Source organism: Amaranthus tricolor, chromosome 13, assembly GCF_026212465.1.
Source record: "Amaranthus tricolor cultivar Red isolate AtriRed21 chromosome 13, ASM2621246v1, whole genome shotgun sequence".
Lineage (NCBI taxonomy): Eukaryota > Viridiplantae > Streptophyta > Magnoliopsida > Caryophyllales > Amaranthaceae > Amaranthus > Amaranthus tricolor.
This window is the reverse complement of record NC_080059.1, coordinates 8,659,428-8,764,558: the sequence shown is the minus strand read 5'-3', so window position 1 is coordinate 8,764,558 and position 105,131 is coordinate 8,659,428. Positions and strand designations below refer to the sequence as shown.

At 34.1% G+C, this 105,131-nt stretch overlaps 11 protein-coding genes across 14 annotated transcripts; 6 read left to right on the top strand and 5 right to left on the bottom strand.

The window, feature by feature from the left end:
* The first annotated feature begins 3,547 nt into the window (after positions 1-3,547).
* Positions 3,548-10,906, top strand: LOC130798637 (exonuclease 1). The gene is made up of 13 exons (XM_057661706.1): positions 3,548-3,767; positions 3,851-3,887; positions 3,992-4,166; positions 4,250-4,328; positions 6,443-6,487; positions 6,586-6,735; positions 6,860-6,974; positions 7,062-7,162; positions 7,276-7,373; positions 7,475-7,564; positions 8,670-8,821; positions 9,342-9,470; positions 10,220-10,906. The coding sequence occupies exons 1-13, from the start codon at positions 3,690-3,692 to the stop codon at positions 10,792-10,794; spliced, it is 1,824 nt and encodes a 607-aa protein (XP_057517689.1). The 5' UTR covers positions 3,548-3,689; the 3' UTR covers positions 10,795-10,906.
* An 8,323-nt stretch (positions 10,907-19,229) lies between these two features.
* On the top strand, positions 19,230-24,856 carry LOC130797857 (pre-mRNA-splicing factor SPF27 homolog). The gene is made up of 7 exons (XM_057660644.1): positions 19,230-19,559; positions 20,929-21,104; positions 21,766-21,849; positions 22,366-22,435; positions 22,573-22,706; positions 22,801-22,859; positions 24,546-24,856. The coding sequence occupies exons 1-6, from the start codon at positions 19,314-19,316 to the stop codon at positions 22,856-22,858; spliced, it is 768 nt and encodes a 255-aa protein (XP_057516627.1). The 5' UTR covers positions 19,230-19,313; the 3' UTR covers position 22,859; positions 24,546-24,856.
* A 128-nt stretch (positions 24,857-24,984) lies between these two features.
* On the bottom strand, positions 24,985-26,650 carry LOC130797858 (protein MIZU-KUSSEI 1-like). Its single transcript, XM_057660645.1, has one exon. It carries the CDS (start codon positions 26,462-26,464, stop codon positions 25,745-25,747), a length of 720 nt encoding a protein of 239 aa, XP_057516628.1. The 5' UTR covers positions 26,465-26,650; the 3' UTR covers positions 24,985-25,744.
* A 1,782-nt stretch (positions 26,651-28,432) lies between these two features.
* LOC130797856 (ataxin-3 homolog) lies at positions 28,433-32,296 on the top strand. Its single transcript, XM_057660643.1, has 2 exons — positions 28,433-28,838; positions 31,248-32,296. The coding sequence occupies exons 1-2, from the start codon at positions 28,590-28,592 to the stop codon at positions 31,812-31,814; spliced, it is 816 nt and encodes a 271-aa protein (XP_057516626.1). The 5' UTR covers positions 28,433-28,589; the 3' UTR covers positions 31,815-32,296.
* A 1,776-nt stretch (positions 32,297-34,072) lies between these two features.
* Positions 34,073-41,254, bottom strand: LOC130797474 (coatomer subunit epsilon-1-like). The gene is made up of 6 exons (XM_057660065.1): positions 40,589-41,254; positions 40,359-40,510; positions 40,126-40,261; positions 39,864-40,019; positions 36,592-36,671; positions 34,073-34,730 (listed from the first exon to the last, which is right to left on the bottom strand). The coding sequence occupies exons 1-6, from the start codon at positions 40,838-40,840 to the stop codon at positions 34,637-34,639; spliced, it is 870 nt and encodes a 289-aa protein (XP_057516048.1). The 5' UTR covers positions 40,841-41,254; the 3' UTR covers positions 34,073-34,636.
* Positions 41,255-42,524: 1,270 nt separating this feature from the next.
* Positions 42,525-48,767, bottom strand: LOC130797473 (mitochondrial uncoupling protein 1). Its single transcript, XM_057660064.1, has 9 exons — positions 48,428-48,767; positions 47,625-47,834; positions 47,463-47,541; positions 47,162-47,295; positions 46,969-47,067; positions 46,754-46,858; positions 44,211-44,285; positions 43,464-43,550; positions 42,525-42,994 (listed from the first exon to the last, which is right to left on the bottom strand). The coding sequence occupies exons 1-9, from the start codon at positions 48,509-48,511 to the stop codon at positions 42,959-42,961; spliced, it is 909 nt and encodes a 302-aa protein (XP_057516047.1). The 5' UTR covers positions 48,512-48,767; the 3' UTR covers positions 42,525-42,958.
* A 4,820-nt stretch (positions 48,768-53,587) lies between these two features.
* Positions 53,588-72,603, top strand: LOC130798292 (protein DEFECTIVE IN EXINE FORMATION 1). Its single transcript, XM_057661219.1, has 13 exons — positions 53,588-53,962; positions 54,064-54,174; positions 54,980-55,062; positions 55,431-55,548; positions 55,630-55,787; positions 56,468-57,126; positions 57,227-57,297; positions 66,037-66,293; positions 69,660-69,841; positions 70,903-71,186; positions 71,281-71,398; positions 71,513-71,695; positions 71,779-72,603. The coding sequence occupies exons 1-13, from the start codon at positions 53,814-53,816 to the stop codon at positions 72,094-72,096; spliced, it is 2,691 nt and encodes an 896-aa protein (XP_057517202.1). The 5' UTR covers positions 53,588-53,813; the 3' UTR covers positions 72,097-72,603.
* Positions 72,604-72,903: 300 nt separating this feature from the next.
* On the bottom strand, positions 72,904-80,896 carry LOC130798294 (uncharacterized). Of its 4 annotated transcripts, none has more exons than XM_057661220.1 (8): positions 80,801-80,896; positions 80,528-80,593; positions 80,200-80,412; positions 77,481-77,547; positions 75,448-75,779; positions 75,222-75,363; positions 75,005-75,130; positions 72,904-73,515 (listed from the first exon to the last, which is right to left on the bottom strand). In XM_057661220.1, the coding sequence occupies exons 2-8, from the start codon at positions 80,562-80,564 to the stop codon at positions 73,131-73,133; spliced, it is 1,302 nt and encodes a 433-aa protein (XP_057517203.1). In that variant the 5' UTR covers positions 80,565-80,593; positions 80,801-80,896; the 3' UTR covers positions 72,904-73,130. The 4 variants fall into 4 exon arrangements, with proteins under 4 accessions (XP_057517203.1, XP_057517206.1, XP_057517204.1 ...); XM_057661223.1 differs by having other exon boundaries at positions 80,678-80,875; XM_057661221.1 differs by having other exon boundaries at positions 80,748-80,875.
* Positions 80,897-82,655: 1,759 nt separating this feature from the next.
* Positions 82,656-85,056, top strand: LOC130798785 (serine/threonine-protein phosphatase 7 long form homolog). Its single transcript, XM_057661880.1, has 5 exons — positions 82,656-82,718; positions 82,818-82,885; positions 82,988-83,233; positions 83,321-83,408; positions 85,048-85,056. The coding sequence occupies exons 1-5, from the start codon at positions 82,656-82,658 to the stop codon at positions 85,054-85,056; spliced, it is 474 nt and encodes a 157-aa protein (XP_057517863.1).
* Positions 85,057-86,301: 1,245 nt separating this feature from the next.
* On the top strand, positions 86,302-98,188 carry LOC130798309 (protoporphyrinogen oxidase 2). The gene is made up of 18 exons (XM_057661241.1): positions 86,302-86,543; positions 86,643-86,682; positions 86,874-87,009; positions 87,120-87,185; positions 87,574-87,624; positions 87,755-87,811; positions 88,089-88,165; positions 88,578-88,614; positions 88,707-88,772; positions 89,315-89,355; positions 91,114-91,243; positions 92,777-92,950; positions 95,346-95,420; positions 96,373-96,496; positions 96,565-96,673; positions 96,792-96,866; positions 96,984-97,090; positions 97,796-98,188. Exons 1-18 carry the CDS (start codon positions 86,423-86,425, stop codon positions 97,915-97,917), a joined length of 1,608 nt encoding a protein of 535 aa, XP_057517224.1. The 5' UTR covers positions 86,302-86,422; the 3' UTR covers positions 97,918-98,188.
* A 705-nt stretch (positions 98,189-98,893) lies between these two features.
* LOC130798312 (uncharacterized) lies at positions 98,894-102,623 on the bottom strand. Its single transcript, XM_057661247.1, has 3 exons — positions 102,136-102,623; positions 101,034-101,271; positions 98,894-99,365 (listed from the first exon to the last, which is right to left on the bottom strand). The coding sequence occupies exons 1-3, from the start codon at positions 102,463-102,465 to the stop codon at positions 99,220-99,222; spliced, it is 714 nt and encodes a 237-aa protein (XP_057517230.1). The 5' UTR covers positions 102,466-102,623; the 3' UTR covers positions 98,894-99,219.
* Between the last annotated feature and the right edge of the window lie 2,508 nt (positions 102,624-105,131).

The window sequence follows — 105,131 nt, the reverse complement described above, 5'->3', positions numbered from 1 at the left end:
TTGATATTGTTTCACTTTTAATTTAAGAAAAAATATAGAAAAAAATTTAGCAACTAATTTTCAATAGAAAGAATTATTTATTTGTACTACCTTAGAACACAAGACTAAATATAGCAATAATTGTCATTTTTATACTTACAACTTACTCTTGTAATTAAATTATTTTGTTTTTAGTTTGAAATAAGCATTTCTCAAACGTGGATGACTCGACTTGTGTATTGTTTGTTTATTTTGTTGACCTCTAATTCCAAATTATTGGTAAGAAGAAAGAACCGTGTGTCCTTCCTCCCTATAGGCTATTACTCCTTTCTAGCAAATTTTCAAATAAGATATATTTTCAAGACTAAATATATGTGATATGTTTTTTATCGAGCTGATCTAATGTACATTTACCTTTTAATAGCGATTATTTATAATTCTAAATTGATCACTTTATATTTTAAAGTTCTCATTTTTTATAATTTTAAAGTTATCATTCATAATCTTACGGCCCCTTTGGTGATCGGTACTAAATGGTGGAAATGAAAATGATTTGTAGTCTAAATTTTCATAATATTTATCTTGTCATTCCCTTGGTAATGAAAGTTTGATAAAAAAAAAATTGTCTTACCACATTAGAATTTATTTTGTGAAGAAAATGAAATTGTTGGAGTATAAGCATGACCATTAAATTTGTCAAGAGATTTTTGTACTAAAATTACACTAATTTCCCATTACCATTCCCACCATTTAATACCGGTAACCAAACAGACTGTTAAAGTAATCGTTTACAATTTTTAAGTGATTGATTAAAAAATAAACTAATTATCTGATGCCGATAAAATGATGTTATACAAGACGAGTTATAAATTTTTTTTTCCTTAAACATTAATTTCTGTAATCCACTTTTTTTTTTTCTTTTTTTTTTTTTTTTTTTTTTTTTCTTGATCTCCGTTTTTCCTTCTTCACTAATTTCCCCATAAAACAAGTGTTATTTTAAAGGAATTAGAAGAGTGCTTGCATACTTTTCTGTAATTCTATGATCTATCAAGTATATATTGACCGTGTTAGAATTTTCATTTAGATAGACACTATTGTTATACATGAACATATTAGCTGAACTAACATTACAAATTTATTTTAAATTTAATTATATTAGTAACCAACCATCTAAATATGTACTATTGAGTCCGTAATTACTTTTTATATAATTAAGTCATAATAGGGTTTTTAACAAGTCATTGGATCAATATTTTTAAATATCGATAAAATTAAAAAAATGAATCTGGACTATTTAAATTAGTAGTTAGTCTTCAAGTTTATAAGGTGATTATTTTATTTTTTCTCTTTCTCAAATAGGATAACTCACACGGTCATACGTGGATGATAAATGATACTTTATCAATTACAAGCAATTGCGAGTTTCGAGTTTTGTATCATTTGCTAAGCATTTTGCATTTGTGTAACTCTGGACTAATTGATTTGTTCACTACCCTTCCTGTAATACAAGACTGTAGACTGGCTCCACAGACCAACATAAGTCTTTTCAGCACACTTTGATCTCACTCGTGCGCACCCGGGAAAACTTCCTAGGAGATCACCCATCCTAAAATTGCTCCCCACCAAGCATGCTTAACTGTGTAGTTCTTAGCAAATGAGCTCACATTAAAAAAATACAACTTGTTAATATGAGTAGTCTATCAAACCCTTTTCAAATTAAATCTGGAATATTACACTTCCTCTTTCTAAACTCTAATTTGTGCGAAATCCTTAATTGATGATTTCGACTCTAATTCTACTACTAACTCACAATTCATATCCTCATTGTCTAATATAGTCAATTGATGGTACAAAATTGAAAAATTTGTAATCCAAAGTGCTTAAATACATGAATCATTTACAAAAATAGCCGAATTCATACAAGTCTACCCAAACCTAACAATGTTGAATAATCAATTCAAAAGCCTAATCGATTCGACAATTATTGTAAAACGAGTTAAATTGTAATTATTTTCCTAATCATAGATATTTTGATCCAACATGGACCAAATTGACCAGCACTCGACCGACTAACAATCAAACGATCAACTAACAACTAAATTTGATATTGATCCACTCGATGGCTACTTTAATCAATTTATACTCGAAAAATGTGACCTATAAGCAATGTCATCCATTTATTTATTTACCATAGTTTTTCTATTTTTTATTGTTTTTTGAAATATAGAATTTGTTCTCAATATCATGGGACGATTAAGGCTACCTACAATCTGATTTGGTGCAAATTGATCTTTAAATTTATTTGAATCTCAAATTATGAGTATTCACTAGTCACTTGAATTGATGCAATGAAAAAACAATGGTTAAAACTTATATTAAATATGATAATTAAATTATAATAATTTCTATTCTGTGTACTAGTCTTTGATCACTATTCAATTATCACTCATAATTTATATATTATTCTTAATCTATAAATTAAAATATAGTCAAGTGAAATCTTATTTGATTCGTCTTAATGTTTATTAATATTCACTTTTTATAAATTTTAACTATATATAATTAGATATATTAAGAATTAAAATATTATCTCGATAAGTGTAAAAAAGGTAAATAAGACTAATAAACTAAATAGGAACAAAGAAGTACATAATTAAATTAGAGTATACTCTCTCTCTTCCTTATATTTCGTACCACCTTTTATTTTAATTTATCCCACTGATTTTGCATCATTTTCTTTTTTGGCAATTGTCCCACTATCATCTTTTGAATCTAATCCATAAACTTATGTACTCTTTTCATTTTAACCACTCAATTCTATCATCCATTTGTTTTTGTTTCATTTTTCAACCTAATTTTCTTTCTACTAAATTTCACCTATTTTGCACTACTGAGAGATAAAAAGAATCATCATCATCATCCTACCCAGTATATCACGTTCATAGAAAAACTATGGATAGGGTATGGGGAGGGAAGGACGGCGGCAACTTATACCCATAAAGGAGAGCGCGGACAAAGGAGTCCCTCGGCTCGAGAGAGATACGGAGACATAACTACACGGGAAAGATAAATTAAAGGCCTATAAATAAAAAAATAAGTAGACCCACGTACAAAATAAAAGGGGACAAAAAACTAATAAAAGAAACGAGAGGAGTAAGATGGCAAGAACACAAAGAAGTAATCTATGAGGACATCAGTAATCTAAAACATAGATATGACGCTTCTAACTACCCCTATGTCTAGTCAGGCCCTCGGAGAAGTTTAACTCACGCAAGTCAACTTTTATTTGTTCATCCCAAGTTCTCCTAAGTCTTTCTCGACTCCTCTTGCCCTCTACTACCATGCTTTCTACTCTCCTCACAGGGGCGGCAAGAGAAATAAATAGAATATCAAATTAAAATAAATTGATTTGAACTAAATTGAATAAACTAAATTAATATTTTAAAATAAAACAAAAATGAAGTTAAAGTAAATAGAACTTGGTGACTAGAGACTAGAGTATAGAGAAGCACACATGACACACCTAGAAATTAGAGAAAACAAAAAAAAAAAAAAAAGAAAAAAGCGCGGGTTTGTTTTAGGAATACAATTTCAAATTATTTTCCCGGCAAATTTAACCTAACTATCTTGTTCTTCCTCTTTTCTCTCTTCTTCTTCCGTATACTAGTTTCGATTCCCAGTTCTTCCAACTAAAGAACAGAGCAGATCAAATGGGCATCAAAGATCTACTGAGATTCTTGAAACCTTACGCGGAACCAATTCACATTCACAAATTTGCTGGCAAGCGTGTAATTTCCCATCCCCTTTTCCCCGATTTACTATTATTTTTGACTTCTGGGCATCAATCATGTAATGGATTCAAATTTTGCAGGTTGGAATTGATGCTTATTCATGGCTTCACAAAGGAGGTACCCACTGTCTACTTTAACATTTTTGTCGTTGGAGTATTTTTCTAAGAAATGGATAGGAAATTGGGAATTCATTGATTTTTGTGGAAAATGTATATATGCAGCATACTCATGTAGCATGGAGCTGTGCTTAAACTCAGAGGGTGACAAGAAATTGCAGTATATCAATTATTTTATGCACAGAATTAATTTATTGAGGTTCCATGAGATTACCCCAGTTGTGGTTTTTGATGGGGGAAACATCCCTTGCAAGGCTGCCACCGAGCATGATCGATACAGGCATGCACCATCATCAATTCGATTTAGTGGTGTATTCTCTTCGAGATTAATTAATGGAATTTCATAGTAAATGTTTGGTTCAGGAGGAGAAAAGCTAACAAAGAATTGGCTATGGAGAAACTTGAACAAGGAAATGTTAATGCTGCCATTGAGCTTTTTCAGGTATAGTTTACTTCTTGATTTTTACTTGTATATTGAAATGCATTCATAATTGTTATTCCAAGTGCGAAGAAACATCCCAAGCAAGTAATGCCAAAGACAATGAGTGGTGGTTGTGAGGGTTGCTCAAGCGAGCAACTACCAAGATGTTTGATATTGGAAATTGATCAAGCATAACTCCGTTTTGGATGTGCCTCGTGTTGTTGACGCGAGCAAGAAGAGGAGCTTCTTGCTTGGGCTTTCTCGAACAAGTTAAAAAGACAATATTTGCTCAGACGAGGAAATGTCATTAAGACCTTGTTTTAGTAAAACCATGCATTCTAAAATTTTAGGAACTTGAGGAGTAATTTCCTTGAGCTATGGAAGTCTTTAAAAAGGATATTGATTAAATTCTAAGTGTAATGAAGCTAGTGAAGCTTGTTGATGACCAACCTTCTTGAGAAACTGTTAAGATTTAGAGTGAGAATGGAGAGCCACCTTTAAGGGGGAGTGACTTGTCAAGAGTTTTCTGTTGTAGTTGGTTGAGGATAGCTCATGTTGCCAGCTTGTTGAAGCTATTTTTGAATGCCCAAAGACATGTGAGGAACTACATACACAAGAGACTTAGAGAGAGCTTGAGAGTGTAAATACTATATGTAAGCGAGCAAACACCATCGAAGGTTTTGTATTGAGTTGTATTCTATACTCCTCCCCTCAATAAATTAGCCCCATTTACTTTTGTCACGAAGATTAAAGAGTTGGCTTTGTTGGGTTAAAATAGTGCGATATTAGAAATAAAAGAGAGAATATTGAAAGTAAAGAAATGGGGCTTATTTATTGGGATTTGGGACAGAATAAAATGAAAAATTGGTCAAATCTATTGGAACGGAGTATGCAATTGTGTTTATTATTTAGTAAAATAGACTTGATGGTTTTAGTGGTATACTATGATAACCAAAATGCTTGTCTTCCTCTTTATTTCTCTAATTTAGTTGCTTGCTCAAAACCTTGACCATTGTCCTTGTTCTTTGAAGTTTTCTCCTCTCAATTGTTCTTGCTTTTGTGTCTTCAATTCACAACTATCTATCTTTTTCACATGCTTGCTTAGCTCAAAATCACTAAGCTAATCCATTGATTTATGTAGCTTACACCAATCTTTTAGGATTAATGCTTTGATATCGTTGTTATCATGCAATTTATGACCTTGTATCTGGGAACTACAATTATGGATTTAGTAAACAATGTCAATTTCTGATTCATAGTTACTTCCAAGTTGAATTCAATGGATACAATTATGTAGCGCAAATTCTGGATTGTACCAAATTTGCAAGCATGTACATCGTTTAGTTCTAGAGATAGTTTGTCATTTGACTCCCCTAAACACAAACATGCTTCTTGCCAGGTATAGTTCCATAACTCTTCCAGCAGTTCTAACATCTTCCACTTTCCCAAAGTGAATGACTTTGTTCCTTAAACATACTGAAGGATGAGAGCTCCAGATTTGCTATCATGTTACACTTAGATCAATACAAATGGAAAACTGTGGCGTAAAGGTGTAAAATTAAGAAACTGTTCAAAATCAAGGTTCATCTTTGGCTTCGAAACAACATTCAAAATCAAGGATAGGATGCACACGTTTCCATTGCAACTGTTATGTGGAGGAACAAATGCAAATTTCAAGTCATCTTGTAGTTCTACAAAATTGTTCCATGGTGTAAACCTCATAATTCGATCTATAAAAACACAAGAAACAAAATTTCCAACCAGCCCATTGTGAAAATAAATTGAAAATTGCAATGTTCATTTACTTCTACAAATATTGGATCTTGAGTTACTTTAGGAACTTACAAAAGTGGTTGCATTATAGTTTGTTTTAAATTTCTTGAATTTCTTCACATATATCAGTAGTATTATTTCAAAAGAGATGGTGAAACCATCAAAATAATTTCTTGTTAGTATTATTCAAGCTTTATTCTATAACTAAAGTTTCCTTTGCCAAGTTAAATTAAGAAAGGAACTTTACAAGTTACCTTGTTTTATTAATTGGAGCACCCTCTACCACTTTGTTTTGTCTAGAGCAGAAAGGAAGCATCGTGTCGAGTTGTCGACCACTGACTAGTCTTTTTCTTTTTTCGTAGAGAGCAATCAGCATCACTCCATCTATGGCTCACCTTTTGATACAGGTATGTCATTGACTCAAGCAACTTGTTTCTAACCGCATCCATAACAAATTAGCATTGGGCCTCTTATTACAACAATTGTTGGTTCACTTGTGCTTCAGAGTCTAAAATCGGAAAATGTTGAGTTTATTGTCGCCCCATATGAAGCTGATGCACAATTGGCTTACATGTCGAGCCTTGGAGAAGAACATGGTGGTATTGCAGCTGTAATCAGTGAAGACAGTGACCTTCTGGCATATGGTTGCCCATCAGTAAGCATGAATTAGCTAACACTTTTGTTCTGGATGATGGGATATCTTCTGCCGTCTGACAAGTTACGTACATCCTAAGCCTCTTTCCATTATTTGCTTTCTCAGTTTTATCGTTGGTGAACAGGTCGTTTTCAAGATGGATAAATTTGGTAATGGCGAAGAGATTGTTCTAGAAAATGTTCTCAAATCAACAAACTGTAAGCCATCATTTCGAAAATTCACCACCTCCTTATTCACAGGTAAAATTTCCTAATGGCAGATCTTTTTATTTTCTTAGAAAAACACTGTAACGGATCAATATTTGGTGTTTGTGTTTCTGTCCACAGATATGTGTGTCTTGGCAGGCTGCGACTTTCTTCCGTCTATTCCTGGTATCGGCATCTCTAAAGCTCATGCATTGGTTTCAAAGTACCAAAATATTAATCGTGTAAGCTCCTACGTTCAGTAAAGCATAAAAGAATCACAATTATTCCTCTCACGAAATCAAAATCAGAAGTTGTAAACTGTTCAACCGTTCAACCTATTGGTCTATTATTGCAGGTGATATCAGTTCTAAAGATTGATAAGGGTAAACAAGTGCCAGAAGATTATGCAAGATCTTTCAAGGAAGCAGTTTCAGTATTTCAGCATGCAACAATGTAAGCAAGCAATATACTAACTCAAAGGAGAGTCTTGCCTTTATAGCAAATTTGATTATTCATGCTTTGTATTGAGACAGTTTATTCTGTACTTTGTATAGATATAATAGACATATGAAGTGCGTTGAGCATATGAAAGAACTACCGGAGAAGCTTTTGGAGTCACTAGGAGAACTCAATTTCTTGGGACCGTATCCATCTCATCTCTGCCCTTCTTTTAGGCTTATTGTTGCATTTATGCTATATTGTTATATAAACTTTGTTCAATAGGGTGGTTCAACTTGCATCTAATTTTTGATTCTTAACCAGTATGAATAAAAGGCACAAACTTGACAATTATCAAGGGATCAAGAATGGGGTCTTCTTAGAGGAATTTTAATCCCTTCTTTAGGTCCATATCATCTGATCCTGCTGTCATTCTAATATTGCCCTCTTCTTAAGCCAGAAAAATCCTAAACACCCTGATACAACAAGAACATAAAGTTGCTTTCTATGTTACCCGGACTCTTCATTTTGCTTCACGTATCCGTATCCGTTCCTTAATCCTCGGACATTGGTATACACTTAGACACTCCATTTTAGGCGTAATATTGAATATTTAAATGTATCCGACACTTTGACACGTACCAATATCCAACATCAGTACCCGAGTCCAAGTAACATAGGTTGCTTTATTAGTTTTGTTGTTTGGTTTTAGGTAGAATAAGACAATATATTTTAAATGTGTGAACGTGAATATATGGTAAAATGATAAGTTAAATGTATGGATGAATATAAAAGATAATGTATGCGATTATAACACAAATTAGAAATATAGCAAATTGCGAGACAAATATTTAGCAAGAAATTCATTTTAGCCAACAAGTATTATTTGTAAATAAATTTCTTACAAAAGCTTGCATAAAAGATGTGGTCAGGTATGTTCCCTTTTGGCTTAACAAAAAAAATTAGTTGAATTAAAAACTAAATTGAAATAGAGCCAAATTTATATTTTTGCATACCAATCAACATGGATGAAAATTAATGTTATATAGAAAGTATGATGTCTTCTGTATTTCATTGCTATTATAGTGAAAAAATGAGGCCGTATCACCGTATCTCAATCATATTTTAAAGGTTTTTGAGTTTATAGTGATCAAAATATAGGCTGCATTGATCACAAAACCCTCTGTATTAGTCATGAAATCCGTTTTGCGTGCATTACTGCGACTGTGACCGAAGTCGTATTTTTCATGACTGTTTCTATTAAATAGAAGGGGATATTTGGCTTTCTTTGACAATGGTGAAACCAATCAGATACATTCCCCCAACTATAGCTACTGCAATTGCAGAAGGAAAGTTAGACCCATGTACAATGGAAGCTTATGACTGTTCACTTAGCCACCAAACTTCTCATTCTGCCCAAACTTTTGCTTCAGTTCAGCAGATCAGGAAATGCCATATGACAGGTAAGTTATTTTTTTACCCACAAAAGAACCATTAATATATCCCTTATCTTGATGGGCCAAAGCTCTTTGATTCCGAATTATAATGGAGTATAATGTCAAGGAATGAATTCAACCAAAAGCTTAACTCATGATTGTAGTTTTAAGATATGTTATATATACTCTATCATATAGTAAAGCGGCTCGACTCAATAATCATGTGAACTTCTGTGTTTGATCTTTGTCATCACTTACAAAAATAAGGTTGCGTATAACTTTAAATTTCACCGTAAATGAGAGTCACTTACACATTGTGCTTGGATAGAGAGAAATGGAAGGAAAGAAAAGAAAGAAATTTGTAGTGATGGATTATTTTTTGTTTAGAGGATTCATTCCTTTCCTTTTCCTTCTCTTTCTTTCTTTTCTTTTTAAATTTAATATTCAAACGTGATATTAATGATATTGGGGTAATGAATATTGTAGTATTATTGAAAAGGACCATTGATATTCATCTTAAAAGGTTTGCACCTATTATTTCAAACAGGAGAAGTAGAAGAGATAGTTCAAACTTTTAACAGAAAGAATTACAAAGTTCAAGGGGACAAGGAGAAGCAAACAAATAGCTGTTTTACACTTTATTCTCCCGGAAGTATGACAGACATTAAGGTTTCAAGTGAGTCACTTTTCTCATTATATTCTGTAAGACAAAATGTTATTTGTCTTATAACTGTTTCTATAATATAAGTTACACTATCGGGTATAAGACTGTCTCACTATGAAATAAATCCATATTATTAAGTTATTTTTCTACTTAATCACTTTAAAATTGTAAGTAATCACTCTAAGACTATAAATAATCACCGTAAGATCGTCTTATTTGATGATTTGTACAGAGCCTTCTTGTTCAGTTTTGGATTCAGAGCGAAAGATAGAAAGACCCTTAAAAACTTAAGACGCAATAAATTATATAATACTCCTTTTGTTTTATATTGTCGTTATTTTAACTATTTTATAAAAAAATCATAATAAATCATATAGCAAAAATATAAATTATACTACTATGTAATTTTGGGCTCTAAAAAATTTAGAACTCTAGGCGATAATCCACTTTACCCTTGTTAATCGGCAGTCATGAATTTGCTTCATAGTATCAAGCCTACTCTAACTTGGTTTTCCACGGTCGTATTCTGATAAGGATTTTTAACACTTCTATATAAACTCCTCTTATCCAATGGATTGTATTTATTAAAGTCTCATCACATATTGATAAAATTTGTTTTCTTTTAGCATGCGGACGTAGGTAGTAGTATATTACTTCTATTAAATAGTAAATCACCCTAAATCTGTGTGCAATCTTTATGATTTTCTGTTTATGTTCATGATAGCAATAACAATTATGACTTTATTACATTTGCTTCATAGACAAAAGTACAACCATAGTAGAGAGGCAAGTTTTGAAGGAAAGGAATTTCAATTTCTCAAATGAAGCTACAAATCTTTCAAAATTAGTCAATTCTTCGGAGATTCACTACAAGGAAGAAAACTCAACGGCTTCGGAGGATTTTCCGGTGAAAACACCAGACAATAATCCATTTCGAAAACGCAAACATCATTCAGAGAACACTGAATCTACAGCTACGTCAAAGTTAGTCTCTTCTTCTGAGACTCCGATTCACTTTAATGATGCATGTTCTACTGTTTCCGATGAGTTTCCTGTGAAAACGCCAGTCAACAACCCGTTCCAGAAACGTAAACATCAATCAGACAACGCGGAATTTACACCTACCGCAACAAAATCTTCAGTGACTGACGATGATCATCTCAATGTGAAGAGCCAGAATGATAATTCTCGGGAAAGTGTGAACTCTAAGCTTCGGAAGCCTCAGCGACTTACAGATCAGGTTAAAGTTATGACGAAACGAAATTCAAAAAACTCGAAAATTTCTGCAAATAAAAATGGTAAAAGTACTATACTGAATTTCTTTAGTCGAATATAATTAATCTTGTATTCTTTTATGTATGAATTATGGATCAAACAACTTCTAATCATCTCAATGTACTATGAAAAATTGTGTTTTGTCAAACGAGAGAAAAAATTATCATTCTATTATTCATATAGGAGTACTTCATCGTTCATAGTATATTTTTCCAGCATCGTTCTTGCGGCATGTGAGGGAGAAGGTCAGGAAGAGTATGTATCGATTAGTGTGATGATTACCTAATATTCTTTGGAAAAATTACCTAAAATAATTCAATTTATTCGTGATTTTTCTATAATAATCCTACCTATTGATTAACCATGAATAATCCCAACTTTGAGGAATATTTTCCTAGAGTAAAACCGGTGACCGGATGACTTGCTATAGTAAGTTTTATTTTTTTTAAAAAAGGGATAATTTAAAATAAAATATCAAAAAAAATGTTAAAAAAAATTATGAATTTTTTTTATTATTTAGCATTTTTTTATGTAAACTTTCAAAAATTTTCTCTAATTTTAAATTAATTTTTAGTTTACTTTTTTGGTGAATTACTTATTATAGCAGGTTATCGGGTTACCCAAGTTTACTCTAGGCAAATACACCTTAAAGTTGGGATTATTCATGGTTAATTAATAGGTAGAATTATTGTAGAAAAATCACAAATAAGTTGGATTATTCGAGATAAATTTTCCATATTCTTTTAAATTACGAATAAAAAGTGAATTATGATCTGATTTGATCGTGAATAATACAAACTTTCACTAATTACTATACATGATACTAATTTTTAATTAACCATTACTAATACCATAAGGACATGTTTGCTCATAATAATACCAATATTTGTTTATAGTTATTTGAAAGAAACAAAAAAAATGTAAATTAATGGTTAAATAAAAGTTGTTATTATTCATGATTAATCAAAAGTTAGTATTATTGTAGAATAAATAACAAAAATATGTACTATTAGTGATAATATTTTGTTATTTTAGATTGTTTTGAGCGAATTGCGATTTTAAAAGGCAATAAATAGCATAGTTTTACATTAATATATCAATATAATGGCTCTTTGAGGGCTTTCCATTTTCTTAAGAAGAACAAGAAAAAGCTAAAGTCCAAGTGTAATTAAGAATATGAAATAGAGCGAGTATTTATTTTTAAGTGTGAATAGTTATCAATTATAATCATTTTACATTCTACTTATTATAGGAGTATCATTATAAATTATAGGAGTAACAATATCCGATATTCATAATTCAACTTACTTAATTTTGTCTTGTTTTTTTAGTGTTCTATAGTAAATAAAATTAAATTTTTTACCAATATTTTCTTTTTGAAAGTCGTATAATTCAAGTAGCTATTGTTGTTGTTAGTTACTCCCTCCGTTCTTTTAGTTTGTCCACCTCACTATAACGGGTAGTTTCAAAAGTTTGTTCACTTTAAAATACTTTTCATTTTTGGAAATTCTTTTTCCCTAATATACCCTCATAACCCCTCCCATTTTTTCCATTATACCGGTATATTCATTCTCTCACTCCCTTATTTCTCTCGTATGACTCGCCCCTTCATTATGACCCCCTTAATTGTTGTGTCTCTTTGATCTCTCTTTTCCTCACTCTTTGTCTTCAAACTTGTCATTTTCGTGGCTTCTTTGAACCATTGCCCGCTGTTAATCCCTTAACTTTAGTTTATTTTTATTGAACTAAAATAAAGATCGACTTTTTCTCTACATTTTGAGGTAAGTTTCATAATTTTTGGCCTTAATCTCCAAAATCAACCCCCTGTTCTTCAACTGCTATTAACATTTCTTCAATGCTTTGTTTTAATTTGATCTTTCTTCCTTGTTTTTTTGGTTTAAATTAAAAAAAAAACTAACCTAGATCATATTTTGATTTTTGAGTATGGAAAACAAGAGATCTACTAGTTCTTCAACAATTCCTAGTTATCTTTATGATGACCTTTGTGATTATGGAGATTTATGTTCGTGTTCCTTGCATGGCCGGCCATACTCATACTCAAATGAGATTTTAAGGTGGTCTAAGAAAGAACTTGAGGCCTATCAAAAGTCTATTGAAGATGACGCATGCTTACAGTATCGCGAGACTATTTCTTCTCCTCTTTCTTATTCATACCTTAATGGAAAAGATCCCCTTTTGAAGATTGTTAATTTTGTGTATGATTCTATTACTAAAATGACTCCTTCAAGTCCTTCTGTTGAAGAAGACCCAAATTTGATGGTTCCTGATTCTCCTGAAGAAGTACTTGTTGCTAGGGCAAAAAAAATCCCCTAAGAAACATTGTTGATGATTGTAAGGCATTTATGTTTATATTTTTTAATTTCGTAGCTGAGAACAATCGGAAATTTGGGCTTTAGGATGTCATTTGATCTATGGGTGATTCTGGATATTGTTTGTTGTTGGACGAATTTTGGGTTTTCTGATTTTTGGCTTGTTCTTGTTTGATGTTCATAATTGTTTCTATTTTTTGTTTGATGATGTTAGGCACTGACTTATGTACATTGGTTATATTTTCTGTTCGGTGTTAAACATTTTGATTTTTTGATGATTTGTTTCTGTTTGCTCTTCATCTTTGTCTAAATTTTGTGTTTGATGTTGATCACGCTGTATGTTTATTTTGATGTTGAAGCCCCAATGATGATTTGTTTTCATGAGTTCCTATAAATTTCATAATCTGAAAAAATGACTTTAAATTCCTAGTTGAGTAGCTTTTGTTAAACTTCTAAAGTCACTATGTTATATGCATGTTCAGTGGCATTCATTCTTTTTTTATGATTGTTTATAGTCTGAGAGGTTTAACAACCTCTATGATGAAACAGGGGGCTTTTTTGTTACTGATAACACTAATAAAATGAAGCCATTAACAAACATGTACATTAGCCATTGATTTCAGATTTATTTGCAAAGTGTTGCTCCTAAGATTGTTAAGAAACATTTTTAATGATGATTTTTCATAACATAAACTGAGGGGCTTTGTTCAAAAATTTCATCCTTGTGTCTCCTTGATTGCTTGATCATAGGCTTCTTGCATTGCATTGGATAATTATGTCACATCTTCATTCTCTGCTACTGTTTGTGATGCTTGCTGATTTCTGTTTTGATCAACAAAAGCAACAGCTTTCCTAATTAGCTGTGTCGGAATTCGAACTTGAATTATAAGCCTCCCATTATCTTCAACTTTTTTACCAAAATGAGGTTGGACGTAGTCATTACATCCCTTAACCTTCAATATCTCATTTAAGTGGTGCTGCAATGAAATCTAGACATTTGTTAATGTCTTTGGATGAAGTTCCGCATATGCATCTTCAACTGCACTAATCAACTTTGTCATATTCTTTGGCATTTTCTTATGCATCAATGATTGAATGCTTCTAAAGAATTTCAAGTCCAAGATGTGACAATTTGGACTATTAGGAGGTTGTTGTGTAAGAATAAAGGTTAACCCACCTTGCTTGTTGTGTTGTCGCCATATTGGATCATCATTTGTAATGTGCACTTTTGCATTGTCTTATTGAATGAAAATGATTGAAGGTCCTTCATTTGGCCACTTTCTTAGTATTGCCGGAATGAGATTTTGGACGAGCATGTTTCTATAAACTTCTTGAGTGACTCATTCTGTTGGCTTAATTTCAATTGACCCCCTTGGCCTATTCTTCGAGTCCCTCACGGCTACAACCCTATTAATGAAGGGAAAAATTCCTATTTTCCCATCAAACGTGCATTGACCATGTCAACTCCATCTTGGCCTAGCAACCGCCCCTAGGAACATGGCCTTCGGTATGAACTTAGATGACTTTGCTGCCCTATACGGGATCTTCTCTTTGTGTGCAAGGTAAACTCTTTGAGTTTTTTTGGTTAGATAAAACCATTTCTCATCGTAACATTCCCTTGTATATTAGATGTCTTTGAATGTTATCTTCTTGGATGAGACTCAAAATTGACTCCACCCTTCTCACTTTATTGGCATCGGTTAAAGCCGAGTGATGAGGATTTGAATGTGCCTTAATTTCACCTCTTTTGATTAACCTCCAAACGGTCGATGGTGCCAAGTCTAAACAACTTGCAACATCTTTTACACATGTACGTTCCCCCATTGGTCTGGTGTAACACCCTAAAAATAGGTCGAACTTTTGAAAACACCTTTAATAAAAAACATGAGCCAAAACCTACTCATGAGAGTGTTACCGCCACATCTATTTCTAATAAAATAAATGTAAGGTTTAACGACTAAGAAATAACTTAATAACTTTAAATCCAACAAAGGGTCTTACAACATAAGAAAAGACTGAAACGCAATCTATGTTTATATAAAATTTAAACAACTTAAGGTAAAATTTAAACTGAAATACGACTCTAATAAAAGCTATGTTTCTAGGTGATCCTCACTCCACGATTCCCACGCAATCAATAACCTGCAACATAAGAGTGCAAGAAAAACAAGGAAAAAACTCTCAAAATCAGGAAATTGAGTAATTTCAACTCCATCCCATAAAACGATTAAGTTTGAAAATGATTTAAGAAAATAAAATATAATCAAATTGAATATAATTTTAGAAAATAATATATAGCTGAGTTTAAAAAAAAACAATTTGTAAAAACAATATATATAATATCACATAAACCAATTTATTAATTTGATATTTAATAAAGACAAACACATAATCAATTTTTAATTTGAGGGAACGAGAACGCCAGTAGGCCGAGGCTTTACCCCTATACCTACTTCATCAAGAGGTCGTCACCCCAAATAATCCAAGGCCAGCAGAGTAGTCTCAGGGAACCCTAGTGTGCACACCCCTTCTACTTGGATCACAACAAATAGAAGGAAGACCAAACATCGTATCAAGTATCAGAAATAATGATACCTGTCGGCAGCTATACTAACCAAACAGGACAACTTGTTCATCACCCTTATACTTGGATCACAACAAATATAATAGCTTCATTTCCCTCGTGTTACACTTTACGTGATTTAATATATTTTAATAATTAGTCGCGTGCACACAAACATGTAATCAAACATACATTATACATTTTATTTTATGATCATAGGTTTTCCCAAGAAAAATATATCTCAAGAATATTCAATTGCAATATTAATATCATAATATTTTTCTCCCAAATTCAATCGCATTTAAAATCATTATTAAAATAATAATATAACTTTCATCAAAATAATAATATTATAAGTATTTCTCTTTCAAATTAAACCGTATCTAATTTCGTTATCAAAATAATAATATAAATTTCATCAAAATAGTAATTATATATTCAAGTTTGACAAAAATAATAGTAGATATAATTTGAGAATATATAAAACATAATATCATACAAAATAATGTCATATAAAATTATACATTCTATTTAAACACATTAATTATCACTTAGCACATAATATTAATGGGATAGTCCTAATTAGATGGACATTGAGAATTACCTTGTCACGCGATCCTAGACAAACGTACGCTCCTAATAATCTTTGTCTACGAATTCGCTGTCTACACGATAAAATAATATATCTCAAATTAATACCCCGATCAACCCAATCAAAATAAATAAATTAAAAGACTCTCGACTTATATTTTATAATTTATTTAAAATGACAAATTTTAAAATGTAGTTAAAATTTTAAAGATTAGTCGTCATAGTTTTAAAAGAAAAGGACAAAGTTTAAATAATAAAAAGGATTATAAAAAAGAAAATATATATAAAGGTGCTTTAGAAAACTTAGGAAATTTGGTACTGGTTACCAATACCCACGAAAAGAAACAGGGGAAAGAAGAGAAAGGAGGAGAAAGGGAGAGTGAGAGAAAGAGGGAGAAGGAAGAAGGTGTCGGTCGGCGGTGGCTCCGGTGGCCGCCATCGCACGCCGGTGGTATCCCGGTGACCGTCGTATCGCCGGAAAACTAAGGTCAGAAATAATTTTTTTTTTCCTTTTTTCAAATAAAAGATAGGTGTTTTTCAATTAATAGCATAAATTTTTTGGGTTTTGAATAAAAAAAATTTCTAACAAATAGATGAAATTCATACCTTTAATATCAAAATTTTGCCTTTTCTTGATTAAATTTTAAGCAATTGGAAGATGGAGGAAGTAGTTTGTAGGAGAAAAAAAAAGTGTGAGTAATAATAATGTGAATAAACTAAGGGTAATTGGTTTAATACTATAAATGAGGTTAGTTATAAGATTTAGAGGGAGAAGTGGGAAGTTTTTTGTTAATAAGGTGCTTTTTTTTTTTATATAATTTCTGAATTTTTTTTATAGATTTATTATTACTATTTTATTTATTTATTTATTATTATTATTTTTTTTTTTAAAAAAAAAAAACGGATGTTACATCTGGACTCTAGAACGCTTGTAGACACCACAACTCTCTTCCTTCCACAGTTTTTGTATTTTGAATCAACAATGTATGGTTTGTTTGCTTCTTTTGATTGTATTGCCCTTTTCCATAAATTTCTCATGGTTATATGATGATAACCATATTTTTCAGCAATTCTTTGGAATGCTCCATGAGGTAATGTGTCGGTTGTTTGCATTGAGAGCATCTCTTGAAATATTAAATGCCTCATCTCACTACTGAGCCTTAGCTTATGATGATTGTCGTGTCGTTCTCCTTGCTGCTCAAACATTTCTTTCGGTTCTTGTTCTGATTCTGAGTTTGATTGAGGATCATATTGGCTTGAACCAAAATACCATGCCCCCTCAATTTCATCCTCACTTCCTGAAGCCATGAATAAGGCTGTGATGCAGTGTGCAACTGGATTTTTTTGTGGGTGATTGGTTACTGTTTTCAGCACAGCAGCTGCTGTACTTGGGGTTTATGGACTGATTCAGTTAATTGTTGAATTTTTTTGGGATGAATGGCTACTATTATCTTCAATTAAGGTGCTGTGTTGAGAATTGTGGTGATGATGTACTGTTCATTTGTACCTGCTGCCTATATAGCCCCTTGCAGAATTTGGAAAGTCATCTTTGCTTCCATTTTTGGTTCTCAATCATTATGCTAAATTAAGAAAGTGATCCATCTATAGTCGAATTAGCCAATGAAATGGATGTGTATATATTTAAGTATTTAGAATTTTCCTTCAAAAACTTTCCAAAAAAGGAAAGAGTTGTAACCAAAAACATAATTCTGTTTTGGCCCTTTGTAAGTTGCTCTACGGTTTTCCCTTCATTAATGACAATCCTATTTTATTTTTTTTTTGTTTTATTTTATCTTTAATTAAAATACATTTTCTTTCTCATAATACCAATACAATTATTACTTCACACTACTATTCAATTAAAATAATACCCACTTACTACAAAGATTTCACTTATCTTAATATGTATGAAAAACCCAAATAGGACAAACTTAAAAGAACGGAGAAGTAGTTAAAAGTTTGATTTATAATTTAGGTATTTTTGCTCTTATTTATTATTAGTCTAAATTCAATTGTCATTTAGTTCCAATCCAAACCAAACAAAATCAACTTTTCAAATAAGAGAGTTCAAATGCAAAGCCTACATCAGAAAAACTGAATTAGTTAACTCAAACATTGAATTTACAAAAAAAGAAATTTTTACTCAGTAATAAGTCTGAAAAATGCCCCTTAAAAATCAAAACCGCATCAATACTGTATACAAGTGGTGCTCAACTCTCTTATCTTATTTTAGCTTTATTTTCTTTTTTAGTTTGTTTATAAGATTTGCCATATTTTATTTGGAAAATTTTACATGGTAATACTGAGGTTTTGGATTTTTCACGTAGTAACCAAAATTTTTAAAAAATTCACGCGGTAACCTTGAAGTTTATCAAATTGTTTCATCGTAACCTTTTTGAATATAAAACGTTAGCAAACGTTAATTTCAAAGCTTTAAGGCTTTTGTATGCCTATTTATGCGACTCACCATTTCAAATGCCATCAATCTCAACCTTTTCACGCGAAACATAAACCCTAACTCTACCATCTTTGTATTTGGGGGAAAAATATGATTTGGATGAAAGATGGTAGAATTAGGATTTATGTTTTGGAGAAAAAGGTTGAAATTGATGATATTTGAAATGGTGAGTCGCATAAATAGGCGTACAACAGCCTTAAAGCTTTAAAATTAACATTTGCTAACGTTTTATGTCCAAAAAGGTCACGGTGGAACAATTTGGTAAAACTCAGGGTTACCACGTGAATTTTTTAAATGTTTTGGTTACCACGTAGAAAACCCAAAACCTCAGAATTATCACTTGAAATTTCCCATTTTATCTTATTGACATGGCCTATCATTCTTTTTAATTGTCATTTATATATTAATTTATACCGTATACAATTGCTTTTATTTTTCATTAAAATTTTTTTTTTCATACGCATCTCATACGTACTTGTAGCAAATATGCAAACGGAGTGTAATTTAAAATAAAAAATGTATATAATTGCTTTAAACCGGTTATGAACCTAGCTATAATCCGTAGTATTCCATAACTGAACCCCGTAACCCCAAAGTCTATTTGAGTCGGCACATAGGCAGAGAATCGTTGATTAGAAATGGGAAGCAAAAGCGGGAATGGCGATATCTTGATGCTGGAGGCGCCCATTGATGCAGCACGACCTTGGGCCAGTGCTTCCAATGCTGAGACCATTGATGCTTTGCCTTACATCGACGACGACTATGCTAATCCTGCGGTTAAGCAAGAAGTGGATCGCCTTGTCGAGGAAGAGATGCGCCGAAGTTCCAAAAAACCCTCTGATTTCCTCAAAGATCTTCCTCCTCTTCCCAAACTTAATTTTCAGGTTTCTTTTCCATTATTTCTTTTTACGAATTTGTGAATTTTCTATATTAGTGATGCAATTTTTGTTTGTTTCCTTAGATTATCTTTATTTTTGAGTTTCTTAGTTTGAATTAGGATTCAGAATAATTGCCTTGTTGTTGAATATAGGTTTAGCTCTTAAATTGAATTGCTTTACCTTTAAAAGAATAAAAGTGTCAAGTAGGCTAAATGACCTAATACAACTTAAAAAATGAATAGCATTATTAAGAGAAATTTCTAACTAGTTTCACTAGGGACTCAAATCAAATGTGATTACATTAGAACATTCCTGCGTTTACCTTACCTCAACTCTTTTGTATATTTGCGTTGGAGCATTTGTTGCTGTACCATAAGAGAACGGAAGGAAATGTTTGCTCCATAATGCCAAGTAGCTGTGAAGATTGTGAAAAATCTGGGATGCGGTGCGGTTGCTAAATTACTTGTTTGTCAATACTGGGGCAGATCCAAAAAATGATGTTGATGAATAAAAAAGCATTATATTCAATAATGTTTGATTATGATAATTGTCCACATTAAGTTTTCACAATTTGAAAGCGATACATAATATCTTCATTTAACAAATATTGAAACCAATTGCGTTCAAAATAAGTTACAACTTACAACAATATCATAGTCCAATTTATATATGTTTTGCCATTATGTTGAGTCACCTAATTCTCAAACCAATTGCACCCAACCTACAGTTATTCAAAAGATCATGTAGTTAACTAAGTAATCCATCTAGTTCAAATTACAAATAGCAATTACTAATCATTTCAAACACAAGCAATAATAGAAAGTTTAACTTCAAAACAGAAAAATTAATCACATTCAGTGTTTGTTAGTTATGGTATGTATAAGTTCATGATGGTTGTCAAAGTGCATAAGGTTATTGTAGTAATGGAGAGGCTATAAGGACCATTTAATAGTTTAGTACTTGTGTTCTTGTAGATGGTTACACATGTATAAAAATAAGGATGATTATAGAAGGAAGATGGATGTTTGTTTTAGTTGGGATGAGAGTTCTGTCATTTAAGTTGATTAAGAGGCCACTTGTTGGATCTTATATCTCTTAGAATCTAGTGTTGTACATTGTGTTTTGTATATCTCTTTGAAGCCTGTATGGTTTAAGTTAGATTTTTCTTGATGAATTGGATTGTCGAGGAATTTAGGTCAATTCAATTGTTGGTCATAGTTCCAATTGGCATAAGAGCCTTGCTGCTGATCTGCTACAAAATCAGTCAAACACAATTTGTCCCTGTAAAATATGAAAGAAATTAACCCAATACGTGTTTGCAATATATTTAGTGCAATTTTTGATAAAATGAGGAAGATCCATGTGTTTGTTTCAGGATCACCCGATGCTTGCTAGAGAATATGAACGAGTTAGGGCTGGGAAGCCACCAGTGCCACTAGATACTTCTCGCTATATACCAGATGCACCATCTATGAATAAACATAATGATGAAACAGCTTGGAAGCAAGCCCTTCAAAAAGCTCAGCGCTTGCTACAGCACCAAGAGATAAGGTGAATAAATATGTTTATTGCATTGTGATTTGTGCAGATTCCGTACAATGTCAAGGAAAAATTTGTCCTCTATTAATTTGAATAAAATGTTCTTGGTGTTGGATGTCTTTTTACTTTTCCTGATTGCATATCATATCTAAATTCAACATAATTGCTTGTAGTGTGCTTTGAATCTTTCATAAGTTGGGCTACAGTGAAATAATAAATATTTTCCTCTGGTGACTTTTCTGATCTATTGATTTGTACGTTTCAGACTTTCTTTATGATGCCTTGTGATCCAATTTCGTTTCTCTTTTCCTAAGCTAATAAGATTAAACATAGCATTTCGTCTTTTAGTTTAAGAGGGGTTAGGGTTTTTTTGGTTGTGTTATGCTTCTTGATTTATTGCAATGCGATCCTGTCTGTACTTGTAACTCAGTAAGTCATGATGGTGCTGCTGAATTTATGAAGGCTAACATGTATTTGTCTCTCTAGTGTCCTTTTTAGTTGGTTTTTTTTGCATGCATACTAGTCAAAAACTATAGTTATCTTCTTTTCTTTCTTGAAAATCAAACTTTCTTGGTCCATTTTCCCTTGTCTCTATCAACTTTTATGTGCATAAAAGTTCTTACTTCCTATTTATTGTTTAACACATTTGTCTTACGAAAACTATTGTTTCTAGGCTGGAAAATTTGGACTTAATTTCGAAGTACGGCCCTGAAGTTTGGAAACAATACAACCAACGACTTGAGGCTTCATTAACAAGGTTGGTTCAACTTGTAATGTTGTGGTTCTTCTGAATTCTACCACGAAAAGCAATAATCCAAGCTATATTAAGTCAGATATGCACCCCCTCACGGCCTCACCCTCTTACCTAGGGCATTGAAGAAAGGAAATGTAAAGCATTAATTGAGTTCCTTGTAAAGAAAAAGAGGGGGGAATTTTCTCATCTAACTTGTCTCTTTTTACTAAGAAGCATCTTTGCCTTGGATTAACTCATTTTAGTGATACGTGTGTCAAATGGGATGCTTCATGCATTTATCTAATTAGAAACATAAGCTTTACTTTATCTAGATTCTAGGTAAACCTTGGGGAAGGATATCTCGGGAAATAGTGATGGGTGTTACACAAACATGACAACAACTAAGGAAAGTCTTGGTTAACTTCAGTATAACTTAGTACTTAAGGGTTGTTTGGTATGAAGATCGGAAAGGGAAAGGAAAATCAAGAAAGGACTTTGCATTTTAAGCTAACATCTTTTAATTATTCATGTGCTACCTAGATTGCAAGCTATGGCGACCGAACACAGTGAGAAGATTGAAACGGTTAACAGGGAAAGAAAATATCATCAGGTACCCTATTTTGTTCTTTGCTTCTCTTAAATCAATCACATCATTGCATTATTATTGCATTTCAATTTCTGTAACTATATTTGTTCTTACATTATAGTTGTGTTCTTAATTTTATTATTTATACTTTCATTCATCAGCAAAATGCTGGCAACGAGTTAAACGTTTTATCTGCACAATGGAGAGAGCTTTGTCTAAAGAATATTGAAATTCAAGAAGCTTGTGCTAAAAATGAAAGTCAACTTGAAGAATACAGAAATGAAGCTGTTGAGAGGTAGCATATTAAGCCACTAAAGTTCCCTTACGTTTTATGAAGCCTCTGGTTTATCTGTGGCTTAACTTTATTGTACTGGTGACTTTGTCTACAGAGGCTGGAACCTGGACGTTAGCATGGAGAATGGTTCCTCAGTTCATGTGTCATACTGAGGTATGTTATCTTGTGTCATACAGTTATATCCAGTTACTGTGTTCTGCGTGGTTGAGTTGTATTCTTGTGGTTCAGTTATTGTAAAAACCTATGTTTGAAATCTGCCAGACACCTTAATTAGGACTCCTCTTCATTAATTTTTAAGTTGCCAAACATTGGCATCACTAGATTCCTACCATACCTGGACACACAAGGCTATACTATGCTAATGCCTAAGCCCTAACGCAGGGGCAATTAGCCGGAAGTATATGCAGCATTACTTTTACTGTTATGAGGTTCTTTTATCTTTATTTCTGCTCTTACCAAAGGTGGTTTACAGTAGATACACTGGAGGTGAAAGGTAACTGACTAATTACAGTCAGATAAAGTAGTTTACTTAGAAGTGAACTTTGGTATAGTTTAGTGAGGTGAATGACCTACCATGTGCTAAATTCTTCCGATGATTGGAGGGAATGCTTAATTCCAAACTATTCTAGATGACAAGAACAGTTTAATACCTATTTGATTTTTGTCAATAAATGTTTTAGTAGTAAAATAAGGAAAACGGTGGGAGGATATTGGTTGCTAATATGTAAACTGGTGATTGTGTACATTAGTTGTCAACACTGTTTATTATGCTAATTTCCTACGTCTGAAAGTAATTTTTTTTAACATGTGTATGTTCAAAATTTATTTATTTTAAATAGTAGATGAGATGTAAATGGGTGCAGAGTGAGGTTAAAATAAGGTCTGATTAGGTACAAGTTAAACCTTGTGAAATTGAAAAGCATAGTCTACAGAAGGGGTGGGAAGGCAGATGCCAAAATGGCTGTACCACTTGTTTTTATGAACTTGAGATGATATATCACGAGTCAAAATGTACAGATGATATGGAGTCAATTATGATGAATCAAGTCTCTTCTATATAATTAGGGAATAAGGGATCTTTGTAAGAACAACAAATGAATTTTGGCTGAATGACTTAGATAGTTTGATTCTCTTATGTGCGGGTTTTTCTTTGTCTCCTTTATGCCAAACAAATAATGAATCGATAGAGATAAATTTGATCATTTCGAGTATTACAACTTTGAAATGACCTATCGCACGATCCTATTGCTTGTTGCGCGCTACTTGATTAACTAGTGAAGAAATTATACATGAGGTGTACTGGTTAACAAATCAGTGAATCATGGGGTGTGCTCTCTGCTTCTCTGTCATTGATTCACGTACAATTATACATGAAGAATTGGTATTCTATTTAGCTAATCTTTAATTTATACCGGATGTATTTGAAAAATAACTTTTTACTTGACTTTTGGCTTTTAAGTTGAAAAGTTGACTTTTATATTAAAATAAAAAAGCTTTATGGTGTAACTTTTTCATTGATTTTTTTGTTTTTTGACTTAATTTTCTTTGTTAAACAGCCAATAGCCAAGAAACAAATTTTACCTAACATCTCCATTAAAGCTTACTCAAACAAATGACTTACAAATCAATTTTTCCAGCTGATCAAGCTCCAGCTAACAATTATTTGTTTTGATCAATTATATTGTTAGAATGATTTGCAAGTCCTATATTCTGATGTGTGATTGTATAGTTTTTGCTACACAGCTAAATGCTAATTGCGAATTTAGCTGCCCATTAGAAGTATTCATGATTCACACGAATTGCTTGCTTTAAAGGGTGTTGTTGCTGTTGTTGTTTCAGCCAGCTGAAGGCGGGTAACTGTTGGACTACCAACTCAATCAAGTTTGGGAAATTTCTCCTTTGAGCTGCAACCGGGCTTTGCTTTGATGTTTTTTGAATGCTTTACTGTATCGTCGTAGAGAAGTGATGCTTCACAATGTTCTTTCTAGCTGTGGTGTCATGTGTAAAAACAGGGCTGTTAAGTTTAATAGGGCACAAACATGTAATATTTTTGTCTCATTAAACAGTTGTAAGTTAACCTTAAAGAAAGCTTATTAGTACATTTTTATTTTGTTTTTGAGAAGGTATACCATATACTATACAAGAACTTAAAATCTCGTATTATAATTTAACAACAATATCCAAGCCTTAACTTCGAGATATGTGGTCTACTAAAAGATCATCCCAAAGCTTTGTCCAGATTCAACAATCAAAACAAACGAGTTAAAAATGAGGAGATAAAAGTTAGAAAAATGTATAAATATGAAAAGATTAAATGTGCAATAGAATTTCACAATTTTCTTACTATTAATCTCTATCTTGGCATCAACCTTTCTCTACTTAAATAAAAGAATACCACAAACTCAACCTAGTTTACTAAATACAACCATAAAATATGACATTGGTTGTGTTAATGACTCCTTTACATTTGTGACAATCAACCACTAATTGCATAATTCTCCCTTAAATTGGATTTGCTACACTTACCTTTTTATCGTACTATTTCGTGTTATAGGTCTTTGTTATTATTAGTAGACATTTCTCAAGCCGAGCCAAATATGCACAAATTCTTGTATGAGATGCTCTCACCGTAAGACGCACCTTATATATGGGTTAAATAGCTCAATTATACAAATTATCAACATATGTAATTTTTATTTTAGGTTCGTCTTATCAATTGATGATCTCTCGCAAGAATAGCTCAATATGAAATATCTCACTGGTCGTAACTTTATGTCTTTTAAAAGGGTATAACACATCGTCCTACAATCCTCCACAAACCTTATTCCTTCTATAAGCTAAATATACCAATACTAGATATGATGATAATAATGATGTATCTTCAATATAAGAGTCTTTACATTAGCCACACCTATCTGTTTTGATAAGGGTAAATCAGGTTGTCCTCCACAAAACCTTTAACCTTCCATATGATGATCCATTTTCAATATCAAAATATTTTCATAATAAATATAGCAAATTTAATAAGACAAGACTTTTTAAATTCGCACAAAAAAAATAGACAACTCAGGTCCATTACGAGTAGCATTAGTATTCCCATAAGGACAAAGCATATACAAAGTCTCAGAATCCTTGGACCCCACAAAATGTTGAAAATGTCCTCTCATATAGGCCATTTCACCATCAACACCTTCAATACAAGAAATTCCAGGTAAAACCCCAGCCCCCATTGACATATTCTTAAGAAGCTCCATTACATTCAAATCTTCATCATTTGCTTCTCTTTTTACACCGTAACCAATCTTATTTCCATTACAAAACACACTCCAAATCGGTTCTTCTAGAAGCTTCCTCTTATCTTTTTCTACCCTTTTCTCACATTCAAAGGCTATTCTTACAGTCCCTATACTCATTTCCTTTTTAAGTGCATTAAATTGCATATCTAATTCAACTACTAATGAAGGAAGAAAACCTGGATTCTCTTGTAATGCGAGACTTACTCGACCTTTTCTGTACCCGAATAATGTACCTGTGACCCGAATACCCGTATGAGTTGATCCATTTGTAGTGTCGGGTAATACGTCATTAGGGAATTTGCAAATTGGGGATATTATAGGGATGGATCTCCAGATGTTCTGGAAGGTTCGAAATGGTTTGCTTCGATGCTTTTTGTGCTTTTTTGGGGGTTCGATTAGAGAGATTGAAAGTTTAGGGGGTTGTGGTTTGTCTAATATTTCTTCGGTTGAGGTTGCTCCCATTGATGGAGTTTTTGTTTGTTTATCAAGAACACCAACAATGGGAGATCACCATTAACAATCAAGTTTTTTGATTGAGAAAGATGGAAATCTAAGGAAAATTGGTGTGAGGAGATTAGTTGTTCAAAAGAGGGATAAATGATAAAATCTTAATTTTGTGGTGATGCTAAATTTGTGGAAATAATCTATCTAAACAAAAGAAAAATATAAGATAATTTTTTTTTTTTTTTTAAAAATTTCTATAGGCAGGAGGAAAGTAAAATTATTATTTTTTTCGATAGACGGTGGGAATAATATCCATGTTATACGATTGAAATTTAAAATGACTTGCTATTAAAAAATTTGTTAACCTATAATTCTCAAATATGAAACAAGAAATTGAAGTTATTTACAATCATCAAAAGATAAATAATTATAAAGAAAATTGTAAAAACTAAACTAATTTTTGCTCGATCCACTGAAAATAAATTTAATTATTGTTACTTTTTAAATAAACCTATTTATTTAGTATAATTGTTGAAAATAAACTCGACTATCGTTTATTGACTTACAAAGAATTTTAGATTATTATAAACAATAAGTCGATTTAGTTTAGCAAATATAACTAAAAGGTGGGTTTATTTAACAATAAATAATAAATTAGTTTATTTTCAGCTAATTAAATAAAAATTGGTTTATTAACAATTTATCGGTAATTTTTTAATCATGTTTACAATTTTCTCTATTCCCTAATGTGTGATAATCATATCAACTGTTTAAAAATCATTAATGTAGTAATAAACAATCTTGAAATGAAAACTAATAAACTAAACGAAGTCTAAATAAACTTCTAAAGAGAACATACATTGAAGTAAAATCAATTATTAATCATTTGGCTTTGTTCACATTTGGTTCATATCAATTCGGCTTGATTACAAATATTTTAAAAATAAATCAGTTTTCTTTTCGATTTTGATTGATTTCCAAGTTAGTTTGTTTAAATATGGATCGATATTCGTTAACATCAATTCAAGTTGGTCTAACGAGTCAAGCCGGGTTTAAACCCTTCTATTATATAAGCGGCCATTTTTTAAAGTTGGACATCATCATCACATTTATTGTATTCCGCTCAAAATAACTATAATTAGGTTTTGGGGAGGAAAGAAAGATGACAACCCATATCCATAAAGAAGGAAGTGGGCAAAGAATCCCTTGGCTCAAGAAAGATCCTCTGAAGAGTAATTCATACAACTACCCACAATTCTACATCTTACAACACAAACTTGACCTTTAACAATAATTTAAAAATAAATATATATAGAAATACATATAAATAAAAGTAACAATAATAGGTAAAAGATAAAAAAATGAGTAAAAGAACACTATATAAAAGGTAAGAAACAAGAACAACAGATAAGTGGGAAAATATTAGTAATCTAAGACATGGATGTCGTATGAGATCTTTTCACAATGGCACAAGTTTATATAATTAACTTATTTCTCTAATTGATCATTATAATGTAAGATTATAAATAATTTTTTTAAGGTTATTTGTGTCATTTTAAATCTTTGAAAAATTATTACTCTCAAACAATAAAAAGTGATCACTACAAATGTAACGTATCACCTTAAGATTGTAAATAATCATTATAAGATAGTAACAGCAAATTGAGACATCTCAATGAAAATGATACCTTCATAAAAACGTCTCATTTGATTTTTACTTACAACATTTGATTTTTCACATCTTTCAATGTACACATTCAATCGTTAATATCTCTGGTTATGCATATCAAAAAATATGAAACTTAGAAATTAATAAAGGTTGAATCGAGACGATTATAAAATCTCATATAAGTGTATTTTAATTATAAATTATCGATAATATAAATGTTAATTTGCTCAATAAATAGTATTGAAGTCAACAATTTTACAAGTAAAAAATAACTACATTTTGGTGACATTTCTTAGATTCAATTTGACTTAGCAGTAAGACCAGCAGTAAAGATAAAACATCCGAAAATATATAGACTATAGAGAGAAAGTGAAATTGTTTTGGTCACTGAAATTAGGGTTTGTTGCTGAAAACATCTCGCAAAACGTGGTCGATTAGTGAGTAATTGGTTCCAAAATTGCACCGGAGTAGAGCATGGAAAGTTCGAGCAATGGAGGAATGCTGTACCACGAAGTTCAAGAAGCAAAATTGTGTGCAGTGCATTGCGTGAATACAGTATTACAAGGACCTTTCTTTTCAGAGTTCGATTTGGCTGCATTGGCTTCCGATCTTGATCGCAGAGAGAGACAGATGATGATTCAAGGTAATGTTGGTGATGCTTCAGGTGATTTTGCTTCTCAAGAGTCCCATAATGTTTCATTGGGTGGCGATTTTAGTATTCAGGTATTGAGCTTATTATATGGAATTAAATTTAAGTTGTTTTTCTCTATTTATTGATGTTATTTGCTAAGATTAAGTTGGATAATGGCTAAGAAACTAAGGATTTATTTCCCTTTTTAAGATGAGTTGTTTTTATCATCTCTTGTTGAGTCACAAACTCACAACCATGGATTCCATAATGACCTTACAGATCTCATTCTTTTCATTTTAATCTATATCGTTTTTGCATTCCTAGTAGTTGTGTACTGCATTGACCTTCTTGTTTGATGAACCACAACTATGGCTTCCTTATTGACCTTGAGGAAACTTTCAAACACATTCATAAATCATGTTGGCTGAAATTAGAATCCTGAGTCCAATAATACTGTCTGTGACTCTTTGCATTTTTTCAATTTTGCCTAGTTACTCTTATATGTCTGTTTTCAGCGCTCACTATCTCCAACAATGTATTTGAAAATTGGAGAAAATGTAAATATGTAATAGAATCTTTGGTTGAACGACGATTTTGATCGGTTTTTCACTAGGTCAAAATGAAAGATATTTGTGAGCTCAAGAGATCCTAGCATTCAACGTATTGTGTAAAATAATGAGCTGCTTACGCAAAAGGGCTCAAGTATTTCAAATTTTATGTATTGTGGAAGAGCATGGTTTGGCTGAAACATGGTGTCAATAATTTAGGATGTTGCAAAAATTATGTATATCCCTCTTGTACCATAGCCAATTAGCCATAGGACATCCATTTGAAGGTGTAGGTTGAAAATTTTGAACTCCTTATCTTTGTTTCCTTCAAAGAATAGAAAAAAAATTGCAGATGTCGTCGCGATTGCAGTATGATCGAGACTAACATTAAAAAAAGATAATAATGGTTAATATGTTAGAATAACATGCTATAATAGCTTGAGAATTTGGTGAGTATTAATGTATGAATGCCATTTTTAGTATTGGTGATTTTGTAGAAAAGCATGGGCCTTTTTTTCGTTTATCACTTGCTTTGTCAGTTGGCGAAAACTCATCTGTGTCTTCTATGGCAACTATTTATTAACCATAAAAAATTTGCATGATTGCGAATGGAAAAGAAACTTCATATTCAAAATAAAGGATTGTAATTAATATTTACACTTTAAGCTAAAGCATCATCTAGATCCCAAGATTATCAGTTAAAATTAAAAACATCATCTACATCTTCCAAGTGGACTTTACCTAAGCATTATCTTCAGAACTCAGAATTAAAATTAGTGCTTCTTAATCTTCTTCTTTGACAAGTCACTAGAAGCCTAGAAGCCGCTGTTACCTGAATTATTATTCAAGTATTCAACCAAATTGGTAGCCAATTGTGGATTTAAGCATAACGCTAATAAACTTTATTCTAATATACATGCACTTAAAAATTAGGTAATGCTGAAAACAACAAATTTTTAGTTTATCCATTATCTTGCACTCATCATCCTCTTCTTTGTTTTGATTTTTCTGTCAAGACGATCTATTATTGTTTGAGGACATGATTATCAAAGAATCTGCTCTTATACAAGGCTTTTAGACCGTGGCTTTACCTGATTGTGGAATGCAGTAACCAATTGCATTCACATGTAACTGAAAACAAGGAATTTGAACGATAAGCAATGCAAGAAATATTTGGTAATTCTGGACATAAAAGAAAATTCAGAAAAATCGATGCCTAGGTGTTAGAGACGGTGTGTAGTTTTTAGGTGGTGACGTGATGTTTATTGGTGTCTAAGACTTTCTTTTCTCACTGTTGTTGCTAGGGATCTTCACTCTATAAAGATCTACTAACGAATACTCCAAAAGAAAATTAGCCCTTGACCAAAGCGAGGCTAGACCTTGACTCTCTCCCAAACTACATCTAATGGATTTGATTTCTCTCGATCAAATGGTTTGACTCTCTCCCAAACTTCATCAAATGGAAGACATTTATCCTTATAACGTTCTTCTATATCTCTCTATCCAAATGGCTCAAATAATAGCCTCTCCTAAGACTCTAAACAATTTGCTCCAAATATCTCTAGCTCTGTTGCAGTTGTGGAGAAATAGGTGATAGTTATCTTCACATAGTGCACCATTTTGGATTAATATATCATTACTATTACTCAATAACACTATTAGGAAGCAACTTCAATGCTTAAATCCTTCTTCAATATAGCTAAAATATTATATTAGTGAAGCAAATTTACCGCAGTCCCTATTTTTAGTATCCAGGGCATGAAATTCTTTTTGTTTCTATATAGAATGACTTACTGTTGTAATCCTGACATTCTGTGCCACAGGCCCGCAAGTAATCTTCCTCAATTGCGTAGTAAACTTAATAAACCACAAAGGGCCTAGAGCTCATGCTATGAGATTGATTTATACATTTTGTCACTTCCAGTTGATAGCAATTCTTGTGGTGTAATGTAGGTCTTGCAAAAAGCCTTGGAGGTTTGGGATTTGCAGGTTATTCCATTAGATTCACCTGTGGCAGAACCAGCTCAAGTTGATCCTGAGCTAGAAAAAGCTTTTATATGCCATTTGCAGGATCACTGGTTTTCCATACGAAAGATAAATGGGGAGTGGTACAATTTTGATAGCCTATATCCAGCTCCAGAGCACCTTTCCAAGTTCTACCTCTCCGCTTATCTTGACTCACTAAAAGGTGCGGGTTGGAGTATTTTCCTTGTGAGAGGAAACTTCCCCACGGAATGTCCACTTTCATCTTCCGAAGCTTCAAATGGATACGGTCAATGGCTGACTCCAGAAGATTGTGTGCGGATATTAAAAGCCTGCAACTCAAAGGGTGAATCTTCACATACTGTTGCTCCTACCAGGAGGCAACCTTCCGATCAGTTTGCATCATTATCCGAGGCAGAACTTCTTGCTATGGAAGATGAAGATCTAAAAGCTGCTATAGCTGCCAGCTTGATGGATTCCACTCCGACAAATCCCAATTCAGAATCTCAAATCCCTTCTACCGAGAAAACAAGTTAAGCTCCGATCACTGTTTTAGCACCCTACCGCCCTGTCCCAAAATTTGTGCACGGTACAGTTTTGGATAATATGACTGAACTCTTCCATGGCTGCAAGGCCTACCGACAATCATTTCCATTCGAGAAGGGAATAAATCTTCCCATTTTTTATACTACAGGGTGTTCACAGTATCACTGTATCAGTATGTAATGTGTGATGCGCATAATAATCATTTGCTTGTTTTCAAAATTGAGACCACTGTGTAAATTGTGATTCTCTTCTTGCTAACTACTCCTACTTGAGGAATTTTATTACATTTTTTTTATAGAATATTTTCGTTCAAACCAGATGAGTAATGATTAGACCGGACTAGATTAGACATCAATGTTGTATTACAAATGTTTATTTGTACTACCGATAAAAGTGGAGGAAAACTCTTTGTACATGTTCCTGATTCCCTTGCTTCAATTGCGAATCTTTGGCTTGGCCAATCTTTAATTTTGGTTTATATTGGATTTTGAACATATCATCCTCAGTGTCCCCAAATAAAAATAACATTTTCTTGATTCACAAAACACGAAAAATGCAATGGACGAAACTAGGGCTTCATTCGTGTAGACTGAAATTGATTAGCTTAAGAAGAGGTTTTGAAAATTGTAAAATGGATAACAAATGGTGAGACAGCCTCAATAAAGAATTAATATAATTTATAATGGAGCTAGTAGTAAAACTTACCTACCTTAATTACAATAATCCTCATACTTAAGCAACTACTTTCCATAGAATAATTAAGACACAAGAACAAGTGGAAGGAAGTCATAGAAATCATTTACTCAATCTATTTCTGTTTAATGTTTTCATGAGAGAAAAACTTGTATATGATTATTTTTGGATATCTAGAAGTTGAAATATATTTATGTTAAATCTTGTTAGATTCATTTTGATGTATAAAATTTTATTATGTATTATTATAATTTTTTATAAAATGTATTTATAGATATTAAAATTTGATTACATGCTTTGAAAGCTATAAAAAAAAACAAATAAGAACAAGAAACATGAATGGATGGAGTAGAATTTTGGACTCCTACAAGTACAAGGAATCCTATTTCCATTTATCAATTTAAGTGGTTGTCTTATCTAAGTTGTATTGTGCAAGGGAAAAAAACCCTATTTGGGCAACGTCCTTTTATGTTGATGGTGGTACATAATAAGACTTACAACTAATAGAATTACACAATTTTAGGTGTAGTTTATAGGCTATAGCTATTGTAACCGTATTTAGCATGTTAATTGAGTGAGGCTATTTTTGGTGTTTCGTAAAAGAGTTTTAACAAATAATTTTTTGTATCAATCTTGAGAAGATACACAATGGTAATGTTTTCAATATTGTTAAGCTTGACATAACAAAGACGTATCTACTCTTATCAAAATATAAATATTACATCAATTTTCATAGATACTTCAACTGTTAATTTTAAAAGTTAATTTCACCAAACATCATAAAAAATGCTAAATTATAAGGATTTTACGTTAGTGATAATTAGACGAACGAAAATTTTCATTTAAAGGTCGAGTTGGCCCAAATACCCATATGTTATTTTTAATGATTTTTTAAAGGTGAGGCGTGAACAACCTTGAAAGATCAATAAAATATGTTTTTTAGAAAAAATTCTCAAAATAAACTTAGGAAAATTTAAATTTCCAAAATAAGCATGTTGATATATGAGCCAAAGGTTAGCTTTGTTCACTGTTAGTTACTAACAACGAACAAGAGAAAAAAGTTTGCCATGACTCTATTCGCTATTATAAATAGCGAACAAATGGGAGACGATATCATAGCGTTTGAAGGACCAAAAAAATTTTGTTTGCTCGCGAACAAATGTTTTTTTCCCTTCAAACGCTATGATATTGTCCCTTTTTTGTTAATAACATCGAATAAAGAATTTGACCTTTTTTTACCAATTTCTTTGTTCGCTATTAGAACCAGCATACAATACCTAACCTCAGCTTTGAAACGAAGACGCTTATTTTACATATTAAAATTTTCCGAAGCTTATTTTAAAATTTATTTTTTAAATAAGTTTTTTTTTTGTTTCAAAATTTCAACAATCTTTCCCCACTAATAGCTCTTCAACTGAATGTCTTTGATGTCTATCTCACTGTTAGTTTGCACCTAGTGCACTATAAAATAGAGGGCAAAAGTACGGTAGTGGACATGATAATGACACAATGATCCAATGATAGGAGTGACAACTATTCTAATGCAAAATATTAGCTGAAGGCTGAAGGCATAAGACATCCTCGAAAGTCTAAACGGTCTAAAACAGTTTTTTACACCCTTACAATAAAGGAGAATTACAGAATTGTGTTTGTAAAAACCTTTATAATGTGACTCTTGCGATGCAATGAAGCCTTAGTTTTTAAACTATGCAACAAAGTACAAAATTACAAATGAGAGAAGGCTGATAATTTGCAAAGGAGAAGGGAAAGCCAAGAAATACTCCCATATCCTTTGCAGCAGTGATCGAGCTTAGATGTGAAGAGGTCAATCCAGGCCATATCATACTTGAAGTTTAGGTAACTAAGACAATTTCTCCGCAAAACAAAATGCAAAACATTAAAAATCAAACATGGCCCCTGCCCATATGAAACATATAAACCTGTCATTACAAATTTCGATTCTATTTCCCGCTAAGTTGGATGACCCCATCTTGAAAGGTAAAGTAAAAGAAAGGAAAGCAATCAAAGTAATTCAAGCTAATTTCATAAAGAACAAATCGACTGCTTGATAGAATCAAGTATTAATATATCCTGATTTCAAAAAGGTGATAATAGATCGCTTATGCAACTGACTGAGCAGCCCTCTCGAAATTTTCTTCTGCAGATGATAAACGATTCACAAACATGTGCTCTGGATGTGTTACCTTCAATTGACTGCAGAAGATGAACAGATTCACCATAAGACAACTTGCCAAACATGGACTTGAAAAAAGGATTTTTAATGTTTCAAAACAGAATCACTCTCCAGACTCCCCACAGGTGAACAAAGAGAATTGACATCACTTTCAGAAACGTTAGCATTTAGCAATGAATGACTCTGAGAAGTGAACAATTTTAGAGATTTATTACTGCCATGTCGAACAATGGTTGTTACACAAACGAAAACATCGTATGGTTCTTTCATGTGTGTCATGCAAAAGCATGCACGTGTTATGCTTTGCTCTCAGAGTAAAATGAGATAAGTTAGGACCAAACCAAAACCAAATTACAGAGAACCTTACAACAGTCGATGCAATTCACGGACTTAGTACCATATTACAAACTCGAAAAGCATTTTCCAGTAAGCAATTCCACAAAGAAGCATTGCTGACTAGTTGAACAATCTCACAATGGCAATAACAAATAACATGCAGAAGAAATATGTAAAAACTATTCACAGTAAATTTACAAAGTACAACTAAAATAAAAAAATTGATTGGATATATTTAGAGTACAGGACAGGGACCGACATTTTATGAAAAAAATAAATTGTTAAACAACCAGTATAAAATAAACTTGTGCACGTAACCTTTAACCTGGAAGGTGTCATTGCCAGTGATGCTTCTTACCAACCCAGTTATGACAGCGTAACCTCTGTCTGATAATGAACAGAAGATAATCTACTTATTTTATACAAGAGACCCAAATTGATACAACTGCAGAGGGCAGAAGTGTGTACTAAGAGGCAGAAAGAACTGACATTGTATCAAACGGAAAAGGTGTGGAATTTGCAGTGGTGGTTAAAACTGTAGGTATGAGTATTGTTGTCTTCTAAATTCAAAATTTTAAGGATTACAGAAGTTCACTTTCTGCTTCTTTAAGCAGTCACGACTAAAAATAACAGTGCAAGTGATCAGGATCATTCAAAATACTAAATCAAACTTTGAAGGATCTATAGGGTGTTTGTTTAAATGAATTGGGGAGAGCCTGGGAGGAATGGACAAGGAGGTAAAAGACTAAAATTCCTTCATTTGTTAAGAGGAAGGGTGATGGAACTTGTAGTCTCACACACCCAAGTCCCACAATTTCATGACCAGGGGAGGTAGAGCATAGAATTGGGACTTGGGATCTAGGGAGGAAACCCATATAATCCCCTAATCCTCTTGCTTTCGCATCTTCACTGCTTTGATTTCATCTCTGCTAGTTTCATCGTTTTTGTAAAATGATTTTCTTTAGTGAAGGTTAATGAAAGATTGTACTTTGGGTGATTTTTTTAAACAAGAAATTTCTTGTTGTGTACTGGTGTTAGTTAAACAATTTTAGGAAATTCAGGCGGTGGTGGATGAACTCACCCCCTGGATGTTGGTGAAAGGACGAGAACAAGGAGAAATTCAGTGAGGTTGACCGTTGATGTTGATGACTTGATGTTGAAGAGGGTGAGAGATGAGTGTAGAGAGTGACTTAGATGGGGTAAAATAGCAAATGCATAATTATATCATGTAATATTCAACTTTTTCATAAATTCCAACCATCAAGCCCCAATCCCAATTCCACTTTCTAATTTCCAAATATCTAATCCTGCATACCAAACAAGCCCTAAGATCCTCACCCACACAAGCAGAAGATTAGGTTTGAACTTTATTCTGCTTGCGTCTCTCTAAGTCAATCTAAAACAGATGGTTTTTTTGGGAAATAGAATAGGAACAATACATGGCGGAAGAAGTTCTCCAGGCAATGAAATGAAATAAAATGAACAAAATTACAATAAAAAAAGTTAAGTATTAAAATAAATACACTAGACTACACTCATAATTACCTCAAGTATCGAGTTGTTGGTTTGTTCAGGTGAAGACAGCATACAACCAAATTTGACAGTGTTTCAGCATCCTTCGCATCCTGTAACACCCACCAAGTTAAATTGTCTGTCATCCACTTTCCGCATAAAATCGGATCAGTTACAAATTTACATCATTTTAAACTCATTCGTGTTGCTAACAACTCAGTTGGGAAGCCCTTTACAATGAAAACCTAACTAAAGGAGCAAGCTATGCACAACGATTTCAAAATTCTTCGAAATTCACCAGCTTACCAGTTTATTTTTACTTATATAAAAAAACATGCAACAATTACATGACAGCATTTTTCCTTGATTTATCATATTTTGAGGGGGTGTTCATATATGAGTTATTTTGGTTGCATGGAATTCAAAAATGGACAATAGATGGATACGGGATATGTCAAATAGAAAATGGGCATAGATATGCTAATGAAAATTATACCATACAACAATATCAATTTATTCTAAAGCCATTAAGTTGCTGCTCCCACCATATAAGTGTCATGCATGTCATCCCTCAAATAAGGTTTGCATGCACACTTAGTAAGAAGGTGTAATACTTTTTATGGATTGTGTAAAAGAATAAAAGAAACTTATTAAGAAAGACTTGAGATATCCCGTCACTCGCATCATATGATATGACGAAAGGAGCCTGAGGAAATTTAGTAGAAGGGTACACATTCTATTGATTGGGTAGAGTAAATTTAACTTTTTACATAAACAATAGTTTATTTGTGGACTAATGGGCAAAGAGGGTACAATATGTATAAAACAAATTCTATGAAATTTTTTAAATAGAAGGCAAAACCAAAGAACAAACAAAAATAGAGGGGTTAGAACACATTATCCATCAAGTATTTCAAAGGTACCCCAAACATAATACACCAGTCTCTTACCAAGTGTTGAACGTGCATATAAGTATAAATATATTACAAAAATTCAAAATACTAAAAATGGCAAACAAAGATCACATCCTAGTTTTAAGAGGCGCGAGGCGCACCGAGGCACAAAAGGTCTTTTTTTCCAAGGCGCAAGGCAAAATTATCACTTTAATCGTCATTGATGGAAGCATAAACCAACAAAACAATTCATCTTCTTCCTCTTATTTTTTTAATTGCACACCTTTTTCTCCAATTGGAGATTTTCAAAAAAACCAAATCCTTTGATGGACATTCTTTATATGAAATCAATTCGTTTATGCATATCTGCACTACTCATCCACTTGTCCACATGAAGGACCACTCTGTCACTCACTCCCTTCTATATAATACGGGCATGATGGTATAAGTTTACCATCTCACATCAATCATCATTCCTTATATTGGTCACAGTAGTGAAATAACCAAAACACATTAGAAAAACACTTTTTGTCTTTTCAAATCAAGTTTGGCAATAAAAGAAAATCACTTTAGTCATCAAGAGTTTTGTCTCCATATATTATCTATTATGAGTTAGTAAATACTAAGCACATGTTGAACTATGTAAAAGGGAAAATTACACAAATAGACTCAAATTGGCCCATTCTACCCTAAAAATCCCAGCTATAATGACTAATGATCAAAACTTACAAGGTGTAGCTACATGATAGGTTCCCTAAAGCAACAATTTACTCATCAGAATATTCTTTTCCTTTTTCTAAAAACCTTCTTTTTCTCTCCTTTACTTCACTTCTTCCCACTAGCCTCATCTTTACCACTTTACTTGCACACATTGCTATCCACACATCGCTGCCAACACCACCATTTCCCACTTTTACCAACACATTATCTCCAATAATAAAACATTCTCAAAGTTGAACAATATGGGAACAAATACTAAAAATTAAATGATAAATGAACTCTAAATACAGCTTTGAGAAATAAATACTAAACTAAAACCTATAAAAAGATTGGGTTATAAATCAAAAATTAGGGTATGGGCTCAATATCAAGAAATGGGTATGAATTTCTTCATTTCCTCTCTCCCCTCCACATCACTTAAATCCTACTCTTGTGTCCACTAATTTTGCTACAATGTGGGTTTGGTGCTTTTTGTCAATTAAAAGTGAGAAAATACAAAACACATTGGATATGTGAAGACAATCTGAACGGAGAAATAGCTGGAATTAGGAAAGATGTTGTGGGACAATAGACATAAATAGAAATGTAGAAAAATTAAAGGAAAAGTCTAAAATAAAACTTGTAGCAAGTACAACAGAAGAGTATATACTTTTTCAAGCAGCGGATAACGTAAATGCTTTCTTTATGGCTTCTTTTGAGGCAGCATCAAAGAGAGAGGAGGGAGGGAGTGTGGAGTTGTCTAGAATCTAGATACGATGTGGATTAGAGGTGATAGGAGGTACAATGCACTTTAGTTCTTTGATAACGACGCTCAGTAATGAGGTCTAAGATGTGCGGCAAGAGGCTGAGTAAGGAGAGAGGATCAATGATGATGTCTATTATATAGGGCAAGGAGAAAATGAGGAGGAGCTTTAAAAAGTAAAAGGAAAAAAATGGAATACCAACCAACAAGGCAAAATAGCTTTTTGATCTAATATATACAACAATCATTTTCCGGTAAGAACCCTTTTAGAAGTACTCCTATAACTTAGGACCATAGTGATGGTGTGACTATTGTCAATTTCCCATAAAAAAATGGCTTGCACGCTGAAGATAGATTTCACCAAAATCTTTAAAAGTTTCTCACTTCCATTAGTGTTCGGCCAATGGTGTTATAGTATTCTTAACCTTTGTTGTAGACTTGGATCCCAGAGAGCAATTAGCATAAATCCTTATTATCTGAAACTTTTAGAAAGTATTGAGGTGAAGGTGAATTCTGAGTTCACTAAGTTCATACGCAATTTGTCGATCAATTTTTCACAGTTTCAAACCTGATTTCACATATATAGTCTTAGTTTATGTATTAAATAATATTTACATTTCTTTTGAGTCGAAAAAGCTCATGTCACCATTCATATGTATCTTCATTCTTCAGCACAAATTCTATCAGCGAGCAATGGTCGATTTCTTAGTTTTTGTTTTCTATGTATTTAAATTTCAGAACAGGTCGTACTTTTATACAAGTATACAACTTAATTTTTTAAACCTTAAAGATCTAAGTGCACTGGCGCAAAGTAATACTTAAATTATGTATGAATAAGTAAAGCCTTAGCCAAAGTTTACCCTTGGGTTGCAAAACACAGCATGGTACAAACAAATCGAAATTATAGGCACACTATTCAAACTTAATTGAATGAAAAAAAAAAACAAAACCTTGTTGAGAGCTTCAAGTAAGAATGATTCAGCTTCATCAAAGTTACCCATGTGCATGCAACAAACAGCCTTGCCATTGAGGATCAATCCAGTCATCGGAAATCTCTCAGAGAAATCCTGGAAGATGAGATAAGCTTCCTGAACTTTGGAACCTCCCTGTCACAAAAACCAACAATAGCAAAACCATATCTATAGCATCAGGGGTCAAATCGGGAATTGGGATGGACAATTCGTTTAAGATAACAAGAAATAATAAAAGTACCACAGCTAAGTTAAGCCAAGCATTAGCAAGTTGAGTCAATGTATGATCCTCATCAATCTGTTGCATAATCTTAAGTTGTTTCTCAGCATGATCTACTCTACACATCTTGAGATATATTTGAACGTTCAATGCATGTCTGTAACAGTATTAATTACTCAAATTAAAACCTAGTTTCAGAAAAAAAATATCCCATAATAATATCAGAAGAAAAGAGAGAAAACAGCAGTACTAACAATTCCATGGTTCCTCCAGCATTGGTATGCTTCAAAGCTTCAGAATACTCTTGGTGATGCAAAAATATGATGCCGGCAACAAGGCGCAAAGTAGGGATATTCCCCATGGCAGGATCTGCTAACCACTCCTTCAAGCTCGCAATTGCCGAATCCTGTAATTAACATTAATCAAATTCAAGCAAGAAACAGCTGAAATTGAAAACCCTAAATCTAGATCTGAGAAAATTAACCTTGTTTTCAGGCCCAGAAAGATAAAGTGCAAGCAATTTGACGGCTTGAAGAGGAGTGGCAGCAGATGAATCGATTTCATTGATGACAAGTTGATGACTACCAAGAGCAATGTAAGATCTGTATACGAAACAATCTCTTTCAATTGATTCTTCTTCCGATAGATTAGATATATCGCTGTTGTTAATGGCGGCTTGGAAAGCTCCCAAGTAGAAATTGTTACGAAGACTAAACAATGCATCTGGAGCAGCCATTGATCCAAGATCTGTAGATCAAACGTAGGTTCCTACTCGATTACCTTACAACTCTAGATGTTTGGTGTGATTGAATTATGGAATTGTGCAGATCAAATTAAGATTGGGAACCGGGTTTCGAAATTGGGAATGGCTTCGTAGAATTTCTTTGAATAAATACACTCCCTGTCCCTAAATAGTACTACTCGGAGCCTGGGAAGGGTTGGTTGGATGATGGGAGTAAAATTTGAGAGATTTAGATGAAATTTTGGTTGATAATTTAGAAATTAATGTTTTTTTTTGTTTGGTAAATAAATAATGACCATCAATATATAAAGTGAAGTTAGAAATTTGTTCTTAGTTTCTCCAATTTTTTTAAAGTTTTAATTAAATTGATTTTTAAATATAGTCAAATCTTTAATTTATGTGATTGTGTTTTTACTTCTCAAAAGTACCATTTATATAGGCTCGTTATATGATTCTTTTTCTTATTGTAAACGCATTGATAAATCAACAATTCATTGGAATGAAAAGAAATTTTTTAAATATAGTCAAGTTAGAAGTTTGTTTTCCCTTTTCTTGTGTTTATTAATAGTTGTTACACTTTTGTTTTTCACGCTATCCAATGCATGATTCTAATTTTAAATATCCTTTAATTTCATATGATAAAAATTTTTAAAAGGTCAATATATGAAAATACGTATTAAGACGAATCAAACAATATCCTACGTGACTATATTTTACGTTATACATTAAAAAACATATACCAAATAAGATCAATTGATAAACAATAATTAATACAGAATCTTAACCAACTAATTAAAATTCAGAAAAAATATTTATTTCATACTTTTACTTGCATTGTATGTTTAGAGTTTTGTTTGGTTGTATTTTGATACATCATATGTCGTAGGTATTTGTATTTTTTGTCATTTTAGAAGTGTTAAAGATTAATCATGATATTTCGAATGTTTTCCACTCAGTATTAACTACTCCCTACCCCCTACGTTTTCATATGTTTTTTATCAAATAGAATTTACAAATTTTAATGTCAAACTTTGACCACAATTTCTAATTGATCTATAAGAAAAAACACATTCATGTTGAATCTTGTTAAATTCATCTCAATTATAATTTCTAAATCACAACTTCTTAGAATTTTTAAAAACTCAATTAAAATTATTTAATTTTAAAGTTTGCAATGAAATCTAAAAAAAAAAGAATGAAAAGAACATTTAAAAACAGAGAGAGTATTATATATGTCTCTAAAATTTAATCTTTCCAATGATTTTTGCAAATAATTGAGCTAAAAAGTAACTAAAACTAGTTAATTGAAGTCATGAAGGAGCTACAAAAGATGGTGAATTGATAGACCGAGGAAAGAAGACAAAAAAGACGCAAGTCATGAAATACATGGGCGGGTATTCACTCACTACTAAACCAAATTTACGTGAAGAAAATCAATCAATCAATCAAACACTCGGTCGCATATTCAAATATACGATTGGGCGTCCAAATACTCAAGCATATATCTCACCAACACTTATTCAATTTTTGAGGTATTTCTAGTTCTCAATTAGGTGTTATTCCAATGGTCGAGCAAAGGGGCACCTTGTCAGTTTGTATTTCGCAGAATACAAGGCATTCAGCTGCAAAGCAAGAGTACAAGGCAGTGAAATGGGCAACCAAAGGAAAGTAAATACAGTTGATGAATTTTGTAGCATTCTTGATGAATATTGTAGCAGATTGCTACGAAGAATACAAAGCAGTACAAGATAGGCAAAGCGGGTGACAGAAAACGGAAAAGAATAAAAGACATTTTGAAAGGGGAAGAGAATCACATAAATCATAATCCTCGTCAAATTCCCAACCACCTTGTCCGCAGAACTTAAAAGCTCTTTGCCACATATACTCTTCTGTCCCGCTAAGATTGCTACATTACGCTTGTCAAAGTGAGCTTTGACTTATTTGTAACAATCTCAGTGGGACGGGGTAGTATTACCTTGCAATATCAAGATTATAATGTACGTCATAATCGTAAAAAAAATAGCAGTCAAGTCAATCAAATAAAAATAGACAGCAAGGCTTTATTTTTCTCAAATAGGAATGCAGTATAGAAGTGTTGTTAGTATCTTCAACTCAAGAAGACTCTAGACTGCTCACAACCTTCTTTGCCTGCAAAAAAAGAAGCACATCATTACAAGCTCGAAAGCAAGAGCAGGAGAGGAACCATCCTAAGCTATACTACTAGACAGAAACCAACAGCAATCACCAACCTTCAAACGTTCTGTATTTGTTTACTAATAATCTAATATTACTAATACCATTTAAACCCCGGACAGCCTTGTACTCTAGGTGGTCATTGGCAAAAGTACCCATAATGTTGCATTCGTCTTTTTTGTCCGATCATTGTTTTAGCATACCTGGTACTCTGGTAGGTACGCATCCAGATTAATTTTCTTTACAAATTTGGAACGTGTTGATGCCTTGTCTTCAACCCAATGAAAGAAAAATATGGTTTTATAATTTTCTTTAAGGACTTCAATAAATCTAATCTTATCCCGTGTCTCACTAGCCTAATTAAGAATGATCATTATATTTAGTTCATGCTGAAGGAAGTAAGAATAGCAGTTCAAAACCAAACCTGTTCCAAAGTCAAAAACATAATGACATTCCATGACCCAAGGCGTCCAAAATTTGGTATAAATCCCTTATAAAATGCAAGAGGACCCTGCAAAATAAAGAAAGAAATATTGTAACTTGAACAAAATATTATGAACCTTCGGCATCTCTCATTTTTTATGTAAAAGCATTAATTTCACAGGTAAGTGAGCAGGGACACTTTTCTTTTATGTATGTATTTAATCCGGCTGAACGGGAAAGAGATGGGGAGAGGAAGGCCTAAACCCATATGTATTTCTCACGTCGTAAGGAAAAGAAGGGACAAATGGATTTGAAATGCTATGGAAGAATTGGCCGGTTAATAAATTAAACCAAAGGAACAAGTTGTATAAATTAGGTCTTAAACAAGCATAATTCACCCTCAACTTCCCATGTTGATGATTTTTAAAACAAGCTTAGTTTACTCTCAAGGCTCAACTGGTAATAAACAAGCTATGAAGTAAGAGAACCATTTCAAACTAGCTGAAAAAGATATTTTCTGGAATTGGTGAGAAGGAGAAATAAGATCACATGTTCACAATAATGATCGCAGTCTCGCAAGGTTACAAGAGCAACAACAAGCAGATCATCTTAAACAAATTGCTTCCGGTGAAATGTGAATTTACTTTTAAAAATTATAAGTGGTATCACTCAGGGTATCATTTTTATTTTGGAACGGATTCAACAGAAGAAGATTGAAAGAAGGAGAAGAGAATAAGAAGCAACATACATCATTCTTCAAGGTCTTGATAAAACAATCCACTGTACTCTTGTATTGAGAATCTCCCATCATTCTGGATTTAACCTGCAATCGATGAACAAACATTAAACTCGAACTATGGCAATTTGTAACATCATAAAGGCTCTTTTCCAGGCAAAGATAGAATCAAATTGGCTCTACAAAGTAAGTTTATCTCAACCTTAAAAAAAACAAAACATTAGTAAGTAGCACTAATGTCTTTTATTGAAATAAAATAAAATAAAACAAAGAAACTTCTACCATCTATAGCAACTAAATAAGTAAGAGTTCTTCAAAGGTTTATTTGTTCTTGACCTAACATGCTCTCCCCAACATAGTACAAAAAAACTGCATGTAATCACAATTGCGATTATAGTCACAACATCATTTTTGCAGCATATTTGGATGGTTTACAGCTGCACAGGCACAACCTAATATGCTGAACCAAGAAACCTTTACAATGTCGTTGCAATGTGACAAAGCAACCAAGATCTGATACCATGTGCCCAAAATAAAATATATAGAGAAAATTAGTAGAGACTGTCACGTATGACGATATGAGAAGTTATTAGCTGATTGAATTCACTTAGCTGCTATTTGTTACTTAGTTTGGCGCTAAAAGCAAGTAAATTTGTGAAGGATATAGCTAACTTTGAAATGAACCTTTAGAGAAACCACGGGCATGTTGCTAATTGTTCTAAACCTTCTTGAAATCTAAATGGTAAAAAGGTTCAAGTGCATAGCATACAACCTTTATAAATAACACAGCTCCAAAATCCTTAACTATATCACAAGGCATCCCTAAAAAGAACAAAATTACATTAAGATTCTCCATTGATTCCTACAAAGATCATTTAAAGAAAAATCTAACAACAAGCCATTGGACTAAGCCCAAAACATCGTTAGGAACTTGTCTCTCAACCCAAACAACATCTAACAGAGTATCCCCATAATTCTTCTATTTCTTTCCATCCATTCAGTCTAAAGAAGGCAAAGAAACAAATATTCCAAATATTTTTAGGTGACCTTTAGCTCTAAAACCAAAGTACATCATTTGAAGGAAATCTTTAAGTTTCGAAGGCTCTATCCAAAGCAATCCATAGCTCTCCGCTAATGCTTAATAATCTTATCCACATGTCCTTGGCAAACGTGCATTGGTCATTATCCTACATGCTATTTAAACACGCTATGCACCATTGGAGGTTGGGAAATGACTCTTAGAACCTCAATTAGGGGTTAATCCTAACCAAAATAGGTTAGAGTACATTATAACACATATGAATTGATTCAACAAAATAATTTTCTTAGTGTGATTAAAATAATTAAAGTTTTTAGCCAAATGACAAGAGTTACTGGATAATTTAAGTGCATTACTTGGAAGAGTTGTTTGAACCTTGTTGAGACGACCTAAGGGCTAATCTTTTTCGTTAACCTTTAGTAATGAACCAAGTTCTGTGAGTTTAAGAGCTAATTTTTTACTTAAAGTTCCACATCCATCTAGTAACAAAAAAATAACTTTATTTCTTCGCTGTGATCCGTAAATAAATGCCATCATGCGAACAGTAAGAATTTGGGAGGATCAGATTTCCGCAACTTTACCCTTGTAATAGCAAAGGGATAGTTATCTATTAACTCTTAATTGGAAGATCACCGGCAACTTCACATGTGATTTACTAGACCATTTCAAAGAACCAATTTAAGATAAACAAAGATAATAGGATCATTTTAATGCTAGAAAAAGACTTCTAAACCAAACAAAGAATGATAAGTTTTCTTTTGAAAACCCTTTAATTAAGCAACATATTTAGGTTTGATTGGCACAAATTACATAGGAGGGGAGCAGTTCTAATTCAAAATTAACTTCTAAAAACAGCCCTACTAAATTTCTACTAGCACTCCTCCCCCCTATGTAGAAAGCATTTCCCCACAATGTTGAGGCCTCAGGCAAGATCACTACCAAGTGAACCTGGTAAAGCTGCTTGTTCTTTCTCGACTTCTCGCTTCACTTTTATACAAAAATTCAGACAGCTAAAGAATCAGAAAATTTCGTCTAGAATATCCTTAGGTTAAAATTCAAATATATTCACAACTTGATTCTAACAATAAAATTAGTAAGCAGTCTATAGGCAAATCTTGCGTAACCTTGAAAAAGTTGAACTTGTGCAAAATTCTGAATTTCTCTTAGAGCAAATTATATCAAAAGAAACTCTAGATTTCCTTATTTTATGATTAATTTATCTTTTTCAGGCCAAGTGGCCCACGCATATTTCATAATTTGAGTTTCAAATTAAATCACAACCAGCATCAAATGATTCACAAAAGTAGCATACAACATAGTACCCCAATCAGGACAGAGTTCCATCGACCATACATCCTTCCCAACCATCAGTAGATATGGATGCTAGTTTTTAAATGCAACATTTTAGTAATGGTCAATGCCTTGCAATATAAGAAGTAAGAGCACAAAACAAAAGATGAAAGGACCAAAAATAGGATCAAGAATTGAGGATTGTTTAAACAAATTAAACACAAACCACATCAACAGGTGAGCCAATGCAGACAGCAAAGAATCCGGCCCCAAGACCAGCAAACAGATGAGTAACAACATTATCTTTGAATCCAGGGATCCTCAAAAGGGTCTGCAATCAAAATAAATACAAAAACAAGGCATGAGATATTGGAAAATGCACTGATAAAGAAAAATGAAAAGATAGACAGGAATAATCAGTGCATGGCAGTCCTGTTTCACCTGTTTCACTTGATCATAACTAGCCAGTTCGGCAGCATTTATAATAGCATTGCGTGCTACATTTGGGCCAACACCAGTCCATAAAGCCCGAAATCCTTCCTGATAGTCCACATGATTGCCGACCAGGAATCAGGGAATAGGTAAGGAAATCAACAAAGCAAATGTTTCAGAGAAACTGGAAGCACGCAATAACCTGCTTGACTATAGTTGAATAGGCATTTAACGCTCCAGTGTATCGCCTTGGTACACCCGGAGGTAATTTCCCCTCAGCTTGAAGCCGAACTTTTACAAGATCAGTTGGATTAGCAACCATGATTCCCACGGCACCTGCAAATATAATCAAACATCTTATTCATTCAATTAACCACACACACATAGTAGAAGGAACAACGTTAAATACAAGATTATCTTCGGCATCTCCAAACTCTTGGATGAACTGACCGCTCCAGTATGTTATCCAAGCACAAAACTCAGAATACAGGTATAATGCTCACCTGTGGTAAGTGCAGCAAGAATCTTCTTGGATAAAGGTACATCACCAACGTGGTCTTTACCCACATAAAATGTTTTAACCTGTCACAATCGAATGTCAGCAAAATTAATCAAAGAATATCACACTACTTCTAATTTAATCAGGAAAAACCATTAAAACTCACTGGTTCATACAACCCAATCCTTAGACCACCAAAGAGACATTGACGATGCAAACCGGGCACAATTCCTTTCCAAAGTGCAGCCAGGCCTTCTTCCCTACCAATGGTAGCAACAGTACCTAACATACCTCTATATTTAGGTACTGCATCTCCAACAGCTTTCTTCTGAAGCTGCAGCCTAACTTTGGCAGTGTCCAAAGGGATGGTACATATCTGAAATTGCATTACCCAACCACAAAAATTCAAGAGTAAAATCAGAATACCCAACAACTACAAATAAGAATTCAACTCACATTAATGCCATTCGATAAACATTATTCTTCATTTCAAACCAATCTACCTCATATGACATTCATAAATAGTGGGAACTATGTTAATTAATCAAATTCAGTAAAATGACATGGATCAGAACAATCAAAAATAACGAATCAGCTTACAACAATGCAATTCGACAAACAATCTCCATCATTTCAAATAATTCTCACTCAAAAAATCGTCTGAATACTAAGTTAACTAATCAACTTCAGTACAACGACAAGGATCAAAATCATCACAAGTAACAATTCAGTTCACATTAATGCCATTTGTCCAATGATCTCCATGATTTCAAATAATTCTCAATCAAACGACGTTAATAAATCGTGTATATGTTATAACAATCACAAATTAGCATTTAGCATTATAAAAGAGTCAAATCATCTGCCTAATTGTACATAAACATCATCATCAACATTAACACTCAAAATTCAACGATAAACATAATCCTTGAAAAACAGTAAAATTGAGTAGATCTAAAGAAGAAAAACCTCAGCAAAGGAAGCAGCGAAAGCACTGCTAGCTAAAGTACCGGTGAAAGAAATGTTAGATTTATTATCGGCGGTTGGAGCCATTAAACATTAAGAATTGAGACCAATGACAATTGCCAAAGACCTTGAATATGGTGATAGGGATTGGGAATTGAGAGATAAAAAGTAAATTAGGGTTAGTGGTGGAGATAAATTTAAATAAAGGAGTGACTAGTGAATCAGCAATGAATCAATACGATTGGGAAATGATAGGGTTAGGGATTCTTCCATAGCCATTAGAATGAACTTTAAGCATTTGCACTCCCGCTTTTCGGCTTATGCCTAACCCAAATAACGTTATTTGTGTCGTCTCTTGTTCCCCATGTCCCCGTCAATTAATTGAAGTATTCCAAAAAGGTTATCACAAATTCTTGATGGGACGGTTTTACCATAAGACATGCATTACATTAGATTAAGGTCGGCAATTTGAGGGAGCTTTATGAGCCTTATATTTTTGCTATATGATCAAAATTAAAATAAGAGTTTTTTTGTGTATTGTATAGTAAAATTAAATTAATAAGGGAATATTAAAATTTAATGTGAACTTATATTCAATCTATATTTTAAAACATAATTGAATAAATTAGTTAATAAATTCGTATTATCAGCTTGTATTGAGTGATTAGGATATACTTATATAAATTATTTTAGGTTAGCAATATATTAGTATTGTTATTTTATGCTAATTATATAATCTCTCTTTGATAAATTTTAATTTACTACTTTTATTATTATTAGTTCAACTAAAATAGTGATGATAGTGGTTTAAACTTTAAACTTAAAAGAAATGGCTATTTAAAATTTATGATTAAAGGCATGCTTTGATTGGGTGTAAATATTTAAGGGGGAAAATAAAGTCAAACTAATGAATTAAAAGCAAATAGAGATGCATTTGAAATAGTTGAAATAGTTGTGGAGAAGGTAAAACGAGCATGAAATAAAAATAATAAAGGAAAAAGAAGATAATTTCCCCTATTATGGAGGTGATACATTCCCCCACCCTCCCCTAAGATAAATATTTACCCCACAAAATTAAGAGCTCTCTTCATTTTTCATTATTTTGCAACCATTCTTCCACCTCTACAACTCACTAATTTCTCATTTATCAACTTCATTTTCTTGCTTTGACTTTTTTTTACCCCTTTAAATATTTATACCCAATCCAAGCATGTAGTTGTTGGTTTCATGTAATTGTTATAAAACTTAGCAATATTTTAATATATCAATAAAAAAATAATCGTACTAATTAGAGTATTAACAACTAAATTTAGAAATACCAAAGTATACTAGAACGTAATTTTAGATTTTAAGGGCCATAATTTATATTTTCCTCAGGGCCTTTAAAATTTCGGAGACGGCTCTGCACACTAGAGTTACATAGTTTAATAATAAAAACTTTTAGCATAATGGACCTTTTGTATAGACTCGTCTAACGGTGAGGCGATCTCATATAAGAGGGGCTGGAAGGTTATTTTGGTGAGGGGTCGACAACCTGTCAGATGGCAAGGTCGACGCGTAGTCGATCTTGGTTCCTACTGATTTTCTATTGAGCACGCATACTTGGCAAGTCGAGTGCTCTTCCAAGTCGGTGAGTTGGAGACTTGACTATTGTAACAGCCCGGCTCCTCGGTTCGCCGGTGATACTCATGGAGATTGTAGACTAGCCTCACAGACCAACACAAGTCTTTTTAACGCACTTTGGCCTCACTCATGCGCACCTAGGATAACTTTCCAGAAGTTCACCCATCCTAAGATTACTCCCCACCAAACACGTTTAACTATGGAGTTCTTAGCAATTGATATCAATAATCTATTAATCCTTTTAACGATAAATCTAGGGTATCACAACTATTATTTATCACAAATTCCTGGCTCATAAAGGAAAATGTAGAGTAATTTACTCGGTGAGCATTAAGGATATTGTAAGCAGACATTTAGGATATCATAAATATTGCACGCTTATTTGGTAAACATTAAGGATATTGTAAGTAGGCATTTAAGACGTCGTTAGTAGGCATTAATGATACAATAAATGAGCATTAAGGATGATGTAGATAGACATTAATAATATTGTAAGTAGGCATTAAGGATAAAATAAGTAAGCATTAAAGATACAGTAAGTAAGCATTAAGTTATAATGGGTTGACCCTGAGAGACTTCTCTTAGAGAAACAGTCTCTTGGAAACTAATTGTTTATTTATTTCACAAATACAAAACGGTTTCACGGGTCAGTCAGATCATGTTTTATTGAGTTCGGTGCAATGTACACTTACAGTCTTTAAATGATAACTTTTAATCTTAAAATATTCAGTTATAATCTTAATAAAGCGACTAATAATATTTATATAGCAAGTCTTATATGAGACCGTCTCATCATGGAATCATCTCAATTGAGAATTTGTGTCAATTAAAGTGATCACTTACATTTCCTAAAGTGATCATTTACACTTTCTAAAGTGATCACTTATAACCAAGTGGTCATTAGTTAGAAAAATAATTTGATTAGATCATTTCATGGTGCACACTTTTTTAGTTTTTATTATTATTTTAGTTTTATTTTAATTATGTTTTATTAGAATATAATATAAAAAGTTTTTCTAGCGTCAAGTTAGGTTTATCTTTTAAATACTCATTCTATTTTTCAAAAAAAAGTGATAGAGTTTATTTCCTCCATTGTTATTAATCTTGAATCTTTATTTTACAATTGTTGAATTCACTTCTAATTTGATTTGTGATATGTTTTGTTTTGTGTATTTGTTTCTTCATTGTATGTATTTGTTTTATGTTAGTTCTTCTTTGTTTTTATCATTTCTCTATATTTTCATGTAAGATCTTTGTCATTATTAACATTTTAATTTTTTTTATTTATACTTCTATTCTATTTGGGCTAGGTTTTAGATGAAAGTTCTTGAATAAATGTTTTTCTTAGTTTCTAAGTGATTTTTTCATTTGTTATTTTTAAATATTTTATTTGTTATTTCCACAAAAATTATGTTTTCATCCTATTATTTTGGTCATATTTAACTCTTATTTGCATATGTTGAACAAAATTATCCTTATATATTATAAAGTCTCTATGTTTTATTTTTGTGGTCCCCTATATATTCTCCACTTATAAATAAAATCAAATATATAATCTACAAAAAATCATATTTATCTTAATTTAATTTAATTTTATTTTATTCATGCGATCCGCACATGTTCTCCACTTCTCCACTTACAATTAAAACTGATATAAATATTTTCATTATCTATTTTATCATCAGTATTTATTTTCTAATTAAAATCTCATCTTTTTTAATTCTTATGAATATTCTTTGTGAAAAAGACATTTAAGACAGAGATAATAGTTCTTTTATGGTTGAAATGATTTAGTTTCGTTTAGTGAATGATTGAATGCAATACTAATGCTTATAGGCTAAATTAATAGTTTTGATGACTCTAAAAATCTAATATTAGAATGTAATATTGAAGTGTATGTGCTCATTCAATAAATTGCTTCTCTAGCTTAAAATTGTAATCAAATTATCGTATGAGATTAAGTAAAAAAATAATCGTAATATTTTAATGATTATAATAGTTATTTGAGCCAAAAATGTGTTAACAGTTTGATATAAAATTAGAGTAATATCTCATTCAACCAATTAATTATTTAATTATGAATTCTATGTTCTTAATCTGCATTTAATTAAATAACTAGAAGTCAAAATATCGACTTTCCTATTTTATTACCATTGTTAATATTAAATTATAAATTTGCGATAACATTTCAAACCTTATTTTCTTTGGTTTAGGTTTATTAGTGTTTTCCATCTTTCCATTTTGGATTGCTTATAACTTTACTAAAAGTACATCACATGTTAACACACTTTACAAAAATAACATTATATATATAAATATATTAATAATTAACAATAAATAGAGTAGATGCTCGTGCAATGCACGAGTTATGTTAATTCGACGATTTATATAATTTAAATTTAAAATATTGTAAGTATATATTTTCTTTTTTTTTATTAATTTTACACTAGAATTGACGAATACTTGTATAAACACAACGAATAAACATAATTAAGCAATAGATATGTAGATACAAAATATTGAATGCGTTGCACTATGTGTTAATTTTTAACTGAATATAGTATGAATATTACATAAAGTTATGTTTAGCGAATGCATTGCATTATAAATACCTTTTTACAGGTCTATTTTATAATTACACATGATACTTTATTTACATGTCTACCGGGCGGCAATCAGACCTGCTCTGCTATATGGGAGCGAATGTTTGCCTATAAAGAAAATTTTCGAGTATAAAATGAAAGTTACAGAAATGCGTATGCTGAGGTGGATATGTGGGCGCAGTTTGATGGATCGAATTAGGAACCAAGAGTTTAGGGACAGACTAAGGGTAGCCCCTATATCTGGAAAAATGCGCGAACATTGATTGAGGTGGTTTAGTCATGTGTAGAGAAAAATTTTCGACGCCCCTGTGAGGAGTGTAGAAAGCATTATAGTAGAGGGTAAGAGGACTCGAGGAAGACCCAAGAGAACTTGGGATGAGCAAATAAGAGTTGACTTGCATGAGTTAAACCTTTCTGCGGACCTGACTAGGGATATGAGCAGTTGTAGAGGACTTATCCATGTCCCAGACTTTTGATGTCCGCTTAATTTCCGTTTAGTGCCCGTAACATCATGCTCTTATCGCTTCCTTTCTTTTAGTTCTGTGTTTTCCTCTGTAGTAGCTCCCCTTTTTTAGGCCTTTAAGTTATCTTGCACGTGTAATCACGTCTCTTTATCTTCCTCGAGTCGGGGGACTCTTTTGGCCGCGCTCTCCTTTATAGGTATGAGTTGTCGCCGTCTTTCCCTCCCCAGACCCTGTCCTTAGTCTTCTACGCGCGGGATATATTGGGTAGGATGATGATGACGACGACGACGACTTTATTTACTCCTATTATTTTTTATATTTATTAATTAATTATATTACATATATTATGAATAAAATATGAATTTAATTACTATTCATATAATCATGTAAAAAGATATTTATATATTTAAAGAAAATATTAAAATATTTCTAATATTCTTAGATTTTATTCAACTAAAAAATTGATATAGTATTCAATCTTATTTAACTTCAAATTAATTTTGGAAAATAAAGTGATAACTAATGCTTAATTCTTGGGTCAAAGGTCGTTGATTGTCAATTTGCTTCTCGTTAGAACTGAGAGCAGATTTCAGTTTAGGGTTTTGCGTATGAAATTGTGTGATTGAACTATATTTTGATATAGTGAATGCACAAATCAATTCAATCGCAAATCGAAGCATTGGGTTGATCAAGAATCAAATGAGACTTTTAGCGATTAGCAGGTTGCTGATTTTGTTTCTGGTGTTGGCCATATTGGAATCCAACAATGTGATTTCTCTACAAGAATCAACAAGTAACAAATTCAGAGAGCGTGAAGCCACTGATGATTCAGCTGGCTACCCTAATTTGTAAGCGAATTGATTTATTTGTAGATTTTAAATTAAATATGAATGGCCGCATTGCAAAATCATAATCTTATTCATAATCATAATCATTATTTGTTTTTCAGGGATGAAGATGAGCTGTTGAACACGCAATGTCCTCAGAATTTGGAATTGAGATGGCAAGCAGAAGTAAGCTCCAGCATTTATGCAACCCCGCTAATTGCAGATATTAACAGGTCACTTATTATTTTTATTTTTGTTGTTTTCATTGCTGCTTTTCTGGTATTTTGCATTAGAAAATTGGGATTATTTTGTTGGGGATAGTAGCTAATCCGTTTATTATTTTAACCATTGTGGAATTGGGTACTCTTCATATCAAACAAGCAAGTTTCTGCTTAAAAAAGTAAAAATTGATTCTAGATAGATTTCACTCATTGAAGCTCAGGGCTTATAGGTTCAGCTTGGGAATAATGATTTTAATTTCAGATAAGGTCTCAGGGTAATTAGCTCAATTAAGTGCGGTTGGAAGTCGATAACTTTAACTAAGTTTAAGTGAAAAAAAGAAGGCTGATCACATTTTTTGTGTTTACCCTACTCAAAATGTAGCGGAAATACTTTGTTGGGACTCGGTAGTAACTTAGGAAGCATTGCATTGAGTAGTACACTTTTAGGTATGTGGTTTGTTTTTCAATGGGTTTGATTTGGCTAATCGATTAGAGACTCTTAGTATTAGTTGCATAGTGCTGAGGTTGCATCACATGTAGGCATGCACGTCAGGCACCTGCCACCATTCTTGGTGCAAAAGAAAATTTTAATGGTATTTTATTTGAAAACATTCGATATTGACATCTCCCATTATGCCTTCGTGCCTCCCTTGCACCTCGTGAATTTTCTACAATTGATCTATTTGAGGTATTCCCCTGCACCTCATCTATGACCTAAGGCTTCAAGCCTTACTGAAAACTTTAAAATAATATCGTAGTTGATCTTATGAATCTTTTTACATTGATTTGATCAATTTTGTTTAATGTGCTTTTGCAGTGATGGAAAATTAGATATTGTGGTTCCTTCATTTGTTCACTACCTAGAAGTACTAGAAGGATCCGATGGGGATAAAATGCCAGGTTTGTGTTGATTTTATTCAATCCTTTTTTTTAATTGTAGAACTCTCTCTTATTGTCTCTATTGGTGTGGCCTAATTTGTTACATATAATTCATTCAAATTCTTACAAAATTAGCTCAAATAAGACCAAATTGTGCTCGTTTCAATCATAATCTTAGGGGGGGGTTTGTGATCAGGTAAAACTAGGTTCTGTATAAGGCCTTGGGCCTTTGTTTTAAATGAGTTTTTTTAAATAAAACATGGATCATGAGCATGGGATGGTGTGTGCTGTCACATGGTGCCTGAATTTATCAGGGTGATCTATATCTTTTTATGTTATTTAATGTATGTTTGATATGTGTGCGCTACTCTCTTGGAGAAACTTCTCAGGCTGGCCTGCTTATCATCAGTCCACTGTTCATTCCAGTCCTCTTCTTTATGATATTGACAAAGATGGTGTTAGAGAAATAGCCTTGGCTACATACAATGGTGAAGTTCTTTTTTTCAGGTAAGTTATTTTTCTGGGCTACTGAATGTTTGTTATGATGATGTGATGCCGTTGTTTCTAACTTGGATTTTTTTTCTTCAGAGCTTCAGGCTATATGATGTCTGATAAATTGGTTGTGCCTCGAAGGAGAGTTCGTAAAAATTGGTATGAAGGATTAAATCTTGATCCTGTAGACCGCTCTCATCCTGATGTAGACGATCAACAACTTGTGCAGGAGGCTGCTGAAATGAACTCATTGCGTGAGCTACTCTCACTCTATGTTGATAGCTTGTTTTTCTTTTCCTCTGTTTGATTGTTGTTTTTTTTCACTCACTTTACACTATAGACTTCAAAGCAAAAATATCTTGGATTTTACTTTATGTATCTTTTGTGCTTTGTTGAAACTATTGAAATATTGGCTAATTATCTGCATTCATGAGTATTTCATCCTTGTATGAGACTGTTACATGATTAGATGGGGGTGGCTTCCTATGAAATACGCTTGCATTGGATGACATTTTAGAGAGGTGACTTTTCCATCTATACTGTAATTTGCTTAATGAATTCATATTTCTTAATGTATGAAAAAATGTTTTTCCTGATGCATAAGCATGTAAAGAGTGATAACATCACTTGATTAGCCTCGTAATATGGTAGATTATGGTTACTTGAGAAAGTAGGCTTAGGAAATTTTTGTCATTTACTATTTTGATTTATCGTGGCAAAATTTGGCGTGTTCTTTTTTCAGAACGTTAGGCCACTACAGTGGTTTTATGATCAGATTGTGTGTGGACCCAATGAATATTTATTAAGTCTGTTAATATAATTGGGATGAGATTTGAGTATTTATATACACGGCTACTCTGGGCATTTCAGATGTTTTCTTTCTATTTCCTACTTGTGCACCTGGAGACTAACAGACCTGTGGTCACTGTTGTAGATTCAAACAAAACTAAAACAGAATCTAATAATGTACCTGTGATTCCATCAACTGGAGGACATACTGATATGGGAAACGTATCTTTACCTGAGGGAGGCGCGGTAAATGATAGTCAAGGAAAATCAAATCTTGAAATTCCTAACAGCACAACTAAATCTGTTGATGCTGAGTCAAGTTCCAATGTAATGAATGCATCAGCTGCAAATGAGACCAGCAAGAACATTAGCCAATTAGAAGATATCAGAAAGCAACCAAATATGATGGCTAATTCTTCTCAAAATACAGGGTCAAATGACACTGTACCTGTGGAGGGTGGAGCAGTCAATTCCTCTTTAACTAGTGGATTGAATAGTAATGTGGGTACAGAAAACAGAACAAATACTGCTAGACGACTGCTAGTAGATACTGGTTCCCAAGGAGCAAATGAAGCTAGTGAAAATGTTCAAACTGCAACAGTAGAGAATGATGAAGGCCTGGAAACAGAAGCTGATTCCTCTTTTGAATTATTTCGTGGTAGTGATGAGCTAGCAGATGAGTATAGTTATGACTATGATGATTATGTGGATGAGAATATGTGGGGGGATGAAGATTGGATTGAATCACAACATGAGACTGTCGAAGACTATGTAGATATTGATTCTCATATCCTGTCCACTCCTGTAAGTGCGCCTGTACTTAATCTTTTCTCTGATGGAAAAATCTATATTTTTAATCACATATCATTTGTATTCGCATAACTTGACTTTGTATTCACCTCAGGTCATTGCTGACATAGATAATGATGGGGTATTAGAAATGGTGGTTGCTGTATCATACTTCTTTGACCGCGAGTAAGTTTTTCTAGGTTACTTTTAGTGTTTAGCTTTGGAGTGAACGATGACGGTGTCAATGTTTGAATATGTCTGTTAAGTGTTTACTGCTATTGACAATGTTACTTCCAGAACTGATGATACTGTCTCTGTTTGTGGCTAAAATGACTGGAATAGAAGGCATGGTAGTCATGATCTATTGTCGTAGAAATGCAATTGCATTCTGCTTTATGGACTAAATCCATTATGAGAGTTTGCATTGTGTGCTTGTAACTAATGTATTTCTCAGCTAAAAATCAAACTTCTAACACCTCTTTCTACTTTCTTCTACATGAAAGTGGCACCTCTTTGAGATTACATGATAAATATTTGTCATTTTGTGGCTTATGTCGGTGACTATGTAACACCAAGTATGTTATAGGTCTCAAAGAACAAGTCAATGACTTCATTAAGAGGTTAAGATAACCAAATTTACATTTGCTAGAGATAAAAATAAAAGCAACAAGAATAAATCTTGAGCAAAAACTAATAGAAAACTCTAATTACATAATACACAAGACTTTTGTTGATCAATTAAAGGAAAGAGCAAAAGTTTTGTTTTTGGTTTATAATGAACTATAGTAAAATTTTTCATATAATCATTTGTGCTTCTTATTTCAAAGTTGGTGATGTTGGGGATCATGATAGTTCTTATCCTTGCGATGTTAATTGGAGTGATGTTTGCTTTTCTAAGGAGGGTGTCTTGGTAATTGGGGTTAGGGACTTAGTGATATCATGAGGTGGAACCAAGCTGCTCTTGGAAAGTTGGTTTGATTTATTAGTTGTATAAAGGATTCCCTTCGGGTGTAGTGGATCCATGGCATATATATTAAAGACAAGAATTGGTGGAATTAAATTCTCCCTATAATTCTAATCGTATTTTGGGATGTTTATGCAAAGCTAGAGATGCGTTAAAGAATATTGGTGTTATGAATTAGGATACAACTACAAACTGTGTTATAATGAAGGTACACTTACTATCATTAAAACAATTGTTCTAAATGACGTGGTTGAAAGGTTTAAATGTACTGTGAAGTATAGAATTGCTAGTGTTGTTAAGAGTTGGTAGTTGCTTTAGGGTCTAAGTAGCTTTTGCTTTTGTTTTTGTGTTGTTTTTGTTTTTTGTGGTTTCATTGTTTAGCCAAATTCTTTTGTAATTCTCTTGCCTCGAGGGGGGTGGGGGTTCTTCCTAGAAGTTTGTCCTCTTTTGGTTTTAATATTTTGTCTTGATGAATGAATTTACCAAAAAAGGGTTGATAATGTTTGCAACGTATGTGTCAATTGGAAACAATCTCTTTCTTATTATTAGGGTAAGATTAAGGACATTCGACCCTCCCATGGGACCCGCTTGGCATTGCGGTAATGACATGTGTTGACATGATACAATAGAATTGCAATTATTGTCTATGTTAATAGGATTATGTACTCGATTAAAGTTACTGAATCTACTAAATAGGGAAGTTTGCTAAAAACTTGTGTAGTGCTTGAACGATGAAGACCTTCGGTGTGTAAGATCTCTAGGAAGTTCCATACTGACCCTTGCACGAACTTAAAGATGGAAAGAAAATTCCAACTTAACCAAATATTTTCAAATCTTGGACTAGCTTTGATTTGTAAAAATCTTTATTTACTTGGGAGCTTAGCCTTTTGTTTTGAGCAAACTTGCTGCCTTGGGCATCCTGGCCAAGGTTCACACCCATGTCACTATCTATTTACTTCCCATGGTCTTATCTCTTTTATTAGATAAAACTTGCACCAACAAGTAATTTCAGTGTTACGTTCCTGCTTGCTTGTCCTCATGATTAGTGAAGTTGTTTCCTCGCTTGTTTCCGTGCTATAAACTTGTTCTTTGTCTCTTGAAGTCTTTCTCTAATTACTTGAATGCTTAATTGCCTTATTAAGATATTATTTGAAGTAAATGTTGCAATTTCATCCATTTGCCAAAAAATTGTTGTAGTTGGATTAATTCTTGCAACTTAAATTGGGTTAGTTTAGAAATATGCATGGCTCATGTTAATGTGTGATGTTATGAAAAATTTAAAAGCATTTTGCTAGAATGCTTGCCTGATAAGAGGTATATTTTGAGTGGTACCTAACAACCTAAGTGACTTTTTCAAAATTTGAAGCTAGCATTAAACGTTTTGTTATTATGGATGTGTGAGTAGAAATGAGAATTGATGGGGCTTGATGTATAAGTAGGTATTGATTTAGATAGTTTGTGCCACCAATAAACATTTACTAGAGGTTGTGCCCTGAGAAGTAATGGTGAAGATCCTAATGCTCAAGCAACCTTCTTTTGGGTTAAGCTTAGTCGTGTATTGGATTAAGACTTAAAAGAAAGAAACAACCATGACCTGGGTGATGCAAATGGCACCATTTATCTTGAAAATATTTTGAAGAAAAAAATTATGAAATTTGTATTAAACTTTGATTGTGCATGGGAAAAACATACATATATCTGAATTTTGTAACTAATTTCAGTTCTGGAGTATTCACTGGTATCAAAAAAGGAATATAGTTGAAAGAGTTAGTACACAAAGAAATTTTCATCTGGAAGATTTACTATGCAAGGACTCAACAGGGTCGGCCCAATAAACCACCGATCGTTTTCACATACTCAAGGAAAAGGACAACTAAGAATTAGTTAATTAATATTTTGAATATTTTATGATGTCATTATTTTTGTGAGTGATGTCATTAGTTTGTTATTTCTATTTGCTTAAATACTTGAGGCATGGATTATAATGGGCATCAGAAAGTTGGTTATTAAGTTTGTTTTGGAGAGAGCCTCCTCTCGAAGTGGGGTATGCTTTTGTTACTCTGATTTTCACAGCAATATACTCAATCAATTTTGTGTGGATTGTTTCTGGAAAGTTCATTACTGATTTCATTATACTCTGATATAGTTGATTCTTTACAAACCTGGTATCAGAGCATCGTCGATCGAGGGACAGGTCGATGGCGCCATCAACGGTAACTTAGAGAATCGAACAACTGGAGCAGGGGATGACGGATATGCGTGCAATCGTGGCTGAGGAGATTGCAAATGCCCTAGCCACTTCTCGAGCTGAACAACAGCAACAACTTTCTGAACATCTCCGGCTAGAACTGGCGGCTTTTTCACTACAGTTAGATGGGCGAGTAGCACACAATCGCGATGACCAGGAGCGCTTCCAGCGAGAGGTGCGTGACACGTTGGGAGCCCTTCGTTCGCGTGTCGAAGGAGAGTCAGGGGAATCGGATGCTAGGGCACAAACAAGAGGTACGCCCATTCCTAATCGTATTCTTGATGAAGGTGGATTGGGAGGGAATCAAGGCAACGGTGCTAACTGGCGGTTTAAGAGGCTGGACATGCCCGCCTTTAATGGAGAGAACCCAGATGGATGGATCCTCCGTGCTGAACGCTTCTTTAAGTTTTATCGGCTCTCAGAGGAGGACAGGCTGGAGGCGGCGGTGGTGGCGCTGGAGGGTGACGCGCTATTTTGGTATCAATGGGAGCACAAGCGTCATCCTATGACCACTTGGGGCGAAATGAAGGGGTTAATCCTGAGGAAGTTCCGATCTACCTCCACCGGCACTCTCCATGAACAATGGTTGAGTAATCGTCAGGTAGGGGAAGTGAACGAATATCGAAGAAGGTTCATTGAACTCTTGGCTCCTTTGGAAGGTGTTCCCGAAGAAATTGCAATGGGTCAGTTTATTAATGGCCTCAAGGAGGAGATACGGGCCGAAATCAGATTATTAGGCCCAATTACATTGGACCATGCAATGGAATTGGCGGCAAAAATAGAAGAGAAATTACGAATTGGGCCTTCCCGCAAACATTCAGCCCAATACCAAACTTCCCCTTTTTCAAAATACAACCCAAAAACCCTAAACACTTTTCCCTCATCCTCTTACTCCACGAGTCTCCCCATTTCCACCCAGAACCAAATTACACCCCAAATTAAAACTTACACCTCCACAAATATACACCACAAACCTGGAGAAATAAGGAGATTGACGGAACGGGAGGTCCAACAGAAGAGAGAGAAGGGTTTATGCTTTAGATGCGACGATAAATGGATGGTTGGCCATAGATGTCGACGAAAAGAACTTAGTGTGTTGATTTCGCAGGATGATGAACACGGAGAGGAGTTAGAGTTAAATACAGAGATGCAAACCGAGGAGTTGGCGCATACGGAGTTAGTGGAAGAAATACAACCCGAAATATCCTTTAACTCAGTGATGGGTTTCACGAGCCCTCGAACTTTGAAAATGCTGGGTCTTATACTAGGCAAGGAAGTAGTAGTGATGATCGATCCGGGGGCTACGCACAATTTCATTTCAAGGGAAGTTGTTGAAACATTGGGGGTTCCACTTTCCCCAACAAAATCCTTTGGTGTGTCGTTGGGAACAGGGGAGTCAGTAAGGGGTACTGGGCTGTGCAAAGGGGTGAGTCTGCAGCTTCCAGGTATGACTATTATGGAGGATTTCCTCCCTCTTCCCTTGGGAAATTCTGATGTTATTTTAGGGATTCAATGGCTCGAGAAATTGGGAACCATAATGACTAATTGGAAAACCCAAACCTTAAAGTTTCAGCTGGGGAGTGAACATATAACACTTAAGGGGGATCCTTCACTGGGGAGAACAAAAATTTCATTGAAAGCCATGATACGAACCTTACAGAAAGAGGGGGGAGGGTACTTAGTGGAATTCAACCAGTTGTCAAGTGACCAACAGAAGAATGATGAGTTGGATATGGGGCAAATCCCCTCAGTACTACGTATGGTGTTGCAGGGGTTTAAACACGTATTCAACATGCCTTCGGGTTTACCTCCTAAGAGAACTCACGATCATGCCATAGTACTCAAAGAGGGTACCGATCCTATTAGCAGGAGACCTTATAGATATCCTCAAGGACAGAAAAATGAGATAGAGTCTTTAATTGCAGATATGTTGACAGCTGGTATAATTCAACCCTCCAGGAGCCCTTTTTCCAGTCCGGTCTTGTTGGTGAAGAAGAAGGATGGGTCGTGGCGTTTTTGTGTGGATTATCGGGCACTCAACAAGGCGACTGTCCCAAACAAGTTTTCGATTCCGGTCATAGATGAGTTATTGGATGAGTTGAGTGGGGCTGAGGTGTTCAGTAAACTAGACCTAAAATCGGGATATCATCAGATACGAATGAGATGCGAAGATATTCACAAAACAGCTTTCCGTACACACGAGGGTCACTATGAATTCTTGGTGATGCCTTTTGGATTGACTAACGCTCCTGCCACATTCCAGGCAGTCATGAATGAGGTATTCCGACCGTGCTTGAGGAAGTTTGTTTTGGTCTTTTTCGATGACATCTTGATTTACAGCAAGTCTTGGGATGCCCATATACTGCATTTACAACAAGTATTAGAGTTACTTTCTAGTCATCAATTGTTCGCCAATTGGAAGAAATGTGAAATAGGGAAGAAGGAGGTGGCGTACCTGGGACATGTTATTTCACAAGCGGGAGTGGCGGTGGATCAATCAAAAGTATCAGCAGTAACCTCATGGCCTATTCCTGCAAACATTAGGGAACTCCGAGGATTCTTGGGTTTAACGGGCTATTATCGTAAATTTGTGAAGGGTTATGCATCCATAGCAGCACCCCTCACTGCCCAACTCAAGAAAGATCAATTCAAGTGGAGTGAGGAGGCCACCCAAGCCTTTATAGCCTTGAAGTGCGCTATGACCCAGGTGCCAGTATTGGCCATACCAGATTTTGATCAGTTGTTTGTCATTGAAGCAGACGCATCTGGATTTGGGCTAGGAGCGGTGCTTATGCAATTAGATCATCCCCTAGCCTTCTTCAGCAAAGTCTTAGGGCAACGAGCGCGGCAAAAATCAATATATGAGAAGGAGTTGATGGCAATCGTTCTGTCAGTAATGAAATGGCGCCAGTATCTTTTGGGAAGGAAGTTCATTATTCGCACAGATCAACAAAGTCTCAGGTTTCTCATGGCTCAGAAAGAAGTGGGAACGGAGTATCAAAGATGGATGAGTAAACTCTTGGGGTATGAATTTGAAATTCAGTATAAATCGGGAGCTCATAACAAGGTGGCCGATGCTTTGTCACGTAAGGAACAACCCGAGTTCGATTGCAACGCTCTCATCTCAGCTGGTGGGATCAAATGGGAAGAATTTCAATAGGAACTGCATACGGACCCATTTATTCAGGAATTGGTTCGTGCTATTCAACAAGGGGAAACGGTGCCTAAAGGCTATCATATTGAGCATGGAAATCTTAAATACAAAGGGAGGTTGGTTATCCCTGGTAATTCGCAATTGGTCACTAAATTATTGGCGGAATATCATGACTCTGCCATTGGTGGTCATTCAGGGGATTTTAAAACTTATCAATGTTTGGCTAGAGAATAGTATTGGCCGGGAATGCGGCGTTGTGTCTCTAAGTATATATCCTCTTGCATTATTTGCCAGCGCAACAAACACTCAACCCTCAGCCCGGCAGGATTACTACAACCTCTACCCATCCCATCTCAGGTTTGGGAAGACCTATCGATGGATTTCATTGAGAAGCTGCCGAAATCACATGGTTACGATACGATATTAGCGGTAGTGGATCGCCTATCTAAATATGCTCATTTCATTCCTCTCAAGCATCCGTTTACGGCTCAAGGAGTAGCAGCAGTGTTTATTCATGAGGTTGTCAGATTACATGGTTTTCCTTCCACTATTGTCTCTGATCGCGATAAAATCTTCATGAGTTACTTTTGGCAGGGGTTATTTCGCCTTCAAGGCACTCACTTGAAAAGAAGTACAGCGTACCACCCACAAACGGATGGACAGAGCGAAGTGGTGAATAAGGGAGTTGAAACATATCTAAGGTGCTTCGTTGGAGATAAGCCTAAGAGTTGGAGTAAATGGCTGGATTGGGCAGAATACTGGTATAACACTTCCCATCACAACTCAATATCTTGTACCCCTTTCAAAGCTCTATATGGGCGAGATCCTCCTGCATTGATCCGTTTTGAGAAGGGTAGTACTGCCAATTCATCTCTTGAAGAACAGCTGCAGGAACGGGATGCCATACTCGATGATTTGAAGGCTCATTTACTTCGGGCTCAGCAAATCATGAAAAAACAGGCTGATGCTAAAAGAAGGGATATGGAATTTGCAGTGGGGGATCGTGTGTTCCTGAAATTACAACCTTACCGCCAGAAATCGGTGGTTACCAGGCTACATGAAAAGCTGGCTGCTCGTTACTTTGGACCCTTTGAAGTATTGGAGAGAGTGGGGAAGGTGGCATATAAGTTAGCCTTACCTCCAGAAGCCAAGATACACCCGGTTTTTCACATTTCACAGCTCAAGAAAGCCATTGGTTCTGCTCAGGTGAACCCTACTGTTCCTACTCAACTTACGGAGGATATGATCTTGGTGGCTGAACCAGAGGAGGTATTGGGGGTTCGTAATGAATCTAATGGGGGAGTTGCAACTGCGGAGGTGCTGGTTAAATGGTTAGGGCTGCCAGATTTTGAGGCCACTTGGGAGGATTATGCTTCTCTGGATGCTCGCTTTCCTGATTTTCACCTTGAGGACAAGGTGGCTCTTTGTGGCGGAGGTGATGCAAGGACTCAACAGGGTCGGCTCAATAAACCACCGATCGTTTTCACATACTCAAGGAAAAGGACAGCTAAGAATTAGTTAATTAATATTTTGAATATTTTATGATGTCATTATTTTTGTGAGTGATGTCATTAGTTTGTTATTTCTGTTTGCTTAAATACTTGAGGCATGGATTATAATGGGCATCAGAAAGTTGGTTATTAAGTTTGTTTTGGAGAGAGCCTCCTCTCGAAGTGGGGTATGCTTTTGTTACTCTGATTTTCACAGCAATATACTCAATCAATTTTGTGTGGATTGTTTCTGGAAAGTTCATTACTGATTTCATTATACTCTGATATAGTTGATTCTTTACATACTATAAGAAACTGCTGAGTTAAATTCTTTATGCTACCAAGAGATAGAAAGAATTCTGGATCATGATCTAAAATATCCAATATCGAGCAATCTTATACTCAGGCATCAAATTTAAGTGACCTGTTTTGAGTCTGATATATTGACCTGATATGGGTGCTGATTTACGAAAATGACAGCTCACTTGCCTGTCTTGTACTGCTTTCTTTTTTAAAACCTGTCTTGAACTGCCTTTTTTTTTAAAACCTGTTTTATGTCATTTTTACTTGTCTTAGCATTGCTATTTTGAATGTTAAAAAAATCTTTATTCATACTGGTTTCTCCAGCTGTGGTATTTGTGTTTGTCGGTTTCATGTTTTTTTTTAAAATGTTTTTGGTGAGCTGCTGCTGTTCATGACAAAGTAATGAGCTACAAGCCTTTGTATGAAAAGGTAACTAGTCTTATCAAAGTAACAAGGCGCATCAACTGTGGACTACTTAGTGGTTGCCTGATGGGTTGTGCTTATTAAGTTTGAGTTTATTAGGTCAATCCTGTTTGTAGGTAATATTTTTCTGTTTAAACTTTCAGTTCTATTACTATATGCTCGATTGAACCGACTGATGTACATTCTCTTTAAAAGCATGCATTTTGTGGATCATGGTGTTTTTCAGGCATTTTGAAAAAAATTATGATGGGTTATTTTCTCTAGTTTTCATTGTGCATATTAGAGTTACGATGCTCAGGTTGGCTCCTAATATTTGTTCGTAATGCTTTGGCTTAATTAACAGTTACTATGACAAACCGGAGCATGCAAAAGATCTAGGTGGTATTGATATTGGAAAGTATGTTGCCGGTGGCATTGTTGTCTTCAACCTTGACACAAAACAAGTTAAGTGGACTGCCCCCCTGGATTTGAGCACAGATTCTTCCAAATTCCGTGCTTACATATATTCATCACCAACTGTGGCTGATCTAGATAGAGATGGGAATCTGGACATCCTCATTGGGACTTCTTTTGGCTTATTCTATGTACTCGATCATCATGGTAATATGCCTTTATTGCACTCTAATATCTTTACAAAGGTTGATGTCTGTTGTAATCTTGTTTGATACTAATGGCTTGTGTCGTACAATTGCATATCTTAGAAGTTTGAACTAAGATAGAGACACACTATGTGATAAGATATGATTTAAACTGAGGCAAATCTGCAGGGACAATGATTACTGATTGAAATAAGAAAAAACAATTATCATATGCTTTTTATGAGGCTTGAAAAGAAGGGAGGGTGGGGTGGATTTTGTTGGATTGAGCTGTCATAGTGCATAGAGTTTCTTCTTTCATCGGAATTCAGAAGTAAATGTTCCTGTTTGTCTTGCTGTGTGGAAGGTTTTAACTAGAGCTATCACATTGATTCAAATCAAAGCTGACCTATACAAGGGTGATCAAAACCCAACCTTAGAATGACCCGAACATTGCTAAAACTATACTTTACATGATGATTAGGCGCAACAGAACCTTGAAATCTTCTGACAGCAAAATGGCATTCCCAAAACCCGATCCAAGCACCTATTTTGACAACTCTAGTTGTAACCTGTCCGTATTTCCATGGTTTTGTATTATCTCGTAGATGCAATTCTTTCACTTCTCTTTATTTTTTCCTCGAATTTGACTTATTCTTAAGATGGATGCTCAATACAGCTATGCAAGGTTACCAATCCAATTTTATCTGTTAGGATTGCTGAATTATGATTAGGCCCGTGCAATGGATTGGATATGGGTTAGTTTAATTAGGATATAGTAGGATGAAATAGGCTCAAATGGGCTGTCCTCATTCAGTTTAGCGTGGCTGGGTCCGTTTTGGATGAATCCATTTGACTGAGAACAACATCTTGATTAGTGATCAATGATGTTTTATTGTCTTACGGATATTTTATAGGATGAGAATGAAAATCTCTTAGTGATAGAGGATTCTTTAGTGTGAACTTATATTTTTTAGATGTAGGGCCTTTTTAGAGCCTTTTTCTTGTGTACTTTAGCAGGGTGTTTCTGAAACAATACCCATTCTATAACACTACTTGACATCATCTTTATCATCATCATTTCTCTATGTTAGGGGTCACTGTGGAAGTTAGTTTGTGTGATTACTAACTAGTCTTAAATTATATGATTACCAGTCTGCATAGCAAATTCAGTGTTTGTCTGCATAATCTGGTTGGATCTCTATACTAGTGCTGGATAAAAAATCAGAAGATGAACCTGTGAGCAAACAGTTGAAAAAAACCATTAGCACCGTTTCACATTAAAACACGGATTTGTGTTGGTTATGAGAGGATAGACTTGGAGGGATGGGGTCCATTTGTACCCAAGCGTGCTAAAGTCGGTGCTTTTAGGATCATCCTTACCTTCTGGCTTGTGTTTCGAATCCCGTTAAAAAATTTTGATGGAGGCCCGTCTAGAGTCCAACGCCAGCTGATTTGCATCCCAACTCGTCTATGTAGATAGAGGGCTGGCTCAGGGACCCCAACGGGCCCCGTTTTGTTGCACAGGTCTGTGTCTGTGTGTGATACATCAACCCTAACAATGAATCACCATCAATCCAAGTGTGTCGGTGAGATTGGATTTACAAACATATACTCCTATATTCTTTTTATTTAATTTTGCGAAGAATTTTTTACAAAATTCGAAGCAAGTACAGAGCAGGTTAAGACGATGGCGTCTAAATCAGAAACAACGATTACTAATTTAATGTGTTCTTTAATTTCTTCCATGTAATAAGAGTTCCCTACTGCCTTAGTGTACAAAGATGCGAATACTATTTTTGGATAGAAGGAAATGGAGGGAAAGGAAGGGGAGGAATTGTTTTTCCCTCATTTGGATACCAATAGGGGAAGAGAGGGAAATGGAGGGTAAAATGTATCAGAGAAGAGAATAGATTATCAAAAAAACGATGAATGTAAGGAATAATGATAGTGTTGACAATGATAAGAGAAAGCAATGGAATTAAGAAGAAAAAAAAAAAAAAGAAATGGATGCGTATAGTGGGTTGTAATATTTTTCCTCTTTTTTGTTTCAAAATGTTCTCAATGTTTTCCAGTTGGACAATTTTGTTAACGTTGGGATTTATATTACATTGAACAAATGGGTTAAAATCTATAGGTGTAATTAGATGTAATTCTCCTAAAAAACAAAGCTGAATGAGAATTCATGCAAAAAAAATATATATCTAGGATTTTTATGCGTGTGAAATGAAGGGGCACTGAATGAGTTTCATGCATTTTTGATTTATACCTCAACCCTTCATTCACATCATTTTTTACACAAGAAATACCTAGATAGTTTTAGGTAATTTGAGATGACTACTTGAGTAAAAGAGCTTTGATTCTTAGGTCAAGGTCCATATTTGTGTTATGTTACGACAATTACGTTAACAAATGGTCATTGGGTTACCATGTTCAGACTTCAATACGTTAGAAACACTGGCAAGAACGATCCAAGTATGGTGTCTTTTACATAATAATTCCAACTATGGTTATTATAGAATGATCCTAACTTTGGGGGTATCTTCTCATAATGTCCCGTGCTACCGACAATCTTTCACGTTCATTTTTCGCCCTCTTTGGGATCAAGACTTTGATTTTTTTTTCCTCTGAAGATAAACTAATGGTTAATCCATCATTTGGCTTACTAAATTGGTTGCTTTATGTTCCTGGTTCATTCTTAGGAGACTTCCTCAAAAATTGGGACTATGCTAGAATACTTCACAGTTGGAACTATTGTTAGAAGACTTATTATAGTCAAGATTAATTCAATATCAATTTTTCTAATAGAATTAAATCGTTGCTGAATGTAGATTGCTATTAAGACATCAAATGGGTTTTAAACCTGGCAATGAAGTAACCCTACTTTAGTTTTGAAATGAAATAATTGTGGTCCCTTTTTCATGAAACCAATGGAGCTAATGCCTTTTGGAATTTTGGTTTTAAAGACATATCTTCTAAGGAATGCTTTAAGTGGGTTAATAGGTGATTAATTGATGTCTAATGAAGATGATGGTGGTGTGCATTACTGACTCCAAGCATGGCTTCCAGCCTCCGGGGGGTTGTTTATTTACATTTCATATTCTTTAATAAGCTATCAAGTGGCATAAAAAGGCCCAAAAGATATACCACCACAATTGAAAAGGCATGTACCTTTTTAAAATAGAGATTTACATCCTCAGTCTTTGTTCCCAATGAGAAAGTTAGAAAATCTTGGATCTTTAGCGTTTTATTTCATCGAGCCTTAAGCATGTAAACTGAATTTAATCATTATAAATATTTTTGGCTTCAAGGCTTTTGGTTGGAGTTTGACTTCGTGTCCAAGTGGTTATCCTGGTTTTTTGTGTTTAAATTTATATTGCTACCGTTCCAGGTAAGGTGAGAGACAAATTCCCTCTTGAAATGGCTGAAATTCAAGGAGCAGTTGTGGCAGCTGATATCAATGATGATGGTAAAATTGAATTAGTGACTGCTGATGTACATGGAAATGTTGCTGCTTGGACTACTCAAGGAAAGGAAATATGGGAAACCCATGTGAAAAGTCTTGTTCCGCAGGTAGGCCTTTATCTTTTCACAATAAGTAGTCTTGACTCTTGACTCTTCAAGTATTTTTTTTTCTTTGACATTCTGCCCGTCTTATGATTTTTCATCTTTCAGCTGCCTTTTTGCTTTAAAACTTTCTCTTTTTTTCATCTTTCATTATCTTTCTTAGCTATGATCTCTCGCGTTGATCTGTTTTGGTTCATGTAATCAACCTCATATTTTTGAGATTAAGGCATTGTTAATGTTGTATTGTTGCTGTTTTCTTCTTTCAACTTTCCTCTTTCTTTCTTACTTCTTTCACTTTTTCTCTTTGGTTTTTTATCTTCTTTATCCTGAATTCGTCGTTCTTTTTTGCTTTTCTTCTTCTGTGTTCTATATGTTTTTCTCTTCTCTTCTTCTGTGATAACAATTAGACAACGAATAATTAAGCAAAATGCTTTACAATGTGAGATAAGTAACTTCTTGTGCCATTTTGCACTATATTAATGGCTTAACACAATGATAACAAATGTTTGGGTCGTATTATAATATGAATATCATGTTGTTTAAGTATCAAATATGCTTTAGAATTGATTCTTAAGCTTTTGAGAAAAAGTCTCATCTACAAAAGCATGTCCCTTCACCTTGCACCTAGTATCCAGGACTCTTCTGAGATTCACTGTGCCTTGTGCAGAGTTGTGCCTTTTAAAACTAAGCTGGCGACGAGTGGATTATAATAGATGTTTTGCCTTCCATGGCCATTATATTTTGGTTCTTGTAAGCTCAAAAAGTCTTCTCATCTGTGTTCGTGACTCGTTGAATTGATTTCAAGGTGAAGTGTGCCTCAAGGCTCAAGCTTTTCCTTTTTACCGGGAAGGGAGGGTGGGTAGATCTCTTTTTACACAAAGTCTGTTATGCTGTTATTAGTGCTTGTAATCGCTTGCACTTTCAAGACAATGGTGCCATGATCAGTCTTGGTTGATGTAAGGACTCGGGAGTGTTCAATCTTTTATCGATTTGTTGGAAGTTACATCTTGAGGATAATTGTTCAGGTGATATAAAATCCAATAAACTGACATATTTCAGTATTGTAGGGCCCTTCTGTTGGTGATGTTGATGGGGATGGCCATACAGATATTGTGATTCCGACCATATCTGGAAATATATATGTCCTAAGTGGCAAGGATGGGAAACATATTCGCCCATATCCTTATAGGACTCATGGGAGAGTTATGAATCAGGTTCTTCTTGTTGATTTGAGCAAACGGGGAGAGAAAAAGAAAGGACTGACCATTGTCACAACATCATTTGATGGTTATCTATATCTCATCGATGGCCCCACGTCTTGTGCTGATGTTGTTGATATAGGAGAAACTTCGTAAGACTTGCTTAACCTGTTAGTTTGCAGTTGCTAGATGTTTTGCATCAACATTCAGATTCTAATACATGATACATCTACTGGTTGATGACAGATACAGTATGGTTTTGGCGGACAATGTTGATGGCGGCGATGATCTTGATCTTATAGTAACAACTATGAATGGAAATGTTTTTTGCTTCTCTACCCCATCACCACATCATCCACTTAAGGTGAGTTGCAGAGACTCATATTTTGAACTCGTGCCACTTTCCATGACAGAAACTAAAGTAGAGTTTCTCTTTTTCTATTTATTTTTGCTTTTCTAAGTTAGTGTACTTCTGCAGGCATGGAGATCAGCTTACCAAGGAAGAAACAATGTTGCAAGTCGATACAATCGGGAGGGGATTTATGTGTTGCCTTCACACAGAAATTTTCGTGACGAAGAAGGCAAGAACTTTTGGGTTGAGTTTGAGGTTGTTGATTCTTATAGACACTTGTCTGGTACACAAGCACCATACAATGTCACGGTAACTTGATCTTTTCCATCTCTACTTTCTGTTGTTGTTGATCCTATATCTTTTTAGTAGCTGCTGATGATGAAATTATGTAGATGACTTTGCTGGTTCCTGGCAATTTTCAAGGAGAGCGAAGTATTAAACTTAATAAGGTCTATAATAGCCCGGGAAAATATCGTTTGAAGGTTCCAACAGTTGGTGTAAGGACTACAGGGACTATAATACTTGAGATGGTGGACTCTAATGGTCTTTATTTCTCAGACGAATTCTCGCTTACATTTCATATGTATTACTACAAACTACTAAAATGGCTGGTCATCCTTCCTATGCTTGGGATGTTTGGCATTCTTGTCATTCTTCGACCACAAGAACCCGTGCCATTGCCTTCTTTTTCAAGGAATACGGACTTGTAAAGCTAACATTTGAAAGCTGTTGGTTTTGGACAAAATGTAGACTTTTGGGGAGCCTCTACATAAACTGTATTGTTGGGACTTGGGAAAATGCATTCCCTAGCCCAGAATTTGAGCTGGGCTATGAGCGATGCCTCTTGGATTGGAGCAGTTGGAATGAACTACTTGTAATACACATTACGCATACATCATTGTCCCTTCTGGTTTGGGTACCCCAGTTGAATGTTAATCAAATGTAAAAACTGTCGACTAGGAGGGGTTAAGGAGAAACTTTTTTTTTTTTTTTTTTTTTTTGGCTTAATGAGTTAAAATGTAATTTTCCTAGCAGTGTTACTTTGTTGAGTGACAAAATTACTCATGTGCGGTTAAAACTTTTGGTAGTTAAATTTATATTCCTTCATCCATACTCAAAATCTACTTCATAAATTCGATGATCAAATATCAAGTTAGTGTTTTCCGAAAGCACAAATCTTTCAGAATACATATTTGTTTTAATTCAGCATTAGGAATGCCCAAATTTATTCGTCTTGCATATAACGTTGCTGAAAATTGAAGGTTGAAAGGTTTAAGTGCAATCTTGTGCTCCCTTTGGCCAAAATAGTGCTGATATCATGGCTAACTCTTTTTTGCCAAATTTGCCTCTGCGGAGTTTTGTCTATTCAAATATTAATTATACACGTCTTAATTGATTTTTTCCTCTGTTAAATCGCTTTAGCATTGCTAATTACTAAATGATATGTAATTGCTTTTTTTGGACATAATACTATATGTTATGTAATCCTAAGTTCCTATCGAGGTATTAAATAGATATTCAGTATCAACCGATTGTAAAATGATGAAAATTGTTCAATTACAAAAACATCAGATGCTATTAATTCAGAAAAGATTTCACAGATACAACAAATGATCCTCTAGCTCAAAAAATGACTTATGGCACATATCAATATTAAAGACGACATTGATTTTGCAAGTCACACCTAAGACAACGCTTTCAACGACATAAAGCATTTTTTCGACTTAATTACACTCAATCTCAACTATAAGTTAAGCCACTCCAAGCATGGGCATAGACCCCAGCAAAACTGGGCAGGATAACGATCCTTCAGATAAACCTCTCTACTGAAACCAATAATATAGAAACTGAAGGAGCGAGAAGAATGTGACATGGTGATGCGTGTCACTGGTACAACAGATATAGTATGTCGCTCACAAATAACCCTTGCAGTAGGTGGAACAGGAGTACGATCTGCAATTACTTCAGAAGAGAAAGTGTTTAGAAAGTAGGAATCAGCAAAAAAGGCAGGAGTACACTGATAAGCTTGCATATTGCATAGTTGCACCCCTTTAGCTCTGTGGAAGACATCATCAGGGACCGAGGCAGCTCCTCTTGTTGCACTCACTTTTCGTGTCGAAAGTGTCTTCCTGCATAAGTTGGACAAACTATTGCGTCATTTTGTGCTCAAATACAACGTGATTGCGGATTATAACTTATAAAACTCAGATCAATTATCTGGTTGACACAAAACTCTTGATATGATCAGAGCATCCATGAACAAATTTACACCTTTATGATCATTTTCTTGAACGGATGATCTGGAATAAAGCTAGCTGATTACAAACAGAACCCTAAATGTTGTTCCATCCTCACAGGTACAAATTTTGAAACAAAAAACCCTACTCAATGTGCCATCCTATCACAAACTATTACTAAATTAATTAGATACTATAAATAGGTAATCTGAGACTAATGGCCTTCAGCACAAATGAGGAGCATCAAAAAGCGAAAATAAAGGCAGGAACTAGGCAAACGAAAAAGATGGTTCCAAGCACAACCTAGTTAGAAAAGAAAAGGAAGATCTAACCATTACAAAACACAGCCGTAACTGCATGGTGGTTATTATTGTTAATTCTTAAAATTGAATAGAAAATACATGTTGCCAGCTGTTGCTTATAGCAACTGATTCAAGCTCAATGATTTTAATAAACTTTGAGCAGTAGAAAGATTTGTTTCATGGATGAAAACAAAAAGGACAGAAGGTGGAAAGGAGAAAGAAGAGAGGCAAGAAACACATAGTAAATTGAAATCAAGACGCTGTTCAACAATTTGCGAAACCTAATTACTCTTTATGTGTTAAATATAAGTCACCAAACAGCTTTCACACTTTCTATACCAAGTGTTACATAATAACACATCATATGCTTATAAAATCCTCAATAGACTCTCCTTCCCCATTTTTTGTTCCAAATCCAATGCCTCCATGGAGACAAAAAATTTATTTATAGGATAGATTCTCTTGGCTAAAGTCCAACCTTAGTGGCTAAAGCCCTAGGAGTGGGAAAAAAGACTAGGGAATCTTGCCAAAACTTTAAAGCAAGAACTTTAGACGTTATTGTCTCCCTATGCATTAAAAAATGGATATTAGAAGAAAACCAATAATATTCCGATTTTGGTGAGCAATGCGACATATACAACAAAACCAAGGAAAACAATTTGCTTCTAATTCTTTCAACAATTGCTTTTTCGTGTTATCAGTTATCATACAAGACAAAATATTCTCATTATATATGTTCTTAATTGTTGTACCCCTTTACTGTAACAAGGAGGAAGTGATGTTAAAGGGAGAGAAAGAAAGAAAGATGAGGACAACAAAAAAGAGAGATAAAAATAAATGTTCATTAATTTTGTCAAAAGGAAAAACAGGGCACATATTTATGGAACATCTTGAAACAAAAAGAGGAGGCACCAATTTCAATTGAAGGGAGCAACACATATCACAAATAGGGAAAACACAACAACAATGTCACTCAAGGCCCAAAAGATTGGGGTCGGTTGCTAGAAAATAGATCCTAGGAAATATTACATAGATGTCAAGAAAATAGATCCTCAAGTCAAGAAGAATGGCTCACTTACCATTTGACAATTGCAATATTACGAGCAAGAATAGATCCGCTGCCTCGACATATATTGCATTTTATCAATCCACTAGAGCTGCAAGTAGCACAAGGAATCTTCCCCTTACCATTGCACTGCGTACATCTGTCAAATTGACATGCAATGCAAAAATGTAATCAGTACAAAGATGCAAAAATGATCACTCTATATAGAAATTATATTGTTAACTGCTTACATTGTGTCAGACCCGTCTCTATGAGCAATTAAACCCCTTCCAAAACAGGAAGTGCATGGAGTCATCTGATTTTCTTTGTAAAATCCAGGTTCTTGATTTGCATTGCATGTTGGGCACACAGTATCCCCTCGTCCATCACAACCTACAAGATAATAAGCAATATCATCACTTAGTTTCATTTTTATTATGAACAATGTCAACAAAGTTAGTATTTAGTAGAATGTACCGGGGCACTTCTCAATGGTTTCTGAATGTGGAACTTTCATTCTTGTTTCTTTTTGGGGTGTAAATAGAACAGGGAACTGAGACCTCAGATCCAATTCCCAGATTCCAGGTTCAGGGCCACTATCTTTTCCATCGATGTTGACACCTTGATAAGGAATACGTTCCGTAATGACTTCCCTCTCTTCCGTAAAAGTATCTAAAGTTCCTATGTATACGTTGCAGTCCTCCACCATTTGTATCTTCCATGTACGGGCAGGACGACTTCCCCAGCAACACCGATGACCAACATGATCCATGAGCAACTCTCGAATCTCAATTTCATCCAATACTTGTCTGCACAGATGACTAAAACAATAAGTACTCCATAGAACAAATATTTAGCTGCAGAAAACATTTTAATCCACTAAGACATCAAACATGCTTGATTTGGATAGTATAGAAGTTTAACTAAGCTTCGTTCATATATGCTTATTTCCTCTTTCTAGAGTCTCGAAAAGGAACATAAAATAAAATTTAAAGTTTCTGATAGAAAAATACAGAGAAGTGACTTATTGTTAGAAATAAGGAGGGAAAGAAAGATTATACACCATGTACGTGAGCAGTCAAAGCTGGAAAATAGAGTCAATTCACCAAATTCTCATTAGTGTCTGGTATCGTGGAGCAACAAATATATCGCAAAGGGAAGTTCCCCATAAATCACTTACTAAAAATACAAATTGACGAACTTCCAATATTTTCTCCTGAGGTATGCTAACTACAGATATTCAAGGGACTTTGAGAGGAGTGTGTATGGAGAAAATGAGAAAGATGCATTTTCCCTATGTTTCAAATATTTATTACTTATCCCTAATCTATATATCCCTCTATTCTTTTTCCTCTCTGTCTTTTTTCCGTTTTCTTTGACTAGCTGTGGTTTGACAAAGAAGCATAATTGTCCCCGCTAGAAACACGAAGCGATGATTCCCTAATAATATAATAAAAATAAGAAAAACACTATTCATAGAACTTAGATCTTTGTAGTTGATCGTCCTTATAAGGAAAGCATGCATAAGACAACCTCTTTGAAATTGCTAACAAAGATAAATTTGAGTACATCAGAACCCCTCTAAACCCCACCTAGGTGGAGACACTTATTGGCATTGAGGAAATGACATGTTGTATGCATAACAACTTTTTTCAATTACACATAGAAAAGTTAACCCGGTATAGAAAAATAATAGTCAAGACAGATGCATTTCTAGCCTTCATCATTACACAACAACGGGATAAAACAATACAATGGATCGTTGAGCTGAAAGCTTTATCATACGCTTAACAATAGACCTTCTCACATAAATTTATGCTTCAGATACTAATCCTGAAGATAGAACTTCCAACAGGTTTAAAGGTCTTTCGAAAAAAAAGAGCAATGTTTGCTATGTAGATGACATTAGTGAAGTAGAGGAGTCGCATCCATTCAGATTTTTTATATAAAAGACTATTGATCTCCCTTAGATCTACTTCATGCTTTAATAAGACCTTGAAAATAGAATTTCCAAAGCGAATACAAATTCTTCAAAGAGAAAAAGAGCAATGTCACCTTATAGGTGTCATAAAAAAGTATACAGATTTTCATTTTAAAAGATTAGTGTCATTTTCACTGATAAAAGTTTTGAATTTAAGTTCTATTTGAAATGGCACGCCATCAAAAAGATTTGCTAACTTTGACATGGATAAGCTAAATTAAAATGGCTCATCAAATCATGTGCAACATTTGTTTATGTGAAGTTGGAGATATATTTGCTACCAAGGGTCGTCGAAAACATCTTTGTTATCACTTCACTAACAAGGGTAAGGCTGCGTACATCCTACCCTCACAATCCCACTTATGTGGGAGCCATTAATGGCGTTTGGGTAATGGAATGTTGTATTGACATAGACAAACTAAATACTAAAAACTTCAAAAATACAAAACTCAAAAAATTATGAAAAATAATTGCTAGGTGTAATAGCATCAAGATCCAAAGCATTATATATCAGTTGATCCATACATACCTTTGGAACATATTGGCATCCCCACCCAAATCTCCCCCGTATCCAGTTCGCTGGTCAAGAGCTAGCTCTGAGACAAGAGGTTAACATTTTATTTAAAAAAACACCATCCGCAAATAAACTCAAAATAAATAGCGTTAGAAAGATCGAAACCAACACCAATAACACACAAACTTTACATAAAGAATTCGTCACGATAATCACTGAAAGGGATGGAAAAGCACCACCAAACTACACAACTTTACGGAGAATCAGATTGTTGTGACTTGTCTGAGGAGACTGGTGGTTTTAAGCACAATGTGAAAGCACTAAGATAACCATCTTTTACGAAATCATACGAAAGTTCGCAATGATTTCGTCTATTGATAATTTGATATACGTTCTACATAAGGCAAGCAAAGAAACTTTGCAATTTGCAAGTCCATAACACAACATGATGTTATTAATGTCTTTCCAACTAAGAAATTGTAGAAAATTGTAGAAACTTTGCAATTTTCATGTCCACAATTTGATATACGTTTCACACAAGGCATGCAATACAGTTTGATGAACGTTTTACAGAAGGCATGCAATAGAAAATTGTAGAAAGTTATTGATTTCTTAACATTTAAGTCAAATCGACACAATAGTAATTTTAGAAAATTAGATCGATTTCCCTATGGGTAACAGTTAAGTTCGGTTGGATTTGAAATGAGAATGAAAACTATGTTGAGTAAGTACAGGATTATGTTTTGTTGGGCGGGAATGATTCCCCTATTGATGAAGTAACAGAGAATGTTTGGTTAATGTGACTCCACCGGATTCGTACCCCAGTTGGTTTAGTTCCTGGAGAGATGAATCATCTATACATAGTCGTTGTACGGGGGTATGATCACACTTTGCTATTAGGGACCAACATGACCACCACCGTCCTTGATTGAGGTGTATTAATTAGGGGAGTAATCTATTCCTTCTCAAAGTTTGATAATTTTACTCAAATAAAAATTCTGGTTTTTTCTTTTCAGTTTTGCTAATTAATCACAAAAGGTTATGCTATTGTCACATCAATAAAGGTTTGAACAAAGGGGAGATATTAAGAAGAGGATGAGGAAGAAGAAAGAGAAAGTGAAAAAATCTATGGTAAAGAACTCAGATTCAAGGGAAATATTTAACTGGAGGTGGGTAGGGTAATAATTACCCCCTATATGGAGTTAAATGATTATCCCTGTATTTATTCCTTTCTATTCAAACAATAAAAACAAACCTATACTTTTTCCCCTAAATATTTTACTCCTATATTCTTACCAATCCAAGCGTGCCTTTGAGAAGAGTCAAAATAAAGACATACATCATACTCTAGAAAACCAATATTTAACCTCAAAATTGTTTTAAAAACCTCATCTCAAATTTAAGTACAAATTTGAGTCTATATGTCATAGAAACAAAACCAAAATCAACAATATAGATACAATCTCTCTATCATGGTCCTGAAGTAACTTCCTTTCCTAAAAGAAGTATAGTGAAGAATTTGATTAACACTATAACACAATGTGACACTTCGTAAATTATCTTAAATATCCAAAATAATAATGACGTAACGGCTATTGATGGTGTCAGAAAAACCATAACATATCGTTAGAATACGAGGGATAGGGACAACATGAACCTATTCTGAAAAGAGAAAGAAGGATCATAGAAATACAAAATTCAAACAAAACTAACACAATGTTTGGTTGTTGGAGTATCAAATCATGGTAATGAGAATGAGTTTTATTCTTAATTTTCATAAAATATGTTATGTAAAGGTCTCATATTCAAACATATATTATCTAATTCCATCCACCTAATACCACCTCCCTAGCAAGTAAATATGAATAATTAAGTTTCCATTACCATTTCTTTGGTTTAATATCAACAACCAAACAACTATAAATGGCCCAAAAATGCTTGATAAACATTAGATAAGGAAGAATTATAAACAAGTCACACAAAGTTAAGCTAGATCCTATCCACCGGGAATATAAATAACATCAATGGCACAATGACTCAAAAACATGCAAATCCAGATGAATATGAACACTTAGTTCGAAGACAAGGAAAGATGAGCATAAAAGGAGGAAAACATGCTGATTTAGATCAGGGTATACATTAGGAAATTGGCAAGTTTTACAAAGAAGACTAAAAGATTAACGATAATATTTTCTTTTTAATTGAGCATGCATATCTAATAATAATAGTATTTTTATAATTTACAAGCCAAATTGCAAAATACAAGAACCAACAAGCAGAAATCCTAAAGTGATCTCAACAACTTTTTCATCAAAGGCATTTTGATTTTCTGTATTTTGTAGAATATAAAAAAACTGCTAAACCAAATCATCTACTATAAGTAAACTAACAAGCTCAACAAATTCAAAAATGCCTTGTAATATTGCACAAGTCCATGACTCCCCTATAACTTGAAAAACCTTTACAATGCGGTAATGTAAAATGTCATTCTTGATCATCACCTCAATTTCGCAATTTTTCATTAACACCACTTTCTAAAGTGATAATAAATAGCAATGGATTTTGTGTATAAAAAAAGTGATTATAACAAAACAAGTCATGAACCTTGTAAAATAATTTCCTATATAAAGTACACCAAGTTTTCCTTTTAGACCAATCAATACCAACAATCAAACAAATTTAATAGACCTAAAATACTTATTAAACAATGGATAATGAAGTATAATAAGCATACCACCAGCGTAAGAATAAGAATCCGGAGAAGAAATCAATGGGGCATGAAGAGAAGGTGGGTAATGGTGTTCTGAATTGGATGCTACACTTCGAATTTCGTCCACGGTGAGTTCAGCACCAACACCCATTGAAGCATTCGGAATTAATGCACTAGGAGTACTTCCTAAATATTCATACGAACTCCATCTTCCACTCTGTGCTCCATTTACACCTCCTTCAAATCAAACAGAAATAATCATCATCAATCTCGTTTAATCAAAATTGACAAAAGATAAAAATCATTTTGCGATAAAAATACTAACAAAAAAGGGTATTCCGTATTTGTTTACCTGAAAGTAACGGCTGCTGTATGGTATGCTGCTCCATTTGTACAGAAATACTGAATCACCGTTGACCTAAAATGAGAATTTGAAATTGAGAATTCAAGAAAAATGTGAGAAGAAAAGAGGTATTTATATGTAAATTTGAAAATTATTAACTTAAGAGGTAAGGAAATGAGATCAAATAAATTAAAATAATGATAATTGACTAGAGAAGATGAACATCAACATCAATATCTACAATCTACATGGATAGATTGATGAGCGTGAATTCACACTTGCCAGCGATCGCTACGGTATCGACGACGAACATTACTTGCCAGGTATTTTCGTCTGCTTGTCAAACACAAAATGTGGAAGAATTGAGATTGAAGCTTCGCGGGTAGGTGGGTGGGCATGTTTTGTGGGCCACCACTCACAAATGTGAAATTTTAAAAATAAACTTTTTTTATTAAAAATTTTAAAAATAAATTTAATTTTCAAAATAAGCAATTCAATCCGAAGCTGAAGTATGAATTCTATCCGCACTTATTAATAGCGAATATAAGAGAAACTGAATAAAAAAGTCAAACTTCTTTGTATGATGTTGCTTAGAGCGAACAAATAAGCATTATAATTTTTTTTTGTTCAAAAATGCAATTTTGAAAAAAAGATTTTAAAAGAGTATTTCCGCTTGATGTTGTTACAAAGAGCAAGGAGAATGTAATTTTTTATTTTTTTTTATTTTTGACTTGTCTACATCAATAAATGTCACAAAAACTAATATAGGAGAATGTAAATAACATGTAAAATAAGAGTCTATTCCCAATCTATGGCCAAATTAAAAAGAAATTCCCACTTTCCTTAAAATGGGAAAGTTTTTCCAAGTTTACCGTCCACGTAGGATTGCTTTGAGAAATTTTTTTTTTTTTTTTTTAATGAAACCGCTACATGAAATGGCGGTTTTATTCAGGCATTTGGAGTAAAACGCCATCTGAGATGGCGGTTTGGTTAAGGTAAATTTTTAAAAAAAAAAAAAATAAAATAAAATGGAGTAAACCGCCACTTGATTTGGCGGTTTGGTATTAGTACAAATCTCCAAAATGTCGTGAGATGTTGTTCACTGCATTCCATTTTGCTCTTCATTCAACTTGCTGCCGGTTTTGCTAAAAAAAAAAATAAATTCTTCACTCTCATTTACTTCAAATTTACAATTCCTCTCATTCAACTAAGCTAATCAACTACATTCCCATCTTCTCCTTGTGTACTAGTTCATTTTCATCCTCATTTAAGGTATGAATAAAACCCTAATTTTTGTTCAATATGCAAATTTTTTTTTTGTTCATTATTGTTTGAATTGAAGTTATAAAAACGTTAATTGTTTGTTACATTCTATTGTTTTCATGATTTAAGCTTACGTTTTACACATTTGTAGTTGAATTTTAGGATTTGTTTTGTATGCATATAAAGTGTTTGATGAAATGCTTCAAATGAAAGTTTATTACTTTGTAGGGTTAGTTTAATGGTTTTTGTATATATTCATGGTATTTTTAGCTTTTATATTTGAAATGAACCTTATAATAAGTGTTCTAATACCTTAGTATCACAAATTCTTGTATTCAAATTTACACTTCCCGTTATAGTGTATTGGGGTGAGGAAGTCATGATATTGGTTGCAAATTGGTAGCAAATTGGTGGAGATATCACATGAAAGATCATTATCCCATTGAAAAACATGTTGAATTGGTTGCAAATTTGGATAATGCGAGGGAAGTCATGATATTTTTATGATTTTTATAACACTTATGGCGATGAAAAACACGTAACAGCGATCATGGCGATGCCGGGCCCAGTTGATCCATCAGTGCTTACGCTTCAGGCGACACACAGGAGCGTAGCTGCGTGGGAGGGCTCCAATGCCCAATTGGTTACTCGTCAGCACTACCAGGCGAGTACGTTACGGTGGGAGGTGGATGACAGGGTATTAGACGTAGTCGAGCTAGCTGGTTTCAGATACATTCACCGGTTGTTGGGCGGGGGCTTAGAGCTCGATCGAGCTCTTATCACTGCATTGGTGGAGAGGTGGAGGCCGGAGACACATACCTTCCACCTCACAGTTGGCGAGGCAACGATCACGTTGCAAGATGTGGCAGTTATCATGGGACTGCCGGTTGAAGGACAAGCAGTCATTGGCCATGGGGAGGGAAATTGGCCAGCATTAGTACATGAGCTGCTAGGGGTTTGGCCGGAAAACCCTCAAGACCCCACCCAGCCGAAGATCATCGTTGGATCGTCATTGAAGCTGACTTGGCTTCGACAGCATTTTAGCGCGCTTGAGGATGATGCAGATGATGTGACGGTTGACAGACATGCCCGAGCTTACAATTTGTACCTGTTTGGATGCATCTTGTTTCCGGACAAGAGCGGCGACTCGGTACAGTTGATCTATCTCCATCTACTGGGAGACTTGGAGCGCGTAGGTGAGTACAGTTGGGGAAGTGCTACCCTAGCGTATCTGTATCGTAACTTATGTCGAGCATCTCGTAAGGGTGCCAAGGACATGGGTGGATGCTTGATGTTGTTACAGATATGGTCATGGGAGCACATTCATATAGGGAGGCCCATTATTCGGACGGTTCGACCGGATGGGCAACATGATCAGGAAGATGACGCGGATGATTTTGAACCGATATTAGGGTCACAGCATCGGCGCGGGATGGATCCTTTGGCAGTAAGGTAGCAACACTCAATTCACTATTCAAATTCATAATTTCACTATTTTATGATAGATGAAAATGTTAATTAATGTTTATTTGTTTGCAGCTGGCTTCGCGTATATCTTTCGAGATCCCACTCCCCACATACTCTCGTCTACTACAGGGACACACTAGATCGACAACGGGACGAGCAGGTTAGTAACATTTACTATTTGTATTAGTTATGAATAAATTGTATACATTACTAAGCATATTCATTTCTATTACAGATGACATGGCAGCCTTACACAGCGGCTAAGATGGAAGCTCTACCGCACATATGTACATCGGGCCACGAGATTTGGAGATCGCGTTGTCCTCTTATTTGCTTTGACATCGTCGAGCTACATCTCCCGGATCGTGTCATGCGTCAATTCGGTTTGGAGCAGGTAATTCCGCAAGCCTGTGATACCCAACGTCAACTACATGCGATCGATAGGAGGACTGGGGACAAGAACTACCTCGTACGACATAGATCGCATGTAGATGCGTGGAACGACCGAGCGTCTACATTGGTTGGAGGAGATAACTTCACAGGTCATAGCTCTGCTATGTACATGAGTTGGTACAGGCGCATCTCCATATTACGCCTAACGAACACCGCATTTGCGCAGCCAGGATCACATTACCATCTGACATCTACGTTACTGGTACGTTTTCTTTCAACGCTCATAACAAATAGTAATAGTTTTAAGTAACTGTTTTAACAATATAATGATAACAAACAGGCTGAGCGCATCCGATCGGTGTTGATACAATGTAATGACACGATTCAAGGGGCCGCTACATCGCCAGTTGACGTGGGCTATCGGCTATGTTCTCAGACCTTAGGCTCCATTAATGCGTCGTTGACCGATGCATTGAGTCAAGCGGGTTATGAGTACCTCATACCGACTCCACCCGTCATTGGCGACGTAGATGACACATTCCACACTCCTTCTCCAAGGAGTTCAGCCGATCGAGGTAGCTCTTCCGGAGGATCCAGTTCTCGGTCCATAAGAGGCCGCCATCGTTCATCTACTCAGGGTCGGTCTTCCAGATCGCCATCGACATCCGCTACTATGTCACCGTTCGTTCCCCCGTCTTCCATCAACACTCCTCCGCCACATCCATCGCCTCCGCAAAGGATTATCACATATCAGCGTGCTAGTCAACGACGAGCTCCTACTCTTAATGTCATTGCGGAGGTTGACGAGTTCACACCATCATCATCCACCGGTGCGCAAAACAAAAGGGGCCGGGGGTTGTAGTTTAACAAACTTTGTATATTCTTATATTATTTTAACTTCTTGTATATTCTTGTATGATTTTAACTTTGTATGTTCATGATTGTAATATATCTTCGCATTATTTTCATAATTAATTTTTTCAAATCAAGCTGGTTCGTAATTGATTAATATGGAATAGATGGTATTGAACTAGTTTAATGCAGGTTACGTTCACTATTTAGGGGAAATGAAAGAAAAAAAAAATTGTTGCAGGCCACCAGCAAACTGCCACATGAAGTGGCGGTTTACCAGGGATCAAACCGCCACATGAGATGGCGGTTTGCCTTGACCAAACCGCCACTTCATGTGGCGTTTTTGTGCTTTATGTAAACCGCCATTTCAAGTGGCGGTTTGGTCTGAAAAAAAAAAAAAGACTTTTCCACGTGGACGGTATTCTGGGAAATTCTTTCCCAAATTAGGTAAAGTGGGAAATTTTTTTTTTAAACATTATTCTGGGAAATGACTCGTAAAATAAATGATATAAACATGAAATTTTTATATGTTAATCAAAATGCTTTTTTTATAGGATAAGTAAAAACGAAACTTTTAAATTTAATTTTCACATAATTTTTCTTATATACGCTTTTAACTTTATAGTTATACTATCATTGCTTCAATAATTTACCATAAAAATAATATAATAACAATAAACATTATAATAAGAAGTCGTGTAACATAAATATACCAATTGTCAAGATCAATGTTATTAGAGACAGAATTTCAACTGAAATCGATCATGAGATTACCCATTTTAAAATTCTTACTCACCAAATATATTTAATTTCCGAGTTCCTAGCAAATGAACTTTCTTGAAAAAAACACATTTTTAATATGAGTAGTCTATCAATCATTTTAAAGCTCAACTCGTGCCATGATACCACGTAAACTTTACTACAAATTTAAGTCCTTAGCAGAATTATTAATTTAAAACTTCATGTCCTTGAAACACTTAATTTGTAATATGTAAATATCAAATGTTTTTTTTAAGTATTAGAGTGTATGTGAAAAAATATGTAAAAAATCACACATAAGAAAAATAAGATCGTAAGATTATGAAATTGTGCTATAATCTTGCTACCCACTCATTTATTTCAATTAGAATTGTTTAAGTCCAAATTTACATTAGTTGTATCATATTCTTTAAGAGAGACGTGGTAATATATGCTATCCAAAGGCTAAAATATATATTAAATCGATTTAAAATCTATCCAAATTTAATACTCAATTGAACTAGGTTGAACTGAATCGAGAATTAATTAGAACCATACAACCCTTGAATCATTATTAATATTAAAGCAAACCAAATCTAATCCATAGTTGAATCAACTTAATCAAATCACATTTAAACCCGTCAATCAAACTAAAATCTTTAGATTGTTTGGTATAATAACTTATTATGAAATTATAACTTATTTGACACAAATTGATACACAAGTGTTTTAACCATCTATCACTAGTATTTGGTTGAAACAAATTATTAACAAAAATAAGCTATTTTTAAACATACTGTTATAAATCAACTGATCAAACAGATTTATAAAGTCAGCAACTAAATCAACCATTCAAATCAATTATCAACTCAGTTGTTTTCTAAACACTTTACTAAGCAGATTGCAACTTGTTTATTGATTACCACCCTACCAGATAAGATGATGAATGAGAATCAAATCCAAGCCTTTGACTAGGTAATATGGTAATTCCATTGTCAATGAAATATGATTAACGTTCTTTTAAAAGTAATTCGTTTATAAAATGTGATTAACTTGTTTTATCAACTTCAATTTACAATTTCTACTTTGGAAACTTTAACGTTTTGCACCCAAACTAAAAAGGGTAAAAGAATTGAATTGGCAGATTGAGACAAAATTGGATTCAGAATTTAGCAAATTTGAACCGATCGTATGGTAATTCAATCCATTACCCACCTTTCACCAAAACTTGCATTGCCATCGCCATTGTCAGTTTCCACCAAGAACTACCCAGTAGCTGTAATGGGCAACATTTCTGAGCGGGATGAACCCAGTAAGTCAACCTTTCTTCATATATCTTAAGCAATCCCTTTCAACTACACTTTCTTTTGATGATTTTACATTCTGAATTGTTTTTATTGGGGATTTTCAGCTTCTGCTAAAAGGGTTGCTGTTGTTGGTGCTGGAGTTAGGTAAATTTTATGTTTCTGTTCAAGAAAGATTGTAAAATTTTGCTTTGATTGTTCCTAATTTGGATGGGTTTTTGCATAATGATTTGTATTTGGGATGGGCAAATTTTCAGAAGATCATACTACTTTTTAACATCTATTTTCTGTAGAATAGAGTATTAATTTACTAAATTGATTTTGTGGAATTGTTCTAGTGGACTTGCTGCTGCATATAAGCTAAAATCCCATGGTTTGAGTGTGACATTGTTTGAAGCTGATTCTAGAGCTGGAGGCAAACTTAAAACTGTTAAAAAAGATGGTTTTATTTGGGATGAGGGGGCAAATACTATGGTAATGTTTATCAACAATGCTGGTTTTCTGATTTAGAACCAATTACTTTTTACTTGCTGGATTTTGGGTCAATTCTGTGGTTAACATGTCACTTTCTGATATGCTTGTAGACAGAAAGTGAGGCAGAGGTCTCGAGTTTGATCGATGATCTTGGGCTTCGTGAGAAGCAACAGTTGGTAAGTTTTCTGTCTAAGCCCATTCCCTTTGCTTTCTAGAGTCCGTAGTGCAAAAATACGGTAATTGTCATGATCCTGGTAATGACATGGTGATGCGGTGACGGGAGTTATGTGATCGTTATTCCAACTATAGGTCGAAAACATGATATTTTCCTTGTGACGGCCCAAAATGCGATATTTTTACACCTTTACATTGCGGGGAAAAATAGGTTTAGTTTTTTGAAAACCTTTACAAGGCGACTGATGCAATGAAGCCTTGTTTTTGCATTATGTTCTAGAAGCAAATTATTATATCATCAGCTTAAAGCAGCCTTATTGTACTTAATCTAGTTTTGACTTTTGAGGTTGCTTTTACGAGATCTTTATATGATTGCTTCTTCTGTCACAGCCAATTTCACAAAATAAAAGGTACATAGCTAGAGATGGTCTTCCGGTGCTAGTAAGTCCTCTGCATTTTCTTTTGACCTCTATGAACTTCTAACACTGGATACTGAGTTGTATTTGTATTCGAGGCAAATTCTGTATTTTCCAATCTGTTTCTTATTGACAGTTGCTTGCAACCTTTGCAGCTACCTTCAAATCCAGCTGCACTGCTCACGAGCAATATCCTTTCAGCAAAATCAAAGGTTATTTATGCTAAAACATGTTTGGTATTTATTTACTTAGCTTTTGGTGTATGCAATAATTTGGTTTCTAAAACTAATTGATTGACCAAAAAGGAGGGACAAAGGACATAGAACTGCAAATTTGTGTTCTTGACGTATTTTTACTTTTAGAGCATCCCCTTGTATAAAACTTTTATTTTGGAGCTGCAAGAATTTGTTGCATCTTTTGTTATGATTTCATTTTGATGTTTTTAGCTGCAACAGTTTGTTGATAAAAAGGCCACTGATTTTTTCTCAGCTGCAAAGTATGTTGGAACCATTTCTCTGGAGAAAACGCAATGCTACTGAGCTTTCTGATGAGCATGTTCAGGAAAGGCAAGTGCCCTTGCTCTATCTATACTGATGGAAAGGATTATCGCTGAATTTACCTTCTACTGAAACATCAATAAAATACTTCATTATTAGCATCAAAAGACTCCCTCCATCCTTCTGGTTTTGCTGGACTTTCCCTATGAAGGTGTTCAAGGAGTAGTTTGCTACCCTTCAAGATAGGGTAGTGGTTGCCTTCTCTCAAAATTTCAGTCACTCGTTTTCCTCTCCTAACTCAAGCCATACTTACGGTTCCTCCACACAACACTTGCTAAATTTGAAAAGTAGCAAAGAGGAAGTGAGCAAAATCAGCAGGAGTAGGACTGATGAGTAAGAGCTTGATCAAGTATAGAGGATTTGTTTCTATGTTGAATATGAATGCATGACCTGTAGAATTGACATAATGATTTGTCTGCAGTGTTGGTGAATTTTTTGAGCGACATTTTGGGAAAGAGGTATTGTTGCCAACTTGCCATGCTCTATTCTGGTGAATTAACAAATGTTGCTCTTCTGCTTACTATTGCTTATAATTATTGTTTTTTTGCAGTTTGTTGATTATGTTATTGACCCTTTTGTTGCGGGTACATGTGGTGGAGATCCTCAATCGCTATCTGTGAGTTAAATACTGTGCCTTCTTTTTTTTTTTTCAAAATTTTCTGGAGGTTGTAAATAAATTATACTCCCTCCTATTATAATCAGTTGTCCTATTTCCCCTTTTGGTATATTCAAAGTGAGTTAAATATTGTGTAAATTATTTACACAATTGCCATTAAATTTTCACTTTGTCCCTTACTTTTGCCCTTACTCACTCCTCTCATGTGGTCCTTCCCCCTTTTCTTAAACTCGGTGCATTATCAAATAGGACAGTTGATTGGAATAGGAGGGAGTATCCCATAGTGCCTCCAAAGGTAGTTTAACACCTCTTCTTTTTCTTTAAATTTTGTACCATACTGTGCATTTTGAACCTTAACTCATTTCGCCATAAATGAGTATTATATTTGAGAAGAACCCAAATACTATTATCTTATATATTAGGTTTCATTATCAATGATTGTTTGATTGTCAACTCTTCTTTTCCCTTTCATGCTCATATTGATGTTATTTCTATTTGGTTATGAATTTTTTCCATTGTGTTAATGTTTTACTTTATTGTAGATGCACCATACATTTCCAGAAGTATGGAATATTGAAAAAAGGTATGAACCTTAAAGCTTTAATGTTCTTCGAACTCTATGTTTCATAATTGATGCTTTGGGATCAATTTCCATTAGAACGGTAATTTGAAAAAAGGTATGAACTTTAAAGCTTTCTTCGAACTTATATGCTTTGTAATTCATGCTTTTAGATGCTGCACCATTTTATCTATGTGTCTTAAGTTTGGTGTAATCATTTGTAGAGCAAAAGAATGAATGGTCTGGTTTGAAATGGTTCATAGTGCAAAATGTGATTTTGCTTGCGATTGAGGTAACATTCAAGTTGATGCGATTGTCGTACTGTCAAATGTTGTCCTATACCATGTGATATTTAAATAAGCCTAAAATGCCATATTGTACACCTTTAGGATGTGGACAACATGGGTTCGATTTCGGTACATATGAAAAATCCTTGCAATTTGATCTGTATGATACAATGCGATTTTGCCTTTTTCTATATGATGGCGATTCCATATACAATTTTAGGGTTTAGAAATTTCACTTGTTTAAGAACATCTGAATCAAACTTTAACTAATTTCTACCACATTAAATTGCGTCAAAGCCGAACTTTAAAATTCACTCCCAATCTCTGAGATATCCAAATTCCAAAAGTTCTATTAGCTTTCATGTTTTCACTAAGTAACGTTGGTGGGACTCCTTACCATTTTCTTTATTATGCATTTCGTTGATGTATAATAGTATAGATTGGTGCTCTTTTCGCTCTCCTTCTAACATGCATAACTTCACTAGTTCTTGTCGTTTTCTTTTCCTCCCTATTTTTATTTGACTTGTAGCTATGTATGTTCACTCTTCTCGCCCAATCCAATGTTGTCTTCTCCATGCTCGCAAAAGCCACAAAATGCTCACTCCACCAATGTAAGGAAATTGCCAGTCCACCACTTGCCGGAGGCATCCATGGAAGCTGAAGTATTTTTGTCCTCTACTCATAGGATGCATACATGCATCGATTTACTTTCTAATACTCCTTTAACTTGATTCCGATTAGCTCCGCTCTTAACAAGTGTTGCTAGAAAACATCAACTATTCTCGGCATAAATTGAATGTGAGCATTACCTAATAACGTGAAAACTATCAAATCTTGTTTGTAGTGCAATATTGCATTTTCGGTTGCGGTTGCATTTACGATCGCAAAGCGAATTTCTTGGTCAATGTGGATCGTTCTGCACTTGCCTATATTCGATTATAATAAGATCAAATTTGTTTCATTGTATTATCGTAACAAGAACAAAATTATTGTGTAATTCTTCCCTCACGTCTCTATTGTCTTCATTTTTTTAGAAAAATAAATAAATCTTGGTTTTATTGATTTTGTAACTGATATGCAATACATTTGTGTTTGCTTTCAGTTATTGATTCAAAAACAATAATGCTAAAGCCCTAATCCTAACATGTTGTGTCAGCTGTTGAAACAATACTTGAAATTGCTATAAAAAGGGATTTTTTTCGGGTACTTCAGTTGTTGAAATTGATATGGTCAAATGCAATTCATTTTAACCCAATTGTAATGATTTACTGGCTTAGTTTCATAGCTGTTTGTTTTAATAAAGGAAGACTACCTGAAATTGCAATAGGAAAGGGATTTTAGTTCGGTATTTGGTTGTTGAAAAAATTGATATGGCCAAGTAATGTTCATATTAACACAATTGGTAATGTTTTATTACCTCAATAGTGTTTGTTAAGTATGTGACTCAAATTTAATCAAGTATAACTTATTGAAGCATAAATCATTTATCCATTAGGTTTGGCTCTGTGTTTGCTGGACTAATTCAATCAACATTGTTATCTAAGAAGGAAAAGGGTGGAGGAGAAAATGCTTCTATCAAGAAGCCTCGTGTACGTGGTTCATTTTCATTCCAAGGTGGAATGCAGGTATAACCTTATAGCCATAATTTCACTTTTTATACCTTATACTTCCAAAATATATTGATGTGTTTTCTTGCTACAATCACAAAAGCTTTGGGAAAAAATCTTAATTTTGTCAAATCTACTAAAAATATTCTTTTTGGAACCAAGTTTTCTATTTCAGAATACATGGATGAAGACATGTAGTAAGTATGGATAAAATAATCTAGATGTAAAAGGTTTTTAGTCTATTAAGCATGAATATAAGAATTCAGAGTCGTTTCATCAATAAAATATTGTTAAAGAGGAGCAATTACATTCTGCTTCAAGCAAAGGCAATCTTAAGAGGCTCCCAAAACATGAGGAGGTATGAGACCTTAGAGGCCAAAGAAATTAAATTTGATGAGGAGACTTGGTGAGATACCTTGCTTCCAAAAATGATTAATTTTCCCCTTAGACACCTCAGATTATGACATCTATAAGTTGTCCCTGCGTATTCGACAAGATTTTACGACCTATATATGTGTAAGAAAGGAAAGTTAGTACCATGAATTCCATGTCTACGACCTCAAAGTGTTCATACCATTGAAATTAGTGAGCTTACGGTTATTAACAAAGGATCAACAATTCATAATTGATCATTGATGGAGTGTGTAATAGACATGCTAGGTGAAATTCGAAAGGGATCTACTCTGTCTTTGAGTTTACAATTTGCTTCTAGTATTTAGCTATTTATAGGCACTATCAAAGAGTTGAATATTGTTTTTTCTGAACATTGTAGCCGAATTGTGAAGGGAGAATGATGGTAGATTTCTCTTAATGAGAACATTCTCTTCATAAAGAGTTCGATAGCGCAAAAATGAAAGCTTATTGCCAAAAGTGGCTGGGGTAGATGAAAAAGAACTGCAATTGATTTTGGTAGGCTTGACTTTGAGTAAAGAATTCGTGGCATAAGGTAGAAAAATAGGAAATGGCTGCATGATATCGAAACCTTTTGATTCTTTTTGTTTTGGTTGCAATGACAGAAAGGCAGGACGGGAAAGTGTGATAAAATGGATGGGAAAAATTGCTAGAATAGAAAAGAAGAAAGATGTAGCACTCACGTGAGGAAATTACCCAATATCTGAATGAAGCTCACACTCCTCTCTTCCTCTGCTAATATACAACTGCCTAATTTGCACAATAGCTGCTAATATCATAGTAGTATGAGATAATGGCAGGATGTCTCATTTGTTACCCTAGTTTTGACAACTGTGTTACGTCGGCATTTCGGTGGCCTGGACTGAGTCATCATAAAAATTCATCTGTGATATAGTTTAGAATAAATTTTGAAAATTTAAGCAGGCCTAAATTTTGATAAAGATAGCATGATCTAAAGAATGCAGCTCTAATAAATTTACGTAAAATTTGATATTAAGTAGTCTCTGTCTAGGCCTGCCTTCCGAGCTTGTATATTAACTGAGCACATGGTTATTTGAGCAATAGCATTGGAGTCATTTTTTTGCATACTAATTAGCATGTCAATTTTATTCCATTTGCTGAGTACTCTATGTTCTGCAGACACTTGTTGACACAATGTGCAAACAGCTTGGTGAAGATGAACTCAAACTCCAGTGTGAGGTGCTGTCCTTGTCATACAACCAGAAGGGGATCCCTGCATTAGGGAATTGGTCAGTCTCTTCTATGTCAAAGAATACCAGTGAAGATCAATCTTATGATGCTGTGGTTGTCACTGTGAGTTTTTTGTTTACTTTTGTCTCTGAGCATTCAATTCCTTTCACAGCCATCGAGTTAGCAATTATGTTCCAGTTTGAAACATATGGGTTTGTGCGGGAATGTTTCTAGCAGTCAAGTCAATCAAGACTTATTTGGAACTTGAAGCTTTATCTATGTTTATGAAACTACAATAAAATGAATTCTAAAAAAATTAATTGTGAATAGCGGAGATCCACCTAGGGTGCATAATTGATCCTCATCAAATAGCAGGCATTGTAGTCGCTGATGGCTTCTCTAGTCCTCTGTCTCCAGAAAAAGCCTGCATACAAAGGCTCATGAAGAGTAGCACGTTCTATACTTTCCAAAATGTCAGCACTAAATAACTTGTGTTAAGCAAATATGTAAATTGTACCCTGTTACCCTCTTTTTAAAGGAGGATTTTTTTAATTGAATGTGGTTATAGCTCTCTGGCTTGATGAAGATTTACCATTCTTAATGAAGCAAAAAATTTATAGTTTGCAAGTTTCAAATAGGCATTTAGGCTATTGTGCTATACAGTAAAATGGCTCGATAAATTTTGTGCACGTCTTATTTATGTGAAATTGTAGATAATGTTTGCTACCAAGGGTCAATCAAAAAAAACCTTTTCATTTTTATAAGGATAACTCCTAAATTCCGCCTAGGTTAAAGGATATGTGGAAGCCACTTAATGGCAATAGGACTAAAATATTGTTGAATATGGTTATCTAGTACCAACTCAAACTTGTATACATGAGCACATGCCTAATGCTCTTTGTAGTGATTTACTTAAAACAAGAATTATGTTCATTAGCAGGCTTTCATGCTCTCTGTAAAGCACCTAATCTTTCCTTTACTTATAAACATATATCTTAAATGTTTTGACATTCGGTCTTAACCATTTTGGATGGTGTATACTGTTTAATGCAACAATATTTTGAAATAGATACATAAAGAGAAATAAAAGGAATAATGAATTACAAAAAACACAATGAAATTGAAAATGGATGTTGTATTTTCAAAAGTAGGTTAAAAGAGTGATTTGCTTCCAAAGTCGAAACCATTCCGAGTTCATAGATTGTTTAAAGAATACCGAGTGTAGTATGGATTATGGTTGACAAATTTCTATAATTTTTTTTCATAAACTATAGTGAAGCAAAAAATTATTGGCGCAACAAGTCTCAGCTTAAAATTCCTTTTTCATGGTTATTCGTCATAACTCGTAACAAAATAGAAAATGTCTTTATTGTATTTGAAGATTAGTTTCGTAAGAGAATTTAAAAGGAGAAATTGGAGAAAGAGGGACTATATAAAAAAAAATAGGGCTTTGGTTTGATGGGGTGAGATAGAGGAAATTGGTCTTAGTTAAAAGTGACATGGTTAATTAACCACTGAGTTGAAATCTCAGGATGTGGTCCTAAGGATAAAAAGGGAGAGTTGAAGGAGAGAAGTTGGTGGTTTAATCATATGCATCTTCAGATGCTAAAAAGACATTGAGTTGAAATGGTGAAGGTGCTGCCAAGTGCAAACCACTATAAAATACTTGAAATCAATCAAAAACTGTTTGCTAGGAATAATTTTGTTTGTGATGACTATTATGAATAGCTTAAATTTTACGTTTTTACTTTTAACAACAAAGGATTCAGTGATTAGAGTATAGACGTCCTTAAAAAAAATACTCCCTGTGTTGAGCAGTTTGATGCTAACCGTTGGTCAAGAAAATAGAGATTATTCACCAAGTTTAGTTGTAGGGGAAATCAGAACTTGGAAGAAATAAAATGATATCTGCAGATTATTTTGCCTGTGCTCTCCAAGTTGAAAATGGAAGCTGTCTTATATTTCTCGATGTCTGACTAATGGTGTCATTTTCTATGCATTTTCGAATTATGCACTGTTTAAATTGTGTAAGGATATGCAACAAGAACCTAAAAATTTGACAAGTTTTTGCTATTATTCTCAGTATTTTAGACAATATAGGATCTTGGCTGTTGACTGCTGTATGCTCTTGGGTAACAAGAGTGGCTGGGTTACTGAGTGAAAAAATCTGGTTGATAATTTAAGCTTAAATATCACTTTATGCATAAAGAATCCCTGAGAATATCCACGTTAACAATTATTTTATACTTTTTTTACATTTGTAGTTTATTTCTTCATGTATTTTAAGTTTGTATGATCTATTCTTGTAGTCTAAAGTGATTCTTGTGTCCATTTACCTGCTCTTAGAATATGAAAATCGGATGGTATTTTACTTCGATGGTTATCGGGTTGGCACTTGGGATGGATACTTTTATTGGGTTTTATGCATTATCTGTTACTCTAATCAGTTTATGTACTTCAAAATTCCCTCTCTCTTCAAATGAATGTGACAGTTCCATTTGTTTGACTTTTATTGCAGGCTCCAATTCGCAATGTCAAAGAAATGAAGATTATGAAATTTGGAAATCCATTTTCACTTGACTTTATTCCAGAGGTATGTATGGTCACTATTGTGGGATGATCCACTTGTAAACATGCATGCTACAATAGTTTAACAATGTTCTGTACTATGAAGACATTTTTTGCTGCTTACTCGTATTTAGCTGCATTAGCATGAAAGCTGATCACATGCAGTTAGATATGGTGTAATAGGGTGCTCTAAAAGAGATACCAAAAGATTAGGAGCTACCTCATCATAGAAGATCTAGCTCATTGCAAATTATGATGAGTGTTTTGAGCTTCAGATGAATTTGAGCAGTAGTTTTTCTTGTCCAAAGTTTATAGTGTGGATACATTGAATTAATAGTCCTATTTCTCTTTCTCTCTGTTCAACGACCGCTTTAATTGTGGAAATTATTATCATCTGCCTATTTTGTGAAAATTATGACAAGTGTGTTTGGAAATTCTGATGACTTTGAGCAGTAGTTTTGCTGGTCCGAAGTCTACGGTGGGAATTAATTGATTTAGTTGATCTACTTCTTTTTGCTTCCTTTCAACGACCGCTTTAATTGTTAACATTATTATCATCTGCCTCTTATCAAACTTTTAGGTCATGTAAGCCTATTGCTTATTGAATTTTATGGCATCCTGGATAGTAATAATTGGTACATCTTTGAGTACGGTTATGGATTGTTCGTCACCTTCCCTCACCTGGACCCCACTTTCGAGCGGCATATTGGGTATGATGATGATGAGTGTTTAAGAGGAGAAGATCCCATTAGGTCCATACTTGTGTTAAACCTAGTGGTTAAACCTTAATTTAAATTAGAACCTAAAAAAAATGATACCCTGATCCTTCCAGGATTTAATATGTAAAGAGATTGTGGGATCCTTTTTGTGATATATTGTATGAACCCTTCACAAATAGTTCTATTAGTTCTATGCACTTGTCCTCCCTCTAATAATTCTTGATATACCTGGGCAATCACCCTGCCTTCCTCGTGCAGGTGAGTTACGTACCCCTCTCTGTTATGATTACTGCATTCAAGAAGGATAAAGTGAAGAGACCACTCGAGGGCTTTGGAGTTCTTATCCCCTCTAAAGAACAACATAATGGACTGAAGACTCTTGGTAAGTTTCTAGTTTGTTTATGTGATAATCTTTTCATAGAATCTAATGCTAGTTTCTTAGCGTCGCAGGTACTTTATTTTCCTCCATGATGTTTCCTGATCGTGCTCCATCTGACATGTGTCTCTTTACTACATTTGTCGGAGGAAGCCGAAATAGAAAACTTGCCAACGCTTCAACGTATGAGATGAACGATCACCACTTTTTTTCTTCATTTAGTTCTTTGATTTTCATTCTTGCCTCTTTCTGCATTTTGTCTGACTTAAATCTATGATCTTTTTTGATTTAATGATCCTAGGGATGAATTGAAGCAAATAGTTTCTTCTGACCTTCAGCAGCTGTTGGGCACTGAGGACGAACCTTCATTTGTCAAGTATTGATATCATTCAGACAACCCTTTGATTAATTTTTACAATTCACATGACTTGCTCTTTAAACTTGTATCGAGTCACTGAAACTAACTATTCAAGTGTCCACGGTATTTTCACAGTCATCTCTTTTGGAGCAATGCATTCCCGTTGTATGGACACAATTACGATTCTGTTTTGAGAGCCATAGACAAGATGGAAAAGGATCTTCCTGGATTTTTTTATGCAGGTAACTGTCATTCGTTTGTTGTATTGTTTTGTCAATAAACTTGCATTGCGGCTCAATCTGAATGATCAGGTGCATTGCCTTGTACGGAAAAGATAGTATTTTCTAGAGGTGGTCACTCGGGTCATCGGTTTTTTTAGGGTTATGTATTTCGGGTCGCTTCAAAGTCGGGTTTTGCATCCACATTGATTTTTACATAATTTTAAATTCATATTGACGTCGGGTCAAGTCGGATTCGATTATTAGTTCGGGTAAATATTGGATCATTGGGTCTGTTCTGAACGCCTCTAGTATTTTCCAAGTTCTGTTGTATCACACAAGCTTGTTGTGGATGATGTATAATTCTTTACTGCTGAAAGGGGACGTTTGGTGTTGCATTACATTTGGTTTTTAGTAGAATATAAGTTTTGGTGGGTTGTTAAAGACAAAACAAGTAGATGAAAAGAAATGTGTGGCTGAGATGAATAGAGAGATTTTTGTGGATAGAACTAGGAAAGGGCACGTGGGTTCATATCCGTAAGTAAAAAGTTAGCAAATAACTGTGGAACTCCGAAAAATGAAAAATGTAGCGAATTGTGAAGGGAGCATATGCAATATAAAGTTCTGGGGATTTCTGATATATTCTTTTGTGACAAAAGTGAATGGAAAATCATCAAAAATTATAGTCTGTCGAGGTATCAAAAATTCTAACGTGGGCTATCGTTGTAGGTAACCATAAGGGTGGACTTTCAGTAGGAAAAGCGATGGCCTCCGGATGCAAGGCTGCGGATCTTGTAATATCCTATCTGGACTCTCATATATATGTGAAGATGAATGAGAAGACCGCATAATTCTTTTCTGGGATTTGTTCACTGTAACCAAGCGTGTGAAGCCCCTGATTTTGCGTCTGTATATCCTATGATATATCGCTGGATTGATCACGATTGTAGTCACATTTAGGAGTTGTGCAGCGACTTTTCTGCTAAAGACTGGATCTGTAAGAAACAAATAGTCTATAGATAGTTTCTTTGTTCATCAGGCTATCTTTCTTACACCTGTTTGTGTATACACGGAATAAAAGAATTCAAAATTTTGCTATATACTCAAATTTTTGGTGCCTCACCTAAATTGTTGAAAGGTTCTGTACATTTGAAATTATTTTCAGCATAATGTTATTCAATTATACACAAATGAAATACAGGTATATTAAATTAATTGCATTGAATGTGTGGTACCCCTTATTGTAGTTGCTCCCAATATGTTTTCAAAAAATTACACATAAGGTTCGATACAACTGGTTAATTACTCGATATATGTTAATTTAGTCAAAACTTGAATGTGCAGTTCAAAATTTACGCATTTACGAGGAAATGCAAGTATTGAAAGGGGATGAATATTAAGGGATTACATTTCCTTAATTTGGATACCAATAGAAATAGTTGGGAAGAGGAGAAAAGAAATTGGACTGAGAAACTTCTTCACATTTTAAACAAATCTTTCAACATTGAAAGTATCTAGAAGGAAATAGGGAGGAAGAGGAAGAAAACAAAAATGTTCTTCACATTTTAAACAAATCTTTCAACATCGAAAATATTTAGAAGAAAAAATCACTTATTTCACCTCCCCCTCTCCCGTTCACGTTCCCTTCTTTTCCTTCCCCTTCCAACAATGTTATCTAAAATAATGTCACCGTTTGAAAAATAGAGGGGCATATTGCACCCTATGTGCAAGATTATTTTAAAATTAAAACTGATTGTAGAAATTAGAAATTAGAAAATTAGAAAATGCTTAAATTAGGTAGCTAATATTCCCTTTAGAATCAATATCAAAAATAAAAACATTGTCACAAGTGTAATTCATCAATATTTTTCCAACATTACTCTAATGTAACTCTAATCTCATTTCATATTTACTACAAACTGTTTACCATTTACATTATACTATCATGTGAATACAATTATTTAGTACTTCAAGCAAGAGCTTTGTTCATTTAAAAGGCATTGCACAAGCACACTAAATTGCACCGAAGAAGCTTAATCAATGCTGAAGGAATCCAAAGCAATAAAAGATGCTTAGCTAGCATCAAAGTATAGGAATAGGTATTGTGGAGACTCTAAAATCTAGATCGACCTTGTTTATTTCCATCATAATTATTAATCATGATGGTGATGGCGCTGATGGGCATGCCAACCTGAGGTATATGCCGTAAGTGCTGATCCAGTGATGCTGACGGAGTGCTTTGCAAGGCCAGCACTCTTTTTCACTACCGACCAGACAATCCAAAAGAAACCAAGCCAGCCTACGAGATACGATGCAAAATGATCAGCAGGTAAATCAACAAGAGTTTAAATTCTTGAGGAAAAGAACAGATCCACATAAAAATCTTGACTCTGACAGCTCAAAGCTAAAGTTAACAAAAGATTTGTCCTACAAGACCACAAAGTGTATGTAAATGACGCGGAGCTGAGTCTCTGTGCTCGTTAATGAACAGTCGGTACATACCACTTTATGCTGAGGAGCATTAACGCATCAACAGCAGTTATACTTTAGGTTGGAGTTTCGGATTGTAGATAGAGAAGCATTAATGCAACCAAAGATCATGCTCAAATAGACTATAATTGTCACTTCTAAGACAACACCAATTATGAAGAAAAGGAGTATTTCATCCTATTCAACGTTGAGCTTTGCAACTAAGTGGCATTTAATTCACAATCTTTGTCTGATCCACCAATATTTGCATCCTTTAGTTAGAAATTCACAGGAGATTAGTAGATTAGGTAACACTATTACAGAGTTTCAGGATCATTCTTGAAAATCAGATTTAAAGTATTTGATTAATTTCAATTCCTTCGTGAATTTGCTTTGTTATTTAATCTTACACGGAGGAAGAAACAACAAACCTAATGTCAATGAGAATTGTGAGTATTTCAACGGGAATGCAAGCTACATACCGAGAAGAAATCAAACTGCGAACTCAACATCACGCCACCGATTGTTCAAGGGGAGTATTCGCTTGCAATCAACTACATATAGCTTATATTTGAGTTGTCAACTATAGTTTTGTCATCTATATTGTCAACAACCATCCCATGACCACTGAAGATATTAAAAGGTTTTTTTTAAGCAATTTGAAGAAAAAAGTTGAAATTTATGTCAGTGTTGGAAATGATAAAAGAAATACTCATTGAAGCTCACCATTGTCCGTTTACATGAAAGGGGAAAAGATTGTAATGGAAAATCTGCAGTTTAAACTCCCCTCTGAAATCAAATTGGATGAGAAGTGCTAGAACCTAGAAGTGATATATCTACAGATTATCTGAGAAGATTAAACCACGAGCAATTGTTTATCAGCACTCAGATCTGACTTATAGGGGTGAGGACCAAGTCACCAATTGAGCTAGAGCATGAATCCGAGAAGAGGGAGTTACAGAGAGGAAAAGCCTATGCACATGTATGTGTTCATGTTCAGCTCTAGTATTCAACTCAATTGATGCCTCATAGATATCCAAATTACTGACGTAATGCCTTCAGCCCACAAAGAGAGTTTGCAATAATAGCACAGGGAATAAAACGGTAGGCAAAGAAAACAAAAAATGATGATCACAGGTCTAGATCATTTGCACTTCATATTTATATGAAGTTGCATCTGATTTTTGCAACCTTTTTATTAAATTCAAAAAACATTGTTTACCAATCAATCCAAAACAACCTCTTTTTTTAGAAATGAAAACAACCTCTGTTATCAAAAAGTAAAACTAGGTACATCCAATCCTCAAACCTCGCCAAGGTGGGAGCCACCTGACATTTGGGTGATTGCATCTTGTTGTGTAGTCAAGGTCTGAGGTTAAATCTTAACTCCTGTACAGGTCTAGAAATGGGCAGCTTTGTGGTCTAGAATTCAAGAACAACAATATACACAACACCAGTGTAGCAGCTATGAGAATAATTGAGGCTTTACAAATCTTACCTGTAACAATAAGAACAGTGATAATTGCCGATATTGTTGCAGAGGAAATAACGAAAACAGCAATCGACAAAGCCCCTATGTAAATTCCTGCAACACAAGCAAAGAAGATAGCCAAGAAGCCACCAGCAGCAGCCAAAGACATAAACAGTGATATGATGATTGCATTGACAGTAGCCGCTGCCAAAAAGAGCAAGAAAACTAGCACCCCTGTAAGGGTTAGAAGAGTAATTGTCCCAATCTGCAGCAAAAAAAGAAACATTCTTAACTTTCCTTTGAGATTCTTTACTTTATCAAATGTATGTCAAACAAGCAATCAAAATAAAAAAGAAAAAGATCTACTTTCTCCCTTCCATTATACTTGTTATTAGGGGTGGAACAAAAATTGACAAATTTTTTGAAGGCCTGTGCAATTTCATATTTTTCCAACAATTTTATATCTTTAAACACTTAACTTAACATATTCTACGTTATTTAATAGTGAGGCCCTCAATTTTTCGGGACCCTGTACGGATTGAACATGTTGAGAACATCCCTAGCTTGCTATATTTTAATTTTCTTTTACGCAATTCCATGCATTATTTTGATGATGTGTATCTTAAGTGCTGCATAACTAAAACTTATAAATATACAAAGACAAGGAGTCTGGCAGTTCAATTAAAATTCCACTTGGCTCTAACCGCAAATAAACTTGAATGAACAATAGTATATAATAAAATCCTTACTAGCAGTGTTTCAGAACGGATGTAGTATTAGTTATGTATTCGACCCTGCACTTTTGGGACTAAGGATTTTGGTATTGTTGTTGGTGTGATGTACGCAAAAACTAAAAAGATTTTGAAATTAATGAACCCTAATTACTAAATATTTACACTGATGGAAAGAAACAATTAATAAAATTCGCATTCATTCCAAAATCGTAAAGAAAATGCAATCATTGAACCTGAAAAGTATTAACGATCGAACTAAAAAAACTATAAAGCAGATTTCCTTGATCGAAATAGAGTTATATAAATTCGAAACACATTAATGTCAACAAGAAGCTAATTTCCAAATTAAGAAACCCAAATGCAAGCGTCAAACACAAATTGAGGAAAGAACTCACAGAAATAACGAGGAGCAAGCGAAGAGAACTGCCTTGACGGGCCCACCTAAGAACATTAACACCAGTAGCTTTAGAAGCTTCTCGAAGGTGCGGAAGGTTCTCTCTACAAGAATCTTTGGTTCGCTGGAAGAAAGACGAGTCAGAGTGAGGATCTGGGAAGAAGATCGCCATTAGAAGTGATGAAAGGACACCGTATAAACTCTGATCAGAATCAGCATAAGCGGATTGTTCTTGTTTGTAGTTGGATTGTTCGTGTTGGTTGGTTGTACTGCTGTTGTACATGTCTTCGTCGCCATTAACAGTCATCTTCTGATCATCGGAAGACTCCATTGTTGATTATGCAGATTTTGATTCAGAAATTGAATTGATGATCTTGATTTGTTTCACTGTTAGCAATCATTCAAGTGTACTATAAAAGTATGAATCTCGTCGTCGTCTGTATTCAAGTCTCAAGAATGTGAGCACGTCTTGGGATATGATGGGTACACGTGCTACATTCCTACATACTTTTCAATTGTTGAATTTTTTTAAGGGTAGACAAAAAAAAAAAATTAATTTTTGTTCGATTCGTTCAAAATAAATTCACGTATTGTTTATAATTAATTTTAAAGCTTTTTTGTGATCAATTAGGAATAAATAACAGCTGATTTTATTTTCATTAATTATATCGAATAACTGAATTTTTTTAAAATAAGAAAAATTAGAATAATCCAATATTTTCATGATTATCCTACAATATTCTCATTTATTTTTTAATAATGAATAATCTCAATTTTAGGGAGTATTTTCCTTGAGTAAATTTGGTATGCCGATGACTTGTTATATTGAAAATTAATGTAAAATTAGAGAAAAATTTTGAAAATTCAAATAAAAAATTCTATATGTTTAAAAAATCAGAAATTTTTTTAACATTCTTTTAATTTTTTTTTTGACATTTTATTTTAATATTTTTATTTGAAATAAAACTTGCTATAACAATTCATCCGGTTACTTGGTTGACTCTAGGAAAATACTCTTCAAAGTTGGGACTATTCATGGATAATTAATAGGTGGAATTATTGTGAAAAAATCATGAAAAAATTGGATTATTCAAGGTAATTTTAATTTTTCCTAAAAATAATCAATAGGTGAGTTTATTTTCAGTGAATCGAGCAAAAGTTGATTTATTTTGACAAATATGGTGAATCTTAACTAACACTGATGATGGTAATTAAAGTGCATCATCATCAACAATGCCGTCTCAAACATTTTAGAGGCCCTATTCTAATTTTCGAATAGGATCCTTATTAATAAATTACTATTTAAATTATTTTATTTTATAATGCACCTTTTTTTTGTAGTTATAACTTTGACTTTTATGGCCAAATAAGCTGAACTTTGACTATTATTAGCTCTAGATTTATTAAAAATATTAACTTAAATATTAAATATATATTAATGAAAATTGGTTAATAATTTTTTTATCACAAAGTCAAAGGAACTTAAAACATTAAAAACTAATTAGAAGGATATATAAACCCAAACAAAAAGTGAATGTACATACTAACTAAATACGACTAACTAAATAAAAGTATTATAACTAAATACAACTAAATATGGGTATAATATTTCAAATTTATGCATTTAAATAACAATTTAAATTTTTAAATTGATTCAAGTCTTAGCAAAAGCCCAATAAATTATAATTTTAGTATTGCAAAAGTCCCTAACATAACACAACAACTTGAAAATAGAGTATTACGTAGTACAACTCCATTAACGGAAAATCTACCCGAAAGCCAAAATCTAAGTCTCCTTTTATCTCCTACCGATTGTCACACCTTCCTATTAGAATATTTTACGACTTTAAAGCTTACCGGAGAAAAAAAAATTTGAGGCCCTCAAAACTATGGGGCCCTGTTCATTAGCACAGCTTACACAAGTGCTTAGCCGACCCTGATCATTAACCTAATATCCCGCTTAAAAATAGAGTTCTGATGAGTGAATATAGGCGAGAAAATATGATCAATTTTACCCCAAATACTTAGAGTTTTTGAATACTTTAATATATTGGGTTTACTACTTAGCATCAACTCGTATGCTGGTTAGAGATTACCAGCTGCCAAAAGAACATGACTTAGTTGCCTCCCTAAAGTGCTCAAAACTTCATCAAATTCATAATAAACTCCAAAACTTAGACAAAACTATTTTTATTGGAGACTGTTTTTCGATGAGACAACCTTAAAACAAAAAGCTCATAATCTCATGATTTATATAATTTGTCGGGCTATTTTTATATGAATACGTCTTATTGTGAGATCGCTACATACAATATGTACAGAAAATACATCTAAAGATGCTTAAATGAAAGGGTTTATGCTAAAATATACTCAATAATGCATCAAAATCATCAAAGGCGCTACCAGAACATCAAACACAAATTCTTGTATAAAACGGTCTCACTGTGAGACGTACTATATATTTGAGTTAAATAGCCCAATAATAAAAACTTTTAGCATAATGAGCCTTTTGTATGGACTCATCTCGCGGACAAGAGGGGCTGAACATCAAATGGGCAAAAACCATTATAAATCAATCCAAAAATGCCTCCAAATCACTCTAAGGGGGTGTTTGGTATGACAACTTAAAATGTAATGGAAAGGGAATGTATAAATAGAGATGAGGTAATGGTAAGTGGTGTTGTTATTATTTGTTTGGTATGAAGAGAGCAAAGGGAATAAGGTAAGGGAATTCGTTACACCACTATTACGAGCGGTAAAAAATTAGAGGATTCTATTTCCTGAAAGTAACGTAAACAATTACTTTAGAGTTGAAACAAACAATATGTAACGGTTTGAGTTAGGCGTTTCCATTAGTGACCTTCAAAAAATGGATACCAAACAAGCCCTAAATGCGGAGACATGTGCACCTAAACATTTTTTTTTAATAACACATCAAAATATTTCATTCTTATTCCTAGAAGTGTCTAAAATTGACTCAATTAATCGAAATTGAAT

Bases quoted from the DNA above. Each gene is read 5' to 3' on its own strand.
- LOC130797857 (XM_057660644.1), top strand. From the start codon at position 19,314: ATGGGAAGCAAAAGCGGGAATGGCGATATCTTGATGCTGGAGGCGCCC. The intron at 22,436-22,572 runs GTACCCTATTTT...TTCATTCATCAG, and splicing joins GGGAAAGAAAATATCATCAG to CAAAATGCTGGCAACGAGTT. The intron at 22,707-22,800 runs GTAGCATATTAA...CTTTGTCTACAG, and splicing joins AGAAATGAAGCTGTTGAGAG to AGGCTGGAACCTGGACGTTA.
- LOC130798292 (XM_057661219.1), top strand. From the start codon at position 53,814: ATGAGACTTTTAGCGATTAGCAGGTTGCTGATTTTGTTTCTGGTGTTG. The intron at 57,127-57,226 runs GTAAGTGCGCCT...TATTCACCTCAG, and splicing joins CTCATATCCTGTCCACTCCT to GTCATTGCTGACATAGATAA. The intron at 66,294-69,659 runs GTAATATGCCTT...CTACCGTTCCAG, and splicing joins CTATGTACTCGATCATCATG to GTAAGGTGAGAGACAAATTC.
- LOC130797473 (XM_057660064.1), bottom strand. From the start codon at position 48,511: ATGGCTCCAACCGCCGATAATAAATCTAACATTTCTTTCACCGGTACT. The intron at 47,835-48,427 runs GTTTTTCTTCTT...ATGCAATTTCAG, and splicing joins TCGCTGCTTCCTTTGCTGAG to ATATGTACCATCCCTTTGGA. The intron at 43,551-44,210 runs GTATGTTGCTTC...TTTATTTTGCAG, and splicing joins TCAAGACCTTGAAGAATGAT to GGTCCTCTTGCATTTTATAA.
- LOC130797474 (XM_057660065.1), bottom strand. From the start codon at position 40,840: ATGGCTGCTCCAGATGCATTGTTTAGTCTTCGTAACAATTTCTACTTG. The intron at 40,020-40,125 runs GTACTTTTATTA...TTTTTGTGACAG, and splicing joins CTTGGCTTAACTTAGCTGTG to GGAGGTTCCAAAGTTCAGGA. The intron at 34,731-36,591 runs GTAATTATGAGT...CATCTTCTGCAG, and splicing joins CCAACAACTCGATACTTGAG to TCAATTGAAGGTAACACATC.
- LOC130798637 (XM_057661706.1), top strand. From the start codon at position 3,690: ATGGGCATCAAAGATCTACTGAGATTCTTGAAACCTTACGCGGAACCA. The intron at 4,167-4,249 runs GCATGCACCATC...TGTTTGGTTCAG, and splicing joins ACCGAGCATGATCGATACAG to GAGGAGAAAAGCTAACAAAG. The intron at 7,374-7,474 runs GTAAGCAAGCAA...TACTTTGTATAG, and splicing joins GTATTTCAGCATGCAACAAT to ATATAATAGACATATGAAGT.
- LOC130797856 (XM_057660643.1), top strand. From the start codon at position 28,590: ATGGAAAGTTCGAGCAATGGAGGAATGCTGTACCACGAAGTTCAAGAA. The intron at 28,839-31,247 runs GTATTGAGCTTA...GGTGTAATGTAG, and splicing joins GTGGCGATTTTAGTATTCAG to GTCTTGCAAAAAGCCTTGGA.
- LOC130798312 (XM_057661247.1), bottom strand. From the start codon at position 102,465: ATGGAGTCTTCCGATGATCAGAAGATGACTGTTAATGGCGACGAAGAC. The intron at 101,272-102,135 runs GTGAGTTCTTTC...TTTTTGCTGCAG, and splicing joins GCTTGCTCCTCGTTATTTCT to ATTGGGACAATTACTCTTCT. The intron at 99,366-101,033 runs GTAAGATTTGTA...CGTATCTCGTAG, and splicing joins CACTGTTCTTATTGTTACAG to GCTGGCTTGGTTTCTTTTGG.
- LOC130798785 (XM_057661880.1), top strand. From the start codon at position 82,656: ATGGGACTGCCGGTTGAAGGACAAGCAGTCATTGGCCATGGGGAGGGA. The intron at 82,886-82,987 runs GTACCTGTTTGG...AGGTGAGTACAG, and splicing joins CATGCCCGAGCTTACAATTT to TTGGGGAAGTGCTACCCTAG. The intron at 83,234-83,320 runs GTAGCAACACTC...ATTTGTTTGCAG, and splicing joins ATGGATCCTTTGGCAGTAAG to CTGGCTTCGCGTATATCTTT.
- LOC130798309 (XM_057661241.1), top strand. From the start codon at position 86,423: ATGGTAATTCAATCCATTACCCACCTTTCACCAAAACTTGCATTGCCA. The intron at 87,625-87,754 runs GTAAGTCCTCTG...CAACCTTTGCAG, and splicing joins GAGATGGTCTTCCGGTGCTA to CTACCTTCAAATCCAGCTGC. The intron at 87,812-88,088 runs GTTATTTATGCT...ATTTTTTCTCAG, and splicing joins TCCTTTCAGCAAAATCAAAG to CTGCAAAGTATGTTGGAACC.
- LOC130798294 (XM_057661220.1), bottom strand. From the start codon at position 80,564: ATGGAGCAGCATACCATACAGCAGCCGTTACTTTCAG. The intron at 80,413-80,527 runs GTAAACAAATAC...TTTGATTTGAAG, and splicing joins ACAGCAGCCGTTACTTTCAG to GAGGTGTAAATGGAGCACAG. The intron at 75,780-77,480 runs GTATGTATGGAT...TCATCTGTGCAG, and splicing joins GATGCCAATATGTTCCAAAG to ACAAGTATTGGATGAAATTG.
- LOC130797858 (XM_057660645.1), bottom strand. From the start codon at position 26,464: ATGGGAGCAACCTCAACCGAAGAAATATTAGACAAACCACAACCCCCT.